Source organism: Chrysemys picta, chromosome 7 (assembly GCF_011386835.1).
Source record: "Chrysemys picta bellii isolate R12L10 chromosome 7, ASM1138683v2, whole genome shotgun sequence".
NCBI lineage: Eukaryota > Metazoa > Chordata > Testudines > Emydidae > Chrysemys > Chrysemys picta.
The window spans coordinates 111,239,851-111,384,029 of NC_088797.1; the positions used below are offsets into that span (position 1 = coordinate 111,239,851).

At 40.0% G+C, this 144,179-nt stretch overlaps 1 protein-coding gene across 4 annotated transcripts; it reads right to left on the reverse strand.

Annotated features, from left to right (window-relative positions):
- Window positions 1-9,241: 9,241 nt before the first annotated feature.
- Window positions 9,242-76,543, reverse strand: WDR11 (WD repeat domain 11). Of its 4 annotated transcripts, none has more exons than XM_005307682.5 (29): window positions 75,990-76,543; window positions 73,540-73,651; window positions 67,579-67,732; window positions 61,028-61,201; window positions 59,507-59,693; window positions 55,596-55,761; window positions 52,664-52,778; window positions 51,294-51,489; window positions 49,739-49,842; window positions 48,430-48,606; window positions 45,516-45,600; window positions 39,028-39,134; window positions 37,032-37,107; window positions 34,892-35,000; window positions 34,490-34,614; window positions 33,832-33,979; window positions 28,257-28,363; window positions 26,764-26,878; window positions 25,310-25,481; window positions 22,973-23,081; window positions 20,394-20,456; window positions 19,044-19,109; window positions 17,870-18,041; window positions 17,382-17,477; window positions 16,208-16,373; window positions 15,154-15,251; window positions 13,358-13,503; window positions 12,821-12,900; window positions 9,242-11,663 (listed from the first exon to the last, which is right to left on the reverse strand). In XM_005307682.5, exons 1-29 carry the CDS (start codon window positions 76,073-76,075, stop codon window positions 11,506-11,508), a joined length of 3,669 nt encoding a protein of 1,222 aa, XP_005307739.2. In that variant the 5' UTR covers window positions 76,076-76,543; the 3' UTR covers window positions 9,242-11,505. The 4 variants fall into 4 exon arrangements, with proteins under 4 accessions (XP_005307739.2, XP_065408421.1, XP_005307738.2 ...); XM_065552349.1 differs by having other exon boundaries at window positions 9,242-11,660; window positions 12,818-12,900; XM_005307681.5 differs by having other exon boundaries at window positions 48,430-48,609.
- Between the last annotated feature and the right edge of the window lie 67,636 nt (window positions 76,544-144,179).

Here is a 144,179-nt window from a genome sequence, read left to right on the forward strand (position 1 = left end):
GATAGTGCTGCAGTCAGCCATCTTGTGTGTTCAGCCACTTCCAGCTGAAAACCAAACATCACATAGCTAGGAAAATCTTAGGCCCTGAGAGGAAAGGCCAAATAACTGCATGTTTGCAGTTTTGCTATCAGAATGGGAGAATAAAACAAAAAGTGAACGTATTGTAAGAATGAAAGGAATGTTTGGCCGCTGACCTTGGTCTTGAGCACCTCTGTCACCTTTGACATGTAAGGTAAGGTGACCAGATGTCCCGATTTTATAGGGACAGTCCTGATATTCGGGGCTTTTTCTTATATGGGCACCTATTACCCCCAACACTCTGTCCCGATTTTTCATATTTGCTGTCTGGTCACCCTAATGTAAGTTTTATTATTGTTATGACTAGAAATGCTTTAATAATAATATTATTTGCTGAAAGTAAAAAAGTTGGTAACCTATTAGGGGTTACTATGGTCACCCACTAGGAGTCACTATACCTTATGTGTTTTGTTTAAAATTAGTTATAAAAAATTAGGCAAAGCAATTTGCTTTAGAGCAGTCCAAAAAAACCCCACAAAAAAACAAAATCAAAAATTTCCTCTGATCAAAAATTTAACACCTAAATTCCCCAGTAGCTAAGGCCCGCCCCCCTCTCCCCCACAAAGCCTGGCTTCTAATCTTCAAAACCATTTCAAACTTTTCAAATAACTATAAATATTAAAATGCTCTAAACCTACAGCTACAGCATGTGTGTGTGTGTGTGTGTGTATATATATATATATATATATAAATATCAAATGATTAAAACCTAATAAAATAGTTTTAAATAAAAGCCTCTTGCTTGTGCCAATAATTTATCAAACAAATAAGCTGTGCCCCCATTAATTTATTCCTAACATTGCTTAAAAAGAAACAGGTAAATTACCTCTGCTTTGGGTTCTAAAAACTCTGGGTAACATTAGTTTTGAAACTTTTACAGCCAACACCCACTGTATTTCTAGCATTAGAGCCTGTAATCTCAAGGCATTTCCACCTACCTGCCAATTATGGACACTTTACAATCTCTCCTGTCCCCCCAACTTTTTCTCCAAGGCCAGATATTGATCCTGTGTTCCACTAAGTGAAAAAAATAGGACCAAATATCCCATTGAAAGCTATGAAATTCACTCACTAACATCACAACTCCAATTGATCCAAGACCTTTGGACATAGCTATTGGAATTGACCTTTACATTCCCTACATTTAGCCCAGTGGCTCTATTTACCACCTACAAGTTGATATTGGTTATTGCCTATTGCAGGGGTGGCCAGCCTGTAGCTCCGGAGTGACATGCTGCTCTTCAGAAGTTAATATGTGGCTCTTTGTATAGGCACTGACTCCGGGGCTGGAGCTACAGGTGCAAACTTTCCAATATGCCAGGGGGTGCTCACGGCTCAACCCCTGGCTCTGCCACAGGCCCTACCCCCACTCCACCTCTTCCCACCCCCTCCCCTGAGCCTGCCGTGCCCTCGCTCCTGCCCACCCCAGAGCCTCCTGCATGCCACGAAACAGCTGATCGGGAGGTGTGGGGAGGGGAGGTGCTGATCGGCGGGGCAGGGAGTGGCGGGAGGCACTGGGAGTGGAGAGTGGGAGTTGATGGCGGGGCTGCTGACGTATTACTGTGGCTCTTTGGAAATGTACATTGGTAAATTCTGGCTCCTTCTCAGGCTCAGGTTGGCCACCCCTGGCCTATTGGATACAACAGTTGTTTTCCCCCTTCAATATTTATTTTTTCCTTTTCTCCAATTGGTATTGCCTAAGCCAGCAAGCCATTGGAAGTGTTTAAACAAATCCATTATAAAAATCAGAATTAAACTCAAAGATACATTCTGAAGGCTTCCATTAGGATAAGCTCATGACATTCCGAATACAATGCCAGACAAGTGATGGGATAAAAGATTGTACCCTTTTCTGTTCTGTACCAGATGGTAACCAGAAGAATGTGGTATCAATTCTAATGCCTCATAATACACACTGTCCTATGACCTACAGTAATATGCTATATTTGGCCCTTTTCAGTATTTACATTTTAATTATCTGGTCATTTCATTTCATTTGATTATAGCTTAATTCACTGCTATGGATGGACGGAACAGTGTAACAGTGTAATAATATCACACTGGAAAAATCAGGGTTCTCTATTATAGAATACAGGGACCATTCACATTCTGATACTTATTTCTTTAAAAAACAGGTTGTATCCATCCTGCACCAACCTCCCCTCATATTCTTTGCTTTTGTCAAGATTTAGAATATAGAAATTAATAATTTCCCTTTCAATTGTCAGAATGTACTTTTGTAGACTCTCTTGAAATGAAGCAGACATACGAAGTTCTTGTCAAAAGCCAGGCATAATAAAACAGGCAGAATCTGTCTTTTGATCACCCTTCCGAAATAAGAAGATGGACTCTATCCAGTCTGGCTAAACCTATCAAGTTCTGCTTCTTGAATCAGGCACTGTTTAATGCTTTAGAGGAAGACACCATAGGAGGAAAATATTTTGCAGAGGGATGGCAAGACAAACAAGTCAAACATACCCTGCATTTGCAGTAGCTGGGTTGTCCATTAGAGAATTTAGGGATGAGATTTCAGATCAATTTAGACACATCTCCCCTTAAAATTAAAGGAAGATGCATATCTAATGCCCTTAAATCACTTAGCAAATCTCATCCTAGGATATTAAAAGCATTGCAGTCCTTGCTTAGGCTTTAGCGTCTAGAATACCCTTTTCTAGTATCAAGTAGACACATTAGAAGGTAGGTATTTAAACCCTTGTACCTTTCAACATTTTAGCATGTTAACAACGTAGGACAAGCACAAGATCCTGGCATCATTCAGATAAAGAACTTTTATTTTCATACATAAGGCACATACTGGAAAATAAAAAAGAAAGGGCCCAGGATCATGAAGGGAAACACTATAAATGAGCATGTTTATTTCTACTATTACTATTTCTGTTGCGAAATACACTAGGTGCTTTCCAAACAAAAGAACATTTTTTCAAATGTGCATTTTTAAGTTTCCCCAAACAGAAGTTTCCTTTCAACTTCACATTTTTAAGGCCTTTCCTGTGGTTCTCATACCATCGTAGATATAGTAGATACTGTAATTAACGGACTCTAACTCACTGCGTGTGGATGTACCGTTTTGCCTGCAGGGTGCCCCATTGACTTCAACAGGGCTCTGCTCTGGCACTGCCACGTACCCACATGCAGACAACTGCAGGATTGTGGACTAAATCTGAAATAATTGTTTAAAGAATATATTTTACTTTTCACTATTTTTGTTGCTTCTTTTTGGACAATGAAAAAAAGACAGATTGGGTTTGACTGCTTGTAGTCAGTCTTTTTGGTTCCCAGGGTTTAGCACATTTCAAAGAGGACTGTAACTACCCAGTTCCACAGAATTTTATTTTAAATTTATGATTTAAAACAAAACAAAAAAGCTAAGCTTTCGGCCTTAAGTACATGCAAGTACCCCTTCAGAGTCTATTCATTAGTGTTCACTTACCATGTTCTTTTTGTTTGTTGTTTTAGTATGAGCCTTTTAAAATATTTTCCCTTTTTTTCTGACAGTACATAAGAGCATCAAAAGGATTTTCTGTCCCCCCCCCCAGTTTAATTAACCACTGTACATTCTGATCCTTTAACTGATTTGCTTCAGTACTTCTTCTAGTGGGAAATTCATTCTGGTATTTGGCATCTGTTCCCAACTGTCCTTTCTGAACAGACAGGCAAAAGTTAATTTTCATTTGTAACATCATGTCTCTCTTTTGCCAACAAATTACCTGTTGCATCTTTTACAGCCTTTTGGTCTCCTTAACTGTGTAATTGTTTCCCCTTTCCATAATGTCTTAACTAGGGTCACTTTTACTTTATCAATGATCTCATTTAGGCCATGATCATGCAAAGACACATTTAATTAAAAGCATTAGTAGTCCCAGTGAATAAAGTTAAATACACAAAAGTCTTTGCAGGATTGGGACCTTAACAAAGCCAACTTGATTATAAGTCTCGTAAATGAACTTTCCTTACCTCTGCTTATGTTTCACAGTTCCTTATTCACCTGTATTGACACAGAACATATGACCAGCTTCCTCCTACTGAATAACTTATGCTGATGTAAAAGAAACTACTGTGGAGAAAGGTATTACTTATTGTGAGCAAAAGTTTCACAATCTGGTCCAAAGCTTGAAGAACAGTAGAATGCTAAGAGGCTTTCCCAGCTGTAATTAAATTGATCCCCCAAAGCATAAATTAGTCCTAGTTATTGAATATTTTTTTTTTTCCATAAAGACAAAATGTAAATATATTCCAAAGGGATTAGCCCAGTGGAAGCCATTTATAGTGCAATGCAGGGAAATTTCAATTTAAGTAGAAAGTCCTATTAAATGCATTGAAGAGAATCATCCTACTTCACTAATAACTGGAGTTTTGCTATATCCAAGTTCATTTTAAGTGGATTTCACTGAACTGTAGAAGCCATCTGATGCAAAGCAAAGCAAAAATAGTTTTCTATCCATTGCATTTGGAGATGCAACGTTAATACTACTGGAATAAGAAGTTAATCCTCATGAAGGATGAGAGCTTGAACCAAAACCCTGGATTCAATCACCTCCTTAAATTTGGGGAAATTTGTTTCTGGATACAGACGTTGGGTCCCATCTCTACCCATATGTGCACAGCCATCCCTTGGGTAGGGCAAATCGGGGCAACTGCTCCGGGCCCCTTGGGCCTGTGCAATTAGCTGGTGCGGTTGGTCCCAGAAGACATAGGTGTGGGAACTAAAGGTTCGGGGGGTGCTGCCACCCCACATGCCAGGGGCCCCAGCAGCCGCAACTGCCAGCTGGATCCGTCCCGCCATCCCAGCCACCGATGCAATGGGGCCCCCAAGCTGGTGGGGGCTGATTTGTCCAGGGCCCCGCACCCACCTAGGGATGGCCCTGCATATGTGAACTAAGTTACATTGCTTAGGTCTGGTCTACACTAACCCCCCAATTCGAACTAAGGTACGCAACGTCAGCGGTCCACACGCGGCAGGCAGGCTCCTCTGTCGACTCCGCGTACTCCTCTCCCCGAGCAGGATTACCGGAGTCGATGGCGAGCACTTCCAGACAAGACACGATAAATCGAACCCAGAAGTTTGATTGCCTGCCGCCGAACCAGCACGTAAGTATAGACATCCCCTTAGAGTAAACTATAGTTGAAAAGACATGAGACGTTAAGGGCAGAAGATGTCAAACACATCAGTCAAGTACATCAGTGCTTTCCATCTTCTCATAGTATAGTGTCACTTGTGACCTATATAAACAAAAATCAAACTTGGGAGGAGAAGGAAAGGAGAAAAACATCCAGGAAAACTTAAAGACAATCACTCAATCAACAAAACGGTTACTCACCTTCTCGTAACTGTTGTTCTTCGAGATGCGTTGCTCATGTCCATCCCAATTAGGCGCGTGCACACCTAATTGGGAATCACCTATTGGGATGGACATGAGCAATCACTTGAAGAATCTCTCTCTCTCTCACATCTCCCACCTAGAGCCACTTATAAATCACTGCTGTAGCAGCTCATAGAACCCTAAAAGCAAATGAACTTTCTTAAATACTTAGACTAAGATACACTTGTTTTTAGAGATCATATACAAATACATTGGAAGAGCTCTTTCATTTTCATAACTGATAAAAGAATCTATTCAAAACTAAGTATGCATACTCATAAAAGACAGACATTTAAAAAAACCAACAACCTTAGTCTCGGATGTTAAGTTTCTCAATATCATTGTTTTATTTGGTCAACTTGATCATGCATGCAAATAAGCAATGTTTTGATTAAGTAAGCTCCTTGCTTTGTTACTCTGATCCAGTAGACAAATGAAGGCAAAATTCTTCCTGATCTGCACTGTGAATCTCCACTGTATATTTTGCACTTGCTCTGCGCACAATGTTTACATTGTGTATTGGGTGTGATGTATGAGTGAACATAGATTGAATCGTAGAGATAGAAAAAGAGCTTTTAGCTCATCTGTCATCCTTCTACCAGTGCTGGATTGCTCCCTATAGTACTGTTTGTCAGAATTTTGTTCAGTCTCTTATGAAGTGTTCCAGTAAACAGGGCTTTCACCAGTTATAACTTGGTGGAGTATCCCAAAGTTTAAGATTGCTCTATGTCTTTAAAACAAAATAGAAATATATTTTTATGTTCTGATATATATTAACTGAAATTATCCACTTCAGAAATTAAATTGTTAATATATGACAGCTACAGATGAGCTCCAATGCAGCTAAATTTAATAGATTTAGTAGTTTCTGGTTTTGTGTATGATAACCGAGGTTTTGATGCTTTCATTAGATACAGACATGTCTTCCTCACACATTATTACATAATAAAAATATGGAAAGTGTTTTGGATAAAAAAATTAAATTAATGCATACAGCAGTACCAAGACATCGAATAGCAAGCTAGACCACATTTAAAAGTGCTGGCATGCAAACAGTTTTCTTCTGTGCCTTAGTTCTTTCTTTTTTGACTCTGCTTAAATAGGTGGCACTCTGCCTTCCAGCAATACTCGCTGAGCTAAAAATGGAATAACTGTTGTTCATATCAGACTTTGGCAACAGTTTCTACTTAACCCCTTTGTACCAGCAATCCCAATAAACACATTAACAGGTCAATATCACCATGACTAAAAAGCATTTAGTGCCTTGATATGAGTTCATAGGTGCTCCTTGATACATGGGTGCCACTGATTACCTCCCATTCCAGACTCCTTAAAGGATTCCATTCTCCAGCAGGACTCATTCTAGTAACAGTATTTTCCTGAATTCTAATCTAAAGATAAGCATTTGTAAAAAAAACCAAAAATATTAAATCTTTGCCAGATTGTAATTATTCTTTTACACTCCAAATCAATTGCTAGCTGAATCCTTACTGCATTGCATTTAGCTGCAGCTAGTGATCATCCAAACTAAACACATTCATTGTTCAAGGGTCATGAATGTTCTCTTCTCCCTATCCCCAGGGTCAACTCCTGCAAAACAATTAAGATCCTAGACTAGTTACTCAGGCATTGATCACATCATCATCCTGGATTGGATTTTCTGGATGTATAATAATACATGTCTTTATCTGGTTGCAAAGACTCTAGATTGGCACTCTCTCAAAGACATTTTAAATTTCAATAAATTTAATAAATGATTCATTTGCAATATAGTACTAATCATTTTTGTACTGCTATTAATCCTAACAGTTTGTCATTTTCCATAGATATATGCACATCAAAGTATTTCAGATGCCTACCCAATTTTAGACACTTAATTCATGTAATTAATTGTTAATTCACACAGACCACCTCTATTGCAACATAATATTTTATAATTCAACTCTAAAGGCTTGCTTATATTGAAACACAGTTGTTAAGAGTACGCTCTGGACTTTTCATTTAATCTTAAAACAAGATCATTTATTATCATTAATGTAGGAGTCATTTTTTAAATAGTTTGAACTTCATTTGTTTTATCACAGGATCAGGAGATCAGACAAAACAGTTTCAAATTAAAATCTTACTACAGCAATCCCACAACATTTATGCAAACCTTTCTCTGATTCCAAGAATGGTAGCTGGTATTGAATGAGCTTCATATAACAGCTGCACAAATTTAAAAATGCATCCCAGGGATGGAAAAAAGCTTATGTAGTTATGTAGAGTCATACACAAGTAATTCAACGAGCTAAAAAAAAAAATAGACAATTCTTCATCCTATGAGGCTAAAGGCTGTCTTCAATAGGTGAGAAAGAAGGGATCACTACTGTAAGCCTACTTGTGTTCTAAAAAGTGCATTTTGCAGGCTCCCCAAACAGCTTGGTCAGCGTCACCTTAATTAGAGGCAGGGGTTGTGGTCCTTCTGAGGTAAATTTCAAAACTGGCAAATGGCATGTTCAGAAAACCAACAGCAACCTTGATTTGATATAAAAAAGCTGCTAGTTATATAGATATTCAACGAATTATGGAGCATATTTGTTTGCACACTTAATTCCTATATGGTTTCTTCACTGTTACTATGGTGCAGCAGCATCCTACTTAAGGTTGTGTTGGAGAGTTCAGTTTTGATGGGTGCTTTAAATCTTTATTTTGTAAAAATTTCATTGAAAGGACAAAACCCCCAAACGCAGAATATAGATAGCAAACATCATTTGAAATTCTTCATGGAGGTTTGACGATAAAAGAAATAAGTTTAAAAATCACCCATTTTGGCAATTATTTCATTGGACAATCTCACTTTTATTTGTACCATTTTACAAGAAATCTCACACGCTCTAGGACCTGTCCTTTGGCCACATTTTGCTCGTGCTGATTTGTAGAATCTCAGTTATACATCAGGAATATCTGTCTACAACATATTTTACGGTATTTTAGCCACAATGGCAAGTTTGTTCACCAAAATGAACTCACAGATTTTTAGTTTGATAAAGAATCTGCTGTGTTCTGAATGCTGTCACTCACTCATGAGGGAGACACACCGCACACCAGAGTGAGAGTCCTTCACTCAATACCCCTGCAGCCTAGAAAGAAGTTCTCTGAGCTGGGAAAGAAGAGACTGGGGGCTTAGCGACAGAGACCTCAACATGTTATGGCAAGATAACTTCCCAAATGCATGAAATGTATGACAGTCAGATGTGCTGATGTGTTGATATAATTGATATCAAGGCACGTCATCATCATTAAGCTTTCATGTTAGAGTGCAAATTTTGAGGAAGCTGAGGTACATAATGCTTTCTGATATCGGTTGGAGATGGAAGTGAAAGCCTTATGGAGTGTTTGAGTGTAGACAACAGAAAAGTGTAAAGGAATACACGTCTTTCCCCTAACTTCTTTCCATGCTTTTAAGGTTTTGAGTGAATGGGGCTGTGTCCGACTGTAATTTTAACTGACAAATTTAGGCTTTTTTTTTTCTTTTTTGCTAATAAAAGAGTAAGTTTATGAATACCAATCAAAAGTAAAGTTTTCAGCCATAATGTGACTAATATGCATGAAGCTGAACTTTATTTTCCCTCACCAAAACTAGTCCTGATCAGTAATCCACCTTGGATGGCTTTATAATAAAATAAAAATAAAATAAAATAATAATAAGGAAAAAGAAAATGAAAAAGGAGACACAGTCGGCATTTGGCCAAGTATAGCGATTGCAATATTTTTGAATTAAATCAAACACAACACAGTGGTTTTCAGAGTATTTTTTAATTACATTCTGTGACTGTGTTCATATCCAAATGGATTTTAGGAATGATTTTTACACTGTCCGTAATTTGTGCATAAAGATAACAGAAAACAGATAACATTGTGCAAGATGTACAACCTTCAGACTTAAAAATGAAGCACGTAGAAACACATCCAGCAGGAGGAAGGCCTTTTCAATAAGTTTTTTTCTTTATAACATGAAATCACAGATTTAAAACTGTACACTAAAGCATATGCAGAATTTTTTCAGACTTACTGAGAAAGGCCTATGGGGATTTGTCTAAGGACAGATTCTGCTACGCTTACTAACACTGAAAAGAACATGAGTAATTTTGGATATACTCAGTGTAAGTAAATGTTCCAGAATTTAGTCCTTAGTAGTTACATTAACTTTTATTCAACTACAAGTTAGGCAAAATAAATGCTTAAGGCAAATTTTGTTGTATATATTTTTCGAAGCTAACATAATTATATGTACTTTGTTTATAATACACTAAAGGAATGTACATTATGGTATGTGGAACATGTGGCAGGAAGAAATCAGATACATTATAGTTAAAACATTCAGTTTCCTGTTTATAGAAATGAAACTCAGATTTTCTATTTGTATAAAACCCACGATGTATTGAAATTTTATCATAAATGCCACTTAGGCTTACAGTTAAAAACATTTCTGGAGTTAGAGATGTAAACAAATATGGAGATATATGGAGAAATTTTATGTTCTGTTACTTTTAGTGTGTAACGCAAGTCAAAACAAGTCAAAACAACAGCTGAGCTACCACTTTGAAGATTTAAGTGATATGCTTCTTTACAATATCGTATATATTAAATTAGTTAGCGACAGTAACTTAATTTTAAGTGATTTTTAAAAGTAGCGGTTCCTTAGCTGACAGTTTCAGTATCCTTTACCTTCATTTTGTGAGTTCAATGTCACAATTCAGGCAAATCATATTTCAGCAGACATTCCTTTCTTGTAAAATGTTTCTTAATCAATGCAATCATAAAATAGATGCGTCTGCCACAAGCAACAGTAATGCAAAGAACACGATCAAACAAGCAGCTAGGATGCTATGGAAACTACCCAATGCTTAGGCTCAAATACTGTATGGCTGGCACAGCAATCAGGAGCAGAGATGCTTCCAGAGGCATTATCTGTTACATAAGTCCTGTCAACCAGGCCAGCCCTCCTCACAGTAAGGTAGGGAATGACATACTGAAGTCTATACTTTGTTATTTTGTAAAATGCTTTCTCTACCAACTGATGATGGCAGCTCATTCAACAGCTAACTATGCCACAGTAGCTCCTGAACCGGGGCGGGGGTGCAAGAGCAAGCGTGTTAGCAGCCCTTTCACCTAGTGATCTTGAATGCTGTGGAAAGATCCTGCCCTACAGCTTGTGTGGTAGGATCTTTTGATCTTAAGAAGTGAACAGTACAGTGCAGCGCAGCATTTAGTCGTTAAGGCATGGAGGAGGTTCACATTTAAAATAATATGGAATGGAATGTCTTTAAAATTATAACCACACTAATACGCTGAAGAAAACACTTTTTGATGGGGTTTGAAAAGTTAAAAAGGAGAAATTTGTAAGTACTTTTTAAGGATTTCTTATACTTAAAGCTTTCAAAGGTAATATTCACAGCTAACTTCAAGAATGTCAAAACACCCTGGACTTAGCCAAAATAATTATGGGGCTTGAGCAAAACATATGGCTTTGATGGTGACATGCATGTTTTTGTGATCTACATTTATTCCTTAACTAATTTTTCTTATTAATGTACAGAATCCATAATATATGCATATAAACTCACCTATGATGAATTCCAAATGTCTATAAAGGTCTCTTAAAAAAGTAAAAGTAGCCCTCCCTCAAACTTAACAAATCTTTTAGCAAATTCTGGAACCTTGATCTCTATGCCTAGGATCAAAAAGTTAAAAGCATTTCCAGTTGTATGATTTTTCAGACGTTTCTATGCCTCTTCTCAGAAGTGAGGATAATTTAAAAAAAAAATCTGAGATAACTTAAAACTAAGCTCTGTCTTAACTAGTTATTATCATTGTCTCCACATATATCTCTTTTTAAAAGTCTTGTCCAAATGAAACATCCTATATCTATATGATCCCTAATGTAATGGTCCAAGAGAGAGGATATTTTCATACAATGGAATCAATCTCATTAACCTTGGAAATGTGACTGACAAATGCCCCATCTGATGGAAATCTTATATTTTTATGACAAATGAAGTTGTCACTCTTCAGTCACTTCCTCTTTAGGTTGTTTAAGCTCATTCAATAAATCTTTACCAGCTGCTCCTGCTTTTGAAGCAAACAGAATAGCACCCTGCTTAAAACCCAATGTCTTCAAGCTTCTGGCATAATCCGCAAATACCACGTGGATTAGTTTATGTAAATGGTGGTTAAGGAAAACAGAAGTGAGAGATAATGGAGAAGGCTCAGAACCAGGCTTCTCTTATACCCACCCATGTCTAAGCAGGAAATGCTGAACACTACTGTTAATCACTTGTTCGCTTCTGGAACAAGATACCAAGTATCATCTAAAAGCAACCTCCTAAGCACAAATTATGGCAAAAATCCTAATGCAAATGATTTTACAAATAGCTGCTCGGCACCATTATTTCAGATCATCTAATGGCAGCAACAAATTAAATACAGCAAAATTCTGATGAGGGTCTATGGAAATTAATTTGAACACCCAGATACAACAATACAAATTTAATATCTTATCTTGACATATATTAGTTTTCTAATGGTATAAAGATCCCATTTTTAGCAAACAGACTGCAAGATATTGGCAATAAAATAAGCTGGGATGATCTATAGGACTCACTTGTGGCTTTGTCAGGTGGGAGCACCCAGGTCATCCCAAAATTCATGTAAATAAAAATCTTTATAATGGTTACAATTTTCAAGGTTCAACACATTAGCAGAAGTGTACACTGGACGAAACAAGTTCTCAGGTGGCTTTTTTATTGTTAAGCTTTCATCTCACACTACACTTCGATCTATAACTTACATAATTCTTACAAGATCAAAACTGATGATCTTTTTAGTAAAGAAAAAAAGATATTCTTGCTAGCACACACTGCAGGGGAGTGTGCCAAAAGACCTGAAATTTAACGTACATTGCGGTGTACAATTTTTAAAAAGATAACTGCCTCATTAACCTAGCTAGCTTAACCTAGCTATGTGCCCAGCAGTAACCAGCAATTTAGCCCAAGTTCCATCAGCATCAACATTCTGCCATCTGCTCCTTTCTCCACTCCCAAATTTAAAGGTGTGAATTTAGGTAGTAGCATGCACAGGTTTGCTCTTATTCTTGCTCCCTTGTTTGTTTCCCAATGCCACTGATTTAACAGACTACAGGAAGAGGCTGGTATTGTGATTTGGGTGTATATTTTCTCTCCACTCATTTCCTTATTCTGTTGTTCCTTCAAGAAGTGAAGTACATACCCTGGGGGAAATAATTACTAGGAGTTTCTTTTCCTGTACAGACTAGCTAATTTTATATATATACACACCATATGTCTTTAGGAAAAGGATATTTGTATCTTCATTAACTTCAATTGTGCCATACTTCAAACACACCTCAACAAATAAGGCAGCTCTATCAAAATACCTCATGCTGTTGAAAAGAAAAACAAACAAACTTGTTAGGACAGGAAGATGTAAAAGTTCTTCAAACCATTTTGATCTGGCTTACATAACTCTGTAATTCAAGAGTATTCAATGAGTTGATCTTTGAGGCTGAAGTTTTGAAAGGACAAGATTCAATTTACTAGCTCTGAGTAACAGCTATTATAAAATGTTAGCACTCGTTTAGATGCTGGCACCTTTAAAAGCTGCTGAAAAATTTAAAATGCCAGCATTTTCCCTTGAAATTACAGAAAAAGCATCAGTACAAACACATAGACAAGGATGACATGCTGTTGAGGTAACTGTCAACTAAAGAAAACAGAATGAATTGTTCAAAAACTGAATTAAATGTAAGAAGTTCACAGAAAAAAACGTATTTCCTGATCATACGTTCAGCTGACAATTTTGGACAAAGCAGTGTAGAGAATGTGCTCATTCAGCCCTACCTGTGCAGCATCTCTGCAACTCTCGTAAAACATCCTAGTGATAAGAGGACAAGGATGGCCTTGGATTTCTGGTTGACTTGGGGAGAGCAAAGGTGATCAACCCAACGTTTCAAGACATCACCACACTCCTCTGAATTCAAACGAACCTTTGGGAGATAAAGAAGACTCAAGTCTGAAGGCACAAATTGCTATATAACTAAAGAAAACATTTCTGTGACAAGCCACGTACAAGTTTACTTCAAGATTTTATTTGATTATAACTTCACTACAACTCAGCAGATTCTTACTCAGAGTTTATCTCAAGTTACCACTTCCAAAGTCCCAAATGCACTGGTCCCTAGAATGATGATAACGAGGAAAATGAGAAACACAAAAAAGTTCTCAGATCACTTAAACCTTGACATAGGAAATCAGGCTTGCTTGCTTGCTATGCATTCCACTACACGTACTCCTGACGGTATGCAGAAGTCTTCCAGGGGGTACATCAACTCATCTAGATATTTGCCTAGTTTTACAATAGGCTACATAAAGAGCACTAGCAAAGTCAGTACCAACTAAAATTTCATATGACTTGTTTATACGCTCTAAACACAGTACACTGAAATGTAAGTACAATATTTATATTCCAATCCATTTATTTTATAATTACATGGTAAAACTAAGAAAGTAAGCAATTTTTCAGTAATAGTATGCTGTGACACTTTTGTATTTTTATATCTGATTTTGTAAGCAAGTATTTTTTAAGTGAGCTGAATCTTGGGGGTACGCAAGATAAATCACCCTCCTGAAAGGGGTACAGTAGTCCAGAAAGGCTGAGACCCACTGCACTAACAAGCTTTGCTGCAATCAAAAGTGTCAAGGAATTAAATACAATGGGAGAAATCTCAACTTCTCCTAAAGATCTAAAAAACCAAAACAGGCAAATAAAAATGGGACTCTCATCTTTGGGAAAATCTATATTGCCCCTCTCCCTTACCTCTTCCAGTGAAATAGCTAAACAGATTGAAATTTTTATTACTTTACGATAGACACCCGTGAAAGTGAAATATAGCATCTTTTTATTATTTTAATTTTTTTCCAGACATTAAAATAAATCACATAAGGGATATACATTTTTACAAAAGAAAAATGTAGATAACAATCAGAGCAGATTATTAAAATGTCTTTGACAAATCTTTGGTCACAAACTAGAAAAAAGGGAATTTTGACCATTGTTAGTCCCCAATCCTATAATCTGATCCATGCAGGTGGGCCTCTGTGACTCCCTATGGGAGAAGGTGTCTGCCTGCAATGATCCAGTTGCAGGGTTGGGACATTATAGCTTAATGCATTGGAAAGAACTTTTCTCATTGATATGTTTCTGAATTGATACTGTAAATTCTTCAAGTCTGAAGGACCTCGAAATCCACACTAATCTCTATAAATATACGTTTTGAGGAAGGCTTTTTATGTTCAAAGTTTAATTTATACTTATTTTATTTCCAATGTTCTGCAAGCTGTTAAGGTAAAGAAAATGTCTTTTACGACTAAATGAAAGACATAGGATATAGGATATCTTTTGCATTTTTAGTTACAGGTGGCATTTTTGACTGGGTCATGGGGAAAAAATGTAGACCGTAACCAATTAATAGAATATCAATGGAACAAAGTCATCAGTGTATTTTTGTTGCAAGCTAACTGAATCATTGACAGTATATAAACAAAACCAAATGCCACTGCAGTTTAAAATAAGACAAAAATTGATGCAGGGCTTCTTTGTACTATCTGGTAATAATCTGGATTGAGCAATTACATACTTTTGCAAGCCATGCTGCACGGTTCCATTCTCCATAGGTTTGCAAATAACGACACGCATCAGCAGCTTTATCTATTAGACTGAGCAACTGCACTCCCTCTGGAAAATAAAAGTAGATTACCTAAAACTTGACTCTCAGCTAAGGTAAAAAAAAATAGTTGCTATTTAAATGCAACAGATCCTCCTAGAAAGGATCCACTGCTGCCTTTTGGAATACAGGAGCTCCACAAAGTTCCTAGTTCTAACATCCACCTCTTCATGCATTCTAGAGCTTTGGAGCTCTGAAGGTTATCCAGGACACCATCTCCCTTTGCCTTACATGACATCTGCAGAGCTTAGAAATGCTCCACAAGGTCCTAACCTCTCCTCTGCTTCTCTTTGCCTCAAACAGACATGCTAAGGAGATTATTGGACCATGTAGACTTAATCAGTGTCACAGAATTATACCAAACAATAAGCCCGATTTCTGCAAATCATCCTTTAACTTTTTTTTTCAAAAAGTAGCCTAGGCCCTAAAAAAAATATTAACAAAACAGAGTAATACGCTTAAAAAATGTCTAATCACCTATAAACATAAGTAGTTCCACTACATGACTTCAGAAATTCCAGTCAGTCACCTTACAACAAGCATTTATTACATTAGGTAGAAAAAACACGAAGATATAGTTCTAAGAGCCTATTTATATATTAATGGTTTTGAAACAAACTGAAATATAAAAGGACTTTCATTTCCAACCTGTGTGTTTTAATTTTATCCTATAAATATGCTGTTTTCATTAGGAATGTGGCAGCAGCCTTCTTTGGTATTAGCAATAAATTGCAAACAGGCTCATTTCTGGAATACGGTTTGTAATAAAAAATAGACCGACTTGTTTAGCCTTCTTATCAAGTACTTACAATTATGTCTAATGCTTTTTGTATATCTGCAAACCCTATAAAACAAGCACCCTATCTATGGTTTACTGTAAAAAGAGGCTTTTTGTCTACCTGTATTAATTTCCATAATAATTATCAGTATTAATTGCTTACAAACAAAAGGAAAACACATATTTTACCTGCTAACTTTCCATTTGCTATCATATTGGTTGCTACCAGTTTAATGGTGCTTTGAGAAGGACCTGATGAAGTGACGGTAGTGACCAAACATGCCTTGAGTGAATCACAGTAGTAATGCGGGTTTTCTGCACTTGTCTCTAATAATAGTTGTACTGCTCTGTCAGTCTGGTGAGAAAAAATAAAATTACATCATCTTAAAAATCCCACACTTTTGTTTGGATGTTTTAACCTTTTAAAAAACTAAAAAACAAACAAAAAAACCAACTACTAACAGTTATAGTAACAGAGATAAGAGGAAAAAAAATCTATTTTTTCAAGTTTGTTTACTAACTGACTACGGTCCCAATTCAAGAATGCACCTTATTTTATTCAGGACACCACTTAAGCACACATGATCTGAATAGGGATACGGTTAAAGCACATGCTTAAGTGCTTTCCAGAAAGAGGGCCTACATAGCGGAATCAGTAAATTGAGTATGCAATTTTCCCTGTTTGTGTGGTCTTTCACAGCAAGAGAGGAAAGAAAAGCAACTTAAAAAGTAGGAGTGAAATAAGATTGTATAAGCAAAGAAACTGGTCAGAGGATGGTACCTGCAATAACCTAGCACCATTTTTTAAAAAATTCACTATATTTAAAGTTGATAAGTTAACGAATTATGGAGAAATATGAAAGGCATTATATATACTTAGTAAAATCTGATTTTAGGCTGCACTGGTTGTGTTGGTATATTATCTCTTTATTCATGTCAAATCTTTTAGATCTGACAGGAGTCACTGATGCCACTATGTCGTCTTGGAAACTTGCATACCAATACTAGCAGTTTTTCCCTGCAAATACTAAGCTATCTGAGCAGCTTGATTATTTTCTTTCAGAGAACTCAAAGGGTAGTATCTGTTTGGTCATCTGACTGAAGAAAGACCCATGTGGAGTTCCAAAAGAAGGATGTGTGTTGAGGTGCTTTTCATATTTAGATGACACTTAACTCTGTTTCCAGTCGAACAACATACCCAACTGTCTAGCCAAGACTGGGTCTTGGCTGTAGGCTAGCTTGAAGAAACTCGGCCCAGATAAGACAGATATAATGTTGTATGGATAGAGGAAGTATTGAAAAGAACACACAAAACCCACAGAAACAGGTAAGGACATTACAAACAAACAAGCCACTCACAAACCTGCCCCAAGAGAAGAAGTTGGTCAGCACATTTCCTGGTGTGGTCATAGGTTGATCTTTTAACCTCCTGTAGATGTACCCTTTCAAGCTGAAATTTCTGCAGAGAAAAATTTAAATGATTACAAATCTGAGAATAAACTAACTAATATATGAAAATGAACTTTTTCCATAATATAAATTGGAAACACCTGCAAAATTACGTGAGCTTAAAAATATATATAAATATGAAGTACATATGAATGATCTTATAAGACTATGATAAAAAGCCCAGCCTTTAAATAGTACTGAATGCTTTAAGTTCACAATAACAAACACACTGAGTTAAGGGTAAAACTCCATTATTAAAACACAGTCATGCACCTTTTACTTTGAAATAAAAGTGAGGCACTTATATGTAGGAGCTTTAAAATCAAAAGGGAAGAAATGCTCTTCATTTTGTTGATTTAGTCACATACCTACTAAATACTATTTATAAACAGTTTTCAATACCTGGAAGTAGGAATTTTCACACAGTATGTCATAGCATATATCCAATGGGTTGATTAATTTTTCTTGCAGACTATCTGTAGTTTTTGCAGTTAGTGCTTTTTCCTGAGAGAAACTGTGCAAATAATGGGAAGCAACACTCCAAAAATGCAGTTCTGATTCATCCCCATAGAGTCTGAGAAGTCAAAAATCAAAATGAAGCAAACCCTACCATTATACATTGTAGCTACAACATGAGACTAGTTTAAATTCCCAAACCCCCAATACAATCACTTGTAGCCATAATACTGATTCATTGTAGATTCCCCCCCTCCCCCCCAACATACTACTAGCAATTGTTCTGTATTTTAAAATAATTTCTTTATTCAGAGAATAAGGTACCTGCTTTTTGGAATCACAAATATTGTGGGTTACCAATAAGACTTCTTATATATGACATCACAATGATCTCTTTTGAAATATGTTTGACAAACTAGGAAGTAGCAAGTTGGAGGAAAGACTTTTACAAGGTTAGTTAAGGCTCAGTCAATCTCTCCACAAACCAGTTTAGCAAATCTATCTGCATAATCTATCCTTAACTTAATTTTCTGGATTGCTTTATGCTTCACCATTAAGACACCTTTTCAACTTTAGGGGGAAAAAATCAATCATAAAAGCTTGGAAGCAACTAAAAAATGCAGAACATGTTAAAAATTGTTATGATTTGGGCAGAGTAATAACATGACAATGGTCACGGAATTAAAAAAAGAGCCCCACTTTCTCTTTTTCTTTGCTTTGCATATGGGCCTAGATCTTAGGTTATAAGCTCTTTGGGAGAGAGACTGGACTCTATATTCTAGTAAAGTACCGAATACACTTTTGGGCATTGTACGAGTAACTACTACTATTTCAATGTAGGCATGGTAGTTTCGTACACCTTTCTAAAATGCAATTCTGTTCAACCACATTAAAGGAGTCTTTTCATTGTAATATAAAACTCAGTGCAAATACAAATAATACAGATAGTAACTTAGACCCCATCCTTGAAATACATACACATTCTTAACTTTATGTATATCATTAGTGTCAATCATTTTAATAATACTACATACATGCTTAAAGTTAAGCACATTTGTAAGTGCTGACAGGGTCAGGATTATTTAGAAAAACCTTTTGACTTTATCTGAATCTCTGTTACCTTGCAACCAGTAAACATCTCTGCAATAGAGTAAATTCAGGATCAAGAACAAGTTTCTTGATGTCACTGCAAAAAACAGAAAGTCATATCTGATCTATAATATGCTGGGTAAGATTTTTAAAAAACAAGTACTATACATTACATCTAGGAATTAAAGTTTAAAAACGAAAAGAAGCCTTTTATATCTTCTTGTCAGACAAGGAAAGTAGAAGTTTATTTCATGTTGGCCTGACCAAAGGCCTCTATCAAATAATATTTAATCACGGCAATAGAAACTATACAAGTTTAAGTATGCCTAAACCTTTACAGGAGCAATTCACTGTTTATGAGTTTTAATAGTTAAAATCAGTCTGTCAAGAATGCCTTCTGACTTGCATGTATTGTAATACATGTTAACTACCAGAAGAGTATACCTGAAGCTGTAATATTAGCTTGCAGTTCTATATATTATAAAATTAAATTAACAATCATGTCATAATTATGTAAATATAATCTGAATGGTGTCACTGGACAACAAATACATGTATTATAAAGCTATGAATTTGGGTTTTGCATGCATTTTTCTACATACAGAAGAAAATTCGCTTTTTTTTTTTGGGTGTAGGGGAGGAAAGGGGAAGTGCTTCCAGTTTCTTCACTGCAAAGACTGCCTTAATAGTTTAAATGAACGTACTGCCATCTGTTGGCTATGCAACCAGGGAGACTGATGAAATATCACCAGAAGTATGAACTTCACCCATGAAGAGTAACTTATCTTGAAAGGGTAGGATTTTCAAAAGTGCCAATGTGATATTTTTCTGGTCAGGGTTTAAAATTCTGAATAATGTTTCGAATTATACTTTTTTTAAAAAAAATAGGCTGCACCCACTTGGTCCAGGCAGCACTCTGAGGAGCAGACATGTTGAGAAACATTTGCCAATAAACTGTGAATGCCATTTGAATTTAAATGCTCAATATTCCTGGGCCTCCTGCTGGCAGCCACCATCGTCTGTGGCATCAACCATGTGACAACCCAAATGTCTCAAATTAGACATGAGTTTCATCCCACTTTAATGTTTAATACAGTAAATTATTCTGTGAAGTCAATATTAAACAATTTATTTTAAGAAAGATTTCCGATTTGGGAAGAATGCTACCGTTCGCTTTTCATTAGACAAAGCAGGTCATGAAGTAAGTTAAATTTCATTTATTGTAACAAGTACTTATCTTTAAACACAGTAAAATGTTTTAATATAAAAATAAAGTTATTCCAGACTGGCTGCTAAATGAAAAACCAATCATTACAACTTTTGCTGCTGTAATCTCAGTCAAAGCAGTATTTTGTTAAAACATTAATAAAATGGTTCTTACTTGGACAATGAATTCAGCTGTTTTTGAAGCAGTTTTTTAATATTGTCATGCTCTGGATAATCACTGCAAAGAAAACATTTGATTTAACAGGAATATATATTCTAAGAATTTTATATTTCCTCATAACTAAATTGGCAATATTATCTGAAGTGGCAGAAGAGTGATGGCTATGTACAACACAAAGCATGGAGGAAACAAACTTAATGTTCTCATGTCCTTAATAAAAAAACAGTTTAGACAGAAAATCATTGGACAGCATTTACTAGTTCCCAAGTACTAATCATGGCTAATCTTCACTCCTGCTCACCCTCATTACTCCCACAGCTTTGTTACTGTCTCCCTTCTCTTCGCATTTCCTTCTTATCCACTCACCTTTAGGTCTCCCCCTTTTTCATGTTGCCTGCCCATTCCTAATCCTCAATCCCACTTGTCTCACAAGTTCTTTTCTTATCTCCACTTTTTTTCTCTATTGCTTACTCCTGCTTATTTTCAGCAATAATAAATCCAATCTTGACCATCCTCTTAATCTTACCCTTTATGCCCAACTGTCACCATGGCTTTCCCACACTGGTCCCTCACTCATCAATCTCATCCCCATTTCAACTACAGTAGAACCTCAGAGTTACGAACACCAGAGAGACGAACTGACCAGTCAATCACACACCTCATTTGGAATCGGAAGTACGCAATCAGGCAGCAGACACAGGGGGGAAAAACCAAATGCCGTACAGTACAGTGTTAAATGTAAACTACAAAAAATATAAAGGGCAAGTTAAAAAAAGACTTGACAAGGTAAGGAAATTGTTTCTTTGCTTGTTTAATTTAAATTAAGATGGTTAAAAGCAGCATTTTTCTCTGCATAGTAAAGTTTCAAAGTTGTATTAAGTCAATGTTCAGTTGTAAATTTCTGAAAGAACCACCATGTTTTGTTCAGAGTTATTAACAACCTCCATTCCAGAGGTGTTCAGAACTCTGAGGTTCTACTGTATTCTCGAATGCCGGCTTTCATAAAAAGACCATCCCCAATCTGTTCACCTCTCACTCCCTTCCATCTCCTTGAACTCACAGAAACCCAGATTTCCCCTTACAACACAGTAGCCTTAATTTTCAAAAGTGGTTCATGATATTGGGTGCCCTACTTTTTAGGTGCCCAACTTGAGAAACCCGAAAGTGGCCTAGTTTTCAGAGAGTGGGTGCTCAGTACTTCTGAAAACCACTCCCCTTTAAGAAGTCTCCAGTTAGGCACCCAAAAATAGAGGCCCTCAAAATCACTACCCACTTTGGAAACCGTAGGCCAACATGTTTGCAGCTGTTCTTTCTTATGGCAGTCTTTCCTTCTCTCACATCCTCCAAACTGAGGGCTTGCCCACACAAACACTTAGTTGGCAGCAAGCTGGTGTGTGAATCTACCCCATACTGGCCTGCTGTACAATAAATGTCTGTGTTGACCCTGCTGCTGTGCACTAAAAATTCCCAAGTGAGCTTTAATGTACTCTGTTTCAAAGCAGCCTAGATCAAAGCATACATGGAATTTTTAGAGCATGGCAGCACAGTCCACATGGACACTTAGAGCACGGCATGCTAGTGAAAGGTACAGTCACACTCCAGCTAGCCATGAACTAAGTGTCCATGTAGACAAGCCCTGAGATGGCTCCCAAAGGCTGCAGTGGAAGTGTCTATCTTCTCTTCTCTTGCTGTTTGCATCCCCTTCCTCTTTCTCACTCCATTTCCATTTTTGATCAATACCCCATTCAACTCCCTATTCCCTTCCTTTCAAAGCTGAAATCTGCTCCCCAACGGACTCACTGCTCTCCATCTCATCACAAACCGTCATGCTTCTCTTTGGGGAGTTCAACTTTCACGATGGTGTCCTGCATAGCCCCTTTAGCTTCCACCTCCTTACCATCTCATTTGACTTATGTACTTTATATTTTATTTGCATTAAGGCCATATTAATAATATATATCATGCAAATAAGATTGCCTATATTGACCATATCATTTTGCACACTGATTATCTTCTTAGATTGTAAACTCTTTAGGGCAAGGAGTGAATCTTCCTATGGTCTGTACATTGCCCTGAACAATCCTCATGGGGTCTAAGCTATTGAACTATAAATAATGAATGTTACATCCTGATAAGGTGCTCCATTCTGATAGGAATCTGCACCTCTAAAGAGGAAACATGATCATTAGTATAGGTGAAGGGACACTTGGAATTACTCTCTAGTGGCCACCTCTTAACTTTGAAATCACCTGCTTTTAGAATGAAAACATATTTTTGGTTTTTGATACAATATGTTGCATGAGTTTCTAATTCTGACTACAGACAATTGCTATCATCTTAAAAACTTAGGGTCTGTTTTCAAAGATGAAGGTAGGTGGTGCCACTTGAAATAAAACAAATCTATGACCTCACATCCCTCTTGGTTGATGAGAGCGAAGTACTGCCCCTCCATTCCGACTGCTCCTCAAGTGCTGAAGTTCACCCATTTAACAACCTTCTCCCAAATAATACATAGGAGATCTGCATGCGATAATAGTTAAAAGTTTGAACAGAAAATGAAAACAAAGCCTTACATGTGTAAAATATCTAGAGTACATTTATCATTCCATGGCTGATGCAGCAAGAAGGCTTTTAAAGCTAATGAGGCCCTTGGAACAAGGAGATAAGGGCACCACACAGGCTCTGAAATAGAAGAAAGGCAGAGAGGAGGGAAATGAGTCATAGTCAAGATCTGTGAGTAGCTAACCTCTAATGACATAGCATTTAAAAACTATAAAATGTATTGCTTGTGCCAGAAGATAAAATATTAGATGTTGGGCCAGATTGTAATCCCAGATGTACAGCATGGATCATTGCACATGAAAGTCTGCCATTACACATGAGCAAAAAGATTTTCTAGGACATACAGTTAGTCACTATACATTTACAATCAGAACCTGCAAAAAGAACAGGAGTACTTGTGGCACCTTAGAGACTAACAAATTTATTAGAGCATAAGCTTTCGTGGACTACAGCCCACTTCTTCGGATGCATATAGCTTATGCTCTAATAAATTTGTTAGTCTCTAAGGTGCCACAAGTACTCCTGTTCTTTTTGCGGATACAGACTAACACGGCTGCTACTCTGAAACCAATCAGAACCTGGTCTCCTCTGTCTTTGGCTTTTAGTTTAGTTAAAATCTGGTTGCAGATGAATTTGCAAAGTAAAAGTGAAATTTGAGTTAAGCAGAGATGTATGTGGCGGAATGATTCTATAAAGCAGATGTGAAAAAAATTCACGCAAGAAATGCCAGAATGCCTCATCCTTACACATCACAATTACTATGGACTCCAGTGAAACTGAGTCTTTATCACAGCATTCAGGAATATCTGCAGTGAAAACAGGAAGCATCAATATGGTTTTATAGGGAGGGAATTAAACTAAACGTATATCGATACTGAATGCCTCAAAACTCTGGTCAGTAGAGATACTTGTGCCTAACTATTGTCATAATGAATCAGATTGGTGGTCCATCTAGTCTGATATCTAGTCTCTGACACCAATAAGATGCTCCAGAGGAAGGGGTTAGATTTCCTGTCCTAGAAAATTATTGAATTATCTGCTCCTATGGGAAGTTTCCTTCTAACCTCCACCTGTTAGTGTTTGGCTTAATCACAAAACTATGACGACTTTTATTTCTTATATTTTCTATCTTATCTCATGTAACCTGTGAGTGTTTTCATTATTGCTATAAATGTCTAATCCTTTTTTGAATCACACTAAATTCTTGGACTCAGTGATACCTTGTCCTTTAAGCACCACAGGTTAATGACATAAATATGCATTTACACAGTTTAATTTTCAGGTCTCAAAAGATAATTTATGGTAACTAAACTATCCTTCAATGATGCTGATCGCACTGTTACTTGTCTTTCGTCAAAACTATAGCCTTCATAATAGGAAAAAACAATCAATTTTTATTGTAGACAAAGTTAGCAAAGTACTGTATATTAAATCAGAATATGTATCAAACACAGCATCAAATGATGATACCCTTACTCTCACAAATAGTCCCAATGATTTTAATGGGACTGACCAACAATTTGAAAAATCTGGATCATCTTCAACTCACGATTTAATGTATTAACCATTTTAGCTGCACAGTTTACCCCAAAGATGAAAGAATGTAAAAGCAATTTTTTGTAAGAACTTATGCTAGCTAAAAACATTGTAAAAAGTCAGATAAGGCTGTCACAAATTGACGCACTTCTACAATTTCATGGAAACATCCACTTTGGCCATTGTCAATAACTAGGATTCAAATTCTGGAAATATACAGCAGTATAACAAAAGCAATTTTTCATGTATCACAAACATGACTAAAACTCATGCTGTGTATGTGAATGACTGTTCTGATGCAATGAATTTATGTATATTTATGCAGATAAAACTAAAAAAGCAAAACATGAGTTATTTAGAAATATCAAAAGCTGTATAACCTATTATAAAACTGATCCATTTTCCCAAAGTTTCTGGTGTTTGTGAGCTACTTCATTTTCTGGCTTAAACCAGTGGTCTCCAAAGTGGGGTTCGCGCACCCCAGGGGGTGCGCCAGAGGATCCTTGGGGGTGCGCGGCAGGAGGAGCTCTCTTTTGGGGGGGGGGGGGGGCTTCAGCAGTTCGGGCAGGAGTCCGAGCGGCTTTTTATTTTTATTTTTTGCTTCGGCGCAGCAGGGGGTGCACGCTCAAAAATTTTTTACTGATAGGGGTGCGCGATCAAAAAATTTGGAGACCACTGGCTTAGACTGATGTCAGTTTTAAACAGTAAAGACTATTTTGCACACCTTTCGAAATGAAATATACTATGGTCTGTAGCAAAAGGGAAACAATTCAAAGCACATGAGCATTAGGTGCTGTTGAGATCTCTCAGACCTGTTAATACTTGTTCATCCATTCTAAAACATGTTGACTTCATAGTTGTCTCTAGAACTCTGATGCACCCATCATCTGATGCCAAGATCACTTTGTCTGAGGTACAGCAATCCACATCCAGTATTCGGAAGTTGACATTTCTTCCACTTCTTAAACTGCTTACCATCTGCACCTTGAAATATTAAGACATTTTTGCTTTTAGTAATGCTGTTAATCACACTGGTCAAAATTCTGTGTTGTGTCTCCCAGAGGCGTTTCACAGAACTCGCAAGATAGGTGGAGCTGGAAGGGCTAAGGTGGCATCTTTGCACCCTCCTGATCCTGGAATGCTCTGGGGGCTGGAAGGGCCCCGGTATAATTTAGAGAGCTCTGAGGGCCAGCCCAGGTTAGAGTAGGCTGCCCTATGGGCCACGGAACTCTCTGCAGTGCTGCATTCTGAGGCCCTGTCACTCCCCAGCCTTGCCCCAAGGGCTTGGGAAAGGGTCTTTAGAGAGCAGCTTAATTCTGCAGTGCCTGCATCAGATATAGTGCTTTTCAGACACCCTTTACACTGTTCCAGTATACTAGAGTGGCTTGCAGTGAAGCAGCAGCTCTGTGGCATGACACTGAAGACAATGATGCTCCACTACAGACATACAACAGAGTTGGAACATCATAGAGAAGGAACAAATTCTAGAGACAGATCTAAGGAGATGTGGGTCTTGTAAGTTGTTTTCCTGGAGACTTTGACAGATTTTCAATTGGAAGTCAATGAGCATTTTAAGGCTTCTACCTAAAAAACCTTCTTTCATTCACAAAAGGAGGGAGTGAACAGCTGCAGGGAGAAATAACCAGTAGCATGGACATCATTCCTGGAGGAAAAGATTACAGCCTGCTCTGACTGTGGAATCAATGGAGTTCAAGTGTCTATGGACCTCTGGAGGGAGGAATACAACTCCAACTACATAAAATGAATCCCAGAATTTTTAAGAGCAATTTTCCCTAATACAGATTTTTCTTGCAGGAGAGGAGAAGCAGGGCCAATGTTAATATCAAGTGTCTGGCCTTCTCATATCCTCTAATAAGTTAAAACCAAGCTCTGAAGATAAGACAACTTTACAATTCCATAAATGTAGATGTTCATTAAACTTTGATAAAGTTTTTGGAAGGGAGATTTTTCTCTTTCTAAGTCTGAGTTCAAAACAACATATACAACCCAAACTCACTGGAAGGGTGGTAAAATTGTATATTTCAACAGAGCGTCAGCTTTCATAGTGAAAGGCACTTCTCAACTGAAAACAGATTGAAAAAATTAAAAACTAAAAGTCCTTTGTGAAAGGCTGGGTAACTATTATACAGATGTCAGCAACAGATTAAGTATTATTTTAATCAGATTGCTTGGGCACCTGACCTTTTCTAATTCAAAGCAGCATATTTTGCACACAAGTGAATACTGATAAGAAATAGATGTGTACCTCTTTTGTGTCCCAAACTTCAGCTCCATCATTGTACATTGTTATCACTTTTTGATTTCCTTTCCCAGGGGCAAAGCGTATTTTTCTCACCCAGCTTCGGTGCGTGGGGATCCCCCTGGGGACAAAAGGGCAACAGGTTCAATTTCATTCTCAGGAACAGATATGTCATAAATTGTTAATATAAATTCTCCCTTAAGCATTTACACTTTGATCCTGTATAAATTTGTAGAACTAATCATCCAAAGCTATATAAATAGATTAGCAAAAAACCCACAAAATATCAAAAATTGACAGCGCTATAAAAAAAGTGGTTGTGGGAGGGGGAAAATATCAGAACATTTAATACTGTTAGTTATCAAAATTTATTATGAAATAATCTTGCTTGGATTAAACATAATGGGCAAGATCTCTGGTCGGTGTGAATCATCATCAGTTTCATTTAAGTCAGTGGAACTATACCAATTTACACCAGTGGGAACATTCTATATCACAGAACCAGAAATTAATGGTGAATTTGGTACAAGTGCTCATGACTTGATCACACTTATAATGTCCAGAGCAGTGATGCTGAAACCAATTATGAGCCAGATCAGCTGGGAAGAGAATTTAATCAGAAAAATGTGAATGATAATTGGGAATTGTCTAAGGAAACTTTACTAGATGCTCAAAAAGCCACAATCTCATACTGAGGAAGATCCAATAGCTAGATATTGAAGCGACACAAATACAGACTAGAAATAAGGTATAAATTTTAAAGAGTGAGGGTAAATAAACATAGGAGCAATTTACCAAGGGTCACGGTGGATTCTCCATCATTGGCCATTTTAAAATCAAGATTGAATGTTTTTCTAAAAGATATGCTCTAGGACAGTGGATCTCAAATTAGGGACGCTGCTTGTTCAGGAAAAGTCCCTGGCAGGCTGGGCCAGTTTGTTTACCAGCCGCGTCCGCAGGTTTGGCCAATCGCGGCTCCCACTGGCCGCAGTTTGCCGCTCCAGGCCAATGGGAGCTGCAGGAAGGGCGGCCAGCATGTCCCTCGGCCCGTGCCACTTCCTGCAGCCCCCATTGGCCTGGAGCGGCAAGCCACAGCCAGTGGGAGCCGCGATCAGCTGAACCTGCAGACGCGGCACGTAAACAAACCAGCCCGGCCCACCAGGGGCTTTCCCTGAACAAGTGCGGCCCTAGTTTGAGAACCACTGCTCTAGGAATTATTTTGGGGGAAGTTTTATGGACCGTGTTATACAGACAGACTAGATAATCACAATGGTACCTTCTGGCACAGGAGTTATAAATTTATTAACAGGGCCCAATATCTCTCTGGTTAATCACTCTCTGCTAGGACATGACTGAGAATTTTCTTTTTAAAAATACAATCTTGAAGAGTTCTCTCAGACAACACACAATCATCTACTGCAGAGAAAAATAAAGAATTAAAAATGTTTTACCTTTCCTTCATTTTATATGAATTAGTAAGATTTTATTCACACACATACCTGGATACTCTTGCTTTCAAATCCCAGAAGTTTAAGTTTCCATCAACATCTCCGAGAACCATCGTATCGCCTTTCCACGCAATACAAGTAATGCTACCCATGCTTCCCTGCAAGTATTTAAGAAGAAGAATGAAACTGTGTAATTAATAGTAGCATACATTGGCATAAACATATCAGTACTGATATTTCCTCATTTTCCACAATAGGTAAATCTAATGGGCCATATTCTTCTCTGTTACAACAAAGCAATGCAGTTGAATTTAATGGAGTTGTTCTGGGTCAGAGGACAGAATCTGCCACATCATATTTTTGAAGACTTTTTGTCCTGAATGAAGTGTTTTGTATTATCACCTTTGGGGTTTTAAAGCATGAAAAGCTTTTGTGTCCCTAAATGTATGTAAACCCCAAGTGACAGGACTCAATTATCAAACATTCACAGGACCAACAAACTATACTAGGATACAGAAATAAGAGGATTCCAAATTGATAGATAAATTTATCTGAGCCTTCATGTTTGATGCAGGAAAGTGGCTGCACTTCAAAGAAGCAAAAAATTGTTAAAAAGGTCACAAAAAGAAAGCTCTGACCCATTACAAATCTGTACACAACCCATGCCCTTTCTGTTCAATTCATGATTTGATGCCATTACAAAAGAAATTACAGCTGAACAAATGACTAACTTAAGAGAAACTCACACCAAAGTTAATTATTAGAATGCAACATTCAGTTTTTGAACACTGAAATACAACATGAAATTTTAATCAAAAATGACAAAAGCTATAATTAGTCTGCACCTAGATATTAATATTTCTTGTTCTACAAATTAGTCTCAAGCTTTTTTTTTTTTTTTTTTCAGGTCACAATATAAAAACGGTGATTGAAACAAAGTGTTATGTGTAGCCCAGATAATGCATTTTCCAACCAATAATTCTGTTGTGCCCCAGAAGAAGGAAAAATGATGATCCAGTAGACAGGCCACCAGACTTGAACTCAGGAGACCTCAGTTCAATTCCTAGCTCAGTAAAGGCTTCTTGGGCAAATCACTTAATCTGCCTATGTCTCAGCTGGGAATCGCAGGGGTAATGTGAAGACAAAATTCATTAGTGACTGTGAGGTGCTCAGATTCTTTGGTCATGAGGTCCATGTTAGTACCTAGATAAATAGTTATGTTTTCCACAAATTTACTGATATAAAAACAATCCATCATATCAACATGAAAAGTGACATCCTCCAAACTTATGACTAAAAAGTGTCTGCAAACATTTTTTTCCTTGTTTGACAGGTTATATGTATTATTTACCTGTAAAACTGTCTCTGAAGATAGGAACCTACAAAAAAATCCAAGATCTTGGGTCACTAAATCCATTGTCTGGCACAGACCGAGCCAATGCTTAAAGATTCCTGCCTCACTGTGGGTAGCAGCCATAAGCGAGAGACACACAGAGCTATGCGTAGTGTGTTATAATCTCCAATGAGCCTTTTTCACTACAACCATAATAGAGTCAGGGAACCTACATTCTAATTTGATTGTTATAACCTCTGTAAAGTGAAAGTGAGTACTAACAGTCATTTAATCTTCTAAAATAGGGGTTGTCAAGCATTTCCTAATTTGGACTGCATCTTAAACTGTGTTATGGGCCCACATTCTTTTCTCTGACAATTATATGGAAAAGTAATTTTAGAAAAATATTTAAAATAGTTATAGCTTCTTTTAATAAAATGTAGAAGCTGAAAACAAGGAGATTCAGCACCATACATCCAGCCAACTCTGCAAGGGTTCCATTTACCACTGTCTGTCATGAACCATTGCTTAGGGTCACTATTCAAAAATGACGAAGAGCTGGCCAAAACCAAGACCGTGCATCAGAACTTTGGACTGTCTGAAACCCAAATTTTGTGGCTTTAGCACACCTCTAGAAATAAGTCAGGGATTTGTGTGTATTTGTGTGTACCTTTATCCCAATATTTAGTATTTGTTTTACTCCTAAACATTTAATCTGTTGAGAGGTATTAATTAAAAGAAAAATAATCCTCAAGAGACATCTGGTCTGGAATACTTTTATGTTACTGGATTATGCTGAACAAACTTTATAGACTTTCTAGTGAACTATTTTTCTCTTAAGCTAAAACTCAAAGTATATGAAGAACATCTACAAAATTGTTCTGTCCTAGTCAACTTGTAATGCTCAGATATATTTTAAAATTGTTGTTTAAGCTACCAGATATAAATATCATACAATATCTGTATGGTTATATGGGTAACTTTCGTATTGTTAAAGCTATATGCACACGGTATATATAAATTAAAAACGTATTTCAGTAGACCTCTGTCTTTAAAAAAGCTTTGTTTATGAACAGCAGGTAAACACTCACTACCTTTTTCCTAAATTCTGCAAATGTACTCTTGGAAATACATAATTTTTCATTAAATCCCAAGGGGGGAAAAAAAAAATCACACAATAAAACAGCAATTTTTCCATTACTTGTTTTTTTCTCTCCCCTGTGCCCAAGTCTGCTCTAAATTATTTACTAACGCCATCAGAGACTGGATCCTTAATACCTGGTCTCTCAGTGTGAAAGCTGCCACTGTCTCTGAAAACAGACAACCTGTCACATGAAACAGAAGGATTTTTGCAATATTTTGACTGCTGGCCTAAACAAGGAGAATGATAATAAAATGAGTAACATTTAACGAGGTTACTTAAATGTTTTTAAATGGAGAAATATTCGGGTTTCTAATGTTGCAACATGTGTATTTTTAAGAAGCAGTTTGAAGACAAACAGCTTTTTTAAATAGATAGGAGTATAAGTTCCTGCAGGGCAAGCTCCATTAACTGTTAACAAGGAAGACTTCATCTTTCAAGAGCAAACTGATTACTTTAGGAGTCTCAGGAGAGTGTGATCTTGGGTTTCAATCCCTTTCAGAGTATATATTACCAACTATACCATAAAAGTTTCTAGTAAGACTGACTACTAGCCACTGGGGGATAACCTGAGAATGTCACATGTCACTTATAGTTATGAGGGGTTATAGGGATCATTGGTTGAGCCACTAACTCACTGCATAACGATTGTACGTGAACTTTATTTTTTCTGTCCCATGAAGAAATAAGGGGGGAGAAGAGGGATAGCTCAGTGGTTTGAGCACTGGCCTGCTAAACCCAGGGTTGTGAGTTCAATCCTTGAGGTGGCCACTTAGGGATCTGGGGCAAAAATCAGTACTTGGTCCTGCTAGTGAAGGCAGGGGGCTGGACTCAATGACCTTTCGGGGTCCCTTCCAGTTCTATGAGATAGCTATATCTCCATATATTTTTTTATTATTATTTAAGAAAAAAAATTAAGACTTGGCTATTGAACTGTAGGATATTATTCTGTACTCCTTACTAAGGCAAATTTGCATTCACTTCAGTAATAGGCCCTTAAGTAAGTAGAACTGCACATGCTATTAGCAAAAAGAGCAACCAAACAGAACATCTGCAGCTTAAAATATCTTAAGAATGAAAATAAAAAGAAATGGAAATTCACTGCCACTACAGATCTCTGATTCAAATACATAACTATGACCAGTAACAACATTTTGTACTTAGGCATGCCACTATAAGCTAAATTCAATCAAGTCTTGCTTCAAAGTACAAGTTATAGCTCAAACATTTCCCCTATCCTAGATCCCATCACATGCATTTAACATGCAGCATTGCACAATTGTTTAGCAGTTTGTGATAGTGTTTTGGGCAAAAGGTTGACTTCACTTTCTTGTGAAGGAATAGTTACTGGCCACTACCAGAGGCACACTACCAGAACTGATCGACGAGTAATCTGATCTAGTGTTGCAAATCTTGTATTCCAGGGCTATGTACCGGTCCCCACTGAAAATGAGAAAACAGACTTAGACCCCAATCCCACAAACACTTACACAGGTGCTTAAATTTGTACATATGTGAATAGTTCCGCTGAGCAAAATAGGGCTGTTAATACACGTAAAGTTATTCATATGTGTGTTTGCAGAAACAAGCCTAACTATGTTCATATTAAATGTAATTAACCATTTAGTGAAACATTAAGGATGAATGGTTAAATCACAAGTCACACAGTGCACAAACTAAGGCTCCGACAGAAATATCAACCTGTTCATTTTGAACATTTTGTATATTTACCGGCATGCATCTTATGACAAATAACACATTTAAACAAAAAAAACAGGAATACTACATGTCTAAATTAACTTTGCGGTTGGAATACAGAATCACAGTCAGGAAGTGTAAAAAATAACTATGCAGCCTTTAATGTTGCATAATTTTTTTTTAAACCTTTATTTTCCTTGTGATTTTTAAAAGTAATAGAAAGATTTCTCATGCTTAAGAGTCAACATTTCAAAGTTGACAGATCATCACCCTGGTCACGTCAGGGGAAAGTGTGAAATTATATCACAAAATGGGCAGGGCTTTATTAGGCTCAATTTAAAAAAATCCAGATGACCAAAGATGCCTAACACCCCCTACATACATCCCACTCTATCCAAAAAACACAAATATTCCCAGAAATACTTTATAAATACAAACTATTTTAAAAGTGTCTCCACCCCCAAACGAAGCAAAGGCGCTAGTGCTCACTGAGGACCATGGTTACACCACATTTGAAATTTAATTTCAGCTGTTTCTGTTGTCTTGCCTGAAAGAATATACCCCCATTTCCCCACAAAACAGTGGGATAAAGTATCTGCAAAATCAAAATATGTTAATTGGGGAAACTATGGAAATAGTTTTGCTAGGTATAGTAGTTGCTACCAGATGCCTACTATATGATCAACTTGGTTAATGTCTGGTCTCAACATACATAGGTGAAACTACTGTTTTCTTAAACCAAATAGGATAGTGTATACCTGTACAGAAATCTGAGATAAAGACGGACACAAAAAACATTCTACAGCTAGCATAAATGGAGGGTTTTCCTTTTTTCAAATGCTGTACACCGCTACCTCAATATGACATGACCCGATAGAACACAAATTCGGATATAACGCGGTAAACCAGTGCTCCGGGGGAGCGGGACTGCGCACTCTGGTGGATCAAAGCAAGTTCGATATAACGCGGTTTCACCTATAATGCAGTAAGATTTTTTGGCTCCCGAGGACAGCGTTCTATCGAGGTAGACGTGTATTTACTATTTCCATGAGGATTAAGACACCTTCAACATCTGCATACAGCTTCCCTCATTTACGTATTATTATGCAAAATAGAGACACAATGAACAAAAATCCTCCATTGTACTTTCCAAGTAAATATAGTGATCACACATATAACAAACTAATGTGCTCTTGTAAATAAGAGCACTGTTTGAATATTTACATAAAATTATATATTCCTACAAAATTTTAAGTGTCCTTTTTTTAAAAACAGTAATTTTAGTTTAAGTTTTACAGCTTATATTTTTGGTTTCATGTTTCCAATTATTGATTTCTGGTAACTATTTGCCATTAAAATGCATATCTATATTAATATTAATGGCATGCTATTTTCTGCAGCAGTAGCTATGAAAACAAATTACAGCATTGATGAGACAAAAATATTAAACTCACATCAGGCGGAATTCTTGCACCGTCTTTTACCAAATTTCCCTCCACTGAGAGATGATAAACCTGCCCATCGGTATCTGTAAACACAAAGTGCTCTCTGGCAGAAATGTTCTGACTCAGCTCAGATTTACTTTCGGCCTCCTGTAATAAGCTTTAAGAGAAAGATAATTAGACAAAGGTGGCCTTTTTTCCCCTTGAAATGGATATAAGAGGTCATGACCCCAATCCACAAATACATAAAAATAGATAGTAGATCGGAAGTGAGTGTTTCCCCTGAGAACGGTCTGCATAAGTCCTGAAATAACAAATTGGTTTATACACTTATGACAGTGCATGAGTGGCAAATTAAAATTTTACTTCAAGGAGTAGGCCACTAAAGGATGCTGTTAAAGTCTGTTTCTTGCTCAGCAGTCAAATCAAGGGACCATGTTCAAGTGCTAGACTCTGGCCCATTCTTTGGCTCCTTTGTGCTGTTCAAATGGCATAAAGGAGCCTGCAAAGTTGCTTTAACAGGACAGCTGAGGGGACCTCCATCATGGGAGAGCATCTGGATGGCATGTACCAAACAGCTCTATTAACGAGCGACAATCTCGAGTAAGAAAACTCGTCTGAAGAATAATTGATGCATTACCATATCATATGAGACAGTGATGGGCAATACCTGATCACAGAAGATTCTACACTGCTAAGTTCTGTATCAGATGCGACCGTCTGTCGGGCCATGGCTTCACGGGCTGCAAGCTGTTTCTTTCTCAAGCTCTTCAAATTATGAGTAAATGACCATTCCTGTGAGAAATTTTAATTAGGAAAATGGAAAATATGTCCCTTTTTACTTCCTAGTGTTATTGATTAATAATGATGATGCCCACTACAGATTTACTTTTAGGAAAAATAAACCCAAACCCTATGTTTTAATAGGCTATTTTGTGAAAGAAGAGTAGGGGAGACAGGTCAGACTGTGTTTGTAGACTAGAGAAATTTTAAAAAAATCTATTATTTCAAGATATACAAATTTAACAACCATTTACATTTCAAATGAGAATCAACAGATTGGATTCCTTACCAAAGCAGTCACGGTAGGGAAGTTTTTTGACATTTCTCTAAGAAGAGTACACGTCCTGACATCCCAGAGTTCCAGAGGCTTGTCTTTAAATACTACAGCTAAATACTGCCTGAAATAAATGAGACCTTTACTACAATCCAGTTGTTTATTAAATATTTTATTTTATACCTTTTCTTACTGGCATCATGGTGGTGGTCTGAGTCTGTGTGGTGGTGTTTTTTGTTTGTTTGTTTGTTTTAAGTAGAGGGCGAAGAGACACTGAACAAATTTAGTCTGGCAGCGATCTTGCAAAAAGTTTTGTGGAACTGGACTGCTGCACCCATTCAGAATGCCCCTGACTTTCCTCATGGGAACAAACATCTAGAGTTCATTGCAAAATTAGGAACTAAATGATCCAAAACTTCTGGTCACTATCATAGTTTAGTAGTGCATGGTATGTGTAGAATTAGTTTTGAAAACTGTTGCAAAAATTGATACGTAAACTCTTATTAACATATTTTCTGATATATATACATCCATAAGCCACAATTAATTAAAAAAAACATTGTTATCCTAAGGTTCCTGACGGATATGGAGACTAATGAGAAGAAGAAAATTTGAATTAAAATGTGAATTTGTTAAACTTGATGCTGTTGCAACAATCTCTTACCCAGCCAATTTAGGATCTATACTACACAGTAAATATTGGTTTTTTTTAGATTTAAATGAAAAACTTTTCATTTCTAAATCTGTCTGCTAAAGAAGCAAAGCAAAGAAGAGCTGATAGGAGTATATACTGATTTGACAAAAACTCATTTACCTGAGATAAATGTTTAGCAGACTCTCATTGTACAAATATTAATACAAGAAAACATAACTGTTTACAGATTAGCTATTTCAATGGGCTTTTAAAAAATACTTATTATGCTATTCTGATTTTGTTCTAGCATAATAAAATGAGGATAATCTGATCTCAAGATTGCCTAGCTATAGAATTTATGCTCTCTCTCTCTATTGAAGATAATATCCCGCTGAGAACAAGGCTAGATTGTAAGCTCTCCATATTTGAATGCTTATTATTGTATAACAAAAGCTGTCTGCTATATTGAACAAAAAAATTACAATAAAACCTTTTATAGAATTATATTGAATCCAATATTGTTTAAATTATATTTACAAAGAAACAAAAAAATCAGAAGACTTCACACCATAGTCCTGTAGTGAATGGATATGGAATCCTCTTACTACTAATTCATTTGCCACTTTTGCCTTCCAAAATGTTATTCTTAAGGAATTTCCTCCCTTCATCCTACGGAGAATTACTACCCTGCAGTCTCTAGTCCAGGATCTTTGCCTTCCCATAAGGGCATGTGCAAGTGCAGAGAATCCCTTCTAGAGTTAACTCCCTGTTTTCTGGGCAGTTTTCTGTCACAGCACAGTTTACTTTTGCAAAGTAACTTTTTATGACTTGGATACAAACTGTTTCCTTGTTTTTTCACACTGTACGTTTTAAAAGTAAAATTCACACTTTAATATTGTGTAAGCTATCAACTCTACCTTCTCCCTAAAACTGAAGCCAAAATAGCCTCTTTCCTAACCCATCTTAATCTCTTGCCAATCAAACTGTTCCTTTCTTGTTCTCACCTAATAATCGTCTCTCTCTGCAGACTGAACCTACTAATTTGTAACTGTGGTGGCAATTGCACCTGTGGCAACTGTGTTAAGTGCTGTGCAAAACACAGGAAGACATTGATGTGCAATCCTGACCTTCTGATTTGATTTAAAGTTTAGATTCTAAAAAGACCTTGAAACTCATGGAGAAACCCAACCCTGCAAAAAATTTCATAACAACCATTCTCTAGTGGCCCTGGACATCAAAATACAACTATTAGACTAACATTCTCCTTAATTATTCCAACCACCCCGTGGGATTTTGAAGTTTGTGAAAACGTCCATTACATAAACATTCACATTTTAATAATAGCCTATAGTAACAAACATATGTAAAAATAGATTATTTCTTTGATTAATTTGTATATTCTTTTCCACCTTCTCCTTGTGCAGAGTCTTTTCTCAATACCAATTTACTTCTGTCTGTTACAAGTATCTCCTGAAAATTCAATACTAGATAACACAAGCTTTACAAGGCTAATCTACTTACTTCAAATGAGACACCTTTATCATTTCAATGGCTGGTTCATCATTGCCTCTTTCCCCACGAAATGCAATGCTCCTGCCTAGAATACAGAAGTTATATGGGGCAAAAAAAGAGGGAATAAAAAATAGTAACCCCACAAAAGTAAAACCCCTGTAATTGACCTGTCACATTCCCGCTTCTCTGCTCACACAGTTATTCAACTTTTATTTGCTTTCTAGACACTAAAACATAATATGGTCTCTACTGCCTGAGAAAATACCCCATAACAATCTCACTTCTGAAGTGGAACTACTGAAATTAATGCATGATTGGCATTACGCAAATACTGACATCTAAGCGAGTTATTTGAGTTGTGGCTCATAGACAATATTTCATATCTACTTGTTGACTGCTCCAGAAGGAAACCTTGAATGGAGTTCAATTTTCATACCAGAAACATATTCTGCCCTCATATTTTTTTAACTCCTTTTGAATATAAGAAATGTATAAGTATTTCTCAAATGAAGTATCAACTCATGCTGCACTCAGTGAATCACTGCATTCCTGTACTTGTAACTTGTAACTTTCAAAACGGAAGTGATCACTGCTGAATACCAATAATGAAACTTACTGTCCTTTCTGAGTGAAGCTTTATATTACCTATACAACTGTTACGTGTTATAGACTTAAAGGTGTTTTAAACAAAAGTGGCCCAGCCAACTCACAGTGCCATACCTGCAGGGCCAGATGAGGAGGCATGGGATATGGGAGTGGGGGGAGGGGAGGGCAGGGCATGGGATGGACAGAGCGGGGCACATGGGGCTGCTGCGGATCACACAGACTGGGGTTCAGAAGGGCTAGCGTGGGGGACACATTGGGGCAGAGGCACAGGAGCTTGTGACACAACATTGAGCCAGGGCCTAAATGGGAGTGGGGTTGCAGAGTCACATGGAGACAGGCGGAATGGGGGTGCAGGGACACACAGGGGCAGATGTGCCCGACTGAATGGGAGAGGCTAGGAGTCAGCCAGGGTCTGCATGGGGGAGGCTCCCCAACTCTTTAACAATCCCTCACCCTGAAATAAACACCTGTTCCATACTTCTCCTACCCACACCCAACAACCCTCCAGGTTCACTCCCAGGCTCCTACCCAGCAATTGCTTCCCTCTCTATCAGCTCCTCTCTTATACCTGACTCCCCCAACCCTTTGCACTGATGGGTGTGGAAAATATGTTCTGTATTGTAGTTTAAATGAATTATTACTCAAAGTTCCATATTAATATGCCTAGTAAAGAATCTGTCAAAAAACATTTCCTGATTCTTTTTTGTTGTCTGTATTGTTACAGACATACTTGCTGACAGGTATTTTTAAATAAATTTTCAAAATAATTAACACAATATAATCATGCTGGTTTCATTTTGACAAATAATATATGTGGAATTTTAAAATATTGTGCACAGAATTTTTAATTATTTGGCACAGAATTCCCCCAAGAGTACTTTTCCCATGGCTGCAGACTTCCTGCTTAGTTAAAATAGCCCAGCATGGATGGAGTATATGAAGTCAGCAGTGAATCATCAGCACTAGAGCAAAAAGTCTGCCTATGTGGAAAATTAAAGTTTGTTTTCTTCATAACTGAGAAAATACCTTCAGGGTCTCTTAACAGTCATTATTTATATACTAAAGGTATAATGGCAACTTTAGCAAAAGGCACAACTGGGCTAAACTTTTTCAACTCTACATGCAGACTCTTTTTCTAGCGCTTACAGTACTACTGATAAAATAGTAAATTGGGAAGTCCATAACAGCTACTCTAGGCACTTACCCCTATGGTTGGACAAGGAAGAACAGAATCAGCTCAATTCCTTTTAGTTATGTTATTTCTGCCATGACAACAGGATAAAGCAAAATGTATTTTGTCACTGAAGTCAGATACGAATCTGAGTATGGCCCAACAAGCAGTTCTGTCACAGCCACTTTCCCAAGTGTAATCTATACAGATGTCACAAAAGACACTAACCTGTTGGAAGATCAACCAGCTGCAGTTCATTCCTTACCAATCCCAAATTGTTGGGCATTGATGTGGCAAAGGAAAGAAAACCAGTCAAGCTTGTCCACTCAATGCCCCTGTCATCAGAATAGAATACATGGAGCATATTAGCAGAAATTTTTGAGAGCCTAGAAAATGTTCTAGATTAGTGCAGAATTACTCTATAGCTTATTCTACACTTCGAAACAAATACATAGCTAATTTTCTATATTTTATAGAAACATTTTCTTTATTTAAACAAAATGTGAAAAGCAGAATACATGTGCATTTACATGTATGATAAAAATAAGAAAGATGTAGTTATCAAGTGATATTAATGCAAGATCTTTATTTTCAAACTACATTAGACACAATTTTCTTGACACAGTCTCTTGTTGGGTCAAGAAGAAGTTTTGATTGAGGAACAGTAAGAAAGTTTTGCCCAAAATCTCAGGGACAGACATAGCTTACAGGGAACAGAACATGTTCACCACAGTGTAGAAGTGGGCCATAAATGTAGGCCATATGAAACCCAGAGGTTTGATATGAGAGCACCCTGTTCGACCTGGCACACAGAGTTGTGGGGTAAACAGATCAGTCCAGAGCAGCCAGGGTGCATTTGCATGCTTCTAAGCAGCCAGGAATTAGTAGAGGTGGTAATGAGAAGACACATTCCCTTCCTATCAACATCAAGGACAAAGAGGGAGGAAAGCGTGAATAACCAAACAGATTTGAAAAATGCCCCATACAACAGGTACCTGATGACCTGACATTATACAACAATGAAACTCCAGTCTCATGTAAACATGTAACATTTTATGTTTGTATATCAGCAGTTAGTATATTATAGGGAATATCCTGAAATGGCTGGGAGATGGATTAGGTGGCCCAACAAATCTTTGTCGTTGCCAGATTCTATTCTTTGATTTAATTTAATTGTATTATTTCTGCAAAGTTGTTGTACATTATAGAAACACCACAGAGTAATTATAATTCATTATTATTCCCAGTAGCCATTTTCAGTCCTCTTTAGAAGAACAGAAGCATGTTCTAGATTTTTAGTCATCAGCTCAGACTTATCAAATAAGGATTAGTTATACCGCTGTTCCCTTTGATGCCATTTGTCCATCTGTCCATGTTAATAATGATCTATTGCATCCCAGGACACCCAGATTAACTAAGAATTTCCCTCCCATTATAAATGCTTGCACTGCTGAAGCAATATAATTATTTGTTATTGTCATATGCATATATTAACCAATCTGGAAGAAACTAATAATTCATTGCACTAATTAAGACAACTGTTCTAGTTTTAATACAGCAAATCAGTAATGACTTCTCTTTTGCTGGAATATTTCCTTTCTACAAAACTGTCATAAAACTACTATCCATTTATCTGATGCAATTAAGAGTTACACTAAGCTGGTTTTGTAGACGACATCTATTTGTTAAAATGTAAGGTTCATGGATTTTATATACGTAGCACTTTTTAGAAGCTATTTTACCATTAAAGTCCGTAGCTCTGATCAATGCGCACTTTTCAGGGAAATGAAGATTTTGATTAAGAACTTATAACTCCATTACTGTTTTAAAATCCTTAGGTGGATAACAAACTGAATCTAGCCAGGGAAGGAATCTCGTCACTTTACAATAGACTTATGGAAGAAAACACAGAAAATTAACTATGACAAAGAGGAAAAAAAGGCAAAATTAATGTGATTTTCAACCCCAAATTTGTATTCTTTCCACTCACTTTGATTTCAATTCAAAAGTACTTTAGTTGTATTTAAAGAAAAATCAGTTTGCGCATTTAAGGTGCCAAAATGTAAGAATCTCAGTAATGGTAAAAAATATTTTGAGGAAGGTTAATAAAGAGAAGCTGAAATGGTGCTGAATTTGATATGTCCCAGAAAACACTTTCAGCAGAACTGTGTCCAGTACCTTGTATATAGACAAGGCATCTTCCTGCCTTTTTTCACAGGTATTTGACCATTATGAGAGAGAATGGACCCAATGTGGTTTTTTTAAAATCGGTATCTAAAATTAAGTTATCAATTTTGCATCAGAACATAATTAAAGCATTTAATCAATTTTATATCGTTTAAAAATAAATTCTTCACTAAAATTCAACATTTATGAGTTCAGAATTAGTATTGTTACCCAGAGTAATAAAATGCTAATGCATTAACTCAAAATTTATTATAGTATATCATATATTACACATAAGTGAGTCGTTGGAAAGGATGGCTCTTGCTCTTCTAAATTCAAATATGGCAAAGTGAAAGCTCCACATTGGTACTTGAAACCAATACATAATATGCCAATTCTGGTCATTGGGAGCATAACTGTCCAACATGAAACTAGCAGTTTGACATTGTCCAACAGCAGCTCAGCAAAATATTTCTAGAAATCGGCGGACAAGCTGTTGGAAATTAAAACGTCCAAGTAGAAATATATAAATTTCGTAACTGTGACAGAATTCTTCCTTCTGAAAGGTATCAAACACCTGAATAGAATACTAGTTAGGGTTCAATGCCATCAGGAACCAGGGAAGAACACAGTATGTTTCTATGCACCACTGCTTGCCAATTTTCATGCAATGTAAGCTAGGTGTAGACAGAGGAGTAAAATATCATCCTCAAAGAGCCACTGCTTCTCAAATGACAAGCAGGCCATTACTATACAAGTTGTTTGCTCACACCAATATAAGCTGCCTTCCAGTTTATTCTCTGAACCAACATTAAAAACCCAGTATACAATAGTGTCATGTTTGAGGAAGCAGTATCACCTTTTTGCTTCGTCTGACTGGTGAAGGTTTTCACAGGCTGCAAGTCTTCACATTTCTTTCCTATGGCATGCTCACATAAAAAAACCCTCAGAAAATAGTTTTCCACATAGCTTATTGTCATTGCTGGTATGCTTTTTTTCCCCTTTGTTCCTTGCCACATGGCAGGGAGCACAGTATTATGTGCAAATTCCTGGTAGATAGATAGATTTGAATTTAAACTCACGTGCGTCCTTAAAGTACACCAGAATGAGTAGTGAAACAGAGCACATTTTGAAAAACTGGAGATGATTTCAGTACAGCTTTAAAAACACTCTCCAGCATGAGCCAAGGGTCACTCAGGCCACAAAGACTTTTTTGCATTATTTAGGTCCTCAGGATTTCCTCATACAGTTTGCTAAGTCACTGCAGATATAAATATCCTAATGTTTTGGGCACATTTATGTAAAACTTTCTGAAGCAGTTGTAAGAAAACGCAGTTGGAACAGCACTGCAGGATTCAAACTCAAGGCCCATCATGATTTCATGTATCTGTTAATCAGACATGCATTTTGTCTACAAAAGTAAAAGAACCACTTTTGCCAGATCCCCATGTATAAGACATTTCGTCTATTGCATCAATAATGTTCTCAAAATCATCATGATAGATCTCTAGTAGGTACATTTGTCTCAGTATAAGGAAATTTTCTGGCAGTTGGTGCACATTTGTGAAACAGCTCTCTAAAGGAGCAATCAGCCTACATTAGACTCATTCTTAAACCATGGCTCTAGTGAATTCGATTCTCTCTATCAATCTTTTCACTTGAGAGAGAACTAAGAGTAAAAGGAATCTGGAATGAACCAGTTTCATTAAACAGTGGGGCCCAAATGGCAGTCAAGACCTCAATGTATTAGTAATGTGAATAATAAATTATTGTTCAATACAGATGAGTTTAATTACATGCCTTGAATAAAATACACTCAGAGATTTTAGCTGGCAGTCTTTCCACAAAAAACATATATATTTGCAAAATTAAAACCCAAAGGGTATTACATGCATATCTTCTACAAGAACACTTCTGTTCTCCAGAGAATTTAATCATTATTATTTGTATTGCAGTAGCACTAGAGAACAGAGATGGCATGAGGCCCCCGATCGTGTTAGCACAATACCGACGTAAAAGAAAGACAGTTCCTACCCCAAAATGCTGACTTTAATTCAGCTATTGTTCTAGATGGCACTGTGAGCTTAGTTGTCACTTAGCTGCATGCTAATATGCTATCTATTATAAGCGGAGTGCATGAGATGTATTTCTCTAAATTGTATATTTTCAGTTAAAATAAAAAAATCAGAAACCTTTACCTATATTTTAGAGATGAAGTAAGAGTTCATACTAAAGGAAAATTTGCTGTATTCCAGGCATTTTAATTAACTGCAAAGATTAATGTGCAATAACCTACATTGCTTAATCATTCCCTTGAAGTTGTTAGAATTGGATAGGAAACATTTCCTAGATTATTAAGAATTAAATCAAGAGATTGAAGCTAGTCTCTTAGAGCTCTGCCTACACAATAAATGATGCCTATCACCATTAAGTAACATTTATGATAGTTTTAGTTCAGTTCAAAAACACACTGAGCAAAAAGCAGTCAACAGAAAAATATGTTATGTTATCAAACTTCTAAAATGGGTACAAGAAGTTTGCAGAGTTAAAAGCCCTTCCCAGTGATCATTTAAGTCTCCATAAAATTAAAACAATTTAAATCAAAATAAAATACACATTGATGTAATATATAAAAAAGAATTCTAAAAAAAAAGTGTAATTCCCCTACCATCCATCGCCATATCTTCAGTAGTCCAATGTGGATTCATGGTTTCTTTATCTTTTACATTAAATTTTCCCAATTAGGCGTCTCTCATTATGTTGTTTACTTTAATCGTATTTATAAATATATTTTCAAAAGATGCAATATTAATGATATCTACGTCTGAATCTTTTATAACTATAACAGAAGCACTTCCAATTTTCTAAAGCTTCTAACCCTTTTAAGAATATTTTTGTAGTTCCCCATTTTATTGAAGTGTCATTCAAACAAATACAGCTAAAGTTCAAGTGGTAGTATAAAATTTCATATTAGATGGATAAATTGATTTTTTTCTATTTATGATACAAAAGCACTAAGGATTAAGAAAACCCCAGCAATAGTATCAATTATTAATGGAAGAAAAGATGAAAATAACTTTTCTGAAAGTTATGCTTTCAACATGCATATAAAATTGTATAATACTTTGGTTTAGCTTTAATGAGAAGCCTTTTAAAATGTTTTTTAAAACCATATCTGTGATATGTTAGCAATGTTTTTTAATTTGAAATGCTATAATCACGTTAATGAAAAATAAAAAAGCAGGATTCAGTCACCTCTTGGGTTGCATAACAAAATATAAAATGAGAATAATTTCAAAACCAGATAATAGTAGGAAAAGAAGAAAAATCAAATGAAGATTAAAACGGATATGATGTCCCTGTAATGTCTATTAATCACACCACAAGTTCATTGGTGGAAGAGCCAAAGCAGGGTTATTGAACAGCAGCTAGTATTCATTCTGTTACTCATATTTTTCTTGTTTGTACAATGCAGGGGCCAATCCTGATTAGGGCCTCCAGGCACTACTGCAATCTAAATCAGTGGTTTTCAATCTGGGGTCCGTAGACTAAGATTTCCCCGTGGGTCCGCAACTCCATTTGAAAAATTGTAGGGGTTCTCAAATGTGATCTAAATAATCCATAGTAATAATAAATATTTTATTCCCTCCACTAATATGGATCCTGAATTTGGTATTCAGAAACACCTCCCTGATTATGTTCTCAAATTGAAGTGCGGGAGGTCTTGGTTGGATATTAGGAAAAACTATTTCATTAGGAGGGTGGTGAAGCACTGGAATGGGTTACCTAGGGAGGTGGTGGAATCTCCATCCTTAGAGGTTTTTAAGGCATGGCTTGACAAAACCCTTGCTGGAATGATTTAGTTAGGGTTGGGTCCTGCTTAGAGCAGGGGGTTGGACTAGATGACCTCCGGAGGTCTCTTCCAATTCTAATCTTCTATGATTGTATTATACTCTTCTCCATGTGCCATATAACTATATGGCACTATATATCTATAAATAAATGATGTCAGCTCTTCAGATTTATGTATGCTCCTTATTAAAAATATCTAAATATTACATGCGTTGTGTCTTACAATTTTTTAAGATCAACTGCTTTTAATTCAGTTTGTAGTAAAATTCTATCATCAGCAGTTTCAGCTTAATACGAATGAAAAAACAAACAAAATAACCCTTAACAAATGGAGTAGAATTAGTGCCAATGAGAAAAGGAACATGAATAGTAAGAGCCATATAAATCAGACATTGAATAAAGTTTATCATGTTAGAAAGAATTCTCTGTCCTCCAATGTTCTAGAGAATATGCCAACAGCTAACGTTCATCCTAGATCAACAGGCACATTAGTTATCAGTTCAGATATTTATAGTTCAATGCAATTTCCAATCTAATTTTCACAAAGAGGTATTGGTTTTGCAGAGCAAAGATACTACGGCAGAAAATTCAACAGGGTAATTTTCTTGTGTGTCAAAATGACTGCATTGCTTATGGAATACTAAATACTATAATTCTCATCCCCCCAAACAATTAGCAAGAATTAAAAACAAACTCACTTGACTTCACAGGAATGGATGCTTAACTCCTTGTGTAAAAGTCCACTGGTAAGATTATACACTAAGACTGAGCCATTGCTTGTACCTATAGAAAGTCATTTGTATTTTATAAAAAAATATATATGCAGAGCAGCTTTTGAAGTAATTTTTAAAAATGAAAACACAAGAGTCACAGCTACTCAAAATGATTTAATCTATAAATAATTCACATTTCCAGCACGAAGTGGGCACTTTGATTTCTAAGGGGTTAAAGTTTAAATCCTACTTCAAAGATTGTAAGGTTCAGTTTATGCCAGGAAACAATCATATACCTGTTAGGGCTTCCAACTTTTAGAATTTGCTGAAGATTTGGGAACAAAGGTGTTTTTTTTTTTTTTTAATTACATAAAAGCATGTTCATTAGATACTAAAGTACCAGGTAGTTTTACTTTTATTACACAAGTAGAGTTCCTGAATCATATACCAAGATAAATTGGTTTCCTCAATAATCCAGAAGGAGCAACATGGCAAATTTTCATAAATCAATATTTACAATTCTGCTTTCTTTTCTTTGGAAAAAAAAAATCTGTTTTAAACTACAAACCAATAAATGTATTAAGAGCTTCTAGCTTAAACCAATTAGATCATAAAACCTCATGGATACTGAAGTTTATAATTTTCTACTTGGTGTAGTGGACAGACTCGCTGTTTTTTTTTTCTTAATAGTAAACCCAGTAGAAATAGTGCACTTTCCCCCTCTAACAGGTTGCTATGGGTATATATATATGGAAATGACAGTCTAAAGCCATGGTTCTCAACATGTACCCTAGGGGATATGCAAAGGACTTCCAGGGGGCACGTCTTCTTATTTAGATCAGTATTTCCCAACCTGGAGGTTGCAGGCCCCATCAGGCTCGGGCTCACAAGATGGGTTTAGGGCAATGGTGGGCAACCTGTGGCCTGCGGGCCACACGCAACCCATCAGGGTAATCCACTGGTAATCCGTATGCGTCCCATCAATGTAAACAAATTGTTTCGCAGTCTGCCAGCAGATTACCCTGATGGGCTGCGTGTGGCCCGCGGGCCGCAGGGTGCCCACCACTGGTTTAGGGGGATTGCAAGTACAGGGAATTGTCTAAGGCCCCATGCCACAGGGGCTCCCAAGAAGCTAAGTTACATGCTTCAGCCCCATCGCTTGGGCTCAGGCTTCAGAGAAGGCTCAAAAGTGAAAAACAGACTCAAGTATCACACTGAAATATAAGTTCAATATTTATATTCCAATTGATTTATAATAATATGGTAAAAATGAGAAAGTAAGCAATTTTTCAGCAATAGTGACATTTTTTAAATTTTTTGATGTCTGATTTTGTAAGTAAGTAGTTTTTAAGTGAGGTGAAATTTGAGTACGTGAGACAAATCAGATTCCTGAAAGGGGTACAGTAGTCTGGAAAGGTTGAGAACCACTGGCCTAAAGAACAGGATGAAAGACTGGTTCTTAAAGAACACATTCTCGGTGTACAGCAAATATCCTATAGTGCTGAAAGCATTTTATAACTACATATTGGTTTCTTAATCTTCATATTTCACTCTTGGAACAAATACTAAGGCAACAGCTATATGGAAGGACTAGATATTTGTCAGTAAACGTTGATTTCGCTATATACTAGAAATTTACAGACAGGAAAAGAAAAAAATTCTGCTTGAGAACTCAGAGTTTGATGTAAGGATATTTACAATGTATATTTTTGACATATATGTTGATAATTTGTGTTTTAATCATAATAAAGCTTTAACTTTTTTAATCTCAAAAAGTCTACTGTCATTAAATAATTATGGACAACATCATCTGCAATAGTACTAACTGACTAAAACAGGATTTATTAGGAGAAGGATTTACAAATTCCCAGAGTGAAATCCTGTGTACGAGAACTGGAATGTGTAAATGGCCCCCAAAACACCCAGTTGTGGCCACAGGAGGATTCCCCAGCACAGACATTGTGATAGACAACTATAAGATGCCTTCTGAAGGTCCCTTTGCAATCCCTGGTAAAGGGAGTAGAATGGGGATGTTGGGGGCTAGACTCCATCATGCCATGTTGCAGAGATTCCAGACAGTGCTGAAGCCCATAGGGCAGTCCAGGGAGGTTGCTGTAATTTAGCCAGGCTCCAAGGGCTTTCTAAAGTGAGGTGAGTCACTTCAGCCCCAGGAGAAGTCAAGAATCAGGGTCCAGTCTTGCAAACATTACAGTATGTCTCAGGCCCCAATCCTGCAACTGTCTCCACTCAGGTAGATGCCTGAGCCTGGCTGGAATCCCAGTGAAGTCACTGGTGCTAAGCACTTGCACCCGGGGTCTTGCCAACATGGAGCCAGTTGCAGGATCAGAGTCTAAATAGCAAGGATTTGCAAGATCAGGCCCTCGATGCCAATCACAGTAGTATCAAGATGCTTTAGGTCAGAATCAAATATGGCAAGGAAAAATTAATGCATGGTTAAAATTAATCACGTGGTTAAAATTAAGAATATGCTTAGTTACTCAGTTGAATCGGAGCCTTAAGGCATGTATTAAGATCACTAATTCATTTTGGGCAAGTGGCATACAGAAGTGAATTTCTAGGAGGGTTTGGAATGAGGAGCGATCACTGCCTTACAGAACAGGTTTTGGTAAAGTATTCCATGAACAGAGTGCAACATGGAAGACAGAAATACCAACAAAATACCTGTTTCTAAGCACAAGACAGCCAAAACCACCTACATTTACAAGCTGCACCACATATGCCCAAAGCTGCTGGCAGCAAAACTACGCAAAAAATATTTCTAATGAAAGTTACTAAAATGGCCACTGCTTTGGACTGATACACAGTATTAAAAATAGACTGAAATTATCCTTGATTTTGTACAACCTTCATATACAAGTACAACGTTCAGAGTACTTACCAACAGCTAAGAGAGGCTGATACTGTTTTATGTTTTTTGTGGTTAGAGGTGGACACATACGGATAGCAAATGGAGGTAAAGGAAGTCCTGAGAGAAGCCCCGTCAGCAGGAATTTGAGGTGCACTTCTTGAAAGAAAGAATTTTTTAACTGTTCTTCACCAGTAACTGCACCTTGTCCTGCTTTATATTAAAAAAAATGAAGCTTCTGTAAGCATTGCATTTTAATCTGACAGTAGATACATACTTACCAGCTGCAAGGCCTTATAAAATAAGGCAATTAATTACCAATAAATATATGCAGTAGTAACTTTTATTTAAAGGGGCATTCAACATTGTTGCAATAGATACAGGCAGAACTATCTTCAGGAGACTTACATTTCAGCTGATAATTTCTTAAGTCTCAAACTCCTTGCCTCCACCTGCCCCCATTTTTATCTTTAGGAATACAAATATGTACATTTTGTAGATTTTGATTTATTTCCGTAAACTCAGAAGTGGCTTCATTTTTGTCTTTTACAGTTCAAAGGTGTTTTGTAGTCCATTTGGAGGGGAAAAGAAGGGACAATTCTGGAAAGTTAATATTGTATAAACTCCACTTCTAGACATTAAGTGCACTTGCACAGCAGCTATATTAAAGATAGAAGAAAAATAGAGCCTGATTCTCTGTTGCCCTATGCTTTGCACAGCCATTTACACCAATGCAAAGCAGCTGTAAGAAAGGTACCAAATCAGAATGGCACTGGCGTAAATGACGACACAATGTTCAGGTAATGGAGAATCAGGTCCTAAGTGTCCCTCCTTAATGCTCCAAATCATACCAAGTTATCGAAAAGAAGGGTTTTTTGAACAGTGGTCTGCTGAGGGTGAAAATTCATTCAAGGGCAGTATATCTTTACACCATGTCGGGAATAGGTAAGCATAGGTCACATCTCACAGTCAGGGTATCTCTGCATTGGATTTGAACAGGCTAGTGCAGAAAAGATCCTTACACAAATGCAGTGAACCCAAATTCTCACATAGGTGGTTCATAGGAACTGTTACCTTTATTCCCATATTTACAGAGGTTCTCCCAACATTTATTTTCCCAACATTACATTTTTAAGAGGAACAAACACAAGATATATTGTCTTCATGTCGTAGAAATATTAATTGAATATTTTCTTTAAAAAGGAGAAATGCTGTTCAGGTTTGCAACATTACAACTCAAACTCTGAATCTAGCTTCAGTACTTACATATAATCCATAAACCATAAGATTTTCTCTTTAGTTTTAAAAGTCTAGCTGTAAAATTATTATTTGTAACTCTTACCTATCATGTTATCCAATGAAAGATCTGGAAGTTTATTTTGGAATGATCCTACAGGAATTCCACAGAAAGCAACAGGTGAATACAAAGGTGATGCACTTGAATTGCTTTAAAGGAAGAAAAAATAAGTTGTGAATGTAAAATGGCATGGCTGCTTGCTTGATGCACTCGGTTCTGTTTTTTCCTGAACTGTTCTTTCCAATGTCACTTAAACCCCCTGCTACTTATTATCTGCAACATTATTTTGGTGAGTTTCCATATACAATCTCACCAATATAAGGCAATTATCAAGAGATACATGCTAACTCAAAGCAATTCTCATCTTCCCTATACACATTTTCTAAGCAATCCTTTTTGCTTCGCAATTGTGACAAGTTACCCCAATGTAGTTCTTGTTCTGAACTAAAAAGAACAGGAGTACTTGTAGCACCTTAGAGACTAACAAATTTATTAGAGCATAAGCTTTCGTGGACTACAGCCCACTTCTTCGGATGCATATAGAGTGGAATAAATATTGAGGAGATATATATACACACATACAGAGAGCATAAACAACACAGCTGCTACTCTGAAACCTTGTTCTGAACTAACATCCGAAATTTTATACGTGTATTTTTCCTTTACTACTCCTATTTTAACACCAAATTAATCAGTGCAGTAGCCACAGACCTCATACCTAGAAAAAGTATTAATATACAGTTTAGAACATTGTAGCAACATTATTTTAGAACATGGTTACATCAGAACATTCCCTGTCCCAACCCCTTAACTGACTCAATACTCAAATGCCTTATAGTAATGGATCGAATTCAGCAAAGTAGATACACAGGGGTGTAAAAATCACCCTCCTTAAGCCATCTAAGGACTTGTCTATGCAAACATTTAGTTTGAAACAAGCTGGAGCTTGAATCTACCACTAGCCCAAGTAGATTAATAAACCAGATCTAAGGAGGGCTGTTGTTACTAGACTTTTAAATGCCTCTTTTTTGAGTTTAATGAGGAACCAAGAAGGGAAACTATGCTGAGGGGTGCTTGTAGGGCTGCCCCCAGGCCATGGGGAGGTCCCGGGAGGAGGACGTTCACTGACACCTACTAAAAAGTATTCTAATTTCCGAACTATTTTGGCAGTCCATCAATCAAATCAAAACACATCCAATCAAAACACATAGGTCTTTTCTTCAGGAGAATGGTTTTGTCTGAAGAAAGCTGAATGACCATGTTCAAGGTAGGGAGGGATAAAGCTGAAGGAAAATTTTCCTTGAAAAAATATGTAAATGTTGGTCTCTACTGTATTTTTGGATATCTTCCCATTTGCAAGACAATTTTTTTTTTTAAAGTGGAAGGGAGGAGGGAATAAAATCCCTTCCCCCAAAACACAAATGAAATCTAAAGCCCTTTAGTTAATTATAACTATTTTAATCCTCCTACTGCACATAAATTTGCCGTATTTTCAAGGAGCATGACTCACACTGTTACCTTTATGATATCACATAATGTGATTAAGTGCTTTGTGTAAATACAATTAAACACCAATGTAACGGAAACATAATAAAATTACCTGTTACGTAAATTTCTGCCAGAAATGGTAGACTTCAGTTCCCATATCATTACCCTACCATCACTGACTATGAGAGCAGCAGAGTTCTCATTCACTGGGCAGCACACCATACTGAACGGGCGAACCGTCTTTGTTACCCTGATTGCATCAGACTGACTTCGTAAGTCATAAATCAGCTCCTGAACTGGATCTGGATCTGTAATATCAATGTACCAAGTATAAGATACATAACATTCAGACCCCAAAACAGGATACTAGTCTTGGAGGGTAATATGGTTAAGTGGGAAGAACAATTTACTTTTTTGTTCAGATTCATAGAATGTTCATAGGAAAACAAGTTGTTATGAAAGAAAATGAGAAATTAAACACATTTTAACTTTTAACATATACAACGGGTGGCCTTAAGTTCTACTGTGGGTATCCTTTTACCTTGAAAATGGGTAATTCCATTAAAATTTTTCAAATGTTATAAACATGACTTCTCTATTTCCAAAACTTCTCTTCAAAATAAGTGAAAGAAAGGTGTCCTCTAGATCAGTAAGCAGATAGTGAAATAAGATCTCCAAAATATGCTAACTTAAAAGCCAATTTGCCTTGAGACATCCTCTTCTCTGCCTAATCTAAAATACATTTCTGACATGCTTGTAAAATTGGAACAAGGGAACGTGATGCCTATAGCAATTGACTTTATCAGAACCACCACTTATTCCCAGCGGATTTTAAAATTTATAGGGTTAAGCATTTATATAGAGTTAGCTTATGTCCTTTATTCCCTGTTTAATTTAATTAAAACATTTAACTGAGTAATATTCTGTTACACAACCAATGATAGAAGTTTAGTAACTTAGAACTGGAATTACAGTACTATATTAGTTGACCCCAATTTACACTGAACTGTAATAAATTCTTCAGAGCAAACTGTTTCCAAAAACTTGTGTATACACATAATAATGTATTTAGAAACATAAGCATCTTTTGCTTTGTCCAAAGACACAATAGAATAAAATACCATTTATTGGGATTTTCCCTACAGATTTGATTAAGATGATTCATAGTGTAAAAAGATTATTTATTCAGCAATTAAAGGATTTTCAGGATATTCGGGCTCTTATCTTGCATTAAAAGCCAAGGGAAATTAGAATTAAGTTGGAGAAAACAGTGGAAATTCAATTAATTTAGTGAAGAAAAAGACAAGAAAACGCATGACCAACCATCACAAAAAAGAGGCAAATACAATTTATTGTAAGACCAGGTTTTAATGTTTTGCAGAAGAAGTGTGTGCATTTGAAAAAAATAAATTAAAATTTAGGCCAGAGGAGCGGATTCTGACATCATACTCAGTTTTGATCATTTGTTGGCACCAAACTCACCTGGGTCCTCATTTGGTGTACCAGTTATACTAATGTTAGATCTGCGAACTCTTAAAGTTATACAACCATTCTCGTGTAGGCAAAACAAAGCATCACGCTGAAAGCATGGAATTACCTATATAAACAGATGACAAAAAGCATTGAATTAAACACAAGATTACATAGTGTGCAATTTATGTTAATATGCATCAGAAGGTGCATGCTCATTTATACTGAAGGAGTTACTAAAGAATATACCACTAAGGAACTACTTAAACCAATGTATCTAGTTATATTATCTGTAAAAAAGCATTGTAATGCAAAAAGGCCAGGAACTCATTTGAGCAAACTCAGTGGCAGTCTTTAGTTTTAAAAAAGTGGGTATCACATATTAACAATGAGATTTTCAGCATAGGTTTTCTTTTAAACCATGTTATAAAATGAGTCAGCATAGGAACTTTATTTTTAGAGCTATCTGAATAGTTATATTATAAAAATATTTGTGAATAAAGCCTCAGTTCTTGTAATTCGGGATTACATATTATTCATGAGTAGTCAGACAACTGCACCAGGAACTATCATCCAAATGGAGTAATTGGAATGCCTTTTAATATAAATTTAGCAGTTGAAAATAAGGAGTCATCATGTGAACAATCTGCTCTGCTTAGACCACAGTTTGAGAACCTCTCTTTTATAGCATCATCAATATCTTTGGAACTAAACTGGGAAAATCAATTAATGGTTCAAATAATACTGGTACAGGTGAAATCAGTCGGCTTATGAGGAACTTGATGTTTTCCTTTTTTGGGGGATGGGAGGAGGACATTCTTTCCACATGAAAATACACAATTGCACTCACATTTGTTGTAGCTGTGATATTTTGCTCTACTTTTTCTCTAGTCCCAGGAATTCATGATTCCATAAGAACAAACAGATTTTGATAAGACCATAGACTTGATTTAGCTACCTAATCAAGCAAAGCCAGATGCTCAGAAAAGTGCATGTCATCTTGTGTGTAAAAAGCTAAACACACAGAAAATGAAATTTCCTTTCTCCACAGAATTGTTTCCACACTGGTAGCTTTTATACCACCACAAAAAGGCTGGATTTGCAGTAGGCCTCTGTGAGCTTCATTAAACAATGCCTGCTGCATCAGGGGCTAGCTTTTCCCCTATCTAGTTTATTTCTTTTCACTGTCTGTTACTCATCAAAAGAAACTGTCAGTGGGTGAGGAACTTATGGATGCCACATTGCTTCTAACGGCTTCTAACTTCTCCCACCCTTGCCCAACTAGCCTGCCCAACTAGGCTCCCCACCCTTCACCAGGAAGCACTTAAAAATTCATTTAAAAATGGAACTTGCAAATATTTTCACACTGACATGAGTTTAGAATGAACATAATTCACAGTTTTCAATCTTTTCATTTTTTTCCCCACCCACACAAATATAAACTATTTGGAAAATGCAACTATTATGTTGAATGATTACATCCTCCTGCATGAATATCTCAACAGCATGTCAGTATTCCAAATGGAATCTTGATCAGACAAACTAAATGACTCACAAAAAATAGGAAAGATTAACGTGGAGATAGTTTATGAAAAGAAGCCAGTTTACCTTGCCTAAAGCTACTGACCTAGGCCCTACTCCAAGTTACACTGGTGTAAGCGAGAACAAAACTTAACCATTGCAATTGAGATACCATAACTTCATGATTTTTCAGAATCATTTGTTAGAAATAATATAAACAAAATCAGTTTCCACACTTATCTCCAGCAACCAAGCTACATCATATTGAAAAAAAAAACCTGAGCAGGGCATGCAGGAGAATGAAACAGACACAGAGATAGATTTTAAATTGGCAGACTGCAACTTTATTAATTTTAATGGGGAGAGGTACCTCAGTCTGTGAAGACATGTTCTCCCCTCCTTCCTAAAGCTACTTTCATCTCCCAGCTTGCTTATTCATGTTTACATTTGGGAGTTGATTTCTTTCAGCCTCTCATCTGTACTGGCCACAGGATGTGATGAAGTTACCAACTTCACTTATTAAACGTACGGCTTTTAAATACCTTTCCTTATTAGCCTCTAACCAGGTCTCCAGGATGCTATGGGAAAGTAAACTCCCCCAGAGCTTCCTTCTTGATTCCAAAACAGGTGATCTGGTCAGATGTACAGAATCTTGGAAATGCAGTTCTAATTATACCTCCATTTTTCCAATAGGGACAGCACAGTAGTAATCACGCCAGAATGGCTTATGCAGGCATGCCAGTGAAGCTTTATATACAGCAAGGAGATGGGAGGGATGGGAGAGCTAATCATCTCTCTCTCTTCCAAGGACCAATGCGTGCCAGGGGGAGGTAGAGGCACCTCTTCTCTACCCCTGCCCAGGAAAAATCTTTACTTGCAATGGGGTTGGGGTGGAAAAGAAAGGCTGTGGAGCACTCAAGCCTACTCTACCCAGTCTATCCCCTGCCAGTCTGATCAACAACTGTTCTTGCTGAGATGGAGGGGGCAATTTTGTGATCATACCATGGTTTGAACAAACCATTCCATGTGTCATGGGACCCTAGTTCTAAATTCAAGATTCCTTTATAGATGTAAAAGCAGCTTTTTCTCAGAGCACATAGTAAAATAATTCACATGCATACAGTGTTATGCAGTACAGAATATATGGTAGCTCAGTAGTATTTCTCAGATATTAGAGCACATTAAGAACCTTTGCTCTTCACACTGTAAGTTTTCCTTGGATTTTATAGACTAAAAACCCAGGCCTAAACATCTCTTTGCTGACAGCCACACAGCAAACATAACTTTAGAAAGAAAGAATTATATATTTGATATTTATAAAAATCAATAAATGTTTGAAAATAGAATTCAGTAAGGACTGGTTTTAATTGCAAAGAATGTTAAATGAAATAAGCATAGGCAGAAACAAAACTGAATATGTTACCTGTAGAAAAGGTATGCCTGTTCTTTCAATAGCTATTACACCTACTGTCTGGTTCACTTCAAGGTCAAGAATCAAAATTTCTCTGGGATAGAGTAATAACATGTAGTTTCTTTTGGAAGGTAGATATGACAACTGAAGACACTCATTCAGTGTTACAGATTCAGCACTGAAATACACCAAATACACATCTATTAAGCAGTTTTTACATAGTTCAGTAAGCAGGAGCAGCTTTAAAGAGGTTTTGATATTAGCATATTTCAAACTCATAATACAATTAATAGCTGCATGGAAATACTTTGCATGCAGCCACAAAGGCCAATTTCCAAGGACTGCCCACTTCAACAGCTAAGATAGTTATAGATACCTCATTTGAGCCATCACAATTCAAAATACACCTCTGGAAATTAAAATCAAACTGAAAAGCCTTGGAAAATGAATAAGTTTATGATGCTAGGGAAATAAATGTAATGTAATGGCTTCACATTTCAAGAGAAAGGCAGTCCAACTGTGAACAGTGTTAGCAGTTGAAGCATCTATCGGTATTCATGAGAAATCAGCCTGACTCATGGGGCTCATTGCAATTTGCATATCGCTGTGCATAATTTTTAATTTTGTAATTAACTAAAACTAGCCTCACAGCCAGAAAGAAAGAAAGAAAGAAAGAAAGAAGTTGAGAATGCACAAACACTATTAACAGTCAAATGCAATGCATCTAAACAAGAGAGAGGCTGTGAAACAAAGGACATTCTTGAGAATATACATTAAATCTAATAATTAGTCTGTAAGTTTGTCCATAGAGTTGTGAAGGGCATCTGTATCACATGTAAACTCTTCATACTATTGAAAGCTCTGAGCAATTTAGCATCTATCTCCCAGCTCACTTCTTTTTGCTCTCCCTTTCTTACTTGTTTTGCCCAACCCACACAACTAACCCCCTCTTCATAACTAAAGGATAACTAAAACAAATCCAAACCAATCATCGTTGTTTCACTTGCTTTCATTCCCTTTGACTATTTATACTGTTTTGGGGTGAAGGTAACTAGCAAACATGTGAAGTTTAAGAATGCATTCAGAAGAACAGAGAAAAAAATTCCACCCTTGTTAATGTATTGTTACTATACCTATGTGTGTATATCTACAGATTGATAGATATACACACATACACGTTGCAGCAGCACACTCGCTCTCCTTGACATTTTTTTAAGTCAAGTATTCTATCTGATGCAGCACAAGCAGATCATGATAGAATAATATAAAAAGACAATGTCACACACTAACTTAAAAGTATAAAGATCACAGTTACTTAAATGATTACAAAATGAGATGCCATTAAGTCTTCTGTTCTATTTGCAATTTAAACAGCTTATTAAAATGAAGTCCAAATTTTTAATCTGCACTAAAATTTGGCGTTAAGCGCTGATTGACAATACAGTCTGATTAGTTTGTTCACACAATCACTGTCAGATTGGAAGGTATTTTTAATATGTAAAAAAGTACAAAAAAGAAAAAAAAAATCACAACATATAAAAATGGAAGTTGGCTGATTTCTAGAATAACTTAAAATGCAGCAATTTTAGCTTTTAAAATACTGAAGTTTAACTTACAAGTTTAAACTCTCATTTTATTTATGTTATTTATTTATAAATCATCTATTGTTAATTGCTAGATGCAGGATAAAAAGAAATTAAGAGTTACTCTTAAACACAAAATTAATGTCTCTTTTTACTGCTGCTATTATTTAGGGATTTCTGATTTTCCTTTATTACTTGCCCTCCCAACCCCACATTCCATGGGAAATTATATCAGGCCCTTCTCAGCCTTCATTATTAAAGGAAGGCTTTTCCAAAAAAGTGGGGGTTTGTTTGAAAATAGTCAGACTTGGACTTACGCTAATCTCCTTTAATAAATTGTACAACTGTCAGATTGCCCACTAAGCACACTATGCCATCTATCCCACCATAATATACTTGACACAGAGATTCTAAGGTTCTATCCACACTATGGTGGCATGTAGAATACAGACACTGCATGCCCGCGCTAGCCTGATTATAAAGAGCAGTGTGGATGGTGAGGCATTGCTTAGGTGAGGCATTGCTTAGGTGACACACCATGTGCTGTGCACAGCTCCCTACACACCCAAGCAGTACCTGTTCCATCTACACTGCTATTCCTAGCAGTGTAGTATCCTGCTGCTGGAGCCTTTCCTAGCCTCAGTGAAAGACTCCAGAAGCAAGGAAAGGTTCCAGACGGAGGAAAGCTTTTCATCACCACTACTCACTGCAGTTTGGACGCAGCCAGCTTTTCACTGCGGCATGTAGCTACGTGTCCTCTATACGCCAGTGCCTGTGTAGACAATGACTCTGGGTGGAATTGGAGAGGTAATCTCTGATAGTCTTTACAGATTTCAAGAATAATCTTTAAGGTTTTACAGACTGGGACTAGATCCTCAAATCAAATAGGGAAAATGGGTATGATATGCTTGCCACATTTTTTTCTTACTCAGAAAGCAGGTGAGTCAATGTGGCTTTAACTTGGAAAGTTGAACCTCACATTAAGTTGGAGGTAACAGAATCATTAAAGAGGACTAGGTACAGTCTCCTGGCAAACTGGAGACAGGAAAAGGTATGAATAATTGGTATTTTCTTAAATGCGTTATACTTCAGTCTTAGAATGAGTACAATGCAATCCTAATCAGAGTTTACAATCCAAAATTAAGAAATGCCCATAACTAGGTACACATCATCTTCCAAAGTTTGAAGAAATATATTTAAAAATGGAGACTACCTCATTTCAGAAGATATTGGCAATAACAAACTAAAAATTATTAGATATTTGAAAAATAATCATGCATTATGTGCACCCTCTGAGCAAGTTCCTTGAAGGAATGCAGATAAAGCCAGGCAGTTGTACTTATTAGGGTTAGCAGATCACTAATAAAGTGCAATCTGTTTACTATGTGGTAAATTCTGATACTGATTTAAGTAATTTTTGCTTAAATGCTGAAACAAAGTGCAATTTATTAAGGAAAAGTTATTCTAAAATGGCATTGTGGTTCAGTATTCATTGTCTCAATGTTTTCTCTATCATTTTGCTCATTTGTTCACTTTAGAAATAAAAAGATTTGTTCCTATCTACCAGGCTTACAAACTCAGCTGAGATCTGAAAGTCAAGCTGTGTTCTTTTCTGTTTCTTCAACATCACTATTCATCAGAATGCAGACCTTTACCTACACCATTTGATGCCACTGAAGACAATAGATTTCTACAGTTGTAAATCAGGACAAAATTGGGCCCTTCAGTTGGGATGTATTTAACAATTCAGCTGATGATGCAGGAGAAGGAATAAAACCCAACTCCGTCTTTCAGGACTATTGGCTCTGTAAGGATAGGGTCGGAGTTAGCAAAATTTATTTGTCCATAATGTAAGCACGTGACTCCAAAAACACACAGAGAGCAGATTTGTTGAATGGGAAAGTGCTCTTTGTTCACAAACTTTTTAGAATGTATCTATTGCTTAAGAATTCCCTCTCTTCTCTTCAACAATCAAACATCAGAAGTAATTACTAAAAAGGGGTTCAATTAAACCTTATCCAGGGAATCAAAATTAAAAGGAAACAGATGCATGCAGGATTTAATAAAAGTAGATGCCTGACATCAGGTTCTTCACATTTCATAATCACAGGGCCAGATGCTCTTTAATTTCACTGTTACAGTGGAGAAGATTAGAGATGCTAGGACATGGAGAAAAAAATAATTCTACAACTTCCCTTTATTTCCCTGTCCGTCAAAGATTTTTTAGCAAATATTATATCATAAATCAATCTAACTAGTATTTACAGGATTTATAAAATATGTCACACACACACACAGAGAAAAAGTTCTGTGAGGACAGGAGAAACACTTGCAACTTACCTTGGTTTTTCGTTAGTGATTAAAATTTTGACTTTATCAAGGGCCTTTTTGGCCCCTGTAGCAGCAACCAGCTTGTTATGTGAAGGACTGGAATGTGGACTGGAGATATAAACTTTTTTTCCCGAGCTGGCAGGAGCCTTGGAAGGAGAGAAGTCTGAGATGAACACTATGCCCTCACTGGTGAGCACTGTACCAAGAAAAACATTTTTTTATTATAGCAAACTATTATGTGCAATTTTATTATGGTGTTTTATTTTTAATGTAGCTTTTGGGCGGAAAAATAGTAATAGATATTGAACAGGCTGGGAAATTCATAATTCAAGCTAACAGAAATCTTCTAGTCAAAGAGCAGGAAATGGTCCATTACAATTCATTAGAGGCCACAAAACTCAGTTTTTCAAAATTAAGTCTGTATATTACAAAATACTGTACAGATTATTGGCCAAAAGTTCTTGTTTGTCCTTTCACATTAGTTCCATACACTGATTTTTCAGTCATCAACTATTCCTCATTAAGTTTTACAATGCAAAAGGAAAGCAGGGTTACCCACAAGAATAAGTCCCCATTGCCATTCTCACGCAAGTATAACATTTACATGATTGCATAACCCAATTCAACCTTAACTGTGGAGCCATGATGGACATCTCCATAATTTGATATTATGTATGTATACATATATACACCCAAAAGCTCCTTCCTTCAGTTTGATTTGCATGGAGGGAAGCAAGAAAAATACAGAAACTGTACCCAATCTCATTAGGGAGAAAAGAGTAGTGATGGAGCTAAATTCAGAAATGGAAATGGTAATTTCATTATTCTTCTTTTGCTATTTCAACTAAATTGTGCACAAATCTATTCTTTATCTCCTTTGACATTCTGGCTGCTTTTGACACTGTTGATCAGATGCTCCCCTTCTTGAAAACCCTCCTTTCCAAGGTCCCATTCATTCCTGGTTTCCTTCTACTTCTCTAGTCATTCCCTCAGCAGCTCTTTTAGTGGGCTTTCTCCCCCCCCCCCCACCTCACTTTCAGAGAGGCTCTCACAAGGCTCTGACGTTAGATCACTTTTGCTCTTCCTCTTCAGCCTTTCTTGATGTAAATTCAATTACTGCTTAAGGCTATTGTTTCAGGTTCTCTGCAAATTCAGGAACAATGCTGGATCCTTCATCTCACCCTACCAACAGCGGGCAACCTCGACACTGGTTCCCTTTCTCATACAGTTATGTGATTTACATATGGAATGACCTCCCAGTATGCCAAGTCACCACCCACACAATCAAATCCATTTAAGATTCATTTCCACAATGCTCGTGAGTTAGTAAGTAATGATACTAGACAAATGTCTACGGTCTTATCCCCTCTGAATTTCTCAGTGCATCCGGCCTTCTAAATGAGGGACACGTTGATTCTAAACTTCTCGGGGCAGGGACTCTTTACCTGTATTTTGTACTATCCCAAGTATACTGTCAGCACGAAACAAACATCATAAAAATAAGAAATTCCTTTTCTATAATAAGCTTACAAGTTAAATGTGAAGGATCAAAGGGGTCAAATGAAAAAGAAAGGATGTTTTCTGCATAACTCTTCTTCCAAAGTTTAGTGCCTGTATCTGCATTCCAGAGTACAATGTAGTTTGGTGGATGAACTGCAAGTAATAAATCTCGAGAAGCATCTTGATTCCACAGCCACTGCATGTCTGTCAAAAGAAAGAAGCAACAAGTAGCCAAATTTGAAGTTAGTGTTAAAAATATTCATTTCACTTTAAACCTACTCTGCTTCTAAGTACTTGGCCTTATTAGGCTGGAAAAGTGACTTATTAGAAGCACCACACTAAATATATCACGATTTCAAAAAAATTCCTTTTATTACCTCAAGTTTTTATTTACAGTATACACTGCTGACATATTCTCTTAGTCCTGATCAACTGAAGTATATTTGAAACTAGTTATTTTAGTTTAAAACAACATACCCTAGACATTGGTTTGATAATGAATGAGTTCAAAGAACCAAGAAATGCATAAAACCATTTACTAATGCATGCACTGCTATTAAAAAAACTAAAATAGTGGCATATCTTAAAATAAAACAAAGGACTTCTGTGTTTCAAATTCCCCTTTGGGATAGAGTCCTGAGCTCAGGAATAACTTCAAATTATCATTCTATACTACGTAGCCAAAAGAATAACTATACTGCCAAAGTGATATGACTAGTCACAAGAGAGAGGATGCCAACCATATTATTCTTTGACATAACGTAACAAATTATTCAAGGTATGCGGTCTTGTAACAGTAAGCGAAGTTAGCTAGCAGGGATGGGAGAAGAAGATGGGTCACAGAACAATGGAGTAGGCAAATGTTTATACATGACTGTAAAATGCAAATCTCCCTTCGGTAGAAGCTGTATTTATTTGTTTTCACCCACTCTCTTTCACCCATTTCCATCCAAATTTCCTTTTCAGATCTAAATAAAATCCTATTGCTCAATCACCCTTGGAAAAAAAACATTTTAATCCAAACTAAAAATAGTGGGGGTGGGGGGTAATCTGCACTGCCAAACCAAAATGGAATCTGCAGACTACTCTGAAGTTCTATAAGTTAGTATCTAAATCCTTCAGAACACAAATGCAATGTCTCTAATATCAAATGTAGGATGAAAATAACAAAAAGTTCTGAGCTCTCAATTTTTCTTTCCATTAATTTTTAATTTGATAGCTCACTTTAACAAATGACACTTTTTTATGTGCCAGATCCAACACAAAAGTTAATACAAAAATGCTGTAAGAATGTGCACAAATCATTCGTGTGAAATATCAAATTACTTTGATGTGTTTCTAAGCTGGCAAGAAGAGCTCATTATCCAACTCTTTTCAAAAGATGGTTTTCAATATATAATTTCCCTATTTTCTTCAAAAAAAAAGATGGATCACTTCCAATGACATTGAGAATATACTTTGAATCTATCCTGCTGGAGAATGCAGTGTGTCATTATCTACTCAGTTGAGCAAGAAGGACACTTTAAAAAAGCCAAGTACCAATATACAGACTGCTAAAATAATGTAATGTATGTGTATATATATATATAAAAATAATGCACTTGAATATTCAAAAACACTCAGCACTGTCCTAACTCTGTTTTCGCACTGAAGTCAATGGTAAGACTTCACTGACCTCAGTAATAATGTAGTTAAAGCCAACTCATAGTGCTTTTTTAAACAAGTGCACTGGAAGTACACAGAGAGATCATGAAATGAAAGATATTGTGTATATATACCTCTACCTCGATCTAACGCAATCCGATATAACAATGAATTTGGATATAACATGGGAAAGCAGTGCTCCCGGGGGAGCGGGGCTGCGCACTCCGGTGGATCAAAGCAAGTTCGAAATAATGCGGTTTCACCTATAACGAGGTAAGATTTTTTGGCTCCCAAGCACAGCGTTCTATTGAGGTAGAGGTGTATATACACACCCACACGGGAAGAAAATTAAGGTTAACATGGGGAGGAAGGTCACGTGACTGGATTGAGACTCAGGAGATCTGGACTTAATACCTCGCTTTGCCACAGATGGGCGTGACCCTGGCAAGTCACAATTTCTCTCTACCTCAGTTCCCTATTCGTAAAATGGGGCTAATACTTCCTACTCCCCTTCCTTTGTGTTTTGCCTATTCAAGTTCTTCAGGGAAGAAGGGTTATTAACTGGAGAAAGCCGTGCCCGGCTCCCATCAAGCTGACATGGTTTTACTCTTCCCCAGGCCGAAAGCCGGGGACCAAAGAAAATCCTAAACCTTAAAGAAGATAGGCTGAATGGGCTGTCAGCAGCAGTGGCAAAAGATGGGTCTCTGTCAGACAGATATAGGAGCTGCAATAAGTAGGCTGCATTTCCCAACAAGAGATGTGAATACGCTGGGTCTACCTGACTTCTGTATAGAGAGGCTAAGCTTTAAGGAAATACGCATACAGAACTCAGCAGTTTTATTAACCCATTTTATAGACGCTATGTTTCTTTTGGCTAACAAATGCCACTTTGTTTGAAGATACTGTTTTTCAGTTACTTTAATGAGCTGCTGTCACAGATTCCGGGGGGAAAGAGCTTACAGGTGCCAACCCCAGTTTGGTCTGTCGGCTTAACAGGGTAGGTAAAAAGGGGGACTGCAGCCCAGAGATCCCAGTCCAAGAGTGCTAGGACCACCTGGTTTCATCCAGAGATGGGCAATATTGCAAAACCTGTCGAAGAGGTGCCCTCAAAGAGGACAAAGAGAGGTCTAAGGTGCAGTTTGCACAGTAACAGTGACATGCTATGTTAAAAACAGCCCAGTGCAAACTGCTGCATTGGTTATATTGGACTCTGGACAAAATATATAAAATAAAATATAAAAGGACATTTTGTACATTTTATATCAGCAACTCCCAAATTGTCATCTGTGAAGCACTTGCTAATGGTGCATAGAGAACTGGCAGGTCACACTGTTGCTAATTTCCAATTATTGCAAACAAGAGCCTGGAGGTCTGTAGAAGCAGATGAAAAGAAGCAGCCAACTAAAGAACAAAAGAACATAAGAACAGCCATACTGAGTCAGACCAATGGTCCATACAACCCAGTATTCTGTCTTTTCACAGTAGCCAATGACAAATGCTGAACAGGACAGGTAATCATCAAGTGCTCCATCCCCTGTTATCCACTCTCAGCTTCTGGCAATCAGAGGCTAGGGACACTGAGAGCATGAGGTTGCATCCCTGACCATCTTGGCTAATAGCCATTAATGAATCTATCCTCCAGGAACGTATCAGGGGTTTTTTTGAACCCCGTTAGTTTTGGCCTTCACAACATTCCCAACTACCTGTCTCTCTTATGGGATACTGCTAAACAAGATGAGAAGGGAAGAAAAAAGGAGCATCTTTTAGGGACCAGAACAACCAGTAGGACTGAAATTGACACCTACCAGCAGGAGAGAAAGTCCAGAGGGAAAAGAGAACCGAATGGCTATATAGCACCAGAAACAGAAAAGTACATACAAGGAGTATGGGAAGAAAGGAACAGAACACATGAGAGAAAAGAGCATCAAGAGAAGACTGATTTAAAAAAAAAGGATAATACTCGTTACACTAAAAGACTGAAAATTACAATAAACTTTCTCAATATTATTTTTCTATGTAAGTAATTGACGTAACTGCCAAAGGAATGTTATGTGATGATAGGAGGGGAGGTGATCTGTGAGATAATCTCTTTATTAAGATTTGGTTCAGACTATGAAAACTTTGTGAGTACCCTGTTCTAGATGGTAGCTTGGAGATGTTTTTTATTACAATGGAGACTATATTCAAGAGTGCTGATGGGAGGTGCTTGTATTGCAAAACACTTAAAAAAATGGATAAAAAGAAAATCAAATCTTAAAAATAACTCCACCAGTTTCACATCATAAACAGAAAAACAATGGATAACCTTGCTTACAAACATAGCAATGTAAAGCAGGACGATGTTCTAAAAATACATTTAAATATGAATTTAAGGTGAGGAAAGGAATGAAATTTTTTTGATTTTGCCCCCCCCATTAACTTTTCTGCCATTTATCAGAACAAGGGATAACGATTTCTGTGGGTGAGAAGGTACAAGTTATACACTATTGGGAGTCGATGGCTATACAATCAGAAAATGGCTTTAAGCAACATGTAAAAAGCCACACTAATCATTCAGTAACTCAGTATCATCATCTTAGAAAAAACCTGTAACACTAGAGAAAAAAACAAAGCTAATTGAATTAACTGAAGCCAAACAAAAGCTGGCTGCTGTATTTTATCCACTTTATTTTATGCTTCTGTTTTATAAACCTTGCTAAAGAAACAAAAATCTAATTTGTTAAGTGGCTTTTCAGATAATACAATTAAAGATAAAAACAGGAGTCAGGCTGGTGTCACAGAGAGAGTTTGGAAGAGGGAAGAAAAAAAAAAAAAAGGCTTGGAGCCCAAATGAACTATTAACTATTCTCGGAAACGTACTATGAAAATTTCATTGCACAACAAAACTTCATTTCTGAGTTTTACTTCAGAAATAAAACAACCTATAAAGTGATGCTAATAAGGATGTGGGTAGCTGTAAAACAAAGATTTACTCACAATTTGGTTTGATTTTAAAAATCACAGGAGAACTTAAAGGATGCCAAAATGTGTTTGCACAGAAACTTGTTTACTCAAAAATTCCCAAGAAAATAAAACTGCATGTTTCTTTTAGCAACCAGAATCTCACACACAAGATGAGATCTTGTAAGTCCCTACTACCAATAATAATAAAGTAGTTCTTATCCAAGATCCTCAATCGTGGGAAAGTAGTAGTATTCCCATTTTACAGCTGGGGAAACATGCAGAGAGAGAGAGAGATTAAGTGACATGTGCCTAAGGTCATTCAGCGAATCTGTGGTGGAAGCAGAACAGTTTAATGTTTAAGCCTCTGTTCTAACCATCAGACTAAGACTTCTTCACCGGAGGCATTTGCTGGATGGTAACCTGCTGACTGACAACAAAACAAACAGAAGCCAGGTAAAAGGAAGGTTGCTTACCGTGCTCTCTCTCCTGCTGCTCTTTGTTCCACTCCACCACTAAGTCCTAGAGCAGCTCTTCGGTCCTCCCACCTATCCACCAAACCTACTAGAATGACAATGAGCTCTGGGGCAAGCAGCACTTCCAGAGACTATCAGGCTGGCTTCCACAATCTCCAGAGCTAAGTAGTCTGCTGAGGGAAGCTGGGATGAGGTAAAGCATCCCACCAGACATCACCAGTAATTGCCACTACACCCAGCCCGACTAGCATCAGGAGCCTGCTATCCAGCACGATCAAGCATAGACCCTCCACAAGTCCCAGCATCAAACATACCTACAGTTTCGTACTCATTATAGCCCACAAATTTTTGTGACCAGGAAGGCCTGTTAAATGTAGGTACTTTGCATTAAGAAACTGGAGGGTCTCTAGGTTGTGGGTGGAAAAAGATTGAGAACCATTGTATTAATCTATGCTCCTTTTTAATTTTTTTAATAGGAGCACAACAAAGAACATTCCAAGCATTCTAAACAAGAAGGATTATTTATGTATGGCTTTGTGAGCATTTTCTATAGCTTCCTGTTGAAGTGTTGCAACATGGAGATGTATACAGATATGATAACGTAAAAAGCAAATGCCTCCCCAACATATCTCGTCAACTGTAACCAAAAATCAATGATCATCCAAAAATTCCTTCCTCTCCTGCATGTTCTATCATGTCAAGCCCTCTCCCATCAGTCTCTCCATTGCCTCCTTCTACATCAAATTCAAACACTGCAGTCTCAACTTCAAGACACTACCCAGTTAAACCCAAGCACATATCAGCTCTAGTTTCATCTTACAGCCCAGTCATTTGCTGCCATTTGCCTGCTCCTTAATGCTCCCTTTGTTTCCTTTTCCAATCCATTTTATTGCTTTTTCTATACCAGCTCCTATCCATGAAATAGCCTTCCTGTTATTGCATGCCAAGGAAGACAGATATAGGTATTCAAAGGAATCTGGGGCATAATGGTTTAAAATAACAAAGAAACCTTTATTCCTTAGGAATACACAATCCAATTTTAACTTGTCATATTAGTATGCTTGCACTGTAGTCGCTATATAAAATGCACTGTAAATAAAAATACAGTCAAATCCATGATTAACAGCACTGTAATGCTGTCCAAGTATTATTACAATGTGGACTGCAAGCTGCATTAATCCCCAACTCAAAAACAAGGAGGTTTATTTAGTGTTTTGTGTGAACATTTATCAATAATAAAATACTTCTCAACTTATAGCACTTTTCATCAGAAGATCTCAGAACATTTTATAGGCATTAAACAAACCCCTTAGCAGCCCTGCTGGGAGATGACCATTATACCTATGTTAAAGGTGGGTAAACGGGCACTCAGAGTGATGTACCCAAGGTCAGAGAGTAAGTCAATGGCAGGCCTGTGAACAGAATTTATGAGTCCTGGCCTCCAATAAACACTATAACTAGTAGATAATACTGCCTCTTACAATACAACTTATTTATAAAAACAGCATACACCTTCCTTACCTTGGATTGGTTTTGTATGCTCCTGTATTTCACAGCGAACTGTTCCCGTTGCCACATCCCAAACAATTATCTTTCCAGTAGCATCAGCAGAAGCTAAGCGCAAAGAATAGGGAGAACCAATATTGTGATGGTAGTTTTCTTTAGCCCATTTAACCTGAAGATATGAATGAAACCAGTTAAAATAGATAGTTATGTATAATAAAGACAAGTATGAAATAGTTTTTAGTTTGACACCACTAAATGGGATACAAACTATATGAAACACAGACACCAGAAGATTATGCAACAGTTAGTGACATGCACGTGAAATGACTACAGTTTAATAAATAGAGACTTAAACTTGCACAGCAGTTGCCAGTTTAATTATTTAAGTTTATCCTAAATGTATTACCAGCCTGTAATTGCCAGGATAGCCTCAGGAGCCTTCTTAATAAAAATCGGCACCGCATTAGCTATCCTCCAGTCATCTAGTACAGAGGCTGATTTAAGTGATAGATTACATAGCACAGTTAGTAGCTGTGCAATTTCATATTTGAGAACACTTGGGTGAATAGCAGCTGGTCCTGGTAAGTTATTACTGTTTATCAATTTGGTCCCAAACCTCCTCTAGTGACACCTCCATCAAGGACAGTTCCTCAGATTTGTCACCTAAAAAGAATGGCTCAGGTTTGAGAATCTCTCTCACATCCTTTGCAGTGAAGACCAAAGCAAAGAATTCATTTAGCTTCTCCACAACAGTCTTGTCTTCCTTGAGTGCTCCTTTAGCACCTCGTTTGTTCAGTGGCCCTGTGACGGGCAGGCTTCCTGATTCTGATGTACTTTAAAAAAATTGCTGTTAGTTTGTGTTTCTTTTGCTAGTTGCTCTTCAATTTTCTTTTTTTTTTTTTGGACTGCCTAATTATACTTTTACACTTCACTTGCCAGACTTTATGCTGCTTTCTATTTCCTCACTAGGATTTGACTTCCAATTTTGAAACAATGTCTTTTTCGCTCTAATCACCTATTTTACTCTGTTGTTTAGCCATGGTAGCGTTTTCTTTTGGTCCTCTTACTGATTGTTTGGTTTTTATTTGAGGGTTTACATTTAGGGCTTGTCTCCTCTTACCGGGGGATCAACATGTGGTGATCGATCGACCAGGGATTGATTTAACAGATCTAGTGAAGACCCGCTAAATCAACCACCGATCGCTCTCCCATCAGCTCCGGTACTCCACCGGAATGAAAAGCATAAGGTAAGTCAAACAGGAGAGTTTCTCACGTCGACCCAGCGCAGTGTAGACACCGCAATAAGTCAACCTAAGGTATGTAGCTGGAGCTGCATAACTTAGGTCGATTTAGACCCGTAGTGTAGACCTGCCCTTAGTTTGAGCCTCTACTATGGTGGGTATTTTTAAGTTTTCAAGCACCTTGCAGGCATTTCACTCTCATGACTGATCCTTTTAATTTCTGTGTAACTAGCTTCCTCATTTTTGTGTAGTTCCCCTTTCTGAAGTAAATGCTACTGTGGTGGGTTTCTTTAGTATTTTCCCATTACAAGGATGTTAAATTTAATTACACTGTGGTCACTATTACCAAGTAGTTCAGCTATATTTAACTTTTGAACCAGATCCTGTCCCCCACTTAGGACAAAATCAAGAATTGCCTCTCCCCTTGTGGGTTCCAGGACTAGCTGCTCTAAGAAGCAGTCATTAATGATGTCTAGAAATTTTATCTCTGCATCCTGTCCTGAGGTGACATGTACCCAGTCAGTATGGGGACAGTCATAATCCCCCCTTATTATTGCATTTTCTGTTTATGTAGCCTCTCTAATATCCCTGAACATTTCACAATCACTGTCACCAACCTGGTCAGGTGGCTGATGGTATACTACTACTGCTATACTCTTATAATTCAAGAATGCAATTTCTATCCATCGAGATTTTATGGTACTGTTTGAGTCACTTAAAATTTTTACTACATGGGATTATGTTTGCTTTTACATATAGTTTCACTTCTCAACCAGTGTGACCTATTCTATCATTCCTATATATTTTGTACCCTGGTATTACCATATCCCATTGATTATCATCATTCCAGCAAGTTTCTGGGATGCCTATTGTATCCATATCCACATTTAATACCAGGAACTCAAGTTCGCCCATGTTTGTATTTAGACTTCTTGAATTTGTATACAAGCACTTTTAAAATTTGTCAGTATTTAGTTGTCTGCCTTCATGTGATGTAACGGGACTCTTTTTTGTTTGACTGTTTCTCTTCAGCTCCTACATATACTTTATTCAAAGAAATATATCAGGTGCTGCTTCTTCAACTATGCTACAGTCATCTAGAACCTCTCTTTTCACCCAAAGAACCACCACGCTATACACACAAATCACGCTCCTAGCCTAGTTTAAGCAGTCATGAGGTTTCTGGATGGCCAAGAAGAAAATGTATGTGTGAGCGAGTCCAATGCTTTGCACAAAGGCATTGGAACATCAAGGGCTCCTTAGCATTCTGGCTTCAACTCCTGGGGTGCATCAAAACAGCAGACCTTAGGCTCCACCACCGCAAGTTCCCAGCCACATCCCTGTGTACCTCAAACCAAAACCCTCTTACCACTTCCTCAATCATTCCCTGTAACTCTGCCCCTACATCCCTGCTCGCCTTTTGTCAGTTCTGCCAGAACACTGAGCTGAACTGGGAAAGGGAGGTGAAAGATCTTTGCAACATCAGTTACTTCTTTACACCATCCACAGCCCACACATATCACCCTCACCTTAACAACTAAAGGGCAAGCTTGAGTGTGACCAATAATATAATATGTGAATGCATACACAAATGTAGATTTCAAACCTGTAATTACTATATAAAAAAGCCACATGAACTTCAGAACTGTCACCCATACACAACTGTCATATTACAGACAAACATCTGGCAATCACTATTTGCAATATGACATTACACACCAATAAAAAAATACCATAAATCCAGATATAATATAGATAATATTATTAAAGCCACAGAAAATCTATATTATTCATTAGGACAAAGGGAGTAAATATATAAAGTAAACATGGCTGGACTTTAAGAATAACCATTAATAGTTCAACATGAAGGTAGAAATGTGTGCAAAAGATATAAGGTTTTTAAGGTTAAAAAGAGGATATGTTTAATAGATTGCAGACAGTGTGTTGAAATACTTAATTGCTTATTTCTTGGCTTTTAACAGTGTTAACTGCTGAGGTATGCAGTCCAGTAACATAATGTAAACAAGTTTTTTAGGTGAAAATTTCTTGTAAATGGAACCTGTCCATGTTATTTTCTTTGTAATAATGGACTCAGACTATGTTTCTTATGTCACTTGCAACTGTAATAGTTCTTTTTAAAAGGAATGTGGTAAGCAGACTTCTTAAATATTAAGCTCAGGAACTAAAGAAAATTATTTATGATTACATCTAGAGGAGTGTGGAAAGATCTTGGCCAGTATAATAATTTCTTATATGATGTCTACTGATCTTTAAAGCAGAAAAGAAAAGAATTCCACTCTTTTTCCTCATAAATTAGTCATTTTCCTGGGTCTGCTCCAGTTAATAAATGAGACGGTGGTTTTGAAAAATGATCTAATAAATTATATAAAGACTGTAAGGACCTTAACATTTAGCTGACTGTTGAAATAGTATAGCGTCACAAAATTAGCTGGAAAATATAGCTATCCTGATGCAGTTACAATGCTATCATTATAAGGCAACAGAGTTGAATCTGTTATAATTTATTTACTAACCTATGTGCAACTTTTAAACTAAGCTATTAATATTGATGCTGTCCTGTTCCACTGTGTGTTTAATTTGCTGTTTGGACCCTATTTTAGGTACTGGTATTTACCTATATCTCATGACCAGTTCTGAGGACAGCCCAGCACGTCGGGGTGGAGGAGGCTAAGACGACAATCTGCTCGTACAGAGTGGGTGTCATTCATTGTAATGACAGAGTATATAATTTTCAAACACGCTGTAAAGAATGATTTGATACATTTTCTTTTACAGTATCTTGCCTTAAGAGAGTAAAGGCATTAAAAACTGTTTTAATATACTTCATAATATACAGGTCCCCAAAATATCCAAGTGGATTGGCCAATACACCTCTACCTCAATATAACACTGTCCTCGGGAGCCAAAAAATCTTACCGCGTTATAGGTGAAACCACGTTATAATGAACTTGCTTTGATCCACCGGAGTGCGCAGCCCCACCCCCCCGGAGCACTGCTTTACCGCATTATATCCAAATTCGTGTTATATCGGGTCGCGTTATATCGGGGTAGAGGTGTAGGTATATTTGTGTTTCCTTTCTCTTCAGTCTTCATTTTCATTTTGTGACCAACTGCAGGACCATCTCTAACCAATAGAAGTAATACCATATATTATGTTCAATTTAGAACAGTTATGATGCTGACTAACTATTTGTCTGGTTATTTGCCAACCTCTTGCATGTGTCCATATCACTTATTGCTCCATCCACTATCTAGGATAATATAATTTATTGTTCAAATTTTGGCCACATATTACTTTGACAATCTCCACACATGTAATAAAACAGAAAGGCTTTAATCAAAATGTTTGTGGCATAGAAATGTGTTGTCGTATATGGAGATACGACATGGCACACAACTTATATAGCTGTTCCAGATGTTTACATTTGAAAAATACTCTTATCAGTAGAAACAAAAATCTCTCTATATTACTCAATAGGCAAGTCAGAGACACAGCGTGGCAGTATCAGAAAAATGATAGATCTAAAATTATGTAGAAAATTCAGTTGCTCTCTGGCATGTTATGACTCCAAATCTGGAGACTAAATTCAATCATTAAAATGTGACTATAGGGATTCTTGTCCTGATTTAGAAGCAAATCTGAATAGCTTGTACCATGCTCTGAAGGTTGGCACAGTCAAACCCTGACAAACTATTTGATGGAGTTCTGAGCTGAGGAATCTCCACAGAAAACATGCTTCACCCCTTCCCCAAGGCTAGAGAATCCATAGATAGGCAGATTATCGCTAAAAAGAGCTCAGAATTTTTCATCTTTTTACGGTTGTCATAATTATTGATAATCATGATAAGAGTATGTCAGCACAGTTTCATTTTCTCAGAAAAATAGGAATCCAACAAGAAAATACTAAGGAATCAAATACGCACAAGCAGTATTTCCTAGGAGATAAATGTTGCAAAATGAAATTGAGGGCACTTAACTCAGCCAGTTAGTGCGTTAACTAAGGAATGCTGCTGCACAACCAGCTATCACATGGTCGCCAAAAGTAGCACTATAAGAACACTAATGACAGACGCAGACTGAACACTGAGCCAGACTTAACTCAAAAACAATCGGGTGGTGCTTGATCTGCAAGGAGGCTGCGTCTCTTTGGCATGTGCCATGATTTTGAACTCAGCTATCTAACTATCAGGAAAAGCCTTCCCAGTGAGTCATTACTGCTATTACATTAAGCCATAAAAATATTTCTAAGATTCAAAAATAATAGGAAAACAGCAAAAATATTTTTATGGATTGTAAAGTTAGTAGAACTGCATGTTGCCATGCATACCTCTTGTTTACAACATTGGCCTTTTTCTAATAAGGAAAGATCAGTTAAGCCAAAAGCAAAGCAGGACTTCAATGTTTATTAGGAGTATAATAATTGTTTTTTTAAGCAGCGTTTCTGTTTTGGCCATATCTATATCGTTAACACACATACAGATGTTTCTCCATACATCTGAAAATATAATGATACCATAGATGCCTGTTCAATTTCAACAAATGATTGGATCTTGGCCATCAGAGAGGTCATTTTATTCCTTAAAGATTAATGTCATATATCAGATTTGATGTGAAAGTCAAATTAGATAAAATGGTAGTTCTTTACACTGAAATTTAGAAAAAACAACACACACAAAAGAATCACACGAAACAATCTGAAACAGATAAACTCACCTTGACAACAGTAGTTTTGTGTCTTTCCAAAACTTGTACAGTCTGGGCAGTGTTGGAATCAATAACTAGCACCAGGGACTGACACCCATATGCAATCAAACCTTGCCAGCCCCTGGAAAAATAGCAATGTTACTATCAAACAGGGAAAGGAATAAATGTCCAGACCATCAGTAGGTGTACTTGGATTTCATGAGATTTTTTTAGCTGTAAAGTCAAACTGGATTAGCAATGATCTATACTTCATTAGAGTTTCTGTAGCTGGATTATCAACAAAACTGATATTGTGCGTAATAATTAATAAAATAAAGCTGAACTGCAACTACAGCAGCATGGTTGATTTATTTGTGATTGCTTCTATATTATATCATTAAAACATTGCATTTATTATGAAGAGAGGGCCAATGTTAACTGTTTGTCATCTCCCTCTCCCCTACACTCTGCCTCTCTGTTTGATCATTTTTAAAATTAAAATCATTTGGGGGCAAGAAGTGTGCCACTTGTTTGTACAACATCAAGCATGTTGTGTGCATGCTACTGGAAACAAAAAAAATAGTAATATCTACCCAACAAAATAAAACCTGAAAACATAGAAAACTCAATTCCAGCACTCTACAGGGAGCAATTTTTCAATGCAAGGCTAATTTATGTCAGAAGCTGTTTAAATGCTAAAAGGGAAAGCTAAAATCTTACATAGTTTAAACCACCTGCATCAGTAAATGGCATGTTCTTTTATAAGATATGAGATAATTCACATTGTTGGGAGATGGGTGGGTTGGTTGGTTTTTGCAGGGAAGGGGAGAACTGAAGAAGAAAAGGGGCATATTTTAAGTGAGTTTAATAGTAGTCAAAAGTTTCAATCTATTTGACCTCAAAGAAGAGATTGACATTGCCACAGAGGAGGACCAAAAAAAAAATGGCGTTCAGTTAAATGGTTGGGGACAAACAAGAATAGGATTGGAGTCAAGGAGTCAAAGCAAGGAATCCAAAAGGAAACCAAGCACAGAACCCCAGATAATGTCCACTGCTCTGAGAAAATATCAAGGGAATCAGTGGAGGGGAAGGTGCTGTCTTGACTTGACAGATCTGGAAGCACAAGTCCTCAGACAGAGGGTTGGTTCAGTTATTTAAGCATGGGACTGAAAATCAGGCAGTCTGTTCAGTTTCAGCAGCTGCAAAACAGGCATAATTTTAACCTCGCTGACAGAGCAGTTGTTTGGATTAGTTGGAGGGCATACAGGGCATTGAACATAAATACACACACATTTTATGTATATATAGAATATTGCTTTTTATCTGCCATATCATAGGTAGATAGATGTATCATATCTACAACAGATTGCAGAAGGTTTCTACCATTTATGTTTGTACCATATGTGGCTTGTCACACCAATAGAGGAGGCTGCAGAGAGCCAAGCCTAGCCAGTCCCGCAGCTCAGGTGCTGCCTCTGCTAAAATAAATAAATGAGTGCTGGGTAGAATCCAATGAAAACTACCCAGAACCTCCACCATAGACAGACCATAAACATTTGCAAATGGGTCCTGGGCCAAAAAAGGTTGAGAACCACTGCTTTTGACCCTACACCAATATAAACATTTAACAGACAAAAACAGAAACAGTCATCGATACACAGAAATTTAAGGTAACTGAATTTGTCAGGAGCATGTTTATGATAAGTTTTCATTTGAGGAAGTGAAACTGATCAGATCCTCCAAACTCAGTGCTGACAATTTTCACAATTATATAGCCAGCCCCATGATATTTGGTGTCTGATTTAATGTTTCAGCTTCTGCAGACAAGTGATTACGTGGGAATCTCAACTTTATTTTTTCCTAGACCTTCCAGTTGTGGAAAGAAACTGAAAACATGACTTCAGTGTACCCTATACCAAGCAAAGTCTCAGAAACCTAAACATAAACCAGAAGGCAAATAAGAGGACATCTGATTTTTTAAAACATGTTTAAAACTCATGTTTTCAGTGTTTGAGGCTGCCTATGCTGTACTCTTAGAAAAGTGAGTAACAACCTTCCCAGTTACAGAGAAAGTGGGTGAGGCGCAGTCCCTCGTTGACAGCTGTCTCTGAGAGGCTGGAGGAGGAGGGAGGGCATAGTTCGCTCCCCACTCCAAAGACTTTGGTCCTCTAACTCTCTAGTGCCCAGCCTCTCCCTGAAAGGCCTCTCCCCCTGCACCACTAGGGCAGGGCTTCCTCCTCCACGTAGGGGCAGAAGAGCCTCACTCCCCCACCACCCTCCCCTTCCTCCTCTGGGGCTCCAAGACCTCCTTGCCTATTGATTCAGCAACCACTTCTAAACCATACGCCGCCACCCACACACCAGGGGCCCCCCGCCCTCCATTCCCATCCAGTGGCCTTCACTCTCTCTCTCACGCCCCGATCCTGGGTGCTTCACGCCCCCCTGCAGGCGAGGGCTCCCCTGCCCCGCCCCGCACTCACCAGTCCACCGCCCCCTTGTTCTGCGCGCTCAGGGCTCCGGTGAGGGTCCGGGACGACAGCCTGATGTTCACCGTGTAGGGCAACATACTGTGCAGGGGGAGCCCGGCAGCGGCGCACTGGACCCCGGGCGGTGGCCCCTGGCTCTGCGGGGGGAGGGGAGGGGGATGGCCGGGTTCTCCGCAGTAGCAGGGAAACCTCAGCCCGGCGCCGGAACAGGAAGCGCCGCAGAGCAGTGCGCTGCCGATCCCGTTCCCCAGCCGTCCGGGCTGCCCCAGCGCCTGAGGCACTTTGGTTCCGCCGCGGCAGGGAGTCGCTGAGCGGCGGAGCGCGGCGGCTCCAGCCCATTGCGGAGCCCGAGCGCCCACTTCATGCCGTCAGATTGAACAACAGCGTGGCCCGCTTCTGTCCCCCCAACCCGCCCACCGCGCTACCCCGGAGCCAGGCAGGGCTCAGCTCCCCCCTATTCAGCCACCTCAATGGAGCACCGCACCGGGCAGCCGCTTGTGCCGCCCCAGAAACCCAACCTCCCGCGGACTCCGCGTGCAGCGCTGCACAGCAGCCGCATCCAGCCGCTGGATCCTGTCCGGGTTTGCTACATTTTGTCAGCAATCAATCACCCAGATTCCACCCAATGAACCCGTTCTCCTGGCTGGACAGCACCAAAACACGCGGATCCCGCACCAGGGAGCCGTCTGATTATTAACAAATTGGGGACCCCAAACCTCAGAGTGTATAAGCCAATGACGGAGATTCCACAACCTCCCTAGGCACTTTGTTCCAGTGCTTGACTACCCTGACAGCTAGGAATTTTTTCTGATGTCCAACCTAAACCTCCCTTGCTGCAATTTAAGCCTCTTGCTTCTTGCCCTATTCTCAGAGATTAAAAAGAACAAATTTTCACCCTCCTCCTTATATCAACCTTTCATGTACCTGAAAACTATTATCATGTTTTCTCTCAGATTTCTCTTGTCCAGACTAAACAAACCCATTTTTTTCCCAATCTTTCCTCATATTTTTAGACCTTCAATCATTTTTGTTGCTCTCGTCAGGAATTTCTCCAGTTTGGCCACATTATGCCTGAAATGTAGCACCCAGAATTGGACACAATACGCCAGATGAGGTCTTATCAGTGTGGAGTAGACTGGAAGAATGATATTTGAAGTCATGTAGTTGGGGCTGAGTGGTTAAGGTGCTAGACTAAAAATCCATTAAGGTCTCCTTCTGCAGGTTCAAATCCTGCCAACTACAGAGGAACTTGTGGTTCTCATGTTTTGTTTACAACACTCCTGCTGATACATCCCAGAATGATGTTTACCTTTTTTGCAACACTATTACACCGTTGACTCATATTTAGCTTGTGATACCCAATAACCCCCATATCCCTTTCCGCAGTACTCTTCCTTAGGCAGTCATTTTCCATTTTGTATGCGTGCAGTAGTAGTTCCTTCCTAAGTGGTGTACTTTGCATTTGTCATTGAATTTCATCCTATTTACTTGAGAACATTTCTCCAGTTTCTCAAGATCATTTTAAATTATAATCCTATCCTCCAAAGCACTTGCAAACCCCACCTCTCCTCAGCTTGGTATCATCCACAAACTATATAAGTGTACTCTTTATGCCATTATCTAAATCATTTATGAAGGTACTGAACACAACCAGCGTCAGGACTGATCTCTGCAGGATCCCATGCGATATGCCCTTCCAGCTTGATTGTGAACCACTGATAATTACTCGCTGGAAACATTTTTCCAACCAGTTATGCACCCACCTACTAGTAGCTCCATCCAGGCTATATTTTCCTAGTTTGTTTATGAGAAGGTCATGCAAGACAGTATCAAAAGCCTTACTAAAGTCAAGATATACCACATCTACCACTTTCCTCCTTTCCACAAGGTTTGTTACCTTGTAAGAGAAAGCTCAGAGGAAAACTGTAGTCTTGCAGTTTAACAGACTAATACATCCTATTTGGTACCTACAGGGTAGATGCAGCAGTAATTTACCTCTGTAAATTCAGACTTGAAATAAGGGTGAATTTACAGAGGTAAATTATATTATTGTTAATTAAAATGGTTTGCACTTGTCCTGACCTTTTCCCATTTATTCAGTGATGACTTAGGGTGACCAGATGTTCTGATTTTATAGGGACAGTCCCAATTTTGGGGTCTTTTTCTTATATAGGCTCCTATTACCCCCCACCCTCTGTCCCGATTTTTCACATTTGCTGTCTGGTCACCCTAAGTGATGTTCTGTTGTGTGGCTTGCAGGTTGTTTACTGATTGGCTCCATTCATCTAATCATGTCCAATGGCCCCGACATATATAATATCAAAAGTGCACTATGGAGGTGGTATAGGCCCATCTCTAATTCTTCTGTTCATGGTTCCGTATATAAGGTAACATTAAGTAATATCCACAGTTTAAAAAAAAACAAATAAGGTTTCTTACTGCAGCTTAGAATCACTGATCTTATTAATGTACATAATAACTTCTGTTGTGGCTAGATTAATCTTAGTGCAAATTCTATATTGCTAATAAAATATCTGACATGAACTCTTACCCGAGAAGATTTTATTTGTGTGTCCCATAAAGTAGGAAACCAGTGCTTTCTTGAATCATAGATTAATGTAATCGATAACAACTACCAGATTGCCCTTTACAGTCACCATACCCAGCAATTGCTCAGACTCATCAATTTGGGACTATTTTAAGTATGAAAGGAGCTGTATAAAAACAAAATCTGTGGTACTCTACTCATGCCTGCTGTAACTGTGCCATCAGTCAAAACAATTTCTACCAGGAAAAAAATGCTGGTTATAATTTTTCACTAAATACTAAACTAGACCAACAATCGAATGGGAAAGAAATTTCTCCCAGTCTCACTGACGTTTTCATTTTAAATTATTTTTAGTGATGTTTCATTAATTCCAATAAATGATTACCTCAAAATGTTTCAGTATAAAGACTGCTTCTAGAAGGAAGAGTATCTGGTGGCTAAGTCACTGGACTGGGATATGGGGAACCTGCATTCAGTTCCTACCATAGCCACAAGCTTCCCATGTGACTTTGGACAAATCACTTAACTGACATTGTACCTCAGTTCCCCATCTGTAAAATGGGGATAATACTTTTCTTAATCCTTTTGTGATTGTGCAGTGCTCTGATTCTATGGTGATGAGGGCCATATAGATATCTATCTAGATAGATGGATTTCTACTTTTATCTGTTGAGGACAATTTCTCCTTATTTAGTACAGTGTAATCACCCTGGTATATAACTTAGAAGAGAATCTGCCTGTCCCCATCTCATCTGTAATGCTTTACATCTAGGCATACCATAGACAATGAACATAAGAATGACCCTACTAGGTCAGACCAAAGGTCCATCTAGGTAGTATCCTGTCTTCTGACAGAGGCCAGTGCCAGGTGCCCCAGAGGGAATGAACAGAACAGGCAATCATCAAGTGATCCATCCCCTGTCACTCATTCCCAGCTTCTGGCAAATAGAGGCTAGGGACACCATTCCTGCCCATCCTGGCTAATAGCCATTGATGGACCTATCCTCCATGAATTTATCTAGCTCTGCTTTGAGAAACACCATCACTATAAACAAACAAAACCCTCACAATGGACTTCTGTCAGAAGTTCTTTTATCTACTATTGCTATAGGTAACTGTTAAGATTACTGTAGGTGAAATATTAGAGACAAAAACAATAACTTTTTACTGCATAATTTACCCTGTATTATCAGTTTCTTAGTTTACCCTGGTGCTTGGGTGGGTCTTTAAAACAATTTTTAATATTTGGAAATATGGTATTAAATAGAAATCAGCTAGGAGAATCAAGGGCAAGGGAAGTACTTGAAATTACTTTGAGCTATTTTTTTTAAATTCAGGAATTTTTAAATTGACAGTCCAAATACTACCCCTATGAGGTCAGAATAATCAGTCCCATTTTACAAATGAGAATACAGATAATTTAAGTGACTTGGCCAAAGAAACATAAGTCAGTGGTGAGATGGATTTCAGGTGGTGTGGGTATGACAGACATGTATGGCTGTTGGTCACATGTGAAATTTTTCAAGTTGCTTAATATGTCTGCAGTAAACTGTCCGTGTTTCACACCCATATAAAAAGGGATGCTACCTCTCCTTCAACACCACAGACATCCTCTGATTATGTAACAATGTGAATACTGAGATGTAACCATTTTGTGAACATTGTATGTGACCTGGGTAAAGTTACTGAAACCTGTATAATTAGAGTGGGTTATTAGAATTTCTTGTATTGATCTAACTTATATTGGGAGATAGTAAAAGGTTTATTATAATGCTCAAATTCAATAGGGTCTGTACTGGGAAAGTGACACAGTGGCTTCCCAGATAAAAAACACCCAAGGACACACTTGAAAGACAATGGTATCCTTCCAGGCTCAAGGTAAAGTGACAATTGTTTTTCCAGGCTGATAGGCTAGAGATCAAAAGGGATATAAACAGTTTTAAAAGTGCCTTGATCCCTACAAAGGGGGCGGGAGGGTGTGAATAAGCAGAGGATGTCCAGGTTGTTGTCAGTGAACTCTGACAGGGAGACAAGCTGACAGAGAGAGGGGATCTGCAGAAGAGTCTATCAGGAGATGGTCCTGCTAGGGCCCCCAGGTGGAAGATAGTCAACACCTCTTAAGATCTGCTTTCTCTGAAATGCTTTTGTTCTAAATAATAAATGAGCCTTCTAAAAACAAAGTATGATTGGTTACAGTATTAACCATGTCATTGCTCCTGGAGGAGCCGAACTGCAAGCTCTGAGCTTAAATCAGACCTGCTGAGGTATTCAGTTAGTACCAGGGACTACAACCCAGAGCTTGGTCTGAGAGTGGGTGAATTATATGATACTGCCTGGAGCCAGGTGACAGCTACAGGCCTGGGACCTAGAGGGGGTACTTTCAGAGATATAAAGATGGGTCAGAGTTACAGTTGGCCCATCATCTATGACAGCGGGCTACTTCATTTTGGCCCTGATCCTAAAATGAGCTCTGCATTGGTGGACCTCTGCATTTTTACAGTGTTCACTGAAGGATCAGAGCAGTAGAAATGTCATTTGATGGCAATTTTAGGAACTTAAACTCACTTGAGCCCAATCTTGGCTCATTCCTGTTCCTGCAAAGTAGTCCTAATTCTTGTGAGTGGTCTCATTCATGTGACTCCTCAGGAAATTCTAATAACACACTCTAGTTATACAGACACACACTAGCCTGTTTGGGGTTAATCACTCCCTTAGCAGCACACTAGTAATTGTTAAAGTCATTTGGCCTGTGGCTTCCCTACCCCACAGCTTGATCAAGGAGAGCGAGTAGGGCAGAGGCTCATGCACTGGCCCTCCACACTACTGGTTAATGTCACCAGTAAGGCATACAGAACGCCTGTTGATGTCCATGGTAGTTTTGTGCCTGGGTCTCTTAAATAATATAAAATGCACATTCATGGTGTTAAATGACCCATAGGGTGGAGAAGAAAAGAGATACTCTTCCTAAGTGAGCTTCTATCGGTGTATCACAGAGCTGTGAAATGGACCTTTAGCTGTCATTAATGAAAGCATTTATTTTCTACTTTATTAGACATGTACAGAAAGCAAAAATTGCTGTGGCTAATAAGCTACAGGCAGATATTTTATTAGCATTGGAGCATTTTCCTTTAGACTCATTTATCTAGAGAAGTAGTTACTGAGCACACTAATGTAAAGTTGAGTGATTCAAAGAGGCTGCTTCAAAACATCTATTTTTTTAACATTGGGGATTTGAGATATAAGTGAAGTGATGTAGGATACTAAGAAATTGTTAAATCAGTTAGTTTTTGACAATCCAGTTTTTCCTTGGCGTAGATGTTTAAGGGAAAAGCAATTACTAAAAAAAAAGCTGTTTCATGAAATAATCATGTAAAACAAATCTGAGCCAAGACTGATTTAAAGAACCATATTCAATTTCATGGTTATAGCTAGGGAAAAGGTGAGCACATATTCATTTACTGAGCTTGATAAAGTGCAGATTAAAAAATAAAATAAAATTCTCTCATATATACTGTATATTAAAAGTTTTTTCTCTTTTAATCTACATTGTCAAGATTTTATATGCACGAAAATCAGGAAATTCAGAATTATGGAAGCCATGGTAACAATATTTCTACTCCTCTGCATGTACCTAGTAAAGTACTTTCTATTGCTGTATGTGATAACTTTTATGCCTTAATATATAGGTGAATGTAGCCAAAAGTAGTTCTTGGGAGAACATTAACCTTGAACTACCTGAACTATTTGTGCATTTAAAACTTTAACCATAGTGCCGCATTAATGTGGTGTTTCCACTTAATGTCTTCATTTTTAAAGAAAAAATAACAATGAAGGTTTTGATTGATTACCAGGGTTTATTGGATTTGGCAAACTGACTCAATGGAATTACACACGTGTAAAACTAGGTTAAGGTAGTGGTGAATCAGGTCCCCTTGTGTTTATTTCAGTGTTATGCATACCACTTGTGTGATTTCACAAGCTAAGTAGGGTCCTACTTTGCCAGTAGCTGGAGGGGAGACTTCCAGGGAATACTTCAGGGTGGTGCCGAGAATAGTAATGATGATCATTCAGAAAGCGACAGTCTTTCCTGTGAATAAGGCAAGAAATAGCCTTGCATATCTTATAACAATACATGATTGTTCCTTTCCTGACATAAAATGAGGGGGGCTCTGCATCACTGAACTTCGCTTAAGCCAAGGGGAAATGGGGATTATAAACACCTCACAGGACAATGCTCTGAGTACAGCTGCCACTTCAAATAGGAGGGCTGTGTGGAAGAAAGCCCTTGTTTAAGCACAGATAGCTTTGGTGAAGAGATAATATGTGAACAATGTGTTTGGACAATGGGACCCCCACTCCTTGCTTGGGCTTTGGGGCGCTTTGGCAATACAAAAAATTAACATTAATGAGACAAATTCCACTGTGAGTTACAGACCCTGCCCTGTTGATTTAATTTAGAACATTAAGTACCAAGGCAAATTCCTCTAACTGGTGTTGATGGCTCGAAGCCACACAGTTTTAAGTGGCACTACTGCTGCACTATAACCCTGCTCAGCTGTTGGGAGGTTACTCATATACATCTTATGACAAGGTCACTGGGGAGTGCCACTAAGTGATGTGCTACAGCTTCTGTGTTCTTCAATGATTTTCAGGTGCCCTTGGTAGAATCCTGCTGCTCTTTTTTGACACCCCCTACTAGAAATCAACCTGAACAGTCAGAGACTGAAGCTGCCACTCATGAATCTGTTATCTGAAGGACCAAGGCCTTGGACCCACCAACAAGATCAACCACCAGGAGAGTTTCAGAGGGAGGGAAAAGAAGAGAGGGTCTGAGGTTCTCAGATCTATAGTCGATACCCCGATGGCCAGCAATGGAATAGCAATTATGACCTGCACCCAATGTGCCATGTTTTCTTTCCTGCCTGAGACGACTTCTTTCTGAAGTTCAAGTCAGTAATTGTGCTGGAAGAAAAGATTTGTGATTTGGAAGGACAAGTACTTAAACTACCGAACATCAGAGAGGCTGAAGAGTTTTTGAACAACCAGATTTGGGAAGAATTTCCAACCCCAGTTCAAGAAATAAAGGAACTAGAGACAAAGGAAACAGAGTGAATGGAAACCAGACAAGGATTGTTTGTTCAGAAGCAAGAGGTTGAGGTGGCATTCTACATGAAGAGAAGCAGATGAGCATGGGCTGGTTATGACCCAGAGAGTAGAGGATCAGGAAGAATTCACACAGCTAGAAGTTTCCAATAGATACCAGATCCTCAGCATGGAAACTGCAGACAAATCTCTGAAGAGCCAGCTGGTCAAATGGTATGAAGAACTGTATGGGACATACCTGTGGATGGCTGCTCAGCCCAACCTACAAGACAATCAAGTGTGCCCACAAAAGGATCTCCAGCAATCTAAGGAGGACAATCACTGCTACAGATTCTATACTAAGAAGAACAGAAAGAACTTTCTGCAAGGGACAGATGGACGATAGATCTGCGTTCTGTCTTTCTGAAATGAAGGTACAAGATGTAACTGTAGGACTGGATAGCCAAGGATACACTGGTGAGGTACATACTAATGACACTACATCATGTGACATCTCACAGCTTACAGACAATTTCAGGGAACTCAGCAGGATGATGGAGAAATATGTCCAAGTGATCTTTTGTTAGAGATTGTTCCTGCCCTGCAAGCAAGGACAGAAGGCAGAAAATTCTGGATGTGAACTGCTAGTGTAAGGTAGGTGGTTTTGTGAAAAAGTGGTCCACTGTCTCTGGAGAGGGAGCTGTACAGTTTGGAACGCTCCATCTCAGTAGAAGAACAGCGAAGTTTCTCTGGGTCGCACTGGCTAAATTACCCAGGAGAAGAGCTGGACAGAAACAATCTTCACATCTCACAAAACTTTTCAGGATGTCAAATATTTTTCCTGTTCTACATGTGAGCAAAAATTCAAACTAGTTGGTTTTACTGAAACCTGGAGAAAAGGTTTGTATGACTGGAATGTTAAAAAAAAATCTAATAAATGGTTACAACCTATTTAGGAAGGATTGGGTAGGCAAAAAGGAAGGAGAACTAACACTATATGTCAAAAATGACAACCTGCTTCTGAGCTTCTGACAAATAACAGTAACATGATCTTGAATGCTTCTAGGTCAATATTCTAACAGATAAAGCAAAAGATGGAGTAAAAGTTGGTGTCTGTTACAGACCATTAAATGACACTAGCAGATAGGATGACCCGCTCCTTAGGCAACTATCTATAACATGTAGGAAAAAAAGCTACGTTATCAGTCTGAGTAATACATGTTGGAGGTGTTATGCTGCAATACTAAAATGTGCTTGGAATTTCTAAAGATAGAGATGACAATTTTCTAACTCAAAAAGTGTTAACCTGGGAGAATTTGATGTGGATCTCAAAAGAAATTGTATACAGAACTAAAATTTTGTGGTTGCTTTAGTACAAGTGGCCATGATTATTATTTTATATGCATACAACAAATGTAATCAAGTCCAAACTAGTAATATACATAGTGCTTTTAAAGAGGGTCAGTTTCACACAGCTGAGCTTTGAGCCAAAGCTGGGGGAAGAGAATTTTAACATGACAAAGTGAGCAATTTGGAAATGCTTAAGAACCTTTTACTATATGTTCAAAAGTCACAATTCCACAATTGAGAAAGATAGCTACACTGGTTCAAAAAAACAGCCTTGCAGAGAGGGGAAGTGAAAGCAGCTATAAAATAATAAATCAAGGATAGCAAATGGAAAGAGGGAAAAAGGGGAAGTTGATACTTACAGATATATATTGGAAACTAACAACTGTACAAAAATTGATAAAGATAGCAAAAGCACACAAGGAGAAATCTACGGACAGCAGAATTAAGGCCAGTAAGGAGATTTTAAAATAGCATATACGGAACAAAATGAGTCCTAACAATGAGATTGGTCCATTACTAGAAAGAAATGGTATAACTGTCAATAATGCAGAAAAGGCAGAAGTGTTCAATAAATACATTTGTTCTTTATTTGGGAAAAAGGGAGAGGATATCATGAGATAAAATACTTTCCATTCCAACAGTAACCCAGGAAAATGTTAAACAGCAACTTCTGAAGGTAGATATTCTTAAGTCAGGAGGTTCAGATAACTTGCACCCAAGAGTTTTAAATGTGATGGCCAAAGAGCTCTCAGGACCATTAGTGTTGATTTTGAATAAGTATTGGAACACTGAAGAAGTTCCAGAGGACTGGAAGAAAGCTAATATGAAAATATTTTAAGAGGATAAACAGCTTGACCCAGATAATTCTAGGCCTGTCAGCCTGAAATTGATGCCAGGCAAAATAATTGAATGGCTGATATGAGACTTTGATTAATAAAGAATTAAGGAAGAGTAGTGTAATTAATGCCACTCAATATATATTTATGGAAAACAGATCTTATCAAGTTAGACATTTTTTGATGAGATTACAAGTTTGTTTATGTAATATACTTAGACTTGTGTAAGACAGTACTGCACCACATTTTCATTAAGGAACTATAATGATACAAAATCAACATCACACACACACACACACACAAATCGATTAAAAGCTGGCTAACAGATTTGTCTCAAAATGTAATACTAAGTAGGGAATCTTCATCAAGCAGCTGTGTTTTTAGTGGCATTGCACACAGATCAGGTCTTGGTCCAACACTACCTAACATTTTTATCGATAATTTGGAAGAAAATCACTGATCAAGTTTACAGATGACACAAAAATTGAGGCTGATGGTAAATAATACAGAGTGATCTGGATTGCTCAGTAAACTAGGTACAAGCAATAGATGTTTCCATATGTCCAAATACTAAGTCATACATCTAGGAACAAAGGATACAGGATACTTGCAGGATGGGATATTCTATCATGGGAAGCAATGGCTGATAAAAACCAAACCTTAGGGGGCCATGCTCAATAATCAGCTGAATCTGAGCTCCAAATGCAATGCTGTGGCCAAAAAAGGTAAGATGATCATTGGATACATAAACAGGCAAATTTCAAATAGAAATTAAATTCAATTAAGTATATTTTGATTTTTTCATTTTTCTGAATGAGAGTCAATGCTCCAATTTCAAGTCCATGTAACCCACCACCATACATTGTTGCTTAACTTACATTTCAGGGATTTTTATTCATGTACCATTGCATAGTTATAGCCAATAGATGAGTGGTACAATGGTGCCAGTTCAATATGAAACTCATAACAAGTAGTCTTTAAATGTTGTTGGAGAATGGTGATTGACCTTCAGTATTCTTAATTGAGCACTGCCTAGCAACACCATGCTACAGGACTTCTTGACAAAATACTCCAACTAATTATCAAGAGGGCATTAGAAATGTGAGGTAATTTATCTAGTAATAGACAGCTGCCATTTATAGTAGAATTAGAGCAAATCTTGTTGTCCTAGTAACTATTCTCCACCTCATAATGGATAGTAATCTGTCACACCATTGTAGTATCACTAGAGCAGGCCAAGTTCTCTCATATTGCCTGTCAGAGAAAGACGGGAGGTAGAGAAAGAAACAGAAGTGGTAACTGGAAGCAGCACTGCTAGAGAGGAGCCTACACCGGAAATAAGAATCCAAATCCCACTGGAGCTGAACTTCACTGGTTAGGTCCATTTCTGGGGCTTCTACAGCAAAGCCCTTCCCCAGAGCAGAGTACGGAGCAAAAGAGTTAGCTACTCCCTAGGAGAAAGTTTTGCTCTTTACTTTTTCTTACTTTTGTGGTGGTGACTGTGACATGTGCATGTATAAGCTCCCCATCTCTTCTGGCCAGTGGTCCCTCCCTTCTTTTCTTTCTTCACTCTGCTTGTTGCTGCCTGACCTGTGTGCTGCACTTACATGTGGGTGAGTGATGAACTACCATTTTATTATTAGATCCTTTATCTCAGTTTCTATTTACAACCTTTGCCCCTGCTACTTGGATCCAGGAATGACCGAGGACATCTGTTGCAGACCCCAGCAACAAGGGAGCTGACTAGGGATGCAGTCTGATTGGGCCACTGCCATAAATAAATTACATTTCCTTTTTCTTACCCATATTGCCTCCACCATGTCTCCAGAGTCCTCCTCGCCCTAGTGATGTAAGCTTCATGGCCATAGTTCTAGTGCAGATAAGGTTTCATCATCTTTAAGAGGATAAGAGTTCTCCACTTCAAAGAGGTATTAGGTTTAATTCATTAAACATTTGTGAAGCGTGTGAGATTCTTTGCTTCTAGGCATCATAGAAGTTCAAAGTTTTGTCACCAGTTTTGGTTTCCGATCAGCAGGGCCAAACGAGCTTGGCTTTAAAAAGCTGTTCCAGAGGATGTTTAGGAGAGAACCTGCTGGTTCATCAAGTTGCACTGCTGAGCTTAGCACCCTTCTGGTACCCTTGAGGTTAATCGTTGCAGTGACTGGTAGACGCCATTTTTACACTTTAAACTACTTTCTAGTTTGGCATGAAGTGCCTGAAAGGCAGCAAATAGTTTTTTGGTAGTTGTCCTATCCTGGTCCATTACTGTTCAGTTATCAGATTTTGAGGCACTTATGTAAATGTTTTATGCAAAACACACGTCTTATTTGAGCCGGACTTTAAGACAGTGCTGAAAAAACAAGTTTTATAATCACGGATACAATTAATGTAAAAATAAAAAACCTCACAAGAGCTACCACGTTTGACATAAAAGTGTATTGGATTAACAAATTACTGCAGGGTAGAAAACTGTAGCACAGTGTGGCCATCACCCACACTCCCTCTTGTGACTAGAGGTTGTTCCATAGCATCCCCTCTCGCACAAATCTTCAGGGCCCTTTAAGAAGTCAATTGAAACAATCCCCACAAGGGGTTCCATTTATTTAATCCACTAGGTTCACCCAGACGCTCCAGGCCCCAACCCTGGTTCAGTGCCACTTGCCCTGTAGTCAAAAACAGTCTTTGAAAATAAAACAGGTTCTTAATCATTATCCCGGTTTTAGCTGGGCACAGCTCCTCCATCCTGAGGGTCTGTGCTTCCCTGTACCTTCTGCTGGGCGTTTGGCCTTCTCCACAGGCCTTTCCAGTCTCTCTCCTGTTTGGGCAGCATCCTTCCAGGACCCCTTGCCTGGAGAGCTCTGTCTCCCCCTGGCTTTTCAGGCCCTGCAGGAGTCTTCTTGCTCCCTGCAATATCTACAGCCATAGCTGCAGTTTCCTGGGTTTCCTCTTTAATCCTGTGACTATGTGATTCAATGCTGCTGTAATCAGGGCTGGCTTAGCCCCAGGAGCTCCAGCCTACATGCAAGCCACCCTTTTACAAGAACTTTGCTGAAGTTCAGTATCTATTAATAGATTAACAAATAAAATATTATCCTTCATCAAGAAGGCAGCTGAAAAAAGTTAGAGCTCAGGCACCTGCACCATTGGTTATGGATTTCTTAGTATGTAACTATTTCAGGGAGTCTTGTTTGAGTTGTGTATTTCATCTTTCCATTCTATTTCATCAGCCGTATTCAATTTTTCTCCCTTGTCAATGAAAGTACTGGAGAGAGAATTGGCTGTTTTATTAGAGTTTTTCCCTAAAATAATCACATCATCTTGTTTAAAGGAAGTTCTTGGAAGGGCAATGGAGTTCTTCCAAGATACAATGGGAGTTCTCCCATCAACAACAGTTGCAGTGTACTTTCACAGATGCGTGCAGTGGTTCTAATGTTAGTGTGATAAATTGACTATAGTCCCTAGACACAGTGATAGTATTCCTATTCTTAGTTTTATTTACAATGTTTCCATTTTTTATCGTTCCCTTTTTCAGCATAGAGGAAAAATAAAAGCAGATATCAAAGATTGGCCTTCGGGGTGGGCCGTTAGAGTTTCAGCAGTTGGTGACATCTCCTTCTCTCCATCAAAGTGTTGTCTCCTTGGCTTGGGAATTATAATGTGTAAAGTGTTCTCAGAAATGAGGACTCCCACAAGGAAACATGCTGGTGTTTCACACTTTTAATAAGTTCCCCTAAAATGACCCACTCTGTCTGGAAGAAGTGCTTTCAAACAAAATTCTGTAGGGGGAAAAAGTTGAGAAGAGCTGGGTGAAAAGAACAGAAGTACAGTATATTGAATTTATCCTGGAAATCTGCTAATATGCATGTAAATTAATGCTAGCTAGGTGACAGGACATACAAGGATATTATACATTTAGTACACGTTGACTAACAAAAATGCAGATGTTAAAAAAAGCATTTATTTTATTATTTTCCTCTCTTCCCTCACTCGTCATCTTAAACTCTGAGATCTTTCTTATGTTTTTGGTCAACACCTGTAGCACCTACTCTTGACAGGGGCTTCAGGAAAATGCCACTCTGTGTGTGCACATTTTCCAGCTCCCATCACCTTTGATTTAGCAGATTGGGAAAGACCTGGGTATTTATCAGAAAGGGATTAGACTGGAAGATGTTTTCCATCTTGGCTGCATCTACAGCGCTATACATGGCATAAGCTGTGTTCACACTGCAAGCCAGCCTGTGAGACGGTAACTTCATGTTTTCCCATTGTGATTCCACAAACTCAATATATTTCCATATAAGGCATAATAAGAAGGCTATTTTTGTTCTAATTTTAGATATTAGGTATACTGAGCACACTGTAGCTGCTGTACAGATGTAATTACAATAGCACATCATCAGAGCACACCTTTGACAGCAACAGCTGCCTCTTTAACACAACCTAAATAGGAAAATGAAATTTCAATGTTTTAATTAAATATACACCCATTACAATGAGCCACAATGCATCACAGCAAGTTACTGTATCCTAACTACAGTCACATAGAACTAGTCTCACTCAACAGGTTTTCACTTCAAGCTCTTCTGGTCCACCAGCCAAATCAGAGGCCAAGTGGTATTATACTACCAGCTCTTCTCCAGTCTGCCAAAAAACATCCTGAAAGAACAGATGTTTTATTCAGGCTTATCAACCCGGGAAAGCCATTCATAGAGCACAATACATTTTCCTATCTGAATTTACCTGGAAATTTCCTTTCTTCTGGCAATAAGGTCTACCAATCTATTACAATGGATACTTCAGCCTACCTGCAGCTTGCAGGTAGAACCAGACTAATTCAGTGCTTCTCCCCAACACCCATCACTAGCTAATATGGCCATCCAACATGTTGACAGATAAAGGAAACACAGCAAAGTCAGTCTGTCAATGGTGATTGACAGCAGTGTGGGAGAAGACCCTGATGTGCGAGTGGCAGACCTTTCCACAGTGGCTACAGGTCCACTCGCCAGATGGAGGTTGAAGCATACTTGCAATGACTGCACCAACCTTGACCGGGCTTCTCCAGACTGAGCAATTGTGGGCAGGGTTCTCCCAGTTGTCAGTATGAAGGCTGAATTTCTTGAGACCTTGCTTGACCTTGTTGCTGTATCAGAGCTCTGGCCTTCCTCTGTGTTGCAGACAGTTCTTGAGTTGGCCATAGAGCACAGCCTTTGGCAGACAATCTCGATGCATATGTAACCCACACACCTTCTAGGTGTGGTGTTGTATCCCATCTAGTGGCACTAAGGCTACATCTACACTACAGGGGGGAGTCGATTTAAGATACGCAAATTCAGCTACGTGAATAGCGTAGCTGAATTCGACATATCGCAGCCGACTTACCCCGCTGTGAGGACGGCGGCAAAATCGACCTCTGCGGCTTCCCGTCGACGGCGCTTACTCCCACCTCCGCTGGTGGAGTAAGAGCGTCGATTAGGGGATCGATTTCTACCCGCCGATTCAGGCGGGTAGTGTAGACCCAGCCTTGGACAACATAGAGAGAGAGATAAAATGAGTCTGCTCTACAGCCTTAGCTAACAGCCAGTTGGCTTTTAGTTCATGCAGTAGAGACTCCATCACTAAGCTCCAGAAGTCCCCGGTTTGATCCTGCCTGCCGACAACCGGTGTCTGTTGGTGTTACACATACACTCCATGTGCCCTAGCCAGCAAAGCTTGTGAGTATCCAACATAGTCTGCATAGACTGTAAGGCTGGTTCTCTCAAGAACCTTGTTATTAGTGAGCTGTTAGTGCCAAGTGACTCCAAGGTTTTTTCGGAGACAGCCAAAGTGGAAGTTGTTCAATCTCCGCTCCTGCTTGGAGTACAAGACCCATCTTTCACAGCCATAAAAGAGGGTACTTAGGACACAAGCCTGAAAAATTGACACCTTTGTGTTCAGGGTTAGCATCTTGTTCCAGAAATGTGATGTAAGTTTACCAAAAGTGACAGAGGCTTTGGCAATTCTCATATCAAGTTCTCTAACAAGGCTAAGTGGACTGGTTAGAATTTAGCCAAGATAGCAGAAGCAATCCATATTGTCCAGTGCTTTGTTGACGTAGATTTCCGGTGGGATGTTGTTGCCCTGTGACTTGACACCTGTTTTCTTGATACTAATTATCATGCCAAACTTAATACATGCATCAGGGAAACTTATTCATCCTGATCTGCAATTTATCAGGTTAGAGACAAATGCAGTATCGTGCTAAAGAGCAGATCCCGAATAGTGAGCTGGTGACATGCCTTTTGCTTGAAATTGGCTGATGTTGAACAAGCTGCCGTCTGTCCTTGGTTCAGTTAATACGCCAGATTGATAGTTTCCAAAAGCATACTTAAGAAGATGCCAAAGCTAGTAGGTGCTAAGACGTAGCCTTGCTTCATACCAATATCAATGCTAAACTCAGATGATATTTCATTTTCATACCAGATAGTTGCCTTTATTCCTTCATGGAACTCCTTAAATAGGGAGAGCACTTTTTGTGGACAGCCAATTTTTGACATGATCTTGTATATGCCATTCCTGCTAACTGTATCAAAAACCTTTTGTAGGTCAATGAATGCTACATAGAGAGGTGCCTGTTGTTCATGGCTTGCAACAAGCACATTGTGAAGGACATGAATAATGTAATATCCAGCTCTGAACCCATACTGGCTCTCAGGATAAATTCTCTCAGCAAGGACTTGGAGTCCTTTCAGCAGGAACCTTGCAAGCACTTTGCCAGCACCTTGCCAACCATGCTGAGCAGAGATATCCCTCGGTAGTTGTTGCAGTCTGCTCTGTCCCCTTTATTTTTGTATAAAGTAATTATGTTTAAGTCTATCAGATCCTGGCTTTCTTCCCATCAGGTGCAGAGAAGCGTGTGGATGTCAAACTTGCCAACTCTCTCCCCCCCCCTGCCTTTAGGATATTTGATTTACCTGCTGCTTTCCCAGGCACAATCTCTTTGATAGCTTTCTCTACATCTTCAAGAGTTGGTGTTTGGTCCAGCGCCTGGTTCATTTTCAGGTTTCCCAGGCCAGCAAAAGTAAACTAGTGGTTTACTTCATCTAGTGATCCAGTTTCTGAAAGTCATCTCATGGAGGGCTGCAACATCGACACCCATATGATGTAGTTCTCTGTCAGTTATGACTGTTTTTCAAAGTTCATGATCTTTCAGTTCAATACAGTGTGAACATTCCAACAAGTAATGATTAGTTTACAGCCAGGAAAAAAGAAGTTGGAAGGGAGCCGTTTTAGCCCACCTTTTCAGGGGCCTTCCCCAAATTGGGGCAAACAGGCACCCCTAAATAGGGCTGCTTGGACAACTGGGCAGGTTGCCGAATGCCTAGGTCCTTCCCCTCCAGGACAAGCGACCATCGAGCACAGACCTTCAACGTGTATGCCTGTAGATTGTGTATATACTGGAGTGGAGAACTGAAAGTTTACTTGGTGTGAAACTCCAAATCTCTAGAGCATAGGAGCTATAAATATTTTTATTTATAGCACACTAATATTAACTGAAAAGCAACGATTTACTTATGTGATTATCAGAATACAGTACTCCAACACCTTGGCTGCAGATAAGAATTCAAGTATGGGAGGAGAAAGCTGCTTTTCCCAATCCCAACATGTATTACATTGTTTTTCACACTATGCCTTTTGATATTCAGAGAGCACCTGAAGCATTCTAGGGCATATCTACATTGCAGCTGGGAGCAAGCCTCCCAACTCAGGTAAACAGACTCACACTAGCTTGGCTTAAGCTAGCAGACTAAAAATATCAGTGTGGACACTGAGGCTCCAGCAGAGACTTGGGATAGCCACGTAAGCTCAGATCCAGAAGGTCAAGTGGGATAGAATAGCAGGATTGAGCTTCTTCAGCTGAGTCTGAAGATTAGTCAGCCCAGCCTCCAGGCCGATTAATGAGCTCAGTTGGGTTGTAGTAGGACCACCTGGTTGGCTGGACCACCTGATTGGCTGAAGGAAATCAGCAGGTCATTGGCTGGTGAATGTTTATGCCTGTAGCTGTGATTACTCTTGTGCCTGCCTTATTCCTCCCCAGCTCCAGACCCGGCTTGACTCTAGGTTCATGACTCCAACCCTTGACTCCAGTGCCTGCCTGTAGCCATTATGTATGACCACTCATGCCCTGGTTGTGACATTGAAAGCCTGGTGGCCACCTGAGCGACAAACATCCATTCTGCTGTTTTTATTGTGCTAGCTCTCTTTCTCTCTACCAATCAGGTGATAATTCTCAGGCTTTCGGGAGCCACTTTCCTTAGGTATAACATTCCTCGAGCATTGTTTATATGTCAGTAGTGCCCAGTAGCCCCAGTTAAGGATCAGGAACCTATTGTGGTAGATGCTTTTCAAATACAGGACAGAATAGTCTCTGCCCCAGAAGTTTTACAATTTAACTAACAGACAAGAGGGGAATACAGAGAAATGGGGAAGCACAAGGAAACAATGTTACAATATTGGTCAGCATGACAGGCAGCTGGTATGCTGAGTTCATTATCTAAGCTCTGTCAAAGTTTTCTCAGACATTTTTTGAAGGCTAACAGGTCAGCCAGCTCTTAGAAGCCTGCATCCTCCCTTTTTTCCTAGGTCTCCTCCAGCTGGAGGATTTTTGACAGGCTTTTGGGTGTAGCCAACTGCTTCCCTTGTCTGTAGACCATTTTACACTGTTATAGACCCGGTGATTAGAGAGAGAAAGCATGCGCCAAATGCCGCTTCAGTTTGAATTAAACAGCCATAATTGCACTAAGATCAATTGAGTTACAACAGTGAATCTGCACCACAGTTAAGATCTCTTTCCCTCACTAGCATTGTGTCTACATGTTTCTTCTCCTTCAGCAACATGATGCACTTACATAGGGGAACACAGATTGCTTTAACATGTAATGTACAGCTGTAGCTGTGTTTTCCCATGATGAAAACTTAGGCCTTGGCTACACTCGCGGATTCACAGTGCTGCCGCGGCAGCGCTGTGAATCGCGAGTGTAGTTACGCCGCCAGCGCTGTGAGAGCTCTCTCGCAGCGCTTCAAGTACTCCACCTCTCTGAGGGGAATAGCTTTACAGCACTGCACTCGCTGTGCTCAGGGGAGAGGGGTGTTTTTTCACACCCCTGAGAATTGCCAGTGTAGCCAAGGCCTTACTGGGTCTACTTTCTCTGCAGCAATTTAAATCAAATATCCAGTTTTTGAATTCGCATACTCTGGAAATATAGATTTGCATGTATCAGAACAAGAAAAATAAATATTGAAAATGTAGCATGTGTGATACAATATTAAAACCAAAGCACCTTAGAAGTCATGGTAGTAATATTTACAAGGCACTCTTGACTTTGTTTATTTGTGAATTGGCCAAACTATTATCACCAAAGAGATCCCTCCTTGAATGTAATAAATATCAATTTGTGTCATGACTCTGTCTTAATATTCCTCTGAGATTTTAGTGGTGGGAGCTTTCAAAACTCCAGATGTTACATTTGGACAGGTAAAAATCAAGTTTTACAATACATGTATTCATCCTACAGTTCATATCCGGGGTCTTTTCAACTGTCTTGAGGCTTTCTACAATACTACAGCCATAAATGAAGTTGAAACCATCCAGATAAACTGCCTGCTTTCCCCCCCTCTGTTAAAGGTTCCTGCTTGTTTTTACATCACTGACTATACAGTCCAGTAAAGTGGTGCATCCTTCTCTACTGCATATGGCCAAAACAGCAGAAATGCTCTCTATCTGTTGTGTTAGTGGGCTAAGATGCAAAGAGGCTGAAGAAGGCATTCAGAGTGGCATCTCCAACCCTTTGATGGTCATTTGGTGATCACCACCTATAGATATTGCAGATAAAAATCCAGTATCCTTCTGACTAGCTTTAGCAGTTCTATTTATCCACAGGCCTGGGGCAAGAACATTTGTTCAGAGGAGCAAGTGTTTTTTTTTTTCCCTACAGCAAAGGTACTGCTGCTCTAAAATAGCTCATCGTGGGAATTCCACAGTTTAACTCGGCAGTAGAATGAAAGTTTCAGAGACAGCCATGGCTTCCTAGCTCTTGTGCCAGGACTGGAGAAGAGATCCCGCCTTGTCCAGGCTGTTTTTTCTTTGGTCTAGTAAAGAATGAAATCAAGCCCCGGGGAGAAGCTACCTCTACTGTATCTAGCCCATTTTCCACCCAGGAGGCAACTAGGAAAGCGAGTGTTTTGTCACTCCTCCTTGCTCCAGAGCAATGAACTTGTGGACAGTGGCTGTGACAGTCACAAGTGGTGAACACGGAAGTGATGAGGGCAAGCAACAGGGTGGGTATTTGAGTAAAAGGATCTGGCTAGTTTGGTCAGGACTAGCTCATAGGTTTTTGGCTCTCTGGTAAGATTTCTTGACAGTTTCGAGGGGCTGCTTGTGACCACTATTATGTGAACCCAAGACTCTACCAGCAAACAGCTACAGATTTCAGACAATATAAAAACAGTGTTCTTGTCATGTTTTCTTTCTTGGACCTGAAAAAGGGCTCCAAGTCTGTTTTACAAAGTGTTGCATTTCTTTAAGCAGGAGGAACAGGCTTAAATTTGAGAGCATAAACTAAATATGTTGATTAAAGTAGCCCTTATGGGATCTGATCTTGTATATTTAAAAATGGCTAGTCAGTCTATTCCTATCATTCCATATTCTTCTCTATCATATCAAGTCCCTATCCTATAGAAACAGATAGGTTATTAAGTTACTGAACAGCAGAATTTAAAAAATTCTAATTTAGTGACCTAGGTCTCTGATCTGTATTTACTCATTATGTGAAAGGTTAATTCATAATTAATATTCTGTTTCCCACCATGTAGATTTACACCAAGAGAGTCAACTGTTAGACAGAATATCATTAACTTCTACGAAAGTACTTTCTAAAAATAAGCTAATCTTTGCTTAATTTATTAAAGCATTTATATATCCATATTATTTATTAGACAAATTGCTAAACTCTTTGCTTCTTGGTTGGATACATGCATTGTTAATTGGCTTATGTCATATTAAAAGTACAGGCTTTAGGCAAACTTATCCTCTCATATACATGGTGGACATTGATTCTGATATTCTTCTGTCCCCAGTGTACACATGAAAAACTTCCATTAAGATCTATGCATTTAAGAGAATATCAACAGTGAGATCCTCTGTGCAGATTGGATGAATAATTTTACTCCTATATTTACAAAGATCATGTCCATCTTTGGCCATTCTAAATGGCATTTCAGTTAGTTCTAACTGAACAACTCTGCACTGTATATGGTCATATTTTCTGAAGTGAACCAATAACTCTGAACCTAATTCTCATGTACAGCGTGGAAGTGGAAAAAGGGATAGTTGTGATAATGCACGTATAATTTTGAAAATTAAGTCTGAATATTCACAGTATTAAACTACTTCAGTCAATAGTTATAAAAGACCTCCAAAGCCTGCAACTCCATCTATCCCCACCCCAAAAAAAAACCCTTCCTTGTTTGTAAACTTATTTGCCCATAGAAAATCTATACCTGTGAATGCAAGTTAGGTAGACAGATGCACATGTCTGACATGCAAACCCAGATATAGGGATTGCATGCACAGTTCTGTGGAAGCAGAATTTTTGAAAATTTTGTTTTGCAATCATTTTTAAAGTTAATTAAAAACATACTGCAATTAATCTTGGGACTTCATTTTCATGGGATCTCAACAAGCAACACTAGTCCATTGCTTTATGCTCTAAAGGAGATTTGCTGATTAAAAAAAACAAAACAAAAAACACACAAGAGACAGAAAAGAAAAGCAATGTACCTAGCCTTTTTTCCTCCTCTTCAATAGTTTGTTCTTTTTTCCATGTTCTTGTGCTTTTAAATCTCTGGAATGATAGCTGCACTCCTTTCTGGTAGTCACTTTTACAACAGACTAGATCAGTGGTTCTCAACCTGCGGGCGCTTGCGGCCCAATCAACACATAGCTGCAGCCCAGGTGACTAGCCTACAGTGATTACCTGAGTCCACATTTACCAAACACTGGTATCCAGATACTGAAGTATTGCCCCATTTTGAGAGTAGGAGGTAACCATGCTCCTTTAGATAGTCTGGTATGGTAACTGTTGGTAACTTGATTTTGTTAGCTTGATTTTTGTAGTTTGTACATCAGCACATGTAAGTATGGGGCAGACTGCAAGAACTATTGCAGTCCATTGGTTTTTGCGGCAATTGTCACATTTAACTGGTGGAAACAGAAATCCTATAGGCAATCCAAGGTCTGGGCTTGTTTCTTCACCCCACTCCAGAAACAAACACCATAACCTTACACAAATGAAAGCCATCTGGCTTACTGAATGGCAAAAGGAAAATGGGAGAGCCCAGTTTCTATAAGTATTTATAGCCTTTGTGCAGGAGTTCCCAGAACTCTTCAGCAGATGGGGCAGAATTTGAGTAAAATTCATGTTTTTAAGCACTCCAGATGTTTCACACACAAAGTAGAGGAGAAGAAGCAGCAAAATCATGTGCCTTTAAAAAAACAAAAACAAAAAAACCACACCTATATTCTAAAACTTGAAATAAATATCTAGGTTTTTTGGTACTTTTCATTCATAGATCTCAACATGCTTTACAAAGGAGGCAAGTCTCACTACTCCTATTTTACAGAAGGAGAAATTGTCACACCAAAAATTTGTCTGAAACTCTCCAGCAGGTCAGTGGCAGAACCGGAAATAGAACTCAGGTCAGCCCATTGTCCATCCACTCTCCCTCCCAAATAAAAGAAATCAAGTCCACGGAGGAAACCGCAGGAAAGCTTTGCCTTAGCTAACGATCAGTCAGTTATGTGGATTTTATATGAATTTTTCTGTGAATGTTAATGTTGAGTTATAAAAAACCCTGAACATTTCCCATAGAAACACCACATTGTAGAATCATGCAGCCACTGAGATACAAAGCTCATTTGTGAGAGAAAGTCCTCATGAACACAGATTGAGAACTTTGGCTCTACTATAGGGTATCTAATGTACAAAACACTTGTCACTTTGTGACAACTTTGCTTCTCTCAAAACAAACTGGAGCAAGTATCCTTGGTATCATGCCTCTGAATTCAATGGTATTACATCAGAGATATAATGGGTCCATTATTCCATCTTTCAACATGTCCTTGAAGAAAAGGCAGGTGACTTATCACATGAAAAAGAAACAGTTGTACAGGACACCTGAAAGCAAAGTGCTGATATATTTTCTGCCTGTGTTTTGCTGCTGTCATGGAAATGAAGCCAATGCCTTGCATTTAATGTAACATGAGGAATCCCATTGTGAACATCTGGCCAATCACGGTTAGCAAAAGGGATGCAGCCTGTAAGCTATGCTTTGATTCACTTGTGCACTTGCATAGCTGTCAGTATTTCTCATGTATGGTAACCACAGAATTATGACTATATATGTACTGTAGCAACAAAGTAATTGTGCAGCAAAAATTTTGCCATGCATGTCAAACCTTCCACCTTTCTACAACAATAATTAGTATTAAATTGGAAGCATTTACATTTTTAATTTCCTCTTGCCATGACTGTTGGTAATGAACAAAGACCACAGTTGCAGTGATCGGCACAGATGGAGACTACAACTAAAGAGTAGGCACGAGGTAAGATTTAAAATGTAGATTTAAGAAAAGACTCTAAAAGTCAGTCACCCCTTAAAAATATAACTGATTACACCAAAGAGATGGCCTGTCTCCAACTCACTTAAAGGGAAGTCTAGTATCTTTGCAAGAGGTAGCTTACCATGCTAATACAAATATTCCCGAAAGGCTCATGTGTGGTCCATGGGAATTTCCAGTTCCTGTTCGTCTTAGCAATTTAATGATTGAATGATGTTGGCTGGTTTTATGTATCTTGAAATATTTGGTCATTGTGGGGTACATTTTCAAAGCAGCTGGTTTTATGTATCTTGAAATATTTGGTCATTGTGGGGTACATTTTCAAAGCAGCATAGAAAAGGTATGGAGTAATCACAGTACTATTTTTGGAGTTTCATAGCAGCATCTGAGGTTCTCTCAAGGACTTGACAGTTGATAACTAATGAAAGGAACTGAGTTAAGAAGCACATCCCCCACGTCCCCAACTGGGAAAATAGATCTGGAAATATACCCTGGAATAGGTATGTCCACAGGGCCACAGGGACTTAAAAGCTGGTCTTATGGAGGAAGGTTGGGATTGTGCTCAAGGCACTGGCCTGGAACACAGAAGATCGAGGGTCAGTTCTTGGCTTCCTGTGAGACCTTTGGCAAATTATTTAGTCTCTCTCAAACTGGAGAAAAGCCTGTTGAGAGTCTTTGGGTTAAGTTTAGAAGTGAGAACAACAAGGGTGATGTCATGGTGGGCGTGTGCTGTAGATCACCAGAACAGGAGGATGAGGTAGACGAGGCTTTTTTCGGACAATTAACTGAAGTTTCCAGAACACAAGCCCTGGTTCTAATGGGGGACTTCAATCACCCTGACATCTGCTGGGATAGCAGTACAGCAGTGCACAGACAATCCAGGAAGTTTTTGGAGAGTGTTGGGGACAACTTCCTGGTGCAACTACTGGCGGAACCAACCAGGGGCCGTTCTCCTCTTGACCTGCTGCTTACAAACAGGGAAGAATTGGTTGGGGAAGTAGAAGTGGGTGGCAACCTGGGCAGCAGTGATCATGAGATGGTTGAGTTCAGGATCCTCACAAAAGGAAGAAAGGAGAGTAGCAAAATACAGACCCTGGACTTCAGAAAAGCAGACTTTGACTCCCTTAGGGAACTGATTGAGTCCAGAAAAACTGGCTGTATTTTAAAGAAGTCTTATTGAGAGCACAGGAACAAACCATCCCGATGTGCAGAAAGAGTAGCAAATATGACAGTGAAATATTCGGTGAGCTTAAACACAAAAGGAAGCTTACAAGAAGTGGAAACTTGGACAGATGACTAGGGAGGAGTATAAAATATTGCTTGAGCATGCAGGGGTGTAATGAGGAAGGCCAAAACACAACTGGAGTTGCAGCTAGCAAGGGATGTGAAGTGTAACAAGAAAGGTCAGGGAAAGTGTAGGACCCTTAATGAATGGGGAGGCAACCTAGTGACAGATGTGGAAAAAACTGAAGTACTCAATGCTTTTTTTGCCTCAGTCTTCACAGACAAGGTCAGCCCCCACACTGCTGTCCTGGGCATCACAGTATGGGGAGGAGTTGAGCAGCCCTCAGTGGTGAAAGAACAGGTTAAGGACTATTTAGAAAAGCTGGACATGCACAAGTCCATGGGTCCAGATCTAATGCATCCAAGGGTGCTGAGGGAATTGGCTGATGTGATTGCAGATCCATCGGTCATTATCTTTGAAAACTTGTGGCGATCGGGGGTGGTCCTGGACAATTGGAAAAAGGCAAATATAGTGCCCATCTTTCAAAAAGGGAAGAAGGAGAACCTGGAGAACTACAGACTGGTCAGCCTCACCTCAGTCCCTGGAAAAATCATGGAGCAGGTCCTCAAGGAAACCATTTTGAAGCACTTGGAGGAGAGGAAGGCGATCAGGAACTGTCAGAATGGATTCACCAAGGGCAAGTCATTCCTGACCAACCTGATAGCCTTCTATGATGAGATAACTGACTCTGTGGATATGGGGAAAAGCAGTGGACATGCTATATCTTGACTTTAGCAAAGCTTTTGATATGGTCTCCCACAGTATTCTTGCCAACAAGTTAAAAGAGTATGGATTGGGTGAACAGACTATAAGGTGGCTAGATTGTCGGGCTCAACAGGTAGTGATCAACGGCTCAAAATCTAGTTGGCAACCGGTATCAAGCGGAGTACCCCAGGGGTTGGTCCTGGGGCCGGTTTTGTTCAATATCTTTATTAATGATCTGGATGATGGGATGGATTGCACCCTCAGCAAGTTCACAGATGACACTAAGCTGTGGGGAGAGGTAGATACATTGGAGGGTAGGGATAGGGTCCAAAGTGACCTAGACAAATTGGAGGATTGGGCCAAAAGAAATCTGATGAGATTCAACAAGGACAAGTGCAGAGTCCTGCACTTAGGACAAAATAATCCCATGCACTGCTACAGGCTGGGGGCCAAGTGGCTAAGCAGCAGTTCTGCAGAAAAGTACCTGGGGATTACAGTGGATGAGAAGCTGGATATGAGTCAGCAGTGGGTCCTTGTTGCCAAGAAGGCTAACAGCATATTGGGCTGCATTAGTAGGAGCATTGCCAGCAGATTGAGGGAAGTGATTATTCCCCTCTATTCGGCACTGGGGAGGCCACATCTGGAGTATTGCGTCCATTTTTGTGCCCCACTACAGAAAGGATGTGGAAAAATTGGAGAGAGTCCAGTGGAGGGCAACGAAAATGATCAGGGGGCCCATGACTTACAAGGAGAGGCTGAGGGAACTGGGCTTATTTAGTTTGTAGAAGAGAAGAGTGAGAGGGGATTTGATAGCAGTCTTCAACTACCTGAAGGGGGGGTTCCAGAGAGGATGGAGCTCAACTGTTCTCAGTGGTGGCAGATAACAGAACAAGGAGCAATGGTTTCAAGTTGCAGTGGGGGAGGTCTAGGTTGGATATTAGGAAACACTATTTCACTAGGAGAGTGGTGAAGCACTGGAATGGGTTACCTAGGGAGGTAGTGGAATCTCCATCCTTAGAGGTTAAGGCCTGGCTTGACAAAGTCCTGGCTGGGAGGATTAAGTTGGTGTTGGTCCTGCTTTGAGCAGGGGGTTGGACTCTATGACCTCCTGAGATCTCTTCCAACCATAATCTTCTATGATTCTACGATTCTGTGCCTCAGTTAACAATGTATAATACTAGCATAATACTTCTCTATTTCCCAGAAGGGTTGTGAGGATAAATACATTTATGTTTGAGTGACATTAAGATACTATGATGCCAGTGGACATAAATCTTTAAATTAAACCAGCAACATGAGCCTGTTATTTGTAGGCTAAAAAAAAAAAAAAGGCAATCCGTTAAAAGAAACAATCCTTTGGATCACAGACAGCATAGAAACAAAATAGAAATTAACAAATAATCCCAGATGCTCACTGAATGGTTTGGTTCAATGTCTTGTCCAAACTGTTTGTCCATTAATATTTTTCTCCAACCTCTCCTGAAATTAAGCATTTTTTTCATATTTGTTAAAATTGTCAGAATTTTTCAGGTTTTAGTTAAAAACATGAAAACCAAAAATCTGTTGGTTTTCAGTACCCAAAAGCTAAGTTATTGTGGTTTAAAACTTTTAAAAGTTTCTTGTCTTTAAACAGAACAAAACAACAACAACAAAAACACACCACATAATTTGATTTCCAAAACTTGAAAAAAGCATTTTTTTATGAAAACGCAAAACTTTTTGCAAAAAATTGGCTAATTGAAAAGGCTATTTTCTATCAAACACATTGCAATGCAAAATATATTGCTATCTCTACTGCCCATTATGGTAAGTTTTGCAATATTTTTAATGCATGTGTGACTCCGCTTACCCATTCAATTTATATTGCTACCCACTGGGTGAGAAGGGGTTAATTGCTCCCTGAAGACAGAGATGCAAAGCATGGCTGTATGCCACCTAGACCTGTCTAGAACGGATTGCAATGGGCACAGATGAATGGAGGGCTCTGGAGAGTCAATGGAAGCCCCAGCGATTGGCACCCAAGAATGGAGAACATGAGGACACAGCAGGATTGCAACTTGGGACAAAGAGAGCAGATGTGAACATGCTGAGTTTTAAGTTTGATGCAGGCCAGGACAGAGACACACAGGGTAAGCCTCTCCTGCCCAAGTAGACAGGCTAGTGTCAGTGTGGTAAAAATGTGTTGATGTTCAGCAGTGGGGTGGAACAGGCTAGTCACCTGAGCTTGGACCCAGTGGTTAGGGTTGGTCTAGGCTTGGGTGGCTAGCCCAAGCCTCTGCTGGTGCCACAACATTCACTCAGCTATTTTGAGTGCACTGATATGAGTGTGTCTTTCTGATCTGGAGCTGCAGGATAGACGTACTCTCAGGGTTCTGACAGAGCTGCAGGGAGATAGTTAAATCCCAAGGGGCTCTAGGAAAGTGGATAATTCTGTTACCACGGACTCTGACTTCAGTTTTCTGGCTATTGTTCTAACCTGGACTCTTAAATATTGGATTCTAGTTGACTAATAAATGGTGGCTTGTTTTGAAAAGATTGCCCTGTGTTGCTGCAGAGGTTTACTGGCCGCACTGCTTCTTGAAAGGGAAAAGTCTCCAACAGGTGTCTGAACTCATTTGGACTTGCTGTAAAGTCAGGGTGAGAAGTGGGTGAGGCATGCTGAAGCCAAAGGCTCAGTCTTGGAGTTGCAAAGCCACAGGGCACACCCTTGTAGAAAAGCTAGGCCTGGCAAATAATAGGGGTACTCCCAAAGAGACTGTATAATGGGTGGGGACATCGAATACCACAGTAAATCTGGGACACTCTTATTATTTAAGGAATGGGTGAATATTCCCAAAGAGGTGCTTTTGAACCTGCTGAACTGAACCTGAGTTTTATTAGACTGGATGGGCAGACAAAGTCTTACTACCTCCATGATGATAGTATATTGTATTGTAAAGCAGTTGTGCTCCACAAGGTGACAGCTGGTTGCTCTTGTGTGGCCATCCTAGAAGATCCCTGAATACCAAAGCACATTGCTGAAACAAGAAGGATGAGGCAAAAGATATTAAATCATTTGAGTGGATGGATATTAGATTCTCCCATCTCTAACTTTATTAGAAAATTACATAATGCAAGCTATGTTTCATTCCTTCCTCTTTTATGCAATTAACTGTTGTAATTGAATGCAATTAAGGCCTACACGATGCCACAGAAAGCATGAAAGAGTCATAGCAACATGCATCTCTTATCAAGAATTTGAAAAAAGATCTATCACCTGCTCTGGGATTTTCATAATGAAAAGAAAGTTACTTACAAACTATGCTATTCTAAGTGAACAGATAGAAACTAAATATTAGCTTGGGGCACTTGAGGTATGTGATTATATTTTTAATTAATTTGCCATAATTTGTCACTAGAAGTTTAAGCCAACCCTTGGCAGCTGAACATGGCCTTCAACACAGAACTCTGAACATAGCTGTGAGGGGAGGAGGGAATGAGGATGTAACTGTAATTTACAATGGTAGCATAGCACTGCACAATAATAGGTTTGTATACAGGAAATAAGAGTACATGTCACTGGTAAATCTTTTTACAAAGATTACCCACTTGTGCTGTCTGAAAGGAACCAGAAATGGGAGCTTGATGGCTTTTCATCACTGCATTAACAATTGCACTGAATTCTAAAGATAAAGTAATGCGACACACATTTAATCTGATGCATAAGCTATCTTGAAAGTGATCAATTTACACCATTTAAAAGGACTTTGTGTGTTAAGAGGGATAAAAATCCACTCCTTCAAATTGCTGTGTACTCACTAAAATAGGACGACAATGCCAAGAGATATAATCTAATAATCAGAATTGCACAGCAACAACAATACCATATACAATACAATAACAATGTGTAGCCTTTTTCAGCTTGATCAGCATATGAACGTCTGCATATGAATGTCACAGTTTGTTTTTCAGAATAATTTCAAGTCTGAATTTATATGAACAATTTCTTAGAACTCTTTTTAAATAAACTAAGTAAAATAATGTCCTTGAAAATAAAGTGTTTTAAGAGATTCCTGGTGAATTCATATAGCTGCGAGAGTTGTAGTCAGATACAATAAACACTGTTGCCAACTCTCATAATTTTATTGCCAGCCACAATATTTAGTATTTTTCTTAGAGCCCAGCTCTCAGTCTCAGCTTTAATTAAAATAATTTCTAGTCCTCACATGGGAAAGGTTACCCAAGTGTACCCTACAGGCTCAAAAACCAAAAGGTAAATAATACCTCCAATATTTATTTAATTTTAAATCTCAGTTGCTTGTGGCCTGACTGGTGATTTTTGAACAGTTGGGGTTGGCAATGGTGAATCAAAGCTCCCCCAAAACACACCTATTTCACTTAGGCTGGCTAACAACTAATGTTTGGAGGGGAGCACCCCAATTTCAGTTTAATTAGTATAAACCTGGCCTTGATGATAGTAATCATGGTCTGACTGAGTCTCAGTGAACTACAAGAGCTTTGATATCTCTTATCTTTTACTTTCTACTATTGATGTGCCCAGAGATTTTACTTACCAAATCAAAGCTGTAACAGTCTCAGGACACTTATGAGAGTCCTCTTACTTCTGCACTGCCAGCCTCCTTGCAACGCCAGCATGGCTTCTCCAGAGTTATTTTGTCCATTAAAGGATCCAGCATTATCTTACTCAGCAAATGCATGTGGATTTGAAGGGAGGGATGATTCCATGGACAGCAGCCATCCTCACCCTTCCAGACATGCTCCCAGGGCTTCCCTCAGGGTCAGGAGAACAATGCTACAGACCTAGTCTTTCCCATTTGTGCCCTACTCCAGTTCTACGCATCTAGACCCAGATCCACAAAAATACTTCGCTACCTAAGTCCAGGATTCAGGCTCAGTTTTGACTCCCCTGCAATCCACAAATCTCTTGCTGAACCCAGTGGCCATCTAAACTTGCTTGGCTCTTAAGTTTTCAGGCTAAAATTTCCCTCAGCACCTAGGTTTCTGCCTCTGGTCATGTACACTGCTGCCTCACTCAAGACTTCCAAATGCCCAATTCCTTCCCAAGTCCCAGAGCAATTCACAAACCAGGGAGACAGATAGATGTGTGTCCACATAAATTACATGGGGGGCCTGATCCAGTAGATGTACTCAGAGGCTGCTGACTGGATTAGGTCCCATTCAAAATCCAGCTGCCACCAGAGAAGGAGGTGATGGTGGTGCCACCTACCTTATAACTTTTAGCCCAGTGGTTAGAGCACTCTGCTGGGATGTGCCAATAACTGACCCAATGACTGTTCCACTAGGTATAAATACTTAGAAAGTCATTGGGAGAGAAAGGGAGTGAGTGAATGACACTGTAGTCCAGAGGTTCAGTCCCCCTGTTACAGTCACCCTTGTATTATTTATCCACAGTGGAACAGTTTTAACAGAAGGGCTTGAGACCGCCCCACATCAGAATATCCCATAACTCAGTGGTTAGAGAATATACCTATTGGGAATGCATCCACCCACAGCTAAAGGCCACTCCCCTCAGCCTAAAGGGAGGAGCTACCAGACCCAGATCCCAAGCAATTCCGGGGGAACAACTAATGATAAAACAAGGACAGGAGTGAGAGTTACAGGGTCAAAGTAGGGAACCAGAGGACAACACTGAGCAGAGAACCCCGGACAGTGCCCACTGCTCCTTGAAAGTGTCTAGGTAGACAGCTAGTGGATCCAGCCCAGAGGAACTCTGCATGGATGTATGATCAAAGGGAGGAACAGAAATAGGTCTTACAGTCACAGAGCATCTCCCCATCCAGCAATCTCCTCCTGGTATGGAGGATGGCCACATTGGCCAACACCAGGAGGAGGTTGACGAGGAGGTCTCATGACTTCATGGGGCCACGGATGGGATGTGCATAAATCAGGAGATATGGGGGGAAATGAAGCCAGAATCTAAGGAGAAGGTTCTGAAAGAGTTGGAAAAGAGTCTCCCTCACCCTGCAGAAGGGGCAGGTGTCAGGAAGGGGAGTGAACAGTGCCAGGTACATGCCTGTGCTCATGGTTCCATGAAGGAGCCACCAACTAATATCTCCAGGGTCTATGGGACTAGGGTGGAATACAGACTGGCCCACTGGGGTTCCTCACCCTCCACAGATAAGAGATCCCACTGATTGGTGTTGGGGCAAGACAAGAGGGTGAGGAAATGAAAGGTGTGGCACACGAGTGTGTACAGCTGTTTCCTCGGCATGGTTCGGAAATGGACTGGCTGCAGATCATGCAGCTGGCTTGGGGTCTGTGGAGGGGGCAGCCAGGGGAGCTTGCGAGTCAAAGGCCTGATGACAAGGTCTGGAAGGCCAGGGGTTAGGGCCAGGTGGGGAGCACGGTCCCACAGGGCCTGCTTAAGGAAAGTCCAGGAGGTGAGCAATAAGGCTGCCCTCACCTCCTGAAGTACACACTGGAGATCTTAGAGGTGGGGAGGGGCGGGAGATCCCCATATGCCGGCCAAGTGCCAGGAGATCCACCCAGTCCCCCCAGTCATAGTCCATGATTTTAGAGAATCTGTCTAAGCCGGGGTGGGCAAACAATGGCCCGGGAGCCACATCTGGCCCTCCAGATGTTTTAATCTGGCCCTACAGCTCCCGCACACTGCCCCTGCCCCAAGCGCTGCCCCCACAGCTCCCATTGGCTGGGAACTGCAGCCAATGGGAGCTGCAGGGGTGGTACCTGCGGACAGGGCAGCACGCAGAGCCACCTGACCGCACCTCCGCATAGGAGTCAGAGGAGGGACATGCCTCTATTTCTGGGAGCTGCTTGTGGTAAGCACCCCCAGAGCCTCCCCCTGACTCCCTTCTGCTCCCTAACCCCCTGCCCCAGCCCTGATCCCCCTTCTAATCCCTCAGTCCCAGCCTGGAGCACCCTCCTACACCCCCAACCCCACCCCAGAGCCCAAGCCCTCACGCCCTCCTACACCCCAACCCCCAATTTAGTGAGCATTCGTGGCCCGCCATACAATTTCCATAACCAGATGTGGCCCTTGAGCCAAAAAGTTTGTCCACCCCGATCTAAGCAGTAAGAGATCCCTGTTCAAATCCTCTCTCCCCTCTGGCAGAGAGGGGAATTGATCCAAGGCCTCCCACATCCTGGGTGAATGCTCCAGCCCCTAGGTGAAAAGGTGAACATCACCATCTCCTCCAGCTGTTTGTGGAGAGTCAGGCAGAGGAAGGTGTCTATCTCCAGGAGCGCTTAGCACACATCCCTGTAATCAGCATCTCCCATTGGCTATCTTAGAGGGCTCCCCACCTTGCCTGATGGCTTTTGTGGATTGCATCCTTTGGTGCCTATTTCCCCCTATGCATTGTATAGTGAGCCTCAGTGCCTAACTCAGGCTTTTGTGGACCACAGTGTTGTTCCCGTGATTCTGTAAGTGCCTGTTACAGGGTGCTCTATTCACCATCAGAGCACCTCCTTCTGGCCATGTCTGGGGATTAGCTCTGCTAATCTGACTCCCTCCTGCAATTGCTCACTCCATCACTCTCCCTGCCTCACTCACTTGGGATTCAATTGCTCCTGCTTCATGGCTTGGTCCTCCCCTTCCAAGGTATTAAAATCTCCCAAGACCCAATGTCTCAGGCATCCTTCCAGTGGAAGATAGAGGAAACCAGCCCCATCCTCTATCCAGCCCAGGGATCCTATAACAAGCATAGTCCCAAATCTTACTTCTATATCGGCCGGCTGGCTGCTTGCTTGCACCTGAGAGGAATGCACTTCCTCTCTCCAGCCCCCTACCATTTTCAGCTACTGGGCTTTATACAGGCTCTTCCTGTCCCCATGCAGCTGAGCCTCATCTCTAATTAGTCCTTGATCCCTGTGTCCTCCTCAAGGTGCAGCCTAGGCAGTTAATTGGCCCACCTGGCTCCTTAACTCCTTCAGGCCTTCTGTGGGGTGCACACCCCATCACAATGCTGCAACACTCAGCATTGCAATGCCTTAGTGCCTTTGTAGATCTGGGCCCGTGATTCTTCTCCCTGTCTAGCCATGGCCTCTTTCACTGTAAAGTCTCAGCACTTCACAGTGGCATTGTTCTCCCCATTTTACAGATTGGGAATCGAGGCACAGACTTACTGAAGAAATTCATTGCCAAGCCAGGAAGTAAACCTAGAACTCCTAAGCCTCAGGCCAGCACCTTAGTCACACAACAATCCTTCCTTCTTGCCTCACTGCACTCATGGAAGTAGAAGGGATGACAGGCCCCCTGGGGATTTGGCTTGGTTTGTATTAAGTGATTATGGCCATTTATAGTTCAACTTTTCTTTTGATCTGGAAATCACTTTTCTGTTTAGACTTAGTGTCATTAAGTATGCTGGGCTCGGTGAGAGCTAAAGGGCAAACCTGTTCTGTTTAATATTATTCAGCCAGTCAGCTGTAGCTATATCTATTTTAAACTGAACTTAAAGGTATTAGGTCGACAGCAGAACACATCATGCTATTCCAACATGAAGTACACACAGTTCTGCTAGCCCCAACTCCTCAACTTTCTTTCCCACAAACTGCACCTTGTCTGATTTTACGCCTCATCAGTCCCCAAGGCTTTTTGCACTGAATTCATCTTGTAGGATTTCTCAGCTGCAAAACCACTCTACTGATATGACAAGGATTGCTATCTGGATCGCAAGAGCTATTAACTCCAACCAAAAGTTCTGTATTCCCCATTTAGCTTTCTTTGCCTATTGTCTTTGACAACTTTATTAATTGGCAAATTGACAGCCTTTCCACAATAAACTTCTCTGCTAAAATTCCTCGCACAGCCTAAACTGCAACCGCACAGATCCCTGCAATCCAGAGATAATATTGTTCTGAAGACTGCATTATTGAATTTAAATGGGGATGCTATTGTTGTGTTGAAAATGGGTTTAACAGGCACACACAGCTCTGTGGTCCTGTCTTTTCCACTTCACAAGTGACTTGCTGTTGCGTCATATGCAACAGACAGTTCAAAATACCAACTATGAAAGGAATGTCATCTTCAGTTTTTCAGAGCCCTCATCAATCTATGGGTGCCTCTGTTGTATAATACAATTGCGATGTTAGCTTTCAGCACTAGCATCACAATCGATACAATGCATGCTCCTTATCTCTTTGCTAATGGCCCCAGTAGCAGATGCTCCTGAGTGGATCCAAACTGCATCCAAGCACAAGAGAGCAGTGCACCCAATCCAGAGACCAAACTGTCTAGTGTTAATAGTATCCCCTATCCCCTTGCAACTGGATTTTGCTCCCACAATTGGCTTTGTTTCAACCCAACTGGCTCCTGCTCCCTCCAGCATTGGCTAAAGGGAGGCTGGGATTTTTAAATTCAGTTTTAAAAAAGAAGGCTGGATTGACCACCCTAATTGTGAACATAGGTTTGTATAGTACCTCACAAAATGAGATGCTACTTCTGATTGAAGCCACTGGGCATAGCTCTAACATAAATATAAGAATAACTGAGTCTCCAATCCCCTGGGCCCTAGAGTCAGCTGGTGACTGCCCTTCTCTTGGATTAAAGCAAGATACCTAACTCCCAGGGTAGGACCAGCATGCAAGTCCTAAAATGCACAACGTATGGAGGATAATGATTATATAAGGCAAAGCTATTCTGGGTAAATGCGTACTCTTACTTTTACCTGTAGCACTTCACCTTCAATAGGAAAACATATCCACCTCTTCAGGTTGCCTGAACAACACTATAATTGTTGACTTGCTTAATCATCAACTTCCTAAACTTGAATGGACTAACTGGCCTCAGCACAACCCCGTCAGTGCAAGGGGTGCAAATTGCAATTCCCTTTGCAAGAGGGGAGAAGGAATTCACCTTCACTGGTGCCTTCCCTGGGGTACTGCCAGAAGAGGGGAGATCTACCTGAAATACTGCATTCTTTGGATGGCCTGGCCATGTCCTTTCCCCAGCTAGCATTGATCAATGATTGGCTGTCTCTGGGTCCTGGAGGAATAGGAGTTGCAGGTGATATGTGTTCATGCACATGCTTATCCCCCTCTTTCTCTGGGGCCCAGTGCGAGCACAGACACATACGGCCTGCATGTGGACTGGGATGGGCAAAGCACTCCTTCTAATTAAAAAGATGCACAGCCCCACGCTGTGAATTGCTGTGGGCACTAAAGTGTCCCACTGTAACTATCCCATGTAGATCCTGCTAGTGCAAACTAAAAGGTACCTTAAAGGTACATGTAGGCAAGCCCTATATCCATCTGTTGTCTCATGCCTTATACCTGGATTCTAAGTCCCTTGGGGCAGGGACTGTCTTTTTGTTCTGTTTGTACAGCACCCAACACAATGGGGTCCTGGTCCATGATAAATAAATAATAATAATAAGTTAATGTTAGTTAGGCACCTAGTAAACAAATTTTGAAAAAGTGTTGACCTACACCTTTGTCCTCAAGTGTTACTGGGAACCAAATATCCATCACAATCCGCTTCTGATGAACTAGAAAGCGGCAGTGCTCTCATTACTGCACCTTGAATGTGACAGGGAGAAAATGGACCAAGAGGGAGAAATCTTCATCCTTGCCAACATTTGCAAACAAAACCCCCCCAAACAACGAGTGGATTCTATTTCATATAAATGTGCAGACACTTTGCCTGTGTGTCTCACTCACAACCACTCCATGCATGCATTCCATACATTGCAATTTGCATTCATTCCACACCAACTTTCACTCCATCCTGGCTTTCCACCCACACACTCAATACGCCCATATGCCTCCTCCATCACCTACTCCCATTCTTTCCCGACTCACCCGTCCACTCATTCCACACAGAGAGAGAGAGAGAGAGAGAGAGAGAGACACACACACACACACTCTGTGAATACATATAGACACTCTGTACACTTATCCCACACCCACCCATTCCGCATGCACCCATACTCACTCCACACACCCATCACCCCAGGTGCTGTTCAGCAATCACCATCAGCAAGTCAACCCCTAAGCTACACAAGGGAAGGGAAAGCACTTCCATAAGCCCTACCCTTAATAAGCAAAGCCCAGGAGGATCCTAGAGTTTCCATGTGGTAAGTAGAAATCATACAATCATAGGGTTAGAAGGGACCACAAAGGTCATCTAATCTAACCCCTTGCCAAGATGCAGGATTTGTTGTGTCTAAACCATCCAAGATAGCCATGGTCCAGTCTCATGCTTTCAAATAAGCACCACTTGGTCATGCCTCCCTGCACTTGTCCATGTCTCTCCTTTGCCTGGGCAAGAAATTGCCACAGCTCTAGTCCCCATGCCACTAGCTCTTCCCAGTAACTGGTCTCTCAAGGCTTATGTTTGACTCCCCTTTCTCTGGCCAAAAAAATCACCACCCCCATAGTCCCAATTCTGCACTGTACCTTCTCATTGACACACCAGCTCAGTCTGGTTTCCCTAAAATCCCCAGCACCTACATCCCCCCTCCACCCAAACTCCTAGCTACATCAGGAAATAGTTCCCTGCTACGTACCTACTGAAGGGCTCTGGATTTTGCCGATGAGGCCCCAAGAGCCCACAAACCCAACTGTCAGGTCATTGCTGCCAAGGTCCCCTAACTTATGATCCCCTCCATGTGCCTCTCACCCCTAGTGCTTTTATGTGCCTCCACCACTCTCCCATTAACCTCTGACACACATAGTCCCCCCTTATATACCCCTGATCCGTAACCCCCCATGTGCCAATCAGAGAGGATTTCCTCATAGACTGGGGGGGATTTCCCTGTAGTTCCATAGAGTTACAGAAAACCCCAAAAGTTGGCAGATCTGAATAATTTTCCATGGTAGAGCCATCCTAATCTAAATTCTGTGTGGTAGATTGGGAATTTGAGCTGGAGTCCATTGGGTACTGAACTGAGACATCACAGTTGTTTGATTCACAAAATGGCTCAGAAAAGTAAAAGAGACTGATGATGTATTCAATAAGCTTTACCTTCCCTCACTCTGTATCTGCAGGTGTAAAAATAGCAATTTATTATTGGAAAGAAGCTTTTAAAAAAAGGAAGAGAGTCTTTCATCACAATGAGACATTTAAGCAAAGGCCAGTGTATTTCTGGGGGGTGTTTAGGTAGCTATTAAAGATCCCATGACATTATTTGAAAGGGATAGAAGATAATCCCAGTGAGCTGGTTAACATTTCCTCATTCTTCCTCATTCATCCTCAGATTAAATGAAACCAGTACAGTGTACATGAAAATGCTCTATGTTGGCTGCAGCTACGGTATGTTTGCTTACCATTTCAACTCCTGCACACTGTATCAAAAACTTTAGGGGCTTGCTCCATTCTTGAGCCTAGGGCAGAAATGGAGGGGTGAGGCAAAAAGTGTCTTTAAGCCACCTTTATGTTTCCCATATTCTAGGGCCACAAAGGAGTCAGAGTCAGGAAGAGGGGGTCAGGGAGGGCAATATCCCACATTGCCTCCTTGCAAACTCTGTGTGCTGTCTGTCTATGTTAATGCTCTCGCAACACTGTGCAGCGGTGGGGAGCATATAAGCAAAGCCCAGGGGAAGCATGGAGTTTCCATGTGTTAAATGGAAGTCTCATCCTTTCCAATAAGCACCACATGGCCGTGCCTCCCTGCACTATAAACATAGCGAGCATGTGAACCCCAACAGATTTGGTCAATTGTGTGTTTCCACTTGAGAGTGCATTTGTCCTTTCTTCAGAGTTACCCCCTCTTCAAGACTGTTGCTAGGTTTTAGGCTATGCAATATCTTGTTATTAAGACAAGCCACAATATGGGGTGGGTGGGGCAGGATTGCAACTCATGAAAAGGGCAAAAGCAATTTCTTACATTTAACCTTTACATTTGGTGGGGAAAATTCCAACAGTGTATTTATAATGACAACAAGAAATGTAAAATAGCTTTGCTTGACCTATCCATTCTGACTCAGAATATTGTAGGCAGATCCTCATCTAGCATAAACTGTCATAGTTCCATTGAAGTCATTCCCACCCCACGCCACAGGGCCGGATGAGCAGGGCAGAAACCCTGGGCCCCAACTTCCTCAGGGCAGTACACCTTTTTCCCCCCCTGCTGATTAGTCGGCATGGGTTTTTTTGTTTGTTTGGGGGTTTTTTTTTGTTTGGTTTAGTTTTTGGCTTGGCTGCTTCAAAGGTGGGGGAGAGGCACCAAAAACATTTTCCACCCTGGCAAGGAAAATGGGTTAGGGTCTCATCTGTCACCCCACTCCACATTGTGACTTTTATGGACTTTTGTGACTTTTATGGAGTTCTGACAAGTTACATTAGCTGAGGATTTGCACCTTTGTACAGAAGTCTAGTGCACAGTGTGTTTTCATATGGACCCAATCCACCAAGGCAGCAAAAATACCTCAACAAACCCAAACTGTCATGTAACGATTAGTGGGGCAGTGTACGGTACTTACTGCCCTCTGAATGCCAGGATGTTTACTTCTAAGAGATTAGCAACATTTGTAAATGAGAATGAGCTGCTTTAGAGGTGTTACATAGTCTAATAGCAAGAGGCAATTTGACACCTACAAATAGCTTATGGGTTCTTTTCTTAAGTCGTGTGTTAAAGTTGTTTAGGATCCATGTATTGCTCGAGAAAGATGCTATATCGACAGGCCTAGTAGTTGAACCTGTAAGCTTCCCTACTCTGCCCTGCTAATATGGCTCAAGTTTGTTCTGGAAGGTCTATTTTTTAGAATGAGAAAGTAGTTCAGTTAGATTTCAGCATACACAGAGCAACAGATACAGCAAATATGGGGCACATTGCTAGAATCAGTTATATACTATGGTCAGATCTTCAAATAGGGGTCCAGTTTAAAACCTTGGGTCAGAGTAATTTACAAACTAATGGCCTCATCCAAAGCCCAATAAAGTCAATGAAAAGACTCCTATTTTATTCAATCGTCTGTGAAACAGGTTCTAAATGTTCTTCAAGGAGCAAATCATTGGGAACCACTTGCATAAATATGTATTCTAAATCATGAATCCTTTCAGAGGAGGGACAGCAGCAGTGAAGAAAAGAACAGGTGAAAGATTAGCTCAAAAAAATCACCTGGCAGACCATAGAGATGAGACGACCCAAAATATCCTTACATTCTTGCCCTTTAGAGAGCCAAGTTGGTCAGGTAATATTTTGTACTGCACCAACTTATGTTGGTGAGAGAGACAAGCTTTCAAGATTACACAGAGCTCTTCTTCAGATCTGGGAAATGTACTCGGGGCATCACAGCTAAATGCAAGGTGGAACAAATTGTTTAGCATAAGTAGTGAACACATATTTCAAGGGACAATTCAAGGTGAAGTACCTCACCCACCTTGTCTAATGATGGAATCCGCTTGATCAGTGGGGAACCACAGATAGATTAATTTATGACAGAAATTTTCCTATCTCAATGCTTCAGGCAAAATTATGGTTGGTGGGAAAGAATATCCATATGGGTGAAATTAGAGCTATTTCGCACCATCAAGAAAACATATGCTGGTAGGTCACTGATTGACACTGATGAGGTTTTGTTGCAAAGTAGATGACTTCGGCAGCATTTTAATCACATCTGTTATCCACGGGTATAAATGTTTAGTCTAACAAATCATATCCGATAGCTGTGTGAATGTTTCCTGAAAGTCTTCATTAACTGATGACATTACGCTAATGGTAAAATAATGGCCTGTGCAGGACTAATGCTTTTTTTTTTTTTTTTTTTGGTAATGCAATAACCCAAGTATGGGGTATGTTGGATCATTTCTGTATTTCATTTAAATAGTTTCTAAAACTGTTTTGATTCTACTAGTCTTTTAATTGCCCAGAACTTCCAGCTGAAATGATACTGCTGTAAGTTGCCCTTTGCCACAGGCAGGATATTGCCCTTTGGTAAATAGCCTTTTTGATGGCATTTATGATGGCAGAGCTAGTTCACTGAGTCTCAATTATCTACAAGCCTTAGAAGTTATAGTGAAATGGGACCTACCAGGTGAAGCTGAGCTGCCAGCAGTCCTGCCTTAGTTAAGAGAGTCCTCCTGGGTGCTTAATACTCGTCCCATAAATGACTCAGCCAATGCCCTAAAGCTGTAGGCAGCTTCTACTGCCCCCTAGGAAGCCTGACTCATGCTACTCAAGGTGCAGGCGCAAGCCAAGGAGCAGAGTTGCTTAAACTGCTAATTGTTTTCCTGGACGGGAGGAAGCTGCTGCTATCGAGCAGCTCCACTCCAAATTTCCACCAGGCCTTACCTGGAGCAGGACCAGCTGACCTCTCCTCTAGCCTGCTCAAACCCGGCGACTCTCCTTCCCCTTCTCCCAGTCCTCTGACAACCTAGCAAACCACCTATTCCTTCTTACAGACTCAGCAACCCACAGTAGGCCCTTTCAGTCCTCCTACCCCAGCTCGCGCACACACATACCCGCCTTCCCCAGGCTCTCTCTCAAATACACCAAACCTCCTAAGAATGGATCCTCGCTGAGATTTCCTTCTACCATTTTCTCCATCCTACTGGTTTTCCCATGGCAGAGCATGATCTGGCCTAAACTTAATATCTCTTTATTCTGCATGTCCAGATTTGGCTTGCTGTAGGCTCAGTTTGTCTTCATGAGGGGGTTTCCACCAAAATTCTTCCTTTCTAGTGCTGAGGAAATAGCCCTAGCCTTGGTTTGGCTAACAGTGAACCTCTAATATTAGACTCAGTCATTAATGAATAGAGCCCGAGAGCACAAAATGAGTAAATTGGTTCCATTTTTGATAGAATGCATAAACAACAGCGATTGGGTGTAGCACCCTTCACAAGAGTCCCAGAACGCTGTACAATTAAATACTAAAATAATCAGGTATTAAAAACAGCTAAAGGCACCAGCAGCAGACTTATGTTTCTTAAATCTTGACACAGGCTGAACACTTTGAAAGCTAATAAGAAGTGTCTTCCTTATTTACACAAGGTTACTTACTTAAATTAAGTAACCAGATGATCCAGAAGCTAATGAGCATCTGATGAGAGAAAATCCATTAGGTGTGCTGGGCTGTATGCAGTCAAACCCTGAAATATAAGAATTTTTAAACAAATGCAGACTCTTGTATAAACAACTAATGAAGGATTACAGAAGCATATTTAAGACTTGCTTCATTTGTGCAATACGGAGCTAAGTCCCTACTCACTCAGAACTCCCAATGGGCTAAATTCTACTCCCAGTCACATCAGTGTAAAGTTGACTGGTACATGTACAGCTGAGGGCAGAAGTTTCCCATTGACTTAAGTGGGAGTTTTGCCTGAGTGAAGACTGAATGAACCTAACTGTAGGGAAATAGGTGCTTTCTGCTGGTCAGCTTTTGTTTATTCTTTTGCACATGTTTAAGATAGGTGTCATGTTCTGTTGGAAATATATAAGAATTTCCTCCTTTAGATTTCCTATAGAGGTATTAACTTTTCCAAACACGTACTGCACATACTGAAAATGAAGCTCATTCTTTACATTCCAATTACAGATGTGGCTGAAGAATATGAACTATTTTACATCGTGTCTCAACACAATTATAACTAATTAATCCTCTTGTATAGGGTCACTGAATGTCACTCTTTCCCATTTTGCCTGAATGGTAGAAGGACAAAACCAACTTTCTCCAAATCCACACCTTCTTTCCCTCCCTCTGCCATTAGAAATCCAGCTCTTGCCTAAATAACAACAATCATTCTCCCTCATATTATTCTATTTTTCCCCACAGAAGATTTCTCTTTGTAATTTGGGTAAGTGTATGTGTTGATTGGATCTATGGTACATTTTTCCTTGAGTCTCCTTGTTAGTTCCTAAAGGCATTTTCAGATTTTCTTTCATCTGTCACCACCTCTTTGATCTTGGGGACTCTTCCTTTCTCTCTTTTGAAGCTTATAAGCTAGTTTTAGCATTAACTCTGGAACTGTGAAGGACGGTATGGATTAAAGCTGTGAAGTGTTAGCTGAGACCGCACTGTAATATAAAACATAACATCTAAACAAAACAAAATTACAGTGCAGAAATGGGCATCTAAGTAGTGGAGACACAAATTACTCCAAATACTGAGCTTTCTTTGCTGTAAAACAGACAAAACAGGAGCCCTTGCAGCCAAAATTTTTAACTCAATGTCTCTTCTTTTATGCGGGCTGCCTTCTACTGAAAGTTGAGCCTTAAATAACTTTCAGCAAAAATGTCTTTTGAAGAAGATTATTTTTTTTCTTGGTAGCAAATGATTAAGCACTGAGAGCTTTGTCTGATGAGAAAAATTGCAAACTTAGTGGACTTCTTCATATGTTTGAAATCTTCCCAGGAAATGATCTCTTTGAGATGGGAAATTTGCATTCCATTAGAAATTCCATTTCAGGCAAAGGTATTTGAGTGATGAAGAGTCATTGATTGGGACACAGTGTGGCAGGTGAGCAATGAGGTCAAGAGACTGCATGAGGATTTGAAATAGAGGAACAGAACTGAAAGAAAAGAGACAGGGACAGAAAAGAGGCTGGGGAAACAACAGATTGGTGGAAAGGAGATGGATGCTAGGAGGAAAGCACCACAAAAGCAGAGATAGAGAGAAAGATAATTTTGGGGAGCAAGAGTATTTTAGGAAGAATCGGAACTGAAGGCTTGGTAAAACGGTAAAGAGCTAGAAACTCCATGAAGTCCACTAAGGCAGTTGTACTCAACATTTTCCATACCAGCCCTCCCCCTCTTCCAACAGAAAAATGGTTGTTGTGGACCCCTGAAATTTATTGGGGCTGTGATCCTCAGGTGTAAGAACCATTTACTGGGGATTTTACTTAGCAAATCTGTTTTATGTGGAAGGTGTTCAGATACTACAGTAATGGGTGACAGTATAAATCCCTGAGAGAGAGAGAGAGAGAGAGAGAGGAATAGGTCCTGGCAGAAGACAAGGAGAGAAATTTCTTTAACGACAATCTGGAGTCTGAAAAGAGGATTTGACATTGAGCAAGGCACAGAGGCAATGGAGGGCTTGGTGGAGAGATGAAAGTGCAAAGAGAGAGCTTGGCAGCTGAAACTGTAGTATTAAATCTTTAAATATGAATCATAACCAATTGAGGACTACCATAGAATGAGGAAAGACCTGGTAGCAGAAAAAGAAATGGGGTTCTGAGGGAAAGGGGCTTGGTAGCAAGAGAGAGAACCTGGTAGCAGAGTACCAAATGGGGTGTGAGGTCAGGGGAATAGATGGGTTTGAGGATAATGGTGTGAGGGAGAAAGTTGGAGACAGTGACCAGGGATATATTCTGAAATTATTCAAACCCTGGATATTGAAGCCCAGTGTGAGGAAGAACGAACTCAAATACCACTCCTACACTTTAGACTGTGACACCTTAGGGTGGGGATTGTGCCCAAGATTTTCAAAAATGTCCAGTGACTTTGGGTGTCTCTGTTTTGAGTTGCCTACTTGAGATGCCTTAAAAGGGCCTGATTTTCAGACAATGGGCACTCAGCAATTTTGGAAGATAAGTCCCTTTTAAGGTGTTTCGTGTTGAACACCCCAAAAACTGCAGCACTCAAAATGTTGTGTACCTTCTGAAAATCCTGGTAAATGTATTTCCTTTTCAGTCTGGAAATTTCCTGGTTCTCTGTGGGTGCTGCCTAAAATAAATAATAACCATACATTGTGTAGTAGACCAGTTAGTTTTTGTAGAATGTCAGAGCCCATTTGTGCAGGGGTGCTGTGTGTCCACAGCTCCCATTAACTTCCATTAGAGTTGTGGGCACTCATCATCTTTGAAAATCAGGCCCTAAGCTTTCTTATAAATAACAGTTCTTATGATATAACCTGAATGTGACCCAGTGAAATATTATCTTTCTGAATCTGTAGGTGGACGGAACAACCGCTGTATCAGTTTTAAGTTGACTCTGAAGCCTAATGCTGTCACTTTAAATAAAAAATGTCAACATTGTTAACTGTTTCACTGTTCACCATTTTAGCAGAAAAATCTGGTATGTTGTTGTTATGCAAGGTGAGGAGGGACTTGGAGCTGTGTCTGGCAAAGAGATCTTTGCCTCTGCAGAATTTGTGGTTCCTTTTCCCCTGCCTCTGTCTCCAGAAGGGGAGGAAGGCACCTGTTAGAGTGATATCATGTAGAACTCTGAATAAGCAGGGGTTGGTGGTTGCATTACCGCATAGCCACCTGCCTTGAAATACATGCCCTTCACTCTGCAGATTTTCAATTGTTTCCAAATGAGCGTCACTTTTATACAGCCTGAAAAAATCTATATTTCGAGTTGCACACAGAGAAGTTAGTTATCTCTGAGATTCCGTAATAAATCGCCTTAGTTAATAACTTTTTTCACAAAAATTATAGTCCTCATTTTAATGCCGTTATGACTATGATTATGTGCATGAGCATGACTATGTGCTCTGTTTACCTCATCGTAAGCCACAAAGATTTGCAAAGATTTCATAATTTGTAAAGCTATTTTGACTGTGATAAATAGGACTTTTTATCATCTTTTTATAGTTGGCAGAATAAAAGAAAGTAACTCTTTTTAAGGGCTCTGCAGACTAATATGCTAATATGTGTTTCTGAGTATGCCCAGACTGCAAACAAATAATGTAGCCACACTAAAGACAATGACAAACCTGACAATAAGGCAAGGTAACAGTTTGAAAAATACTTAAAGAAACAAGAAAATAAAGGATTTGAATAAACATGGCATTACATTCTGGAACACGATGAATATTTAAAATAAGATGTTATAGCAAAATCAATATTGATTACTCAGTACACATATAGGGGAATAAAACTTTTTAAGATCCTAGAAAATTCAGAACAGTATTCACCCAACTATAAATAAATTACTAGAGTTCATTCACTCAGAATGTTACTGAAGGATTCTTATGGATTTTGAAGTCCCCAAAATATCATTTGTATTTGTATTAATACATAATTACACCAATTCAGTGCTCATAGAAAGCACTGGATTCAGGGTGTGTCTACACTTTGAGCTGCAGATGTAAATTCCAGTTCAAGGAGACATACCTGTGCTAGCAGTGATCAAGCTAGTGTACTAAAAATAGACCACAGCAGCCATAGCATGAGCGGAGGGAGGGGCTAGCTGTGTGAGTCCAAGATACTAGGCACATACTCAGTTGGCTAGCTCCTCCTGCCACTCGAGCTACTATGAGTACACTCTACTTTGGGCTTGCTAGTTTGATCACAGCTAGCATGGGTATGTCTCCTCAAGGTGAAATTTACACCTCCTCTCGAAACATAGATATAACTTAAGACTTTGGACGTCAGAGTCCTCTGGCCACACAGTACTGGTACAGGGACAGCACCATCAATAACAATGAAAGCTTACCTACAGCCCAACTCTGATATGCCTCAGCTCTCATCTAGAGGAACCACCTAAAAGTGAGAAAGTAGTTCAGCTTCCATGACATATTCCACTCTCGGTCTCTCTGCTGAGTCTGCTATGAGGTGCTACTGTGGTGGTAGGAGTTTATTTTTGTGTGTGTTTTTATGTAATAAAGAGTAATCCACAGGAACTCTGGATATGAGATTGAACTTTGTTTCCTGGCATGAGTTATTTGACATGGATCAGAGATACAAAAAGTTAATACTTGTACCAGGAATCAATATCTGCTGAATCCAGCCTCCGTAGGCTACTGTTGTATTGTGTTGTGGATCTCTGTTGTGAAGGAGCTGGACTGAGACCAGAAAACAGGCCTCCAACTGGTGGTGACTAACAAAGTGTTTTTTTCACATGACATTTGGGGAAAATCACATGATGCTTGGCACATTTTCATAAAATCACAGGTATTGTCGCAATGAATGGTCTATTATTTCCCCTCTGTCTATCTCCACCCCTCGATCGGTTGTGATGTTGCATAAATTGGTGGGAGTCTCCTCAGTAAATCCATCAATCCTAAACTATCCCCATCTGAGAGGGTCTTCAGGGCCTCTGGTGCCACAGGCTGTTACCCAAAATTGGGCCAGCTAGTAAGCTTAGGGAGGACTAATAACCCATCAGAGTTTGGCAGAAAGCAGCACGTTTATTATACTGATAGCTAAGCTCAAAAGAAGCGGTGGAGGGGGTCACACTCATACTCGCATACTCACACTCCCAGGACAGGCACGGCACTGGAGATGTCAGGATCCTTCAAGGTAAGTGTCCTACAGTGCAGCGATGGATGGTGCGATGAAGATAAGTCTTCTCAAGGCACGATGAAATGCAATGCAGCAAACCACTGGCCAGGCGGTCCGGGCAAAGGGCCTTCACGGGAGGTACAATCTTGTGAGTGCACTCCTGAGCACGTGGCCCCTTCCCCTTGTAAGGGCCTGCTCCTCATGGCCTGCGACTACGATGACTTGGTTGGTCACACTCCACCTCGGGCAGTGTCCATGCATTGGCCATGTGATCGCTGCCTAATCAGAGTCCCAGACACCTTGTCTACCTGGGAGCTCTTCTGATCTTCCAGCTGCTCAAGCAGCCCATTCATCCCACAAGCATTCCAGGAGGGTGGGGGAGGGCCACTTCACAGGTATTCAAAGAGGGAGAGGAGACAAAAAGGGGTGGGAGGTATAACAGACCTTTTGAACATACAGGTTATACAGAGCATACAGATCACTGCTGCTCCTATAACACGCCACCCCTTGATCTATGATCATTACAGTAGTTGTTGTTGTTGTAGGGCACAGGTGATCTATTGCAAACAAACCAACCAATCATAACCAGATGAATATAACTAAAACCATTACAATGGTTTACAATGGTAAACACCAGATATAACAAACACAAATGCAAACACTCATAATAATTGGGAATACAATAAAACCACCACCATACAATACAATAATTAGGTACATTGACAAACAACTGAGGCCCAAGTTTGATGCTGCAATAGCCATCATACAATAAAAGTCAACCCTAACCCTTAAGTACACACAACAAATAAGATTTGTATGAGTACCACAGTTGTTATGCAAGGTTAAACTGATTTGGACGATACATAGTAACAGAGAAGTTGGTGAAATTCCTAATACTTAAACTAACATCTAGTTGTTAAAATATTGCAGAATCTCGTATTACTAACAGTTGTTCTCAAGAGGTCTGGTGGGTGGGGGGGGGAACAAATCCAAGACCGGAAAGACAGGGCCCTACAATCACCGACCAAGGTCAAAAATCCCACAAGGGGGTGACAATGCATGTTACGCCCATGAACTACCCTTCAAGGCTTGGGGAAGTAGAACCAGGGTGCATAGAGGAAAGTGTGGAATTAAAAATACAAGAAAATGTAACTAACAATACAAATGTATCAATAACAAAACTCAACAACAAAATGATTATTAGAGAACCTAACAAAAAATAAACCTGACACACTGGGGACCAAAGTCTTTTGGACAGAGGTGGATGTGATTGATAATTTGGTTGGAGATGGGGGAAGTAGAGAGAGGAAAAGGCATTTACCCTGTCTAGTGTAGTATCTCCTCTCTCTCTGGACCCAATGCTAGCACAGGACAGACACCAGAGACAGACACAGAACATGCAACACAGAACATGCAACACAGACTTTGTCGCAACACTATAACCATGGTATTTCTGTAATTCTTCTGCTGGTACCTTCTCTCCTGATGTTCCGGTTTGGAGGCTGAAAGATAGAAGCTTAAAAACAAATTAGTACAGTCCCCCCACCACGGCAGACCCTGCTCGTTTGAGTTGTCCGTGGTGTACCCATTTTCCCTCCGGCGTTTTATCTATCATATACACTGTTGCTCCTGCCTTGTTCACGGTATAGGGTCCCTCCCACTTCACCTGCTGTACGTGGACTGGGAGACTTTGGGCGATCAGCCTCAATTCCTCCAGAGGCAGGGCTATGTGAGCTATGGTCGGGGTTACCTGCCCTCCTGCTGTGGCAGCCACACCCCAGCCACACAAGCATTTCAGGAGAACCATTCTCTTTATGAACCGGATGGGGTCTTCCCCAGGCGCAGCAGCCACTGAGACAAACTCTGCCAACAACACGCACGGCCCCACGGCAACATATCAAAGATATTATTGTGTGCGGCATGACCGGCTTGCTACTGAGCCGCCCCTGCTAAATCTCCTCCCAACCCGGACACGGCTTTTAACACCTGTCGGGTCTCAGCTAGGTTCAGTCCCAGATCCAAACACAGGATCACCATATCCTGGGCCCACCCACTGAACCCGGAGCATGAGGGGCCACCCAGGGTTTTTGCTAACTCTATTGCTTGTGCGGGGGTCAACTCAGTTTCTGCCACAGTGTGTCCAGTACTTGGGGCTGCCCTGCCTCCTGCAGGCGCAGGCCCATAGTTTCAGACCACCCTCCGGACCGCCACAACACAGTGTCTCGGATCCGGCCATCCGGGGTCCAGATATGGGGATCTGGATCATACCAGATCCCCGTCCCAATCATCATATGGTCCCACACACCCCTGGGCTTTCACCCCAATGGCGGCAACCCAGGCTGAATAAGCCCCCCAGACCCTGTTCTCCCGGGCGGACCACTTCAGGACCAGATCCTTCAGGCAGGTAACTGCCTGGCTCAGAGCGGCGTTCTCTACTTCCACCCGCTCCTCCTCTGCTGCCACCACCTGTACTGTGGCTACAGAGAGGGAAGACGCCTGGGCGCTAGCAGTCAGAGCCTGCGCCTTCCACATATCCCGTTCCTTCTCCAGCTCATTACATCGGCCCTTGAGTGAGTCTATTTCAGTGGCGAGCTGACTCTTTGCCACCTGCCATTGCCAGCCTGCTTGCCACAGCAGCCAGGTGGCTGCACGATCCAGTACCGCCTTGTCGGGACTGTATATCAGTACATATTTATCCAACATGATCTCTAGTTTAGGAATTGTACTCCCCAGTGGAACTGCCCATTTCTTTTGGAGCCCTTTTAACAACACCCTGTGAGGCGGAGGCACTCCCCAAGGGGGGTCTCGCTCGGGCTGCTTTGCCTTTTTCTTCCCCTTGCCCCACAGTGGCCTACTTAGCAGCGGTGTCTTTTTCTCCCTGCAGTGGGTTGCTAGCCTACAACTTTTTCACACAGGCTTGAGCCAGACCCACTCAAGAAGCTATTAAGGGGCACCAGGGGACACCTACTCTTGGGCCAAATCCTCCACTAAGCTGCCTGCATTCTCCACCAGTAATGTTACCCGAAATTGGGCCAGCTAGTAAGCTTAGGGAGGATTAATGACCCACCAGAGTTTGGCAGAAAGCAGCACGTTTATTATACTGATCGCTAAGCTGAAAAGAAGGGAGGGAGGGGGTCAAACTCACACTCACATACTCATGCTCCCAGGACAGGCACGGCACTGGAGATGTCAGGATCCTTCAAGGTAAGTGTCCCACAGCGCTGCAATGGATGGTGCGATGAAGGTAAGTCTTCCTGAGGCACGATGAAATGCAACACGGTGAACCACTGACCAGGCTGTCTGGGCGAAGGGCCTTCACGGGCGGTACAATCTTGTGAATGCACTGCTGAGCACATGGCCCCTTCCCCTTTTAAGGACCTGCTCCTCATGGCCTGCAACTAGAGATGACTTGGCCACATCTGGTTGGTCACACTCCACCTTGGACAGTGTCCATGCATTGGGCATGTGATCGCTGCCTAATCAGAGTCCCAGATGCCTTGTCTACCTAGGAGCTCTTCTGATCTTCCAGTTGCTCAAGCAGCCCATTCATCCCACAAGCATTCCAGGAGGGTGAGGGAGGGCCACTTCACAGGTATTCAAACAGGGAGAGGAGACAAAAAGGGGGCGGGGGGGGGGAACGGTGTAACAGACCTTTTGAACAGGTTATACAGAGCATACAGATCACTGCTGCTCCTACAACACAGGCTTGCTTTTCTCCCTCTTTCCCAAAGTCCTTGTCTGTAACCTGCGGATGAAGAATCAAGAATTCACTGTTGTCCTGTGGCCATTTTGACCCAGCTACACTGGCATAAAAGGGCCACCGTACGGATGTAAGCTCTACTTTGGGAATTCCCCATTGCAGGGGATTTCGACACCCAAAGAAGAACAGATTTTGTCATCTGTGTGCTGCCTCCACAGCTGTCCCAGGTGCAAGGGGCATTGTGGGGCAAAGCAAAGATTGGGTGAGGGCTGGCCAGAGGATGGAGTGGGCAGATCAGATACAAGAAGGGACATGGCTGGCATAGACCTGTATCCCAGTGATTCCACAGTCATGAAGAGTCCACTGGGGACATGAAGAATAGATGCAAGTTAGGGATGCTTTCAAGGCTATCCTAAATTGTTCTGGGGGCTGCACTGGCCACCTCTGAGTAGGGGAGACACAAACTGTCTCTTCCTTCTATGGCTCAGATTTTCACATTCTCTGTAGCCCTCCCCTCCCCTTTGCTTCTCGTTTTGTTTAAATAGTCAGAAATCAACATTTTGATTACAAACTCCATATACATTTTGAATTTTGAAACTTTATAGCTGGCCAAAACACAGGGGGAATACAGTCATGAAAATGTTGTATTCCACATCCTCTCCCTTTTTTGGATACAATTTGAAATGTCAATGAAAAAAATTCCCCCTCCTCACTGCACATCTGTCTTCCCCATTCCAGGTACAGGGGAAAGTCCTGAACCAGGAAATGACCGGGATTTGATTAGATGCTGAAAAGGCTGCATGGCTAGCCAGGAGCTGCAGGGAAGCTGGAGTCAGAAAAGATTCCAAAGGAACCATATGCAGAGCTGCATCTGGAGCAGGCTGAGACAGCTGGACATTACAGCTGGATACAGGTCTGTGTGGGACTTTAGGGGGGAGCCGCAGTAGCTGGGCAGGGACCCAGTGCAGAGGGGACCCAATGAGAGACATTAACTGTGCCTGGCTTGGCAACCCATAAGCAGCGCTGCACCGAGATTTTTGGGCCTCCGTGGCAAAGTCTGAAACCAAGGCCCCCCCAACCCTTCCCAAAAAATTACCAATGGTGCAAAACACTCGGGGGGTGTGTGTGGGGGGGGTGTCTTGGAGAGCAAGCACACTCTGCACTCACCCATCAGCAGCAGCTCCTGTCCCATGGGGCTGGGCCTAACTCCCTGCTCCAGGAGTTGCAACCTGGCACACGGCGTCACAGCACTATTTAGGTTTCATAGAATCATAGAATATTAGGGCTGGAAGGAACCTCAGGAAGTCATCTAGTCCAACCCCCTGCTTAAAGCAGGACCAATCTCCAACTAAATCATCCCAGCCAGGGTTTTGTCAAGCCAGGCCTTAAAAACCTCTAAGAAAGGAGATTCCACCACCTCCCTAGGCAACCCATTCCAGTGCTTCACCACCCTCCTAGTGAAAATGTTTTTCCTAATATCCAACCTAAACCTCCCCCACTGCAACTTGAGACCATTACTCCTTGTTCTGTCATCTGGTACCACTGAGAACAGTCTAGATCCATCAGGTAGTTGAAAGCAGCTATCAAATCCTCCCTCATTCTTCTCTTCTGCAGAGTAAACAATCCCAGTTCCCTCAGCCTCTCCTCATAAGTCATATGCTCCAGCACCCTAATTATTTTTGTTGCCCTCCGCTGGACTCTTTCCAATTTTTCCACATCCTTCTTGTAGTGTGGGGCCCAAAACTGGACTCAGTACTCCAGATGAAGCCTCACCAATGGTGAATAGAGGGGAAAGATCACGTCCTTTGATCTGCTGGCAATGCTCTTACTTATACAGCCCAAAATGCCGTTAGCCTTCTTGGCAACAAGGGCACACTATTGATTCATATCCAGCTTCTCATCCACTGTAACCCCTAGGTCCTTTTCTGCAAAACTGCTGCCTAGCCACTCGGTCCCTAGTCTGTAGCAATCCATGAGATTCTTCCGTCCCAGCCAACCCTCAGTCAGTATGAAGGGGCGGCCAGGCCAATGTGTAACAGGTCACATTGCCACTCAGTTTGGGAGCCATCTCAAATGGGGGCTCAGAACAAACTGTCCCTTTTTCTCCCCTGGGCAACCCTGCCTACGAGCTCCTATTTTTATTTATTTATTTATTTATTTATTTATTTTTATTTGAATAAAGACTGGACTGGAGAGGGCATTCCAGGCACTAGGCCCAAAGAGCCCTGGCTTTTGATTGGACTGTGCCAGGGGTCTAAACATTTACTGCTATTGCTCACTTTGAAGTGTAACTGTTTAAACCTCGGTCCTAGGGAATTTTTAACCTTTCCCTTTCCTGAAAGCCCTAGTAAAAAAAAACCCTCTCCCTTAGCCATGTGTTTTGTTGCCAACCCTCCAGGATTGTCCTGGAGGCTCCAGGAATTAAAGATTAATCTTTAATTAAAGATAATGTCATGTGATGAAACCTCCAGGAATCCATCCAACCAAAGTTGGCAACCTTATCCATGTGTCTGAGGTGTTTACTGGGACCCACTAGGGCTAGTGCCTACAAGGTCTAACTGCTGAAGCACCTGCCATGCTTGCTTCTGAGTCACAGTACACCTGGCTCGCTACTAGCACCTTAGAGGTTTGGTGTTTCCCATTACTAAGCAGCCCTCGTATTTACAGTTTTCCTAACTCTTATTAATTTGCTGGGCTAGAATATTTACCTCAATACAGCTTCCTGTCGGTAACTGGAACTGTTGACATGTTACAGTCCAAACTGGGGAGAATTTGTTGAACACAAAGGTCAGCCTGAAAGGGCAGCTGTCGGCTTTCAGTGAGGCATACCATTAGTGGCATCTTTCAAGAAAGCTGAATGGCATGAGTGATTTTGCTGCAGATTTGTAATTTTAACAGAATGTTGTCAGTATCAGACTCCTGCTGAGGTGAGTTTTATCTCTTATGAGATTAGATTTCCCCCCCCCTCCCCCCGGTACTGCCACTGACTTGCTGTATGACCCGTGGCAAGTTGGTCCTCTCTTTGTCTCTTTTTTTCTCTTTGTAAAATGGTCTCCAATAGATAATGGACTCTAGATAATGTCGCTAGTTCTCTGAAAACTTCAGCTCAGTGCGCAGCAGCAAGCAAAAAAGCTTACAGAATGTTAGGAACTATTAGGAAAGGGATTGAAAGAAAATAAGGGAGAAAATACCATATGCCATGGATCATAAATGGTGCTTCCATACCTTGAATACTATGGCCAGTCTGGTTGCCCCATTTCAAAACAGATATAGTGGGACTGGAAAATGTTCTTAGAAGGGCAACAAAGATGATCAAGGGTGTGGAACAGCTTCTATAGAAGTAGAAACTAAAAAGATTAAGGCTGCTCAGCTTAGAAAAGAGAAGACTAAGGGGGGATATGATGCAGATCTATAAAATCATGAATGGTGTGGAAAAAATGAAAAGAGGAGTATTATTTACCCTTTTCCACACTAGCCAAGGAAATTAATAGACAGCAGATTTAATACAAAGAAGGGGAGGGGCTTTTCACACATTGCACAATTAACCTGTGGAATTCATTGCCATGGGATGTTGTGAAGGCCAAAGGTATAACTGGGTTAAAAAAAATTAGTTACATTTCTCGAAGATAGGGCCATCAATGGCTATTAGCCAAGATAATCAGGGATGCAACCCCATGCTCAGGGTGAGCTCTAAACCTCTGACTGCCAGAAGTCAGGTGAGGAAGACAGGGGTGGATCACTCCAATTGCCCTATTCTGTACACTTGTCTGAATCTCTGTTACTGTCCACTGTTGGACACAGGACACTGGCCTAGATGGGCCATTGGTCTGATCCAGAATGGCAGTTCTTATGTGATAACACTTAACTATGTTACCATGGTCTTAATTCTTTCCTAGATAGTATATAAACTCTGCTGAGATCCTCAGATGGATAGTAGCATAGGAGTGTAAATGGTAAAGAAAAAACACAGTGTAATATAAAAGATATTCTACAGCTAATGAGAAAAAAAAGCAAGTATTGAAAAGGTTTTTTAAAGGGTCTGCCATACAATAACAGTTAAACAGAAAGCTGCTATTTTGACACTGTCATGAGACTGCTTAGGACTGAGAACATTCAGTTCCTACATGAAACAACTGAAAACTTCAGTTTCCAGGTTGTTTTAAGATAAATCCCAAAATGTGACATTTAAAAGCGTTTTCGGTTAATTTAAGAGCTGGCAACAGAAACACTGAAAAACAAATTCAATGCACAGTAAAGCAAGTTTGTATCTGTCTCCTTATCAATCCCATGATATTAAACCTCCTAATGGGAAGGAATATTCTGTACCTTTCAGATGGCAACCCCTTGTAAGACAGACAACAGTCCCTTATGCTGAATGGTGAAACTGACACTGTGGTGGGACTTTCAAAAACTCACTTCTCAACATACCTACCGTACTTACCCTGTTATTTAGCTCCTCAATGTATAACAAATCAATGCAGAGTTCATGTCTATAGTGCTTGATTTACATCTGTGAACCTAATTCCTAACCACATGTGAGTGGCACCCTTCCCATGAAAGAGAAGGGAACCAGCTGCTTTCACAACAGGATCCCATTCCCAGGACCCCAAGCACTGTGCCTATGGGGGTAGGATACCTGTAAGGAGAGTGAGTGATGCTTTCTTGGGTGGGAGCAGGGCCGGGGATAAGGATGAATGTCATTTTCCTTCTAGATCCTGTGGATCTTCCTGGGAAAAGGAAATGTGGCCTGAGATCTTTCCTGAGTAGCACGCTTTGCAGTGGGCATTTCCCTTTAAGGAGAGTCCCCACAGCAGGCTGCCAGAAGGTGTCCATGGTAGCACACCAAGATTGGAACCATGCTGCCAGGGATGGTGGCACAGCAGCACTGTGAAGATGGCCCTCATCTCCTGTGAATCTCCTGGGATCTCACTGATTCCTCCAAAGTTGGGGATCCGTTCACAACTCATTTGGGCGGGGGAGGAGCAAATATCTCTGATTAAATGATAGGGAAGGGACTATGTGAGGAGATCCTGAGGGAGATCTCTTCCCCAAGTCCCCTCCCATGGGTTTTATCACAGGAGGGGAAAATCTGACCCATAGCCTTATTCATTATTTAGCTTGAATGGCTGCCTGCCTTCTTTTCACTGATTTTTCTGTAATCTTTAAAGAATGTGGTACACACACAGCACTGGCTAGGGACAGAGTGAGGTTTTTGTATCAGCAGCTGATTTGGGAGTTAGGAGATAGGTACATCATACCAGCAGTAGTGGGTGGGAACCTTCCCCCTGCAGAGGACAGAGGCTGTCAGAGAGCCCCTGACAATATTTGGCTAGGTTTCAGTTTGCTTGAGCTGTGGGATTAATGTTATCATGATCAATGTCAAGCCGCCCAACACAATGCATAAAGAGGAACCAGTGTCATTTGGGGATATAGATAAGGAACTTCATAAAAAGGCCCAATTCTGCTTCTACTGAAATCAGAGGCCAAGTTTCCATTGGCTTTATTGGAACCAGATCAGGATTTGATATGTGGTTTTCTTTTTAAATGATCAGTTTGATTTGAGATTGTCCCAAACCAATCCCCTAGCTTTTGGGGCTGTCTGAAATCCAACCTTGGATCTGGATTCTTGCAATACCTTTATCATGGACTGGACCAACATCCCCATTCTGAATTTCTCATGGTGTGAGCCCATTGCTAATTTTTATGTAAATAAATTGCCCTCTCTTCATTCAGCTGGTCAGTTTTACAGCAGCCATTTCATTTCATAAACTCCAGGATTTATCCCTAATTGTAAAATACATTATATTGGAACGAAATTTGTCATGTATAAAGCTAATGAGGTGAAAGCAATACATTTCCCCCAATCTGTTAATATCCTCAATAACTACTGTATTTTTCTGAGGGTGAAGAGGTAAATGAAAATCAAAGAAGGAACAAGGGAATGTAAGGAGAAAGCTTGAGGGAAAAGAGGTCAGGATTGACAGAGAAAAGCAAAAGAAAGATAGAGGTGATAGAGGAAAAGGAGTTAGAGTGATAAAGTAGAGGTGGAAGGTGAAAGAGGAAAAATTGGCATGTTCAAGGGAGGAAGGGAAAAGATTTAATAGAGAATGGAGAGGAAAAAGGGAAGGAAACTAGAATGAAGGACTAAAAATGACCATAAAGGCACATTAAATAAGTGAGAGAAAATACTCGATGGAAAAAAATAAACTAAAGAGAGGAAAATCACAAAAGAAATCAAATGTATTTGAAAGATAATGAAAAGGAGAAGATAAAATAACAGAAAATTTACATAAAACCAAAATTTGCCTGAGGGAGAAAATTAGACTCCTAAAAAAGACAGAGTCAAAAAACAGCAAGCATAGAAAGAAAAAAAATTAGAATGAAGGCAGAGAGAAAGAACAGAAAATAAACAGTGTACGTTACATTTTCATTTTGGAATAGGAAAATGTGTTTACAATATTCAAGGTGTTTTTAGAGTTTAAAACAATTAAAACAAACCTACTTTTCACCAATTTCCATAACAAATTAGAAACATCCTGTGGGCAACCTTTTCCCAGTCACTCGCTGATTAAATAATCCTCAACTCCTGTTGTGAAAGGATCTTGTGTTTCAAATTTGCTTGTCTACTTTCAGATGATACCATTTTTCACTGTCTTAGTGCCTGGTTCATTGAATTCCAAGCTCTCCAAAATCTAGAGTCCGCTTCTCCACTGCTCTCATTGATATCAGTGTGCCGTTTGTGCAAAGACTGATGGTAAAATATGGCTCAGATTCAACTGTTACAGCATGCACATTTCATCCCCCATTGCTGTGATGCTCTGGTTTGCTGCAGATCTTGCTCCAACATTTTCAATTAGGCTAATAACCTGCAAACACTACAATATATGCCTAATTTTCTTCTCATGTGAATTTATAGAATAATAGCCTAAACAGGCTTTGGTCCTCCCTTACACTGATGCAAATCGGGAGTAATTCCATTGGAGTTACATTAATGTAAAACAAATGCCAGGGACAGTCTTTACTCACATGGGTAAGGCTATATGCAATTAGCGCTTGAATGGCACAAAGTGGCAAGACCAGGGGAAGAGAATCTGGCCCAATATTTTGTGCATAGGATTGGAAAGTATATTCTTGATTTTTAGTGTATACCAATGGCGGATTCAGAAATGCAATTATAATTATTTATTAACTGATTTACTAGATAGAATTGACAGCAAAAGAGTCCACTAGTTGCTTTATAGCTGCAACATATAATGGACCAAATTCATCCCTGGTGTAACTCAGAGCTACATCTTCTGTTCAGGTCCTCATGGTATCCTGCCTCAACTGCAGCAACATACCTCCCAGCTGTGCACACGTCGCTCTTCAGAGGAGATATTTTGGGCTAGCAGATAAATAATAGCACGAATAAAGCAAAGGCTACATCTACACTGCAGTGGCATGTAGTGGAACACAAGTCTCTTACTCTAACTCTGTTTCCATTTGAAAATGGTCTGGATGAAACTCTGGAAAATATACAGCCTGCAAGAAGCAATCCACTCTGGAGCAGGGAGACAGACTAGATTACCAACTAGGTTCTAACTATCCCTGACTGGCAGTAGCCCTTCTCTGACTCTAGCCTATCCACAGTTCTAGCTTCACACCTCCCAGTGTAGTGATCAGGAAATGTGAACTTTTACATCTTTGAAAGTTCGTTGAACTTGCATCACCTGGGTGAGTAGATTTTCAGTATATCACCCACTTGCTCTCTTCAGTTCCCTACTCAATATCAAACATCTATAGTTCCTTAACTTACGTGGCACATTAACTTACATAGTCATAAACTTGACTGGTTCCCCCTCAGCCATTTGGCTCTGTAAAGTTGTCACTTGCTTCAAGTTATTTTAATTCTTAATTGCATTTGAAGATTTCCTTTAAAAATATGCCTTGGCTATGGCAGGTGGGTTTATTTAAATATCTAACTGTTGTGTTTATTATTTTCCTATTAGCTGTGCAGCAAAATATGCTTTTCAAATAGGATTACGCCAGACTGGATCAGATTAGGTATCCTGCAGGGGCCTTCACACTTCTTAAACTATACAGCAAATGCCAAATCCAACCTTGTGTTACTGCCTTGTAGGATTTCTAAAATGTTATATGAGTGCTGCTCACAAAATGGCATATTTCTATGGGCCATTTTCTATGCAGTTAGGCTTTTTCTAATGATGGTGGGCTTTCATTCTAAAGCAAAGTGATTATTTTAATTCTGTGGTACCAGCACATATCACTATCACTTGTCTGAACATCTTTTCTCTTTCTGGCTTACAGACAAATGCTTAGCCCCTATATGGCAGAATCCAACAACACACACATTTAACTACAGAGAAGAATAATGCCTGAGACAAATGAATGCCCAGTTTCACTATATTCACTATATATTTGTGCTTGTTTGAATAACCATTCTCATACCACTGCCTGGTACCCCTGCGCTGTCATTTAACAACTAAAACAACAACAAACAATCCTTTGTTTTTTAGTGGCTTCTCCACAGAAACTAATTATCTTATAATGCAGGTGATAAAGATCCTACGCTGAGGAGTTTGTTGGGTTATTTAAAAAACTTTTTATTACAGCAAAATTACAATAAAACATTTGCATCCTACCTCATTAATTAGTTATTCAGGAACAGCTTAATAGTCAAAGTCCCTGACTGAGTATTCTGGCTTGCTGGCTGGGGACCCCTCCTCCTCCTCGTATACTAGTATGCTAGAAAGGATGACCGACCACATTTCCAAATACCTATCCTCTTTTTGTCACTTCTGTTGCATATGTACTTGGTGTGAAAGCTTTTGCATTACAAGGACAGTCCATATTTTACCATACCACAATTCCATAGGAGGAGGGCATCACCCATTTCTATTAATGCACAAGCTGCGTTTTAATTGCAAAGAGATCCTTCTTTACAACTATCGATCCAGCCAAATAATATATCGTTTATCTTTACAGCTGTTTGACTCACAACATTTCTCATGACTCACTCCCACTTTAAATGGCCATCATTGTATTTCAGGGTAGAAGTACTGAAGTAGTGGCTTTCTTGTCATTTACTTCTCTTCAGTCTTGCTAACTCAGACCTACTGCATGGCATTGTGATCATGCCAGGCTATCAGAAAAGTGTATAGTCATATACCCGTCCTTGGAATGTAATGGAATTAAAACTTTTGGTTCTAAAACAGGCATATTTGTACACTTCTTTCGCCAGTACGGCCTTAATCCATTGAGTTCCAGTTATTAAATATTCCAGTCAGGGAAGCTGCAAACACTGAGCTCCCGACCCCAATTTCCCTACTAATTATGAATAATTCCTTGCAGTGTTTATTTGCCCAGGTTGCCACCCAAAGTAAATATCATTCTGCAAATATCAGATTGTCATCTTCATCAAGCTGCCACTTAGAATCTGTTACTTTATTTGACAAAAATAAAATGCTTTCCATCCGGCCTAGGAAGGAAACAATTATCTTGCGATCCTCTGTGACTGCTGTTGACAGCAATGCACATTTCATTATTGTTTGTCATCTCCTGTCTCCAGTACATAAACAGGCAAAGTGTTTCTCAGGGGTATATCTATTTCAACCTGTGTTGTTATATTGACAGGCTCAAATTAGCTCTTGATGCGGATTAGCATAAAACCTGGCATTACTCTTCCTCATCGCTAAAAATGAAAATTAATTGAAGAAAGAGGCAGGGCTGGATTTAAACACTTGTCCTTTAAAAACTGTAGTGAGGAACGCAGTGGGGATTTAGATAATTGACTCAGAGTTTATCCAGACCCTCAGTGCGGAAGGAGGAAGTGTGGAAGCAGATAGAAGGCTGAGGGGTGATAGCAAAGAGGGAGATAATTTAGCTATCAATATTGGTGGGCATCAATAGCAGAAAGCCAGTTTGGCCCAGCAATAGTGGGGAGTTCTGGCAACAGAAAGAGGTGGAAGTGGAAGGGGTAGTAAAGTGGACAAGAGTTAAGGTGGCTGAAAAGGTTTGAATAAAATGAAATCTGACCTACATCTTTGGGGAAAGCATTGTTTGAATCTTTTAAAGATTTGAAAATTTTCATTTCAAGAGGGGAAGAAGGATTTTCTTGTCAGTAAGGGTATTTCTATGCTGGAGTTGGAGCTCTAATTTCGGGAAGACATACCCACATTAGCTCTGATCATGCTAGTGTGCTAAAAATAGAAGTGTATCTGCAGCAGTGTGAGCTAGCTGCTGGTGAAAGTATCTATTATCCCACATTGGGTTATACTCGGGGCATTTAGCCCACCCCGCTGCTCATGCCACTGTGGCTATTGTTCTATTTTTATTATCCTAGCTTGATCAAAGTTAGTGTACACAATCTACCCACACTGGAAATTACACTAGTGTAATGTACCCTTTAGCAAAGGACTATGAGTTAAGAGATCTGCATTCAGTTCCCGACCCTGCCACGAACTTCTTGTTTGTCCTTGGACAAGTCATTATGCCAAAATTTTCAAATGTCAGTGTCCAAAGTTAGGCCACTTACTTAGGTGCTTCATTTTCAGAGGTGATAACTGCCCCCGCCCTCTACTGAGACCAAGAGTCACTTGAGGCCGGCACAGGGAATGAGAATTGTCTTCAGTTGCTCATCAGACAAAAAAAGCAGAGACCTCTGCCTACTTGGACACATTCCTCAACTAAGGGGATTATGAACTGAGCTGTATAAAGCCCTATAGCTTCAATTTGTAAGGGTTCATGGAAGTCCTGTTTTGATTTACATGGATTTGCAATCTCTGAATTTTATTAAACTTTAGTATGTGAATAGATCCACAAAACTTGAAGTAAAATTTAGCTAGAATTACCAAATTCAGATCCCTGTTTCAGACTAACTTTTATCTTGCTACATACAGAATATTGCCTGTCGATAATGACTAGGCTGATGATAGGCCATAATGCACACACCTTTAGTCTATGCAAAATCATGTTCATGATGTCTCAGTCTCACTCAATTCCACCCTTACCCATTGGTTGTTTCATCCATCGGTTACATCTTTGCATTAACAAAGGCTGCAAGCTTTGTGAGGGGGCCACCCTCACTCAGCAGAGAGATGGCTAACAAGCTCTTGTGGGCTTAGCTAGCACTAACCAGACACATCTGTATGGAGTGCTCTACCTGGAGGGAGGAAGCTTAAAAAGGGAAAGCCCCTCACAGGAAGGGGTGGTGACTAGGGGAAGACTGCTGTGACTTGGTGATAGCTGGCTACAGGGATAGATCAACAAAGCAGTAGACAGTTATAGACTCTGCTGTCCCTGAGCTGTATGGACCAGATATAAAGCAGGAGTTACCAAAAGGAGGGGCTGGAGACAGACCCTTCTCTGAACAAGGCCACTAGAGCCTGCAGATAAGCCAAACCCTGAAGGGGTGACAGAGACTGAGCACTTTTGTCTTTCTTGTTTACTCTTATTCTCCCTCTGCCCCAGGGTGGGAGAGGGAAAGGAACATTTTTGTTTGGAGAATCTGTTGTATTCACAAGCAGGGCAAGGAGTGTGTAAGCAACCTGAATTGTGGTCTGGTGGGGAGCTGGATCACTTGATCGTTACCCATTCTGTTCATTGCCTCTGAAGCACCTGGCATTGACCACTGTTGGAAGACAGGATACAGGGCTAGATGGACCTTTGGTCTGACCCAGAATGGCCGTTCTTATGTTCTTATATTCTTGGTGGGGACTGATGTGGACCCTGACCCACCACAGCTCTTCAGGGCATGGACTGTCTTTTTACTACATGTCAGTTCAGCGCGGTGCCTGGCACAATGTGATCATAGTTACTAATTGGTGCTATTAAGTGTTACTGAAAAAGAAATAGTATCTATTTTTGAGTAAAAATATGTGAATGCACTGAATTTGCATGGCTTCCACCTGAAACTTTAGATTGGGTCTGGTGTGTGCTTGTTGAACTTTGGAGAACTCAGGCCAAGTTTTGGGTTTTTAATAAAAAAAACAGTTTCGGGTTTCAAAAAAATATTATGAGCCTGATTTTGTTTGGTCTACTTTTTCATGCCATAAAACATAACCTATTGAATGCGGTTGGAAGAACAGGGCGTTTCTGTATTCAGAGTAACTTTCCATAACAGATATTGCATAAAAAGATTTAAATAACTCTTGGAACAGTGAAGATTTTTTCATCATTAGTTTCATTAAATTGCTAAACCTCTTAAGGTTTTTCTAATCATAGTTCCCAGAATTCAGCTAGCATTGCATTTCTTATTTTAAATACGTTCAGACAGTCTGTCTTATTCCAAGAGTGCAAAAACAGAGAAGTCTCCTAATGTGTAAGTATTTTGATAGCTTTAATTACATAATCACTTTCACCCCCCCACACCCCCTAGGATCACTGTCTCATTCACTGCTCAGGATGGACTGTGCTCTGGGAATAAATGAGGATTGTGTAGTGAGTGAAGCTATTGTCTTCAAGATACCTGCCTCATTGGCATGTGTTGGGTGAATGAGGCAGGGAGCTGCAGGGAGAGAAAAGATAGGGTTACCATTCGTCCGGATTTACCCGGACATGTCCTCCTTTTTGTGCTAAAAATAGCGTCGGGGGGAATTTGTAAAGCACTCAAAATGTCCGGGATTTCCCCCCTCCCCCGGCAGAGCAGAGCGAGCAGCTGGGAGGGCTGCAGGAAAGTCCCGGGCTGGACTCCGGAGCAGCTGTAGAGGAGCCGGATCCGCCCTGTATTCTGAGCCAGGGGCAGCTCTCCCCTGCAGCCCGGTCCGGCAGCACTGTGCAGGGCCAGGGACCGGGTTTTGTTGTGCTGGGGAGCGCAGCCATGTGTCCGGCTCGGCTCGCACAGAGCCCAACACCCTGTTCTGAGCAGCAGGGTAAGGGGGCCAGGGGGCAGGAGAAGGGGCAGGGAGGTTCTGGAGGGGGCAGTCAAGAAACGGGGGGGGGGCTTTTTGGGGGGAGTGGAGAAAGTTTTGGGCAGTCAGGGTACAGGTAGGGGGTAGGGTCCTGGGGGGCAGTTGGGGGGGGGTCTTAGGAGGGGGCAGTTAGGGGACAAGGAACAGGGAGTCTTAGGTAGGGGGTGGGGTTCTGGAGGGCAGTTAGGAGCAGGGGTCCCAGGAGGGGGCAATCAGGGGACAAGGAGCGGGGGGTGGGGGGCTGGGAGTTCTAGGGGGGAGCTGTCAGGGGGCAGGAGTGGGGAGAGGGATCGGAGCAGTCAGGGGACAGGGAGCAGAGGGGTTTAGATGGGTTGGGAGTTCTGGGGGGGGCTGTCAGGGGGTGGGGAGTGGTTGGATGGGGCGTGGGAGTCCCAGGGGTCTGTCTGGGGGTGAGGGTGTGGATAAGGGTTGGGGCAGTCAGGGGACAAGAGGCAGGGAGGCTTAGATAGGGAGTGGAGTCCTGGGGGGCAGTTAGGGGCAGGGGTCCCAGGAGGGGGCAGTCAGGGGACAAGGAACGGGGGGAGGGTTGGGGGTTCTGGGGGGGCGGGAAGTGGGAGGGGCAGGGGCGGGGCTAGGGCGGGGCTCCTCCCGTCCTCTTTTTTGCTTGCTGAAATATGGTAACCCTAGAAAAGATGATCCTATGGTTAAGGCAGTTTAATGCTGCTCTGAAGAAATATCTTTTATCCCTGCTTTTGCCACAGAGTTTCTGTGAGATGCTGGACAAATCACGTAAACCAAAATTCTCTCAGATGGACACTGTGTTCTAACTTGAGACACCAGGGGTTTGATTTGCAGAAGTGCTGAGCATTCCCAACTGCAGTTGAGATCAATGGGAATTGTGCTATGAAATGCTATATAAATTGTCTCACATATGGCACCCAAAATTAGTTGACACTTGACATCTTTGGCTTTAATTTCTCTGCATCTGCTCCCCATGTGTAAAATGGGGATTAATGCTAGCACATTACCTCACCTCATCGTCATGCTGTGAAGAGAAATTCAGTAATGTTTGTAAAGATCTGAGAAACTATGAGGAGAGCACCACTGAAAAGCCCACGAGGAAATTAATCATTCTGTAATTAGTGCAGGGCTTGGATGGCATGCAATAAATAATGCATGAGGTCACACACAGAATGGGAGAATGAAAAGAAAGACTGAGTAAGCTACCCATTCAGTGAGCACTGTCCATTGAGTGCACTGAATGAAGTAAGGAGTCCTGTGGAAAAAAATTGAAGGAGTTCACATAATTATAGTGTATCATAATGCATACACACAAAGGGGCTGAATTAAAGTTGCGAGGGCGACCTTCATTCGGGCATTTCCTAACTTTCGAGTGCTTGACTTGCAGCCTTAATCTTCTTTTAATGGAGGTTTTTGGGGATGTGGTGTGTGTGTGTGTGTGTGTATACACACGTATATATTTATCTATATTTTTCTACATGCATGCACACATTTATGTGCACATATACTTACCCCCGTTATACTATTAGTGATGCTTAAGTGTGTGTAAATCATTCTCCAAAGATGAAAGGCTCTGCAAACAGCTGGAGCAATGATAGTCCAGCAATCGAGCAGGAAATCTTTCAGTGAACATTTGCACACTAGTCACACCACTCTGTCTCCCTCAAAATTAACTAGAAAATTCATGAGTGATAAATGCCAGTCACAGCAGGTGCAGCTTTAAGCTACTCGATTGGAACAGAAAGCCTACAGCAAAAGGAATATGAAATATATTACACACTTTTTCTGAGCTTTTTCTAATTCATTGCATGATGATTTTTATAAATGTCCCTATTCGGTGGCATGCTATATATTATCAGCTAAACAAAACAACCAGAGTCATTCTTCCTACTTCACTTTTCCTGAATAACTACAGTTACAACTTCAGGCGGAGAGGATTTTTTTTAAGTGCAATCCTTTTTCATCTATTTGTACAGAAGCGCTGCCTGAAGTATTTTGGCCCATCTCCCTGTTCTTTCCTTAGGCAAAGAAGCCTAATTTTTATGTTAATGTTATCTTGATGTTTTCATTTGACATCACAACAGGTAATATGGACAAAGACATTATTAAATTGGGCTTTAGCATATCACTTAGGCTAGGTCTACACTGGGGGGGGGATCGATTTAAGATACACACATTCAGCTACGCTATTCAACATATCCTATTCGACTTACCCCGCTGTGAGGATGGGGTAAGCAAATCGACCGCCGCGGCTCCCCCGTCGACAGCGCTTGCTCCTCCTGACGAGGTGGGAGTACACGCTTCGATTCGGGGATTGATTTATCCGTCTAGATGAGACGCGATAAATCGATCCCCGAGAGATTGATTTCTACCCACCGATCTGGGCGGGTAGTGTAGACTAGCCCTAAGGCTGGGTGTGAGAGAGGAAAAGTGAGTGAGGGAGCTGCCTGCAAGAGACCTGAAGTAGGCTTGCTAACTGAGCTAGCCAGAGACACGTGATGCGGGGCGGGAACAGCAAGCAGCTGGTGCCTTATAAGAGCTGGAGCAGTTGTCTGGAGAGCTGAGGAGTCAGTTCTGAGCAAGACAGCTGCAAGCCACATGCAGCTTCTTAAGTAAGAGCCATGCTTTGGAGCAGATTTGGGGGACTCTGGGTTTTGTTTTTTGAGTTATTGTCTGAATAAACCCGGAACCCTATAAGAGTGACAACTGCACAAGCAAGCATGTGGAGTTTCTGTACAGAAAAGGGAGGGAAGGGAACAGGCACAGAGAGCAGGGCAGAGCAGAGGCACCCTGGTCACAAGGGAGTGCAGAGTCCAGCCAACTTCTTTACACTGGGGTTTTCAGAAGAGTTGAAGTCAAGTGCCCAAATTCCACCTATCATTTATCACTTTCTATTTTTAATTGGGTGTTTGTTTGTTTGGTCAGTTTAATCGCCTGGTGGCATTTTTACAAAAAATCAAAATGTCATTTTAGCATATTTCTTATTGTGAAAATGGAAAACTATAAATGACATAAACTGACACTTGATTTTTAAAAAAATCACAAAACATTGTTAAAAACTTGAGAAAAAATTCTCTGCCAACAAAGGGAAGTTTCAATGGGGAAAAAAGTTGGAAACATTTTACAAAACTCTAATGGTTGGGCCATAATAGCTGTATAATGACCTGCACTTCAGAATCACCAAATTATAGTAATTAGACATAGGAAGTCACACTACCCACCAGTGCAGTTTTTTCTTTTATATTATATTTTCCAGTGCTGTGGTAACACAAAGGGACCTTTAACTCTGCCATGCCTGGGTTTTAAATGTATCCAAGGATGGGACTTCCACTGATTTCCTAGGCTATTCCTTCATCGTATAAGCCTTATTGTTAGAATGATTTTCTAGCTATTTGCCCTTCTTTTTCCTTCTCTAAATTTCATACAGTTTTTCTGGTTCTATACTCTTACATCAGGCTAAATATTTCCCTCCACACTGGATTTACATCCTTCAGATATTTGTAAAGGTTGTCAGGTCACTCAGCTTATCTCCACCTATTTAGTTCTCTTAATCTTTCTTGTTAAGCCAATTGTTTTTGATAATGGCAGGTTCAAAAAATGCTGTTTTACATTCAGGTACCAGGCACTGAAATCCTCTTCTTAGGAAGGACAAAAGTCTGTGCCATAGCTTGTACTGCTTAATGCCAGAACATTTTTACATGAGTGATCAAGTGATATTCTTGACATGTCATATCTTGATGGTCTCATTACTATTGGTGTGAGCCATTAAATACACATTAAATACAGCCCCTCTGCAGCTGAAGTCTGTGGACTGCTCATAGAATCATTTGGATGGGAAATGACTGCTCGTGAAGCACACTGCAACCACCTGTAGTCCTCGTTGGTGTGTCTTGGATATTGTAATGATCAGCGCAGACAGCACCTCCAATATGTGGTGCTGTATCTTTATCTTAGCGTTAAGTTGTCTTGCCTTGCTATGTTGTTAACTTCAGCCTAGCTATTCAAAACCAAGACAAGTCCTGTCTGTATGTGCTGGCATTGGTACTCGCAATATCCCAACAAATCCTTTTATTTCTATAAGCAAGTATTGCAACTGGATGCACACATATTTTTCCTTTTTCTTGGCATCTTGTGCCGGACACATTTGTGTCTGGCTTGGACTTCTAAACTATGCTGAACTCAAGGTCCCAGACCCATCCTGTCTATTAATTGCTATTGGATTTGCCCTTGAACAAATTGATGAGCTCAGTTGGTGCAGATTGATGACTTTTGGAGATTGCAAATTAAGTGAGGGAAACCAAGTATTTGGCTACAGCACTGGAGTGTCTGATTATACGGAGGGCCTATTGTCCATATTTGCTGTGTTGTGGAATGCATAGTATACACAGACCACAGTCCCCTGCAGTGGCTTGCTATGAAACCCAACCCAGAAGGATGCCTGTGGAGATGGATTCACAAACTGTCCAATATACATTCACATTTCTTCATAAACCTGGAAAGCAAAACATGGTTGTGGATGCTCCTTCGCTGGGGGAGGGCACTGAGAATAGACTCAGACTGGTCTTGGGACAACATCTGGGAAGAACAGTCTAAGGACCTGAGTTCCCTGTAGTGCACCAACAGGTCTATTGAAGGAGACCCAGATGGGGGAGGTTGAATGTATTGATCTGGCTACCAACTTACTGGTGCATGATGGTTGTTGCAAGATTGTCTTGCCAGCAAGCTTACAGAGAACATTATGTTTTTTGTCTGGGCATGGCTACAGACATTATGGACTGGGTACCTTCCTGTCTTTCCTGAAAATAAAGGAAAGCACCATCAAGGAGACCCAGAACTCCTTTAGGGGAAATGCCCCAACCTAGTAAGACCTGGGAGTTCATATAGATTGAGTTGAAAAGGCCCACTATCAGAAACACCAGTTGAAACTCAGTATTTGCAGGTAGCATATGACACCTCTTGAAGTATGTGGTGCTGCAGTCACTGAAGGATAAAATTGCTGAGACAGTTATAGATTCATTGGTGAAACATGTAGAATTGCATTTTGGCCCA

Bases quoted from the DNA above. Each gene is read 5' to 3' on its own strand.
- WDR11 (XM_005307681.5), bottom strand. From the start codon at position 76,075: ATGTTGCCCTACACGGTGAACATCAGGCTGTCGTCCCGGACCCTCACC. The intron at 34,615-34,891 runs GTAAGGAATCCA...AATTTCTCACAG, and splicing joins TCCCTACCGTGACTGCTTTG to GAATGGTCATTTACTCATAA. The intron at 23,082-25,309 runs GTCTGAGAGATC...CTTCTATTTCAG, and splicing joins GGATGAACAAGTATTAACAG to AGCCTGTGTGGTGCCCTTAT.